A 129930-nucleotide genomic window follows, 5' to 3' on the forward strand; every position below is an offset into this window, starting at 1 on the left:
GATATTGTTGATCAGCACAATAAGCCCGAATTAATCTGTTAAGGTCTCTATGTTTCCTTTCAACGATTCCATTTCCTCGAGGATTATATGGTGAAGTTGGATTATGCCTTATTTTGTGCTCCTTACAGAAATTTTTCCACTTAGCGGACAGGAACTGTGGACCTTGATCACTAACGATAATATTAGGGTATGGCAAAATATGAAAGTACTGTTTCTCTAATATTCGTATTATTTCATTAACACTAGCATGACGTAAGGGGTAAAAAGTAACAAATCTAGAATATACATCCACCACCGAGAGAATGAAATGATAACCATAACTGTTTGGTAACTTTCCTTCCAAATCTATACATAACTTTTCATGTATATAATTTGCTGTTATGTGGAATTTTTCCAAAGATATTTTCCGGTTTGAGTGTTTAGTGGCCGCACATTGTAAACAATTTCTTATACATGTTATGATATCCTTCTTAAGAGTACGCCAATGAAATAAAGCTCTACAAAATGCCAGACATTTCTTCTGCCCAAAATGTCCCTTTTCATGTATTCTTTGCACTAGTTTTGTGGCCATAGTTTTGGGTATTACCAACAACCAGCTTCCTTTTTTAACATTTTTAACAAATATCACTGAATTATGCAGTTTTATATATGAATAATTTTGATCTTGTTCTAACTTTCTTTTTAACTTTTGGCAATATGAATCACTATCTTGAGCTTTCTTTATTTCCTCATATTTAAAGAGATTCGGATCATCTTTGAAAATAAAATAACCATAAATTTGGAAAATATCATAAGATGAACACCTATCTTTTGTATTAGTAGGGGAATTGCTAACTTCGCAGTCCTTGACCCCCATATCAACAGACCGCGGTACTAGTTTCCCGGTATCGACTGTATAGAAGCGGTGTTCGGAGTTACTGCTTCAGATGTTACAGTAGTTCCAACAGACACATTATTCCGATTCATCATATTTGAACGACTGGATACTCCTGATGGTCGACAATTACAGTCCTTCCAATAGTAAGGGTTATTTTGATACCATGTAGGCGGTGGACAATATCCAGGAAATTTCCAAGATCTTCGCCTATATCCATTTCTAAAGTTCCATCGGTTTTTAACAGTTTCATTACCAGGTGACATAGGATTATGATTCACTAAATTTACCATTGATTCGGAATTGGATAATTCAGTCTGGACCCCAAAATCCGCTTTTGATTTTCTTACAAAATTTACTTGTCTAGGGAACTGCCTCCGATAGTTGACTCTAGAATCCATTGTACTAGTCCCCATATTTGATTCATTATATTCTTGTATCTCCATTATTTTTAACATTAGATCATCCACATTTTTGTTTGGAGTACTCCTCAAGATTTGGGCTTCGTGATTTGGTAAACTATTTAACAAAAGATCTATTAGCTCTCTTTCATCGGTTTTACTACATATCCTTTGGTATCTTTCAACGAGATTCCAAGCAAAATCCGACAAAGTTTGGTGTTTATTTCTGTCGTAGCGCATGAGCTGTAGTTGACGTTTTTGGGCTCGCTCTAGTCGCTCTGAGAGATATTGTTTTTGGAAATAATTAACAAAGTCATCGAAAGTCTTTACGTGATGCTGGATACTCCTAAACCACGTCCCTGCAGTTTTAATTAAACATCTAGAGGCTAATATCAGCTTCTCAGCATCCGTTAATTTAAATAAGCTGATAGTCTGGATAAATTCATGTAAGAAAGCTTTAGCCGCTCCATTGTATTGACCATCAAATTTTGGCAAGTCTCGTAAATCACTATATCGGATCTGGTTTAGTGATTCATTTACTAATCCAGTTAACTTCAGTACTCCTTCCGATTTCTCTTGGTTTTGTTTTTCTTCTATTGCACTAGAAATCGCACCATCCACCGTATTAGAAGTTCTGAGATTTTCTTCATTGGTAACAGTTTCCTTCGACGTTAATCCAATAGGCCAAGGCAATCTTATATCACTTTGTGAAGTCATATTAACCGGTTGAAGTCTCTGTGTAGAATTAGACTGACTAATGGTCGTTACCACTGACGTAGTGTATCCCGTTACCGTACTAGTAGTAATAGGAGTACTTAAAATTGTTCCTTTTCTTCGAGTTTCATCTTTATTCTCCATCAGAGTTAATCCCAGAAAATTTTCTTCCAAGGTTTTTACTCGTCTGTCGATTTCTCCTTCCCATTTTAATAGCTTTAAACTAGTCCGATCAAGCTGATCTCTCTGTTGATTCTGCTCAGACTCTATTATTGAAGATTTTTGCACCAACTCCTCTTGGTTTTGTGTTATAACCTCTATTCTAGCTTCTATTTCTTCTATCCTTACTTCTTTTTCAACTTCTCTCTTTTTCACCTCTTGTATTTCTACTTCCATTCGGCAGAAACGATTATCTATCTCTTTGCGCAAATCTTCCTTAAAACCAATTATCTCTTTTTTAAATTCCTCCATCTTGGAATCCATAAAAGCAGAAAATTTTGTGAAAGTAGACTCAATACTTGACTGTACGTTGTTTTTCAAATTTTCTTGCAGTTGGGAACAATGTTTCTTCATATTTTCCATCAATTCTTTCGGTGACACAGTCTCATCATCTTCCATTTGAAATTTCCTTCCATTTGGTTGAAATTCGGTTCTCTCTGCTTTTTCCTTCTCAGCATTTTTCTTTTTCTTTCTTTCAATTACCTTAATTACTTCTTCACTTCCGGCAGCTTGGCTTTTATCTTTGAATCGCTATTACTCTGTGCGCTTCGTTCCTTCTTTCCTTTTCCATCTTTCGTATGTCTACGAGTTCTCTTAAGTTTCTTTTTACTGGTCTCTTCTTCAGTTAATGCTTTAACCTCTCGTCTTCTTCTTTCTTCCTTTTCGCTTTCACTCTTGTCACTTTTTCTAGATTTTCGCTTTCGTTCTTCATGGTGATTTTTATTCTTTTTCCTCGATCCTTCTTTCATCTCATCTTTTCTATTTTCTTCGTCGAAACTGTTTTCAGCAAAGGTTTCAGAAATTTTCTCTTGCACTATCTCTATATCCATTGATATTGCATGTTTCGTTTTCTCTAGTTCTTTTTCCTTCTGATTACACGAATTACATATCCATACGACCGATGGACAACTCATTTCCTCAAACATTTCCTCATCAAGTCCTACACATAGAAAATGATACCAATCTTTACACTGACTACATTGTATCACTTTCCTTTTGTCTGCTGCTTTCATAATGTCCTCTGTCTCACAGCAAACACAAGAAACATCTTCGCTATCACTGCTACACTTAGACATAATTCTCTTATTTCATTATAACTCAGGAGAGCCTCCTCTTATTCCCTTTTCATCTATTTACCACCTTTTTTTCTCTTCTATTATACACAGAAATTTATCACGTTACTCTCACATCATCCCTTTTTCTCACGTTATAATCACAACAAAATCCTGTTGACTGGGTACGCCAAATTTACACTGTAATGCACCACATCAATTTCCAATCTCTGGTTGGAAGTTGCCAAGTTACATGGTAATACTATAGTGTACTGTTTTTACAAGATGTTAAATATTGATTTTAGCTGGATAGGAACCTCTGTATTAACTGTTAAACGATGTCGTGTTCTGCAAGTAGACGTCTATAAGGTGTTAGTTTGGGTCCCAACTTCCTTGCAATTCAATGACTTCGAAACAGTTCTTAGGTTCTCTTCGATTGAAACAGCTTCCTTTTTAGTTAGCGCAGTTCTACGATGAAACATCCGAGATTCCTTCGTGAAAACTGAGCTAAGCTTTGGCCCAATGCAACGGAGTCGCCACCCTCGCTCAAATGGCTTAGGGAAAATGAAACTTAGAAGATGAACAGATTCTAGGGGACATGAGAGTTAACGTTTGTGAAAGTATGAATAGTGTAGTACCAAAGTATATAAAGAATGTATTAATGAGTTACATTAATATACAATACTAGCAGCGTTCACCCCGCTTCGCTGCGGTCACCCCGGAACGCAATAAACTTTGTTACTTAGATAATTTTTACTTTTTCGCTTTCAAGTGATATGATAAAAACCATAGAAGATTGCACTAATGTTAACATTATATCGCCTGTCATTTATGTTAACCCGCCCCGCTTCGCTGCGGTCACCCCAACCCGCCCCGCTTCGCTGCGGTCATCCCGGAACGCAATAAACTTTGTTACTTAGATAATTTTTACTTTTTCGCTTTCAAGTGATTTATAGCGCCTGTCAGTTATGTTAACCCGCCGAGTCACAGGGTCATGCGGGTTGCATATAAATACGTTTATTTTTATACCTATGATGAACTAATAACAAAGGATTTGTACGTATGGACACCTGAATGGTCAATTATCTCAAGACACTGGTAATTGAAAATTAAAGTGATATGATAAAAACCATCTAGGGTCCACATCCTAACAACCCCCCAAAAATGAAAGAAATCGGTTCAGCCGTATTAGCGTGGTGAGCGGACAAAGGATTTTTTGTACGTATTGACACCTGATTGGTCAATTATCTCAAGACACTGGTAATTGAAAATTAAAGTGATATGATAAAAACCATCTAGGGTCCAAATCCTAACAACCCCCCAAAAATGAAAGAAATCGGTTCAGCCGTATTAGCGTGATGAGCGGACAAAGGATTTTGTGCGTTCTCTTTTATATATATAGATCTAATTATAATAGGCTGTAATTAAAACTCAAATAACATAATTTCGATTAAATCTGTTTATCATCAATGATACAGATACAAATTCTATCGACAAAATTAAGAATTTAATTGGAATCTTGTCCGTATTTATTATCATGTATCCTTCTTCTGAACAGTAAGGAGAACGGACTTTCACAGACTCAGTTAGATACAGATTAAAAATGTTAAATACTCTTATATTTTCTTCGATTTGCAAGAAAACCATTAATGCTTTAAACGCAGGTATGTTTCGGAAGCAAAGGAAGTACGCGGTTATTACTGTTATTCACTATTCTTCATTTGACCGATCCTTATATATATTTTCTTATTTTTTTATATTAGTAACTTCTTATTCTTCTTTACTTAATAACACAATTACCATTTTATCAATACATTCATAATAACTCATTCAGCAAATAATTCATTTTCCTTTATGCGTTAATAAATACCAAATCATATTTTATTATTTTTAAATAACATATACCGACGTACATATACTTCGAAGCTTCCATATCTACCACTTTAAGCAAACCTTATCTACTTTGAGTCAATTGGTCCGTAAATTGTACAGTAATCATTAAGTTTAAAGATATTCCAATTCTGTTTCAGCATGCTCCGATAGACAATTATATATTAGTAAATAAATAATATTGCATAATTTATTAGAGAACTTCTAAATTAACATTTCAAATAGTTGTAGAATTTAACAGTACACATGAAATTTGGAATTACTTGATTATTTTTTTTTATATTCTGGAATAAATCATTTGGAAGATAATATGGTGGCAAAAGATGATAGGGGAGAGAGAAGAATCTCTCCCGAATAGTTTAAACTTTAGCAATTCATTTTATTAATTATTCCTTCCTTCTCAATAAAATTTTATAATTATTTACTGTTTTACCTGATTATATTATTTCAATCTTTCAAACTCGGCTTTCGATGGTTAATACTATATTTTCCAAAAATATGCACCAACTTCTAAATCACTAAGTTAATACACGTATATATCTTTTTTTTTCGTTTCGAAAACAATTTATTATTTTTCTGTAATTTCAATTTTAACATCTTGAGATGCAGATCAAAACCCAATTGTAATCCAAATTTAAAATTCTGGGATACGGATTAAAATCCAAATTGTAGTTCACGAACATCTAGTAATGCGCTAGGTACAGGTATATTTTAGTGGCGCATTACAAAATTAGGGATGCGCTCGAGTCGAGACATGTCTCGAATCTCGACTCGACTCGACTCGAATTCGAGTCGAGATTCGAGTCGAGACACACTTTGTAAAATTCGAGACGAGTCGAGACAAACGTATTTCTCGACTCGAATTTTCGAGTCGAGACACGAGTCGAGTCGAGACGGCTCTTAAAAATCTCGACTCGACTCGAATGTCTCGAAAATCTTTCTATAATTTTTAATATTTTTTTGAAGAAAGTATTTACTCAGAAACAGCCTTGAAACCAATTCCAGCTTTTATTCCTTCAGAAAGGTACAGAACGCATAAAATTAATAGTTAATCTTTAAAGATCAAGATTTAATTTTCAGCTCAATTCAGTTAATTAGAACTAATAGTTAATGTCGTTGTATTTGGTTGTACTGCAAATATAATGATAATAATAATAATAATAATTGATTATCTAGTTTGTATAAAACTATTATCCGTAGTCTAAATCTAGTTTGTATAAAACTATTGCGATAAAGTGAACTTCATAAATTCTCTGAATGAGCAGTTGGTAGTCTATAGTAATTTAACATAGTTATGATTATTTTGTTTTCGTTCCCATGAACGCAATAGGGTTACGTAACTTCTGGATTATTCGCTTGCCCAACTATTTTGAGGCTTTAATATGTTGCAGCATATCACGAGCTACGGATAATATATAATGTAACATTTGTTGTAAATCACATATTATGATACGAGACTATTTTACATAGTATATCTTATCTAATATAAATAAAATAAAGAGTTTGTTTGTGTGTTTGTCTGTCTGTCTATGTGCGACCTGGGGACCAGACGAGTGGACCGAGAGATCCCAAAATTTGGTCACGGGTACCTTAGTCCAGGCCCCAGATCAAGACGAAGCGTTTTTTTAAATTTCGAACCAGGGGGGTCTCGGGAGGAACGTTTACTGGGACCGACCTGGGGACCAGACAAGTTGACCAAGAGTTACCAAATTTTGGTCACGGATACCTTGGTCCAGGTCCCAGTCTAAGGCGAAGCGTTTTTGTCAAAATTGGAACCAGGGGTCTCAGGGGGGCGTTTAGCGAGACATGTAGTAAAAGTAATCCAAATTGATCGACATTAGTGTCAAATCCATAGTTTTCACGGTCGTTGAGATCAATGGTGATACTTCCACAGGTGTTGACTTCCAAATACAGCCCCCATGCAAAGAATGGGTATATTAAGCTAGTATTACAATAAATGGACTGCTTGGATGCCAAGAACTAGTACAGATAAGTACCATTCACTTCTATGAATAGGTATTTTTTAAATGGATTTTTGTAAACACTAAGTTATAAAACAATGAACTACATACAGTAGTTATGGTTTTGGTTCCCAACATAAAAGAAATATGGATTGTTCATGAGATATTGAACTTCAACTTTCACTCCTGGAAAGTTTCAATTTTGGAGTTAGGCCACTTGGCATCAAAGCAGTTCACTGTAAGATAAATACATTCCGCACATTAGTAACATAGTTGTTCAGGGGCCTTCGATTTCCATCCTCTCCAATGAAAGCTGAACGATTGCTTGATACATGCTGACTATATAGGAGAAATAGTGTATTAAGTTTTCGAGCTTTGGTGCGTATCCGTATTTACACTCTGATATAACTTTAAGTTCACACTCAAATCGAGCTAATTGTTTAATGCATTTCGAAAGCTTTTGTTTTTATGCAGCTCATTAAGGAAAATCTATTTCATAATCGTAATATTTATGTACTAAGAAACTATGAACGTAAAGTGGACTCGACCTAGCCCCGTGGCCGCTGTGACTCAGTGGCACAGCTCTCACCCTTGATGTGTGAGGACTCTGATTCTGTGTGTGTGTGTGAACTCCACGGCTAGTGTACGCGTCTTTGCCATGGAAGACTCGGGTTCAATTCCCGGCGCGAGCTCATGTAGTTCGGATTCCACGTTAATCAGTAGGTCTACATTTCATATATCCTCGCTGCTGAAAGAAACGGTAAAGTCAAAATTAGGGATGGTATCGAGACGAGACGAGACGAGACTTTGTACAGTCTCGGTCTCGTCTCGGTTGATAAATAACGATCTCGGTCTCGGTCTCGTCTCGAGTAAAAAATCACAGTCTCGGTCTCGTCTCGGTCAACAGATGCTTGTCTTGATCTCGGTCTCGGTCTCGAGTACCAAATCTCGGTCTCGTCTCGAAAGTCTCGAAAGTCTCGAAATAAATAGTGTGAAATTAAAATAGTGAAAGTATTATTCTCGTACAGTCTGTCGTTTCCGCTTATTTTTTCCTTTCATTTTGACTTAGAATTATGGTATGGTGTACCTCTTCATAGCTAATTTGCTAGTGCTAATGCTTTCCATGCGCGTATGCCAGGTTCAATGATCAGTGGGTATATCACCCTAAAACCCTAATAGAACCCATATTTCACTTTCAGCAATAGACTTTGTCTCATATAGCCTCAGAACTACCTATACAATTAAACTCTAATTAATTAACTCCAGTACTATACAGTAGTTTATTTCCTTCCTTTGAATCAGAATTGTTCAATACCTCCTAACGGATAACGTAACACATAGCAGCACGAATGTATTTAATCGTACCGAAATTGAAACTTTACAATTTCTCATTATTCAATACATAGTGCTTTGACTGTAATTTTAAAAACAGAATATAACGTTCATTATCTTAACAAATAGGGTAAAGTATTACTACAATATACGTATTTTGTTTGAAATTGATGAAATGCTTTATTACATCTCCGTGTTTAATTGACACTTTATAACACGAACGTCCTGAACCTTCTGGTGGGAGCTACTACACTCATCTTTGCTATGTGAGGTCTCGAGTTGGATCACAAAACAAGTTAGATTCCAAGTCCGATGCTTCGCATAGTTCGCGTCTCATTTTAAGTGCATTCTGTTCTTATACTAGTTCATAAGGTCGTAATGCATTACGTAAGCACATATCCAGTGCCGTAACATAGATTAATCTTATTCTTGAGCTCTCAATGGTGCATGCAATCTTTATTCGAGAAAACTAATCTTGCGTTTATTACGTTGAAATTTTATATTGATTGAAAATTAGTTGTAAAACATGGACATACATATTATATAAGTATATAAAATAGGTAATTCGAGTTATCTGTATCTATTTTTTCTCACTCGCCAAAACAAGTGATTCTTAACTTTCTAGTTTTCTTTTGTATTAATTTTCGTAGTTTTGCTGCAACATGATGGATTGAATAGTCAAAAATACTTTTTTCCATCTATGATTTTCATTAAATTTTGGATCCATTTTTACCCTACCTTACCTAGTAAAAGTAATATATTTAGTCTTAGTTGAGGAACCAGTTTTTCGCTTCTGTAAAATTACGAAATTATGACTTGCTTTAGTTTACCTCCGAGGTCCAGATATAATGAAATCATCACCATCATCATAATCAACCATTATCAATTCATTGCTGGATGAAGGTCTTCCCAAGTCTTCTCCACAACTAACTAACGGGCAATTCTTTTCCAGGTTACTCCTCCAGTGGCTCTTGACTTCGTCACACCTTCTTGTATGCGGAGGTTTCCTAGGCTGTTTTTGTCTCGTAGTATCCAGTCTAGAATTCTTTTTGTCGTCCGTCGATCATAATTTCTTCTTGCAATACGTCCAGCACACTTTCCAGCTCATATTAAATTATTTCATTAGCACCATCAGTATTCATTTCTTGGGCTACAAATAGTTCGAATTCATTACTTTCGGAGTACAGACACGCTACTTTTTAATCATCGGACCCGACAACACTGACTGAATGATTTAAATCAACACAATGTGAGGACCCCATTTGGTCTAGCGGCTACAACTCTTGATTTCGGTTCGCATGGTCCCGAGTTAGATTTCCGGTAGGGGTAAATTTGAACGACCGAAGTGGTTCGGATTCCACTATAATTATTAGCTCCACGTCTCCTTTAGCCGCCCTAGCATAACTGTGGGACGTTAAACTAAAACAAAACAAAACAAAAGTGAACACTGTGTATTACTAACTGTAAGTTCTTGAATAATTGCATATAGCTATATGGTATGGATCGTGTTTGAGGTGGTCGGTGGTCAAACTAAAGCGAGTGAAATGTCATTAAGGTGCAATTAGAACTTTTAATTAAGCACGATCTTAATCTAAAGTGTACACCAGGCCTAAGCAGGGATGAATTCAGGGGGTAGACCGGGGGGGAATTTCTCCCCCGAAGAAAATTTATTCCTCCCCCCGGAGAAATTCTCAAAATTTCAATCACAAAATGTAGAAATTACTTCACCCAAACTCCCCTGCCCCCGAGGAGTTCATATTCCCCCCCGGGTGAAAATGACTGAATTCAACACTGGGCCTAAGGCTTAAGGTTCCTGTGAACTACCCTTGTCCGAGCACTTCGCCTTTTCGCCACCAGATGCTCACTTTTTCATTTAGCAATCACTGCTGGTACCTCTACTGGGAAGAACTGAAAGATCGTACCGCTCAGTTTGAATGTGTCCAGGATATCCACACTTGAAGTGGGCGGGGAGAGGAATCCAACAGTTTTTTTTTTCGTGCACCTGCAGTCAGTCAGAGTCTATTTATACAAGCCGTGTTGTTCAGCCGCAGGGCAAAACCTCAACCATTGATGAGTAACATAAATCTTTTCTTTTTGCAGGTAGGAATAGAGTTTTGTACGAAAAACGGGAATTAGGTTGCAGAGAACGTCATTCACATCGCGTTGACAAATTATCTTTCGTACGTTTATCACATGAAACTCTTTTCTTTTTTTGATTATTACCAGAATATGAGATAAAAAGAACCTAAATGGTTCTTTGTATACAGAAAACAGACAAACAATACTAATATTTTCTTACATATCAGTATTATATGATTTTTTTTTCTGAAGTGTATGATGCATGAAAAATGGACAACATGAATTTTGACTTTTCTATTTGTCCCTATCCTTCTGAGTAGAGAGAATGATGTGGCGCAACTAAAGGGCCTGCAGGGCCCGCAACATTGAGAGGCCCAGAACAGAAAGAGGCCCATTTCAGTTTCGAAGTTAAACTTTATAATGTTAAGATGTTAAAAATTATGTGATGTTCCAACTATATCTCATTTTTACCTATGAAGACGGTAACACCTGAGCGATTATTTACTAAATTAAATGCCAACAAAACTTTTACTGACCAGCGAAAACATTATGACCACTCGCTACTTTTTGAACGAAATCATCGGGCTGAGATAAGAGCTACAAGGCATAACACAACCGCGCGCCAAACACGACAAGAATCTCACTCGATTAGTCAGTGTGATGCTTGTGCCTTGAATGGGGAAGGACGACGATATATCAGGGTGACTAAGTGACTGGGAGCTTCATTTCGGAAACAACGCGACTTGTCGAGTTTTCGCGATCTGCCGTGCTTATGTATTTCAAAGATGGGAAAAGAACAGTGAAACCAGCATCGAACCAAACAACAAAAAGTGGGACGACCACACCTCATTAAAAATGTCGGATGTCGTAGACTCTCGAATTTGGTATAGCAGAATAGACAAAAACTATAGCACAATATAATAATAATAATAATAATAATAATAATAATAATAATAATAATAATAATAATAATAATAATAATAATAATAATAATGTGCATTTTTTTGCATATGAGCAAGTTGTGACTCACTAGATAGAACATAGAAAGTCAAAACTGTTCTCTGTAAATTTTACGTGACTCATGAATGTGGAAAGAGGGGGTCCGTTTAACATTTTTGCGGGCAGGCCCATTCGTCCTTACTTACGCTACTGAGAGAATGTAAGGTAAAATAATAACACCAATATATATATATATATATATATATATATATATATATATATATATATATATATATATATATATATATATATAGATAGATAGATAGATAGATAGATAGATAATCCTGGCGCAACAGTCCCTTGTGATCTGAGCCTGCAGCGGGCTTATGTTAGTAGTAAGCACAACCACACCCAACGTCGCCGGCTGTCTAGATTGAAGTCCGCTATCTTTTAGTTTCCCAACTTTTCTCTCGATATTTGGTCAACACAGAAATGTTTGAGTGCCACACCGGGAATTAATCCCTGGACGATGCACACCGTATCACTTTCGCTAATCATTTGGTAAAATTCAGGTTAGGGTGGTACTGAATTAATTTTGGAATATGCCATTTCTCATAAGGTAAAGTTCAAAAGTATTGTGACATAATTAAAAAGCTCATTATCAACCACGTATTCTTGCCTCTAATATCTCTAAAAGTTTTCGAGTTATGTGTCAAAAATGGTTGAAACACTTGAAGTTAGTTTAGTAACTTGAAGAAGATAGTGGACTTATACATACATGATTAGAATTGCTCCAATTTTTATTTTTATTCTTCTTTCTCGTAAAGAAATACAAAATCATAATTTCAACCATTTTGGTACATTTTTCATAATTTGAAGCGCGAACAGCCGGTTTCTTTCCTTACGTTTTGAACTTGGGATTTATATTCTCCTTGTCACTTATCGTGAAAGTCATATAATAACATGGGTCACAAAGCTAGAATATCTTATGCGACAGAGGTAATGACAATTTTTGTCATTTCATCTCTCAAGATCTGTTAAATTTGACATTTATTGAATGATATCGGTTTTATAATACGAATAAATTTTTCGCAGTAAGGTGCGTATAGTGGTCGTAAGAAATGGCAAAAGCTACCACTGACCTTTATAGTTTGACTCATGCTTTCTCGATCATGGTATTCCTTTTAAATTTTGCAAAGGACACTATCATTTTAATTATCTTAACCTAATTTCCTAAAGCATCTCATTCGTACGCTAAAAGAAAGATTTCTATTTTTTTATGTATAAGAATTCAGGGGATGCAAATTTATTCAAAATTCCTTTACAATTAAAGCCGCCTAAACAGATATTCCTTCGAGATTTCTGTATTTTGAAAACAATTCACGATTTCAGTTCTTTGTATTTACTTGTTTCCATGTTTATTTATATCAATACTGTATGATCAGTTCCCAGAATTATTTTAGTTCCCCGGTAAATCCATTTATAACAAGCTCCAAATACTGCTACAATTTTAATGTGGTTTCAGGAGAATCTGCATATCTCATCCTTTTGTTACTCTCTATATATTCATCTACTACGTAAACAAACATCAGTGAAAGAAAGAGGCTGAGAGCTAACATGTGCTCCGTGAGGAACGTTGTCATACCTTGCACTGATATATCTAGAGAGTCTAGTGTTGCCACGAGACGAAACGAGACAAGACGAGACTTCTGGCTGTGTCGTCTCGTCTAGAAAAGATGTGTCCGTCTCGTCTCGTATCGAATGGTTCTGTCTCGTCTCGTGGCAACACCAGAAAGGCTGAGGCAGAGCTGTTAAACCAAGTGGTTAAAATTATAACTTTTAACCTAGTTTGGTTAACAGAGCACAACACAAAACACGACTGCAATCCTCCAGCAACGACTGCTTAGTTTCGACTGAACCCGTAATTACTTCGATAGGAACATTTGTCAATACCGTCAGTACAGACGAAAGGCAAGATTTCCCCATTTATTCTGATATCCTTTTTTCAGAACCCCTGGCGCCACTTCAACAAATAAGGAGGCCTATGTAACTTTCCCATTTAAAAAATGGTTTATCTTCGAATAACAGCATAAAAGGATAAAAAAGATAAATTTTATTGTCAAATCAGAATCTTTTTCGAAACTCAGTGTCGAGAAAAGCTGACACGTTTCTGTCTTGGTTCGGAACGAGAAAGACCATGAAACAATAGTTAGTTACTGATAAAATTGCCACTTCTACGCATACTTGTACTTCTATTAAAGGATTTTTATACGTAGATATCTCCACCAGCCCCCGGAATAAAATCTTCTGAAACACTGATCTCAATGAACGCTTTACATTGTATTTGAATCTGGAGCACTATCACAAAATAATTAAACTTGAATCGATTGAAAAATGGAAGTGAAAGCTGTTTGTAAGAATCATTTTTAAAAAGTGCTTTAGGTATTCCCTGTTCTTTGTAGGGTTTGAAACGTTGAATCATTTGGATCATTTGAAATAATAAAAGATGGTATACATTTCGAAGGCAAATAATTTATTCCGAGTTAATAAATTTTTAAGCAAATTCAGAAACTGTGTTTGTATTTTTCGAGACACGAGACAAGACGTTTTACGAAACGTTTCGTATTGTATCGTGTCTCGCTTCAAAGAGTCCTGTCTCGTCTCGTTGCAACACTAAGAGAGTCTTACGCATTATCTTTCCAAGAAAATGAGCTAGAAACTTGAAAAGCACATTCAGTCAATTGTTACCATAGAATATACTATGGGCATAGCCGCTGATGTGTAGAAGGTGACACAGGCGGAATTTGTTTTTGGCGAGTTGGAGCCGTGGGGCTCTATTATTTGGATTGGAAACATTGGTTCAAAAATATTTTACATTTAGCATACATACATATGCACATATCATACGCACACACACACACATACGTACATGTGTGTTACATATACTTTAATTAATGTGTGGATCTAAGGACAAGGTCCGGTTCGCCCACCCAAAAACCGCCTCTGGGAGGTGGATTGGAAGCGCACCTCTGAAACATAGAATTATGCTAATCGTAATCTTCTGAGATAGACTACCCCCCGAGGAATAAGTAAATAAATAAAAATAGTTTATTAATGTTTATCTTCCGTATACGATTAATTGAAAAATTTTAGTGTCTCAACAATGAGGGCCATATACAGGTGATCCTGCGTTCCTGGCGGAACTTCCCTAGTTGCGGACAAAATTTCATACTATAAACTCTTTTCGGCTCTCTCCCTCACGGTAGTTTTTTTTTTATCTATTATCTACTCCCTTGGAGTAACTGTTGCTCTGTATTTTCACGGGCTTGCAACCGTCAGAATGAATATCTTGGCTGCCTTCCCAGCTACCCAATCAGCATGCAATAGATACATGCAATAACAATCAAATCCCACACAAACTACTCTACCCATCAAATATTTTAACATGGAAAGTTCATTTACGCAACGTATTTCGTTTGTTTAAAATGGAATAGACCTAAATACATCTTTTTTTAAATGTTCTTCTGGAGATTCGATAGCGAGACCGCTCACATCAAAAAATGAGAGAATTAGTGCTCTGACAATCTGGTAGAAATACAACATGCCATATGTACATTACTGTGATTACATTGCTATTTATTCAATGATTATTTTGCTCAGAGTTTTCTTACTCTCCAGAGTACTCTTCAAGGATATACAATTACTCTTCACTTATGTCGCGAAAAAATATTCAGCTTGCAAATTTATTTCGAGAACTTCTCATTCCCTAATACATGTTTATACTCTCAATTTGTGCGTACAACCGACAAACTTACACAGAATCTCAACAGAGTTCAAATGTGAGGTGTCTGCTGTGAAACAAAGGTCAGTTATATGGGAGGGGATTTTAGAGTGCAGCTCTAGGAACACTGTGGGCTTTTAGAGTGTAATTCTAGGAACGCTGTAGGGGGCCATCCCGCTCCACCTGAGACAAAAAAAAAAAAAAGAATGAAAAGAAATCTGGCGGCACACAACTAATTCACACTGGTTACAAAGCAGGTACAACAAAGTTCTGAATGAAATATGTTTATTTTTTTGCACTATTCCATTTTCCGAACAATAACATTTACCGATGACTTGTTAGCCCCTCCACCACAGCCACCATGAAAACAAATTCAATCGGAATTTGGCCAGCTCGTTTGATCACGAATAATTATCGTTTGATCCCAAGCATAATGACGTATTACACACAATTTGGCTAGGGCTTGTTAGCCCTTGATAATCGGCATGTACCATTCCATAGACATTTCAATCGTAAATAGGTGACAGATAAAGTTGATTGTTTATTTAACAATGGTGGCCTCTAACAATGAAACTAACAACAACAACTGAAATCGACAAGTACCATTTCATAGATAACTCAGTGGTAATCCGATGGGTGTGCCAAGTTTGGTCAGTTTCTGGTACAAAATATAGCAAAGTTGATTCTTTGTTTAACGATGGTGGCCTTCAACAATGAAACTAACAACAATATGTGGAATCAACACGTACTATTTCCTAGATATTTCAATCTTAAATGGGTGTGCAAAGTTTGGTTAGTTTGTGGTAGAAAGTATGTAAGATAAAGTTGATTGTTTATTTAACAAAGAAGAAATCCAATGATTGTTTATTTAACAATGGTGATCTTCAACAATGAAACAAAAACAATATGTGAAATCGACACATACCATTCCATAGATATTTCAATCTTAAATGGGTATGCAAAATTTGGCCAGTTTCTGCTAAAAAGTATGGCTGATAAAGATGATTGTTTATTTAATAATGGTTTCCTCTAACAAGAAAACTAACAACAATATGTGAAATCGACACGTACCATTCCATAGACATCTTAATCGCAAATGAGTGTGCCAAGTTTGGTTAGTTTGTGGTAGAAAGTATGGCAGGTAAAGTTGTTTGTTTATTTAACAATTTAGAAATTCATCGATTGTGTATTTAACAATGGTGGTCTTCAGCAACGAAACTAACAACAATACATGAAATCGACACGTAGCATTCCCTAGATATTTAAAACTTAAATTTGTGTGCAAAATTTCGTCAGTTTCTGGTAGAACGTATGACAAAGTTGATTGTTTATTTAACAATGGTAGCCTACAACAATGAAACTAACAACAATTTGTGAAATCGGCAGGTACCATTCCCTAGATATCTCAGTTGTAATCCGATGGGTATGCCAAGTTTGGTCAGTTGGTGGTAGAAAGTGTGGCAGATAAAGTTGATTGTATATTTAACAATGGTGGCCTTCAACAATGAAACTAATAACAATATGTGAAATCGACACATACCATTCCCTAGATATTTCAATCTTAAATGGGTGTGCAAAGTTTGGTCAGTTTCTGTTAAAAAGTGTGGCACATAAAGTTGATTTTTTATTTAACAATGGTGGCCTCTTACAATGAAAGTAACAAAAATAAGTGAAATCGACACGTACCGTTTCATAGATATCTCAATGGTAAATGAGTGCGCCAAATTTGATTAGCTTTTGGTAGAAAGAGTGTAAGATAAAGTTGATTGTTTATGTAACAATTTAGAAATCCAAAGATTGTTTATTTAACAATGGTGGCCTTCAACAATGAAAGAACAACAATATGTGAAATCGACACATACCATTCCATAGATATCTCAATCGTTCATAAGTGTGAAAAGTTTACTTAGTTTGTGGTAGAAATTATGACAGATAAAGTTAATCGTTTATTTAACAATAGAGAAATCCAACGAATGTTTATTTAAGAATGGTGATCTTCAACAATGAAACTAACAACAATATGAGAAAACGACACATATCTTTCCCTAGATATTTTAATCTTAAATGTGTGTGCAAGGTTTGGCCAGTTTCTGGTAGGAAGTATGGCAGATAAAGTTGATTGTTCATTTAACAATGGCGGCCTCTAACAATGAAAGTAACAACAATAGGCGAAATCGACACGTACCATTCCATTGATATCTCAATCGTAAATGAGTGTGCCAAGCTTGGTTAGTTTGTGATAGAAAGTATGGCAGATAAAGTTGATTGTTTATCTAACAATCGAGAAATCCAACGATTGTTTATTTAACAATGGCGGCCTCGAACAATGAAACTAACAACAATATGTGAAATCGGCAGGTACCATTCAGTAGATATCTCAGTTGTAATCCGATGGGTATGCCAAGTTTGGTCAGTTTGTGGTAGAAAGTGTGGCAGATAAAGTTGATTGTATATTTAACAATGGTGGCCTTCAACAATGAAACTAACAACACTATGTGGAATCCACACGTACCATTCCCTAGATATCTCAATCTTAATTGGGTGTGCAAAGTTTCTTCACTTTCTGGTAGAAAGTACGGCAGATAAAGTTGATTCTTTGTTTAACGATGGTGGCCTTCAACAATGAAACTAACAATATGTGGAATCAACACGTACTATTTCCTAGATATCTCAATCGTAAATGAGTGTGCCAAGTTTGGTTAGTTTGTGTCAGAAAATATGACAGATAAAGTTGACTGTATATTTAATAATGGAGAAATCCAACCATTATTTATATAACAATGGTGGCCTTCAATAATGAAACTAAAACAATATGTGAATTCGACACATAGCATTCCCTAGATATTTCAACTTTAAATGGGTGTGCAAAGTTTGGTCAGTTTGTGGTAGAACGTATGGCCGTTAAAGTTGATTGTTTATTTAACAATGGTGGCCTCTAACAATGAAACTATCAGCAATATGTGAAATCGACCCATATCGTTCCATAGATATCTTAATCTTAAATGAGTCTGCAAATTTTGTTTAGGTTGTTGTAGAAAGTGTGGCAGAAAAACTTGATTGTTTCTTTAACAATGGTGGCCTTCAACAATGAAACTAATAACAATATGTGAAATCGACACATACCATTCCCTAGATATTTTAATCTTAAATGGGTGTGCAAAGTTTGGTCAGTTTCTGTTAAAAAGTGTGGCACATAAAGTTGATTTTTTATTTAACAATGGTGGCCTCTAACAATGAAACTAACAAAAATAAGTGAAATCGACACGTACCGTTTCATAGATATCTCAATGGTAAATGAGTGCGCCAAATTTGATTAGTTTTTGGTAGAAAGAGTGTAAGATAAAGTTGATTGTTTATGTAACAATTTAGAAATCCAAAGATTGTTTATTTAACAATGGTGGCCTTCAACAATGAAAGAACAACAATATGTGAAATCGACACATACCATTCCATAGATATCTCAATCGTTCATAAGTGTGAAAAGTTTACTTAGTTTGTGGTAGAAATTATGACAGATAAAGTTAATCGTTTATTTAACAATAGAGAAATCCAACGAATGTTTATTTAACAATGGTGATCTTCAACAATGAAACTAACAATAATATGAGAAAACGACACATATCTTTCCCTAGATATTTTAATCTTAAATGTGTGTGCAAGGTTTGGCCAGTTTCTGGTAGGAAGTATGGCAGATAAAGTTGATTGTTCATTTAACAATGGCAGCCTCTAACAATGAAAGTAACAACAATAGGTGAAATCGACACGTACCATTCCATTGATATCTCAATCGTAAATGAGTGTGCCAAGCTTGGTTAGTTTGTGATAGAAAGTATGGCAGATAAAGTTGATTGTTTATCTAACAATCGAGAAATCCAACGATTGTTTATTTAACAATGGCGGCCTCGAACAATGAAACTAACAACAATATGTGAAATCGACTGGTACCATTCAGTAGATATCTCAGTTGTAATCCGATGGGTATGCCAAGTTTGGTCAGTTTGTGGTAGAAAGTGTGGCAGATAAAGTTGATTGTTTATTTAACAATGGTGGCCTCTAACAATGAAACTAACAACAATATGTGGAATCCACACGTACCGTTCCCTAGATATTTCAATCTTAAATGGGTGTGCAAAGTTTGGTCAGTTTCTGGTAGAAAGTACGGCAGATAAAGTTGATTGTTTTCTTAACAATGGTGGCCTCTAACAATGAAACTAATAACAATATCTGAAATCGACACGTACCATTCCCTAGATTTTGTAACGTCCATTAACCAGATTATATCCGTTTTTGCTTAATTTTTGAACTGTTTATTTTATATTTGATTGTTTTAATTTTATTAGTTGTATATGTTAACATTGGTGACGGTGGCGCCATCTATCGTTTTAGACACAAACTGTTTGGAAGTTCTGAATAACCTTAATGGTAAAGATTCATCATTACGTCAGGACATTTCACTGTCATTAGAGAGGAGAGGAGAGGAGAGGCGCCTGCTGTCAGTGTTGGGTAAATTACTTGTAAAAATGTAACGCGTTACAAGTTACTTTACTTTCTCTTAAAATGTAACGCGTTAGTAACGCGTTACTTGCCTCAAAAAAGTAACTGTTACTTTACTTCGAAAGTAACGCGTTACTAACGCAGGTCCGAAACTTTGAATATGTGGAAAAAATCTTATTACTTCAGTTTTCCGTACTGCTATTACTACCGCTATTATTATTATTATTATTATTATTATTATTATTATTATTATTATTATTATTATTATTATTATTATTATTATTATTATTATTATTGCACGTTCTGAATCCATTTATGTAAATGCAAGGACAAATTTTTACTTGACAACTATATGAACATTTTAATGTAATGTAACATTGACTAAAATGCCATACTGCGTTACTCGTAGAGTTGGGCACAAGTGAATTCGAGCAAGTTTTCTTTGAAACTCGATTCGACTAAAAACAGACATCCTTGAGCTCCACCCGAGAACTCGGTTTGAAAAATTTCCTCCAACTCGACTCGAATTCGGGTCGAGTTTCAAGTACTCTTTTCAAGTATCTTACATAGACAATATAATTATTATCAATGGTACTACTACTACTACAACTTCTTTTTCTTCTATTATTATTATTATTATTATTATTATTATTATTATTATTATTATTATTATTATTATTATTATTATTATTATTATTATTATTATTATTATTATTATTATAACAACACTGTGTATAAACATGAAAGATAGGCGGTTTATATATGAATACTAAAAAAGCAGTTGATTGCCAACCTCGGTAGTCGTGAAGTCTAGGAGTAAAGGACATTGTTCACGAGCTTCTGAATTTGGGTTGAGGGTCTAGGTTGAGTATTCGGGCTCGAGCCAAACGTTGTTAAAAGTTATAGGGCACTGGCCAAATATCTTCAAAACTGCTCGGCCTGGGTTGAGAATTGTTAACGACTCGAGCAGATCGGCTCACAGCTCATTCACTATCGACTCAAACCGAGAAGTGAGCTGAGCCAACAACTCACCCAACCGAGTCGGCTAGAGCCCTTCGCTCAGTTGAGTCGAACCGAGCAGATGGCTTATCCCAACCAAGCCAGCTCGAGCCATCGGCTTAGTTAAGCCGAGCCGAGCTAAGCTTGTTAAAAAAATCTCTTGTAGTCTCACTATCGAGACGAGACGAGATGCGAGCAATGTCCGCTCTCGTGAGCAACACTAAAAGTATGCCATATTACAGCTTAGCTTACATTTCTCATGGCTTTCGCTTTCCAGTGTAATCAGCCCATGATTTCGAAACGAGTTAAAACGAGCGAGCCACTTATCAAACTCGACTGGACTCGAAACTCGACGCCGAAAACAGTGAATCGGTTCGGAACTCGACTCGAGAATATTACTTTTGACTCGACTCGAAACTCGACTTGGATTCGAGTCGTGTTTTAGCTTGACTCGTGCCCATCCCTATGCGTTAGAAATATGGTTGCTTATTATTATTCTGATAAACTAATTATACAATAATAACAATGTTGCTATGTAAAATTAAAAATACAGAATATAGAGAAACATTACAGTACAACTGACGAAATGAGAACACACGAACTGGGGGTGAATCAAAATTGCCAATAACTCTAAAATCGATACATGCTTTTTAAAGCTAGTTGTTCCAAACATATAATCAACGGGATTTTAGGATATGCAAACTGATCAAAAAGAACCCTGATATTACATACCATCAACATTACATCAATAAAGTAGGCCTGCTCATCAGAACACCATTTATTCATATTAAACCCTTACTGAATGTCGTTCATTATGGCACCCTAATTGTTGATAAATATTTCCCGCCGGGGCACCACTTTACTTAAATTCTGTTCAGCAGCGGTGTACTTACGATTTTGTTTCGGTGGGGCTTTGCCTGAAAATGTGAAAATTCTGCAAGATATTTTATATACTTTATTATAGTAAGTAAGATTTCGGTGGGGGCTTAAGCCCGGAAACCCCACCCCTAAATACGCCACTGCTGTTCACCATCATCTTCAGCTTTTAAGAAAAAGTATTCTTTCAAATGTTCGAACGATAAAATATTTTCGTTCTCCATCTTTATAAAAACACCATTCAAAGTAAAATAGACTACCAGTACCATTGCACTAGTAGTTCACTCACTGAATGTATTGATTTGGAGCTGTCAAAATCTTCCATGTGCTTGCAATCAGTACACGTGATTTCCCTGAGGCTGTCCTCATCTTCCAAAAGCAGCAAGTGGCACTATATTTTGTTACGTAAATAAACAAATCAAATTGTATCTATGAATGTATTTGCAAGCCTACCAACGTAAAGTTCGTAAGGCGAAACGGGAAAATGCACATCGAGATTTCCCATTCCGCCTTGCATTAAGATGAAAAGTGATAACAGGTTTTACATGCTAATTTCATTGCTAGAGGTCATAAGGCGAAACGGGAAAAGGCGAACAGTGCAGGAATTCTCGGTCACTGACATCGTTCATGCTCCATTGTTCCATTCTGAGAAATTCACTTACAGGAAAGAAACATTTGTTTCCGAAAAAAATATATACATATATTGTAGTTACTCATCCGAAATGTAACGTGAAAAAGTAACGCAAACTAGGTACGTTACTTAAAAATTTGTAACGCGTTACCGTTACAGTTACTTTAGAAAAAATGTAATGCGTTACTAGGAAACGTTACTTAAAAAGTAACGCGTTACTTGCGTTACGTTACTTCCCAAGACTGCCTGCTGTTAAGGCTGACGTCTCTCCGATACAAATGGATCCTCCTGCACATTATACTAAAATATGCATAGAATCTAATCATCCAGAAGCTGGGACTATATCCAAGATTAGTGACCTAGTATACATGTATTAAAATACAGTAATAGCATTTCTGATTGCTCTGAGGGAGATGATAACGATGTTTTCATCCTGCTTAGCTGGAACAGAACTACAGTGTTATTACGATTTTCTTATTTTACAATATCATTGCAAGTGTTTTCAAGTGTTTTTATATTATTTTGTGCTTCCATGGTGCATCACTGTCTTGTGTTACCACATGTTAGTGTATTATAAGCGTGTTTTTCATAAATAATCTTATGGATGATTTTTTTTTTTTTCAGTGTAGGGGTTTGTGGATCCTCCCTCACCTTTCAGTGTGTATTACTTGTTCAAGCACATGTTATAATTCTAAAACACAAGCTATTATTTATAAAGCAAACGGTACGGAAGAAAACCGGAAGACAGGAAGTCGACGCAGTGGAATCCGAAAATGGAATGGATGGAATCCGAACACCCAGAAATTACCTATCAAAGATCAGGAGAGGACCAAATTATTACCACACAAGGAGAAGTGAAAGTGTCTAGCACAAATTTAGACGAAGTCAACAGCTCTCTCTCTCTCTCAAACATATAGTAAGTACATTTGAGAAGAGAAAATTTCCAAGAATTTTTCAATACGAGGGATATTTAAAATATTAAATTTTTGCATTAATATCTTATGGTACTTCTAGAATGGCTATGGCTCACTCCCTTGGACTCTTCATTTTTCTCTTCGTGAATTAAACATGGCTCTCTCTAAATCAAAATCTATAAAGGTAACCAAGAAAGTTCTGTCGCTTCTTGTGGAGGTCTGTGTTCAATTAGCCCTTACATCATTAGTTGAATGCGAATGGAGATAATGCGAAGGGAGATAATGCGAAGGTCAGTTGTTGGTGTGGGTATATCCAACATACTAGTTGGTTGTGGCACTTCAGTTACACCATGAATTTGCTTAAGGACAAAGTGAACATGGAACTTTCACAGAGCATCATAAGGGCGTGTATGCTATACGAGTTCAAACTGGGGTCAAACGCAGGTGCAGCGGGGCGGAAGAGATGTCAGGATTTTGGTGAGGGTGTCATGACTATGCGAACGGTGGTGGTTTAACAAGTTTAAGGACGGTGACGAAACACTCGAAGATGCACCACGTGCTGGAAGATCAACACACGTACAAACGGAAGATTTTCAGGCAGCAATTGAGGCGAAAAGTAGCCAGACATGTAAGGAACTGGGACTACAATTCAGTGTGAGTGGAGAAACCATTCGGTAGCACCTCCATCAACTTGGAAACACTATAAGTTGGGTCGACGGGTCCCACATGATTTGACTCCGGGTCAGAAGGCAACGCGAGCAGACACCTGTATTTCTTTGCTATGTCGTCTGAGGAAGGAGCTGTTTTTAGACAGGATGTTGACATGTTATGAGAAGTGAGTCCTGTACGTAGCTCAACTGCGCAGTTATCATTAGTTAGCATACGTACCATGAATCAGTTCCAAAACAGCCGAAACCAGCACTGCAGCAGAAGAAGATCCTCCTGTGTGTTTGGTGAACTACTCGCGGCATCGTGCATGGGGAACTGCTACTCAGAGGATCAATGCAATTGTGTACCGTCAGCAGTTGATCCGTGTTCCAAAAAAACTCAAAACTCTGGAGCTAACACTTCTGAATCGCAAAGGGGTCCTTCTCTTACAGAATAACGCAAAGTCCCACGTGGCTAGGATGACCCGAACACTATTTTACACCTTGGGTGAGAAATACTATTCCATACGACATACTTTCCGGATATTGCACCGTCCGATTCTCACCTGTTCCATTCCTTAGACAATCACTTTAGAGGACGCCAGTTCAAATCCCTAGTAGAGGTGCAAAATGTACTTGATACTTTCTTCGGTTCACTACTCACCAAGTTCTACCGCGATGTTCCTGACGTTGGCAGAAGGTCATTGATGCTTCTGGGGGCTAATTTTGATCTTCCAGGTGCGTCTAGGTGACATATCAATGTTCAAAGGTGGTGGGTTAAAAATGACAGAACTTTCTTGGTTACCTTTATGTATATATCTCCCGGTAAAGACAATGTTCTCTATAGCCACCTCCAACACTTGCCTCCTCCCCTTTTATGCGATCTCCTTCACTTTTACAACACCATATGGACTATTGAGCATGTTCCTCCTCTTTGGAAGGAATATGTGGTTCTTTCAATTCTGAAATGCAATAAAACACCAGGGAGGGATTTGAAATGCAATCCGTATTTATGTTGTGCGCCTCTGTGCTCTAAATAGTTTGCCGCCCCTTTCCGAAAACGACCAATATTACAGTTGAATTCATAGTTTTTGGGGTCGTTAAAATGAATAGTGTCAGTTTTAATCCAATTCAACTTCAAGGTCATACTCCACTCCCCAGAATGGGGGGGGGGGCGAGAAATTGAAAGTAATCGAAAACGACAGATATTAGTGTTGAATTCACAGTCTTCGAGATCACTGAGTTTAACGGTAACAGCTTTGATGATATTCAAGTTCATCCTCATCCCTAGAGGGGAGAGGGTGACTTTTTAAAATAATCAGATAAGTTAGCTAATTAGTAACTACTGTAATTAGAGCGAATTAAACACATTAACATAGACCTATTTTCTTACGCTGGCGCGGGACTCTGCAGATTGCTACTATTAAATATCACTTTATTGTAAATCTTAAAAAGAATTCCAAAATTTTGCCGCCCTCTAAACTTTGTTGCCCTGTGCTCGGGCACAGAATAGCACTTACCTAAATACGGGCCTGACCAGGGGTAGTAAATCATTTTTGATCTATTTCCCTTTCTTCCTTCTTTTTAATAACATTTGAGCATTTGCTAAAAGAAATCGTCTTCAATGGTATGTGAAGCATCATAATATTCTTTCCCAATATCAATTTAGTTTTCGAATGGGGAAGAATACTTCTGATTGTCTTAGTACCCTGGGTTTCTAACATTTGGTTATCTTTCTCTTAACGCATATAACTGTACACAATGTTTTTGGATCTTGAACGAGTCCATGTCACTATTTGTTTGTGTTGCCACTTAGATAAACTTCGGCATCCGTTCATCGTCATACAACGAAATTGGACATGTAATTTATATATATACCAGTATACATAAACATACATACTATTATTACATATAGATTCTTATGGTTTCACTAATTTACTTACTATACATTTAATTTTACGTATACGAATTATTTTCTACATATTCTTCAACCGAGTAAAAGCAATGTTCTATCAAGTACCTTTTAAGTTTGGATCTAAAGCTATTGACAGAGTCCTGATTTTTTAATACATGATGGAAGTAGATTGTGTAATAGAGTACCTTTGTGCGTAACTGATATTGTATATATTTGTCCTATGTGCATGCAAGTGAATGTCGTCTTTACTTCTTGTGTTATAACTGTGAATGTCTTTGTTAACAATAAATTCACTACTATGTTTTTAATATTTCGAACAAATACATTGAGGGAAGAGTCATTATTCCAAGTTCCTTAAAAATATTTCTGCAAGAAGTGTTCCATTTTACTCCTGCAAGTATTCTTACTACTTTCTTCTGTAGCCTAAAGATAGCAATACTTTTAGGCGCATTTCCCCAGAACATAAAGCCATATTTTATTGTAGAATGAAAATTTGAGTAATATATACACTTAGCTGTTTTTTACATTAATCTTATCTCTTACACATCTAATTGCATAACATAGTTTGCTTAGCTTACTTCTTACATGTTCTATATGTGGTTCCCAGTTGAAATTATTAGGTATTTTAACTCCGAGAAAGGTAGCAGTTTCTACATATTTAACTGTTTTATTATTTATTTTTATTATTGCATTGGCTTGATTACTTTTACCATTGTTAAAATTTAAGGCACATGTTTTATTTACATTAATAATTAGGTCATTTTTTATTCATCCAACTTGAAAGTTGGTTCATCGCCGTTTGGCAGTTTGAAGCTAATTCGCATTCATCTTTTCCACTAACTATTATGTTTGTATCATCTGCATATAAAGTCACACATGAACTATTAATACTTTCAGAAAGATCATTTATATAAAGAAGAAAGAGAAGTGATCCTAGAATTGATCCTTGTGGCACTCCACGATTAATAATTTCTTCACTCGACACACATTTTTGAATTTTATTTTTAACTATTCCTGTGATTTCAGTTACTTTCATGACTTGAAATCCGTCAAATTTATCTCTCCACTTTCGAAATGTTTCTCTCATTCTTAATTTTATCTCTATTCAACTTTTGTTGTTAAATTTGTAAATTGATGAAGTTCTAATATTGAAGTCAGTTTTCTAAGTTAGAAGTAAGAAGAAGAAGAAGAAGAAGAAGAAGAAGAAGGTGTAAAAGAGAAGAGTGTTAATTCATAAAATAATATAGGAAGCAAATAGGTAAGGGAATCAATGTCATTTAAATTATGTTTTATGTGTGTTTAAGCATGGGTGAAGATTTACGTGCAAATCATATTTGAACACTTTTCATACACCACTCGAAATTATTGTTGAAAACTTATCCTTTCACTAATTTCCTTCTTGTTCTCCAAAAGATACCCGAAGATGGGCGACGTGACATTACTCCTTTCAGAATAGATAAAATTCAAAGGGGACACCGGAAGCAGGGACGTACGCAGGGGGTGGGTCCGGAACCCCCGGAATTTTCGACTTTTGCGTAAATTTAGGGGCAATTAAAAAATTTTAGGAGTATGTTTAGTACAAAAAGTCCAGAAGCACGTAAAAAACAAAAATTACAGGAGAAATGAATGATGCAAGTACTTAGACGTAACATAACGTAACCAAATCTAACCTAACATAAACTAACCTAACCTGAACTAACCTAAAGTAACCTAATATTAGTAGAAGTAAGCGAATTTCTATCAATTTTTGGAAAATTATGCGGGGTATGTTTAGTACAAGGGGTTCAGAAGCACGTAAAAAACACAAAATTTACAGGAAAAATGAGTGATGCAAGTACTTAGACGTAACATAACGTAACCAAATCTAACCTAACCTAACATAAACTAACGTAAGCTAACCTGAACTAACCTAAACTAACGTAATATTAGTAGAAATAAGCGAAATTCTATCATTTTTTGGCAAATTATGCGGGACTCCTACACTAATATAACATAAACTAAACTAACCTAACGTAACCTAAACTAGCCTAACCTAACTTAAACTAACCAACCCTACTCTAAACTAACCGAATGTGAACAGAAATTACCAAAATAGTAACATTTATTTAGAGAAAAGAGCTGGACCCCTTATGCTAAACATAGGCCAATTATGCGGGACCCCTACACTAATATAGGGTTAAGTTCCAAAGTTGGGCGTCCGTTTCCTGCCAAATTTTTAAATTTACAAGAAAGATATGGATAACTTGATCGTTTGTGTGCTTGATAATATATAAGAGTCTCGAAAAATCTGTTTTATGTGTTATATATGAGCGGTTATAAACATGGGACTATACGGCGAGCGGAGGGAACTACTTGGCGCAAGGTAACCGAACAGTTGCATTGTGGGAAAGAAACGAGGGTCGGGTATGGACTTTTGGGTTTCGGGTAGAACAACGATGAATTTCGAAAAAGTACTTATTGAGGCTTAACAACAATTGAAAATGTATTATTATGCAAAATTTGATAGGTACCCCAATGGGGTTCGGGGGTACCATGGGGTACCTAATTTATGAATTTTTAAATATTTTGAAACATATGTCTACGAAATCTTTCAAAGAACGTTACAAATACTAAATAATCGAAAACCACATCTCGCTACACCTCTTCGTTACCGAAATATGGGGGAAATAAACAGTGATACCATAGATGTGTGGGGTTTGCGTACTAGATGGAACAACTTTGAAAAACGAATTACTAATTCCTAATAACAATCTCAAAAGACGTTTAAATAGGAAACAAACACACACAGCTGTGGGGTTTTGGGGTTACCATGGGGTCGCAAACCATCCATTTCTAAACATTGACAAAACATGTCTTAAAACACTTTTAAAGAACATTACAAAGATGTGTTTACCGAAAATCCCAAGTCAGTACACCTAACTGTTACCGAAATATGGGGAAATAAAAAACCGGCACCATAGATTAGTGGGGTTCAGGTGCTTATAGTACACTTTTGAAAAACTAATTATTGAGGCTTAACAATAATACCATGATTATTCATAATCAATAATAACAACACATACTAATGGGGTTTATGGGTACCATGGGGTTCGTGACCCCCCACATCTACTTCAGTTTTCATATTTTTTCAGCTAGTTTAACCACTACCCTCAGCTGGGTCGAATACCGAAAACTGCATGTTAATATCTTAAAAAGTAACCGAGATTTTAAGATTTGTATTTTTGATGACGTCATAAATATGGAGATTTTTATGGATATGGACTTCTGGGTTTCTACTAGGAGGAGGAGAAATATCACAAAACTAATATATGTGCATTAATACACAATCTAATAGACATTCTGTAGTAAAATATGATGGTACCCCTATGGGTTAAGTGAGAACCCCACTATATTTTCTACAAATTTGTTACTTTATTTATTAATTTCTTTCGGTTACCTTAAACAATACACGCAGCTGAGTCGAGTACTGAAAACTGCATGTCAATATCTAAAAAAGTAACCGAGATTTTAAGATTTGTAGTTTTGATGACGTCATAAATATAGATTCTTATGGATATGGACTTTTGGGTTTCTACTAAAAGGAAGAGAAATATCACAAAACTAATATATGTGCATTAATATACAATCTAATAGACATTCTGTAGTAAAATATGATGGTACCCCTGTGGGTTAAGTGAGAACCCCACTATATTTTCTACAAATTCATTACTTCATTTATTAATTTCTTTCGGTTACCTTAAACAATGCCCTCAGCTGAGTCGAGTACTGAAAACTGCATGTCAATATCTAAAAAAGTAACCGAGATTTTAAGATTTGTAGTTTTGATGACGTCATAAATATAGATTCTTATGGATATGGACTTTTGGGTTTCTACTAGAAGGAGGAGAAATTTCACAAAACTAATACATGTGCATTAATATACAATCTAATAGAAATTCTGTTGTAAAATATGATGGTACCCCTATGGGTTAAGTGAGAACCCCACTATATTTTCTACAAATTCGTTACTTTATTTATTAATTTCTTTCGGTTACCTAAACAATACACGCAGGTGAGTCGAGTACTGAAAACTGCATGTCAGTATCTAAAAAAGTAACCGAGATTTTAAGATTTGTATTTTTGATGACGTCATAAATATAGATTCTTATGGATATGGACTTTTGGGTTTCTACCAGAAGGAGGAGAAATTTCACAAAACTAATATATGTGCATTAATATACAATCTAATAGAAATTCTGTAGTAAAATATGATTGTACCCCTATGGGTTAAGTGAGAACCCCACTATATTTTCTACAAATTCGTTTTTTTATTTATTAATTTCTTTCAGTTACTTTAAACAATACACCCAGCCGAGTCGAGTACTGAAAACTGCATATCAATATCTAAAAAAGTAACCGAGATTTTAAGATTTGTATTTTTGATGACGTCATAAATATAGATTCTTATGGATATGGACTTTTGGGTTTCTACCAGAAGGAGGAGAAATTTCACAAAACTAATATATGTGCGTTAATATACAATCTAATAGAAATTCTGCTGTAAAATATGATGGTACCCCTATGGGTTAAGTGAGAACCCCACTATATTTTCTACAAATTCGTTACTTTATTTATTAATTTCTTTGAGTTACCTTAAACAATGCCCTTAGCTGAGTCGGGTACTGAAAACTGCATGTCAATATCTAAAAAAGTAACCAAGATTTTAAGATTTGTATTTTTGATGACGTCATAAGTATAGATTCTTATGGATATGGACTTTTGGGTTTCTACTAGAAGGAGAAGAAATTTCACAAAACTAATATATGTGCATTAATATACAATCTAATAGACATTCTGTAGTAGAATATGATGGTACCCCTATGGGTTAGTGAGAACCCCACTATATTTTCTACAAACTCATTACTTCGTTTATTAATTTCTTTCGGTTACCTTAAACAGTACATGCAGCTGAGTCGAGTACTGAAAACTGCATGTCAATATCTAAAAAAGTAACCGAGATTTTAAGATTTGTATTTTTTGATGACGTCATTAATATAGATTCTTACGGATATGGACTTTTGGGTTTCTACTAGAAGGAGGAGAAATTTCACAAAACTAATATATGTGCATTAATATACAATCTAATAGAAATTCTGTTGTAAAATATGATGGTACCCCTATGGGTTAGTGAGAACCCCACTATATTTTCTACAAATTCGTTATTTTATATATTAATTTCTTTCGGTTACCTTAAACAATACACGCAGCTGAGTCGAGTACTGAAAACTGCATGTCAATATCTAAAAAAGTAACCGAGATTTTAAGATTTGTATTTTTGATGACGTCATAAATATAGATTCTTATGGATATGAACTTTTGGGTTTCTACTAGAAGGAGAAGAAAATTCACAAAACTAATATATGTGCATTAATATACAATCTAATAGACGTTCTATAGTAAAATATTATGGTACCCCTATGGGTTAAGTGAGAACCCCACTATATTTTCTACAAATTCATTACTTCATTTATTAATTTCTTTCGGTTACCTTAAACAATGCATCCAGCTGAGTCGAATACTGAAAACTGCATGTCAATATCTAAAAAAGTAACCGAGATTTTAAGATTTGTATTTTTGATGACGTCATAAATATAGATTCTTATGGATATGGACTTTTGGGTTTCTACTAGAAGGAGGAGAAATTTCACAAAATTAATATATGTGCATTAATATACAATCTAATAGACGTTCTGTAGTTAAATATGATGGTACCCCTATTTGTTAAGTGAGAACCCCACTATATTTTCTAAAAATTCATTACTTCATTTATTAATTTCTTTCGGTTACCTTATACAATACATCCAGCTGAGTCGAGTACTGAAAACTGCATATCAATATCTAAAAAAGTAACCGAGATTTTAAGATTTGTATTTTTGATGACGTCTTAAAGATTCTTATGGATATGGACTTTTGGGTTTCTACTATAAGGAGGAGAAATTTACAAAACTAATATATGTGCATTAATATACAATCTAGTAGATGTTCTGTAGTAAAATATGATGGTACCCTTATGGGTTAAGTGAGAACCCCACTATAGTTTCTGTAAAAAGATTATTTCATTTATTAATTTCTTTCGGGTACGTTAAATAATGCACTCAGCTTTGTCGAATACTGAAAACTGCATGGCACTGCATTCTGAGACTGTAAATAAAACGCAAGATAAAAATGAGATCCGATATTGTTCCTATATAGTTAAAAAATATAATAAATTAGACGAAAAATTGTATTTTTCAGTTTCAATTCATATTGATATATAGCGTGAAAAATATACTCTCAACCTTACATTGCAGCACGTGCCATACATGTCACAATTTAACATCGTTGTAATATTCTGAGCTTTAAGTTTGACTTTTAAATTATACTTATCCCAATCACCTAATAAAATATTATAATCATTTAACATGTATCTACAATATAGATAAATCGATCCTACTTGCCTAACCACAAAATCATCTTAGGAAAAAGAAAACAGGAAAACTCTTACAAAACTTAGGGATAGTTGTTATCCACTAGCACCTATGATCTGATACTAGAAGTTGCTCCACTGTTTTCCCACTTTGGAGGAAGATGAGAGATGTATTTGTCGAGTATATCTCACATGTGATGAAATAATGTACAGAAAGTACTGATGCTCACAAATATGGAATTCGTAGAGTTTTCTTTGTCCTAATAGGGAAATACGTTTTCCTAGGTAACTTATTCTCAACTGGTCCTCCAGGGCTCACGAATTTTTAATGGTTGCTGGTTAAGGTGGTTTCTAATAGTTTCATTACGGTTGTTATTATTTGTAAGGAAGAATGCCTACCAAGAAAGAGGACCATGTTCAAAAGGATGAGAACTACAGCTCTAGATTAGTTGTAAGAAAATGCAAATTACCTGAATAGCATAGAGAGAGGCATCAAGCAGATTTTGTTCATGAGTCTTACGCATTATTAGTCCTATCATGGTTACTTAAATAATTCAGACAGTTTTCTATTGCTGGATGGACTGGAAAATATTGTTCTAGGATACTGTAGTAAAAAGAATCTCATAGTCAAATGGGAAAATCATTTTGTAAGCGAATGGAAATACGCCAAGAAATAGTGCAAATAACTTCAAATCATATAGGATAAGGCCAATGTTTAATAATTGAGGATAATTATTGGACGTCCTTCATATAAGGGTATTCGATATTACAATGTGCGCCATTTAGTAGACATTTGAACATCGATTCTGCAAGACCTACGTAGTCAACAATAGGAAACTAATTTCTACAGACTGCCTCATCGCATCAGAATAACAATTTCATAACCTGTAAATCATTCACAAGAAGTTTTTATTTCTTAATTTTGAGGAAATTGATACAATGAACTGACTGCGCAATCATTAATTTCTTGCAGGTCGGGGGGAAGTAAGTGCAGTGGAGAGAAAGTTGGGAGACAACAATTTTTTATATACACGAAAGGGTAGTTTTTGACATACATTACAATACAACGTGTCCAGGGAGCAGGCGTCGTCATCAGTGAGGGAGCTCGTCTGACGAAGTCACTGATACTTTACTTTTACATAATTCAATGCATCGCAAACGTAAAAAAGTAGAATGACGTTGTGATGGAAATACGACTATGAAACTTCAACTAGGAGTACTTCAAGAGTAAGAGTTAACAAGTCTTCAAGGATTGTCAGATAACATGTAATAGGGAAGATAAAAATATCCTATAGTCGGCAGCTCGACAGTGCATCAACTCAAGAATATAAATACACCAAGGACAGATTCTACAAAAAACGAACTAGAGGGAACTTCAAGTGCTGGATTGTTCGTGCAGTACAACCTGCTAACTCCAACAAAATACATATCTTAATAGTTTTTAAAGTATATAATACATTCAAAAGATATGTCCAAGGAGAAGACAGATCTTCCGAGAGTTTGTTCTGCACTGAGACAAAGTAGAGCAATCAAACACGTGTATCTCTCCTTTTCCTTTCAAATTTGCCGTCTTTTAGCTTAATTTTTACTCGTTGAGATATTGTATGTGGTCACTCAACTTCATTTTGTGTATTGCGTTTATTTTCGTCGTTCAACTTTTGATAAAATACTTCTCCAGTTTCTTTGGGGTCACTATTGTGCCGCCCCTGCACCACTTCCAATTGTGTATAAGTGGAATCTACGACTAAACATAATGGACATTCCTTTTTACCCAACTTCAATCCGACATTTTGTTCTTGCGTTAAGGCTGCTTTTGTATTTTTCGGAAAATTTTCGGCAAGTTATAGTGCCGAATCGAGGCATTTCTATATCCAGGTAAGTTTGTGCTTTCTGTCTTTATCTCGTATCATGAATCAACTCTCAAACGTTGTTGGTGTTCCAGCGCTCCCCCAGAATTTGTAGGGAAGGGTCCAATGTTCCAAGCCACTACATTTACGTAGTATTGAACGAATATTATTCTGCACCAGAAAAAATTATAAGTAATTGTAAAAAAAATGAAGAACTAGATTGTTTTATGAGAGAGTACGGATGAAGAGTAAGATCAAATATTCATGCTACATTAATCATTTCAATGTTAGACAAGTATAGTTTTATTAAGAAAATATAAAAGTGTATGTTGAGTTAGGAAGTTTTTTTGGGGGGGGGTCGGATCCTGTGGACCACCGTGTGCATACGCCCCTGTTGGTGTAGTTTTGATACACCCTATATATACAGGACATTTTAAAATACACGTTACAACGCTTGGAAGGTGATTTTCAAGTAAAACAAGGACAAAATATTATATGAAAAAAGGTGAAGTGGTATAGTTTGCGAGTGAAAGGTGTCCGAAAATCGCCACATACCATGTTTGAAACACAATAACGCAAGAAGAAATTGAGATAGCAATGTCAGGTTAAGAGAAGATAAAGGAAGTCGTACCTGACGAATACAATGGTGCTGCAATTGAGGCCCAATTTGAAGTGCGCAATGGGACTTTCACAGAAACTGGGGAGTCCTCTTACGGAAAATACAGGAAACTGAAGACTATGTTCCACATTATAATGAAATCAGAATGTAAGCAGTAAAAGAATTATGATGAATGCTCACATATCCCACTATAGCTGGAATACCTTAGCACACGGAAAATGAGACAATAGCACTGCAAAATCTGTTTTGGCATATGGTTCACATTGTGGTAAGAGAAGTAAAAGTAACACAATTGTATCCATGTTCCAATACTGCTAAGACACCGCGAGACACTCGAAAAATGTGAAAGTAACACTGCAAGAGATCTACTATTCCACATGGGTTACATCACGGTACGAAAAATAGAAGTTTCCATGCCCTACTACAGCTTGGATTCCGTCACAGTTAAAAAATAGGAAACAAACACTGTGCGCATTACGGTATAATGAATATAAAAACAATTGTGTTATGTGCCACTGAGACATCCTAAACAATAAAAAAAAAAAAAAAAACAGTAAAAACAGTACAAAACGGGTTAAAGCTCCGAGTATTTTCTACACTACTTTTAGTACGAAAAACAAATGTGAAACAATCGCCATGTCATCAGATTGTACAAGGAAGCTCCAAATGAAGTGGGTAATCTTCAGAGGAATAAAGGTGGAGAACATCGAGAATCCTATTTCATCCTCATTACTTAAAAAAAAGACTACAGAATATTGAATCCCAACTAAAATTTTAATTTTTTTTCTGTGTCCTACCTGATCAATGAAAAATCAAAAGCTAGACACAACACAGAATCGAACACGGGCCGTGAGTCTTGTACGGATCCAATGAGGCAGGTAGTATTGATAGTTTTATTTTCTTCTTTTCACTAAGTTTCATGATATGTCTATAGTATCCTGCAGGGTTGTAAACTCTCACTTTTGAAACGAGCTTAGCTCAGCTCAAACTCAGAGTGTAAAAAGGGAGTTAATTCACATTCACACTCAAGCTTTTTAGAAGCGAGCTCTACTCACGTTGTTGTTGTTGTTTTTTTTTTTTTTAAAGTTACGCTCAAATTCATGCTCAACATAATGAAAACACACTCTGATGATTTAATAACTAAAAATATTTACAATGATACGCAGTGGCGTATTTACGATTTTGTTTCGGGGGTCTTTGCTAACTTTAGTCCTGGAAATGTGAAAATTCTGCAAGATATTTCATTTACTTTAACATAGTAAATAAAATTTGCGAGGCTTCAGCCCGGAAACCTAAAACGTAACCTAAAATGTCATAAATCTGGGACTACTACGTTTTGTTATTGCATTGAGAAATTCAAGAAGTAACTGATTTTTAAAAAATACCTAGATGATATTTTTAATAAGATGATTCTCTCCTCAAAATTTGTAGGATACAACAATATCTATTTCCGTTGATTTGATTAAAAATAAAATAACTGATCAACTATAAACAAGGCAAGATATTTTCTCTGTCTTTGGTTCATACATAACTATCGGGTTATAATTTTGGACAAATATTAAAAAAAATATGATAAATTCCGCCAACTAAACTAATACTGTCATTTGAAATAGATGCACTTTCAGACTACAGTCGCCTCGAGCTATTTCTAGTCCTAAAGTCCGTAACCTACATAATTTATATAAATACAAATTAGTATTCAAAGTATCTTCTCAGAGATCGGATAACAGCAAACCTACAAATGGACAATTACATTATTTTGTGAAAATCAAACTATGTGGCGTTGAGCGGGATTTTACGATCAAACTCCCCTACATTTCGAGTTAAACTGAACTCACGCTCACATCTTTCAAAAGGAGTTAGCTCATGATAAAACTTACGATAAACGAGCACGCTCATGTGAGCTAGCTCAGATGAGCGCGCTCATTTACATCCCTGGTATCTTGGGTAAATTGCAAAGAGGAAAATAATGCATTAATCCATTTTGTTAGGGACTGGGCCTTTAAAATCCTGGATTGCAGAGCCTTCGTAAATTTTACGACGCGCCATTTGCAAAAACGCTAGAACTAGAAATACACATCACACAAAAAATATTGTTTTATTTTCCCCGCTCTGAAGATAAACAAACAAATTATATATGTTTGTAATATAGGCATATAACTGAATCCTACATAATTTTTAAATTTTAAAAATATACAACAATTAGTATATATATATATACATATATGGTGTTTCAGATAAAACGTCCAGTGCTTATAAATCCGAAACGGCTGAGAATAGGAAGATGAAACAAAAACTGAGATAGGAAAATGTCATAGGGCGCATCACATGGTGTTGTTGTGGTGACCCACAGGGCCCTCCTTCAAGGGGGCTCAGGGGCCAACTTCAAATTTTCAAATAGGAACACGTATTGAATCACACCTCATTCAATAGAACTTGAAAAACGAAACAACTTTTGTAGGAAACAATTTTCGATTTTGGCCACCGTTTTTAAACGGCCGCAAAAGTGGGTCCTATATCAGATAAAACATCCAGTGCTTATAAATCCGAAATGGCTGAGAATAAAAAGATGAAACAAAAACTGAGATAGGAAAATGTCATAGGGCACATCACATGGTGTTCTTGTGGAGTCCCTCAGGACCCTCCTTCAAGGGGGCCCAGGGGACAACTTCAAATTTTCAAATGGGAACACATATTGAATCATACCTCATTCTATAGTACTTGAAAAACAAAATAACTTTTGTACGAAACAATTTTCGATTTGGGCCACCGTTTTCAAAAAAAATTATAAAGCGTCGAAAAAATTACGAAAGCTTTATAACCTAGGGTTAAAAGATTTAAAAGATTTGATTAAATCGCGAAGTGATAAAAAGATACGCGTACTGAATTCATTTTCATAGTAAGTAGAAAGATACTACCCTTTGAAAACATACATTTTTAATTGCGAAAGATAACACATACATGTCCAAACTTTCAAAATGGATGATATTTAACTTCTTTGAGCCTCTTATTTTCCATAGTTTCCAATCCAGTGGCGGAGCATTAGGTCAATCCGGCGGACAAGTTCCTTACACAGAAACTTGTCCCTTAACAGTTGCTCACCTTTTACAGTAATCGCAATGATCCTCCTAACTGAAATATTTAAAAACATAGTACAGGTCGACAAGTACTTTGATATTCATTTTAACAAAAGAGACACTGACCGAAGCTTAAAACCCACTTTATTTTAAATTATAATTTGTAACTCTGGTTTGATATTGATATCCAAAAGTACTTTTAAGGCAAAAATAAGCAAAAATAACCAAAATATTACTACCGTGTGACACGGCCACTAAAAGATATATAAAATAAATGCCTACTGTAATGAGTAAAGATTTTGATTTCCACTGCAAAACTGCAATGCAATTATAAGTATATGAACAAGAATATTCACTTTCTTTAAACGAACTAAAGTTATACAGAAGCTGGATAGGTCTGGGCAAATGTTAATCAGAATTATGTACTAGAACCGTAGCCAGCCCTAAAACTTAGGGGGGGGGGGCAGCTGAAGATAGTGGGGGGCGATCCAACCATATGATAGTTCCTCATATTATAGTTCTTTTGCAAGCCTACTGTAAAATTTTAAGGGGGCCAGCAAAAATTTAGGGGGTCCCGGCCCCCCGTGGATGCAGGCCTGCCTTGAACATAGGACTTCCCTAAAACTGAATTAGGCATTTAGTTCTTCACTCGACTTTCTTTTCCCTACAAAGAATATTTTAAAATTCATATGTGTTTATGTTCTGAACATGTCATCAAAAAGTTAATTAATTTATATCTTGGTCGCTCTATTTAATCTTCATGTGGAGTTTTCGCCCCCTGTACACCAACCCATGTATTCCTAAAATTGCCTTAAAGTAAATCTTAAAATATAAGAATTTCGGGAAAACATTCGATTGTTGTATTCATTTAACCCATGTATATTTCTTACTTATCTGGAAATTTCATTCTTCCACATAACAGCCAAAATTCAACATTTATCAGCCTCTCCATAATGATGACATCATCAAAAATATATAATTCATACAATTTAACTTACTTTCTTAGATATTGATATGCAGTTTTCAGTGCTAGACACACTGAGTGCACTGTTTAAGGTACCCGAAATAAATTAATAAATGAAGTAATCTTTTTATAAAACTATAGTGGGATTCTCACTTAACCCATAAGGGTACCATCATATTTTACAACAGAATTTCTATTAGATTGTATATTAATGCACATATATTAGTTTTGTGAAATTTCTCCTCTTTCTAGTAGAAACCCAAAAGTCCATATCCATAAGAATCTATATTTATGACGTCATCAAAAATACAAATCTTAAAATCTCGGTTACTTTTTTAGATATTGACATGCAGTTTTCAGTACTCGACTCAGCTGCGTGTATTGTTTAAGGTAACCGAAAGAAATTAATATATAAAATAACGAATTTGTAGAAAATATAGTGGGGTTCTCACTTAACCCATAGGGGTACCATCATATTTTACAACAGAATTTCTATTAGATTGTATATTAATGCACATATATATTAGTTTTGTGAAATTTCTCCTCCTTCTAGTAGAAACCCAGAAGTCCATATCCATAAGAATCTATATTTATGACGTCATCAAAAATACAAATCTTAAAATCTCGGTTACTTTTTTAGATATTGACATGCAGTTTTCAGTACTCGACTCAGCTGCGTGTATTGTTTAAGGTAACCGAAAGAAATCAATAAATGAAGTAACGAATTTTTATAAAATATAGTGGGGTTCTCACTTAACCCATAGGGGTACCATCATATTTTACAACAGAATTTCTATTAGATTGTATATTAATGCACATATATTAGTTTTGTGAAATTTCTTCTCCTTCTAGTAGAAACCCAGAAGTCCATATCCATAAGAATCTATATTTATGACGTCATCAAAAATACAAATCTTAAAATCTCGGTTACTTTTTTAGATATTGACATGCAGTTTTCAATACTCGACTCAGCTAAGGGCATTGTTTAAGGTAACCGAAAGAAATTAATAAATGAGGTAACGAATTTGTAGAAAATATAGTGGGGTTCTCACTTAACCCATAGGGGTACCATCATATTTTACAACAGAATTTCTATTAGATTGTATATTAATGCACATATATTAGTTTTGTGAAATTTCTTCTCCTTCTAGTAGAAACCCAGAAGTCCATATCCATAAGAATCTATATTTATGACGTCATCAAAAATACAAATCTTAAAATCTCGGTTACTTTTTTAGATATTGACATGCAGTTTTCAGTACTCGACTCAGCTGCGTGTATTGTTTAAGGTAACCGAAAGAAATTAATATATAAAATAACGAATTTGTAGAAAATATAGTGGGGTTCTCACTTAACCCATAGGGGTACCATCATATTTTACAACAGAATTTCTATTAGATTGTATATTAATGCACATATATATTAGTTTTGTGAAATTTCTCCTCCTTCTAGTAGAAACCCAGAAGTCCATATCCATAAGAATCTATATTTATGACGTCATCAAAAATACAAATCTTAAAATCTCGGTTACTTTTTTAGATATTGACATGCAGTTTTCAGTACTCGACTCAGCTGCGTGTATTGTTTAAGGTAACCGAAAGAAATTAATAAATGAGGTAACGAATTTGTAGAAAATATAGTGGGGTTCTCACTTAACCCATAAGGGTACCATCATATTTTACAACAGAATTTCTATTAGATTGTATATTAATGCACATATATTAGTTTTGTGAAATTTCTCCTCTTTCTAGTAGAAACCCAAAAGTCCATATCCATAAGAATCTATATTTATGACGTCATCAAAAATACAAATCTTAAAATCTCGGTTACTTTTTTAGATATTGACATGCAGTTTTCAGTACTCGACTCAGCTGCGTGTATTGTTTAAGGTAACCGAAAGAAATTAATATATAAAATAACGAATTTGTAGAAAATATAGTGGGGTTCTCACTTAACCCATAGGGGTACCATCATATTTTACAACAGAATTTCTATTAGATTGTATATTAATGCACATATATATTAGTTTTGTGAAATTTCTCCTCCTTCTAGTAGAAACCCAGAAGTCCATATCCATAAGAATCTATATTTATGACGTCATCAAAAATACAAATCTTAAAACCTCGGTTACTTTTTTAGATATTGACATGCAGTTTTCAGTACTCGACTCAGCTAAGGGCATTGTTTAAGGTAACTCAAAGAAATTAATAAATAAAGTAACGAATTTGTAGAAAATATAGTGGGGTTCTCACTTAACCCATAGGGGTACCATCATATTTTACAACAGAATTTCTATTAGATTGTATATTAATGCACATATATTAGTTTTGTGAAATTTCTTCTCCTTCTAGTAGAAACCCAGAAGTCCATATCCATAAGAATCTATATTTATGACGTCATCAAAAATACAAATCTTAAAATCTCGGTTACTTTTTTAGATATTGACATGCAGTTTTCAATACTCGACTCAGCTAAGGGCATTGTTTAAGGTAACCGAAAGAAATTAATAAATGAGGTAACGAATTTGTAGAAAATATAGTGGGGTTCTCACTTAACCCATAGGGGTACCATCATATTTTACAACAGAATTTCTATTAGATTGTATATTAATGCACATGTATAAGTTTTGTGAAATTTCTCCTCCTTCTAGTAGAAACCCAAAAGTCCATATCCATAATAATCTATATTTATGACGTCATCAAAACTACAAATCTTAAAATCTCGGTTACTTTTTTAGATATTGACATGCAGTTTTCAGTACTCGACTCAGCTGAGGGCATTGTTTAAGGTAACCGAAAGAAATTAATAAATGAAGTAACGAATTTGTAGAAAATATAGTGGGGTTCTCACTTAACCCATAGGGGTACCATCATATTTTACAGCAGAATTTCTATTAGATTGTATATTAATGCACATATATTAGTTTTGTGAAATTTCTTCTCCTTCTAGTAGAAACCCAAAAGTCCATATCCATAAGAATCTCTATATTTATGACGTCATCAAAAATACAAATCTTAAAATCTCGGTTACTTTTTAAGATATTAACATGCAGTTTTCGGTATTCGATCCAGCTGAGGGTAGTGGTTAAACTAGCTGAAAAAATATGAAAACTGAAGTAGATGTGGGGGGTCACGAACCCCATGGTACCCATAAACCCTATTAGTATGTGTTCTTTTTATTGATTATGAATATTCATGATATTATTGTTATGCGTCTATAATTAGTTTTTCAAAAGTGTACCTTTAAGCACCTGAACCCCACTAATCTATGGTGCCGGTTTTTTATTTCCCCATATTTCGGTAACAGTTAGGTGTACTGACTTGGGATTTTCGGTAAACACATCTTTGTAATGTTCTTTAAAAGTGTTTTAAGACATGTTTTGTCAATGTTTAGGAATGGATGGTTTGCGACCCCATGGTAACCCCAAAACCCCACAGCTGTGTGTTTGTTTCCTTTTTAAACGTCTTTTGAGATTGTTATTAGGAATTAGTAATTCGTTTTTCGACGTTGTTCCATCTAGTACGCAAACCCCACACATCTATGGTATCACTGTTTATTTCCCCCATATTTCGGTAACGAAGAGGTGTAGCGAGATGTGGTTTTCGATTATTTAGTATTTGTAACGTTCTTTGAAAGATTTCGTAGACATATGTTTCAAAATATTTAAAAATTCATAAATTAGGTACCCCATGGTACCCCCGAACCCCATTGGGGTACCTATCAAATTTTGCATAATAATACATTTTCAATTGTTGTTAAGCCTCAATAAGTACTTTTTCGAAATTCATCGTTGTTTTACCCGAAACCCAAAAGTCCATACCCGACCGAAACGAGCATTTATGTTATCAACATGGCGAGTGTACAAGGGCAATGAACTAACCATTTTAACATTTGTGAAGCAATATGTTGACAACGAGCAAAATCTTTTAAAAGTTTGTAAAGAGCACGGATTAATGAACCTAACAACAAATTGCAGAAAGTGTGCAAAGGAGATAACAGCATAAAAACGTGGGGAAAGCGGACGCCCAACTTCGGAATAAATGCCCTAATATAACATAAACTAAACTAAACTAACTTAACCTAAAATAACCTAACCTATCCTAAATTAACTGAATGTGAACAGAAATACCAAATTGTAACATATTTTTAGAGAAAAGAGCTGGACCCCTTCTGCTAAACATAGGCCAAATTTTAATATAAAATACCCTCATATTGAGTTTGGATCCCTCCCGAAAGAAATTCCTGCGTACGCTACTGACCAGAAGTAATTTTTGAAAAATTACAACTCTTTTTACGATTTGCATATAATTACGGATATGTTCGGATGTGACATAAGAACTATAGTGCAGAAAACAAACCAACCTGTGTTAGGTTACCACTGATAAATTACAAAATTTTAACTTTTTTAAGCCTGAAAATTCTGGACCTACTCTGCGGAAAGGCCGCAATAGGTTATGTTTAGCAAAGGCTTTAACAGCATATAAAAATCATAAAATCTACAGGAGAAATGGGTGACGCAAGTACATAGATCTAACATAACTTACCCAAATCTAGCCTAACCTAATATTTGTAGAAATAAGCGAAATTTTATCATTTTTTTTTTTTCAGAAAAATTATGCTGGACCACTACAGTAATATAATGTAACATTAACTAACCTAATGTAAACAGAAATTACCGAAATTGTAACATTTTTAGAAACAATTGCTGGTCCCTTTGTGCTAAACATTAGCCGCCGCAATTATTATTAATCTCAATCGCAGGACATAGGCAACTAGGATGAGAGATCTCTACCTCAAAATTTATCCTCGAAATAGGTTAAGGAAAAGGAAGGCCGCAATCATATCAGGTTTCCTCCATCGTGCAAAAATGACGTAAGATGCAAATTAATATCTTTTAGACAATTCTCTTTCATATTCACTCGTTTTAACTATAAAATTACTACTATAATGACAAACTGTTGTACAGCAGTACCCAAATAAGCACTATAATGGTATAAAGGTGTTTAATGGTGACATAGGCCTAGTTTATGGAACGATAGGTGTATAAAATTTACAGGAGAAATGTTTGATGTTAATTCAAATGAAGAATGTGTAAGTAATGAAATTTGTGCTATCCCAGTTTATTGAAACACGCCTTAACTCATGTTATATGTACTTCATTCACCTCTCGTGGTACTTTATCAAATAGCCTAGCTATTTCTTATGGGTGGAGTTGTATTCTTAAGTGCAATTTCGCTTTACGAGAGCTTAACCGTGATGCGTGGAGTTCTACGTACAGCGTCTTCACCCACAACACAGAAAACACCACCCAGCTTGTGCTAAGTGAACACTAAAAAGGCATGATAACCCAACTAAGGATATGGCAAAACTGGTGGGTTGTGTCTTTAGGGAGCAGGTGTGTCAGCAATGGAGGTATGCGTGTGAACTAAGGTGGTAGAAACACTACCTTGCTCTGCTTGTACTGTCGAACAGCTTTTGGATGCTTCTTTGGTTACAGATCATGACTAAACATATTGCCTTGATATGATATTCAGTTCATCACGACTTCCTTACGGACTACTACGTGGTTACAAGATACACTTTGGATTACGTCCTCGTCCCCCAGCTGCCGCACTGTCCTCAAGCTTCGCCTTACCCTGACTGTTAGATGTGGTTCATAATTTTACTTGCCACCTAACACAGATTGATTTGTTTTTTGCACTGTAATTTTTGTGGCATATATCGGTACATTATATTCATACGCATAACGGTAACCCCCACAATGAATCTCCATTGACAAGAAACAATATTTCAAAAAAGTAGCAGTATATTTCCTTATATATATATATATGGGTGATTCCACGAAAAAGGGAAATTTTCACTTGGAAAATTTTTGTTCCGTTGAAGGTCGCCTATTTCGAAAAAAAAATCAGATGCACTTACTACTACTAAGTACATGTTAATTAGGTGTTCAGCAGCGCTGAATCCTTATTGGTGTAGTAAATAAAAAATAATAAACTTTTCAGCACCCACGGAGTTGAGACCATAGGACACGGAGTTGAGATTAGTTAACACGGAGTTGAAAATTGCTGTGGAGTTGAGCAACGTGATACATCTGGGTGATAAGTTTTGGTTTATAAGTGATTAATCTTATAATTTACATAAAAATTGAAATAATTTTCCAATAATTTTTGTAAGTTAGAATTATTCTCCTTATGTTGAATAAAATTCTAACAAACTAGATGACACGTATCATAATTTGTTATACAAAAATACTCCAGAAAATACTGCAAACATATGAAAATATATCTAATGAAGGTTCCAAAGTGACGTACAATAAGAAAAAAAGAAATACACATACAGTTATCAAGTATTGAAAAATTATTGCGCTTTTAATATGTTGACTATCGTATGGAAGGATAGATGTTTTATATAAGCTTACGAAACAAATGAAGTAGTCACTAAACCTGTCTATTGTCTACTTCATTTGTTTTCTGAGCTTATGTAAACCGTCTGTCTTCTCTGTGTGATCAGGTCAACACGTCGAAAGTGCAATACTTTTTCAACATTTGGTAAGTCTATTTGTATATTTGGTATATATACAAGGTGTTTCAAAACAATACACACATCGTTTGGGAACTGATTCCTGACACCAAGGTAAGACGAAAAGTATAGACGACCTGGGTGCACAAATGCTTCCTTTCGGAGTTATAGGCTGCTGAAAACATAAAAAAGAATTTTAAAGGTTCATAGCTCCAAAACTATAAGATCTGCCGTAGTCGGGTCACGACTTCACTTAGGAACTAATATGTGCACTATCCAAAAATATGTTTCAGAATCCTGAGGTACTCACGAAGCAATTTTTATAGAGGGAGTTTGGCTACGGGCATATAATCTGAAGTACTCACCAACTACTTCTATAAAAGTTGTTGTGGAACTACCGCAGGATTCTAAAACATGGATATTTGGATAGCGCACATACTAGTTCCTAAGTGAAGTCTTGACCCGACTACGGTAGGTCCCATAGTTTTATGCTATGGACTTTTAAAGTTCATTTTTTCATGTTTTCGGCAGCATTTGTGCACCCAGATTGGTCTATACTTTTTGTCTTATCTTGGTGTTAGGAATCACCTCCCAAACGTTGTCGGTGTTGTTTTGAAACACCCTGTATAATGAACACTAAATGATAGTGTAAGGCACTCATTTCTCAGTTTTCTTTGGATAATTCGATGTTCTTTGTTAAGTAGCCCACAGTTTCCACTCCAATGAAGGAAATGTCTTGAGGAAACAGGGAAGGGCTGTTCTAATCTACACAGAATGTCAACTGCCAACGCTTTTTGAACGTCAGGTTTAGTGAGCCAGGAGAAATTCCTCCCGATCCGCGTCATTAAATTGACTGTCCATACATTGCCCTTCTATGTTACTTCTTATAGACTATTACACAAGAAACATTTAGAAATATAAGAAATTCATTGATATTGAAAGATTTTGATGAACAGGTTTTTTTTTTTTTTTTTTTTTTTTTTTTTTTTTTTTTTTGTTAAACGCCTGCGTACCAAGTTGTACGTACCGAATTTATTTTTTCGGAATTTTTAATAAACTTCTATTGAGACTCATATGTGACAAATAATGAGTTGGAAAAAGTTACAAATTAGTTAAGAAGAAATAATCCAATATCAATCAATCAAGAGAGGAAATAAACCAATATCAATTAATATACGCACCTGCTTTCCATGCACAAAAATATTTTTCTTATTGCTTCTTGTTGGTGAAGCTTTTTGTTGGTGCGCATAATACTTATAGATTGAGACGTCAATAGGTTAAAAACAGACACCATCCATCTCGACTTGACTGAAGTTTTACCTCCGGCTACCCGACAGCCCCAAATCTGAACTTCCGCGAAACACTCCTTAAATGGGCTAGAACCCACCAGCCGGCCTTTGAGTGTGAATGACACGTGGTCAGCGTGTCGGTTCCTACGGCCGTTGTGATGGTCTGCGTGATCAGGTTTCAGTACATCTCTACTCAAATGCGTGCGTACTAGTCACTAGACCATAAACGAGCTTTATTTCTATCAATATGTTGAAAGAACAAATATTTGGAAGAGCATGAGCATAACAACACTATAGGATTATCAACTCCGTGAACTTGTCTCAACACCGTGGATTCCTTAGTTTTCAGATAGACATGGAGTTGAGAACCATGGAGTTGAGAAAATCGAATATAATTTATCTTTACCGGCCCACTTTTTAACCAGTACATGTGAGTAATTGTGTACGAATTTTCTACGTTAAGGCGTAGGTTTCTCAAGGGAAAGTAGGTATATACCATACAAATACATTCAGTAATAAATACCATGGTGTTGAGTATCAATTAATATACGCACCTCCTTTCCACACACAAAAATATTTTTCCTATAGCTTTTAACACATGCACACAACTTTTTCTGTTCTTCAGTCAAACATGTCTGCCTTGTCTTCTTGTGGGTATTGCCAATGTGGACGACCATGCTATCTGTTGAGAGCAATGACAATTTTTTCTCATGCCATGGAGTTGAGACGAAATAGAGGTGACAGAAACGAAGCATAGTCAAGCTTTCGAAAATAATCGTTATAAAGGTTTACTTTCCATAAAACCGAAAGATTGAAATGTTCTCTTCCATTTAATTACCATTAAATGATGTTTGATTTGCGACTTCAGTTGTAATTTATTGATTAAAATATATATATATATATATATATATATATATATATATATATATATATATATATATATATATATATATATATATATATATATATATATATGTGTGTGTGTGTGTGTGTGTGTGTGTGTGTGTGTGTTTTTTTTAGAGGCGGAGAATTTTATGTTGAAATAAAACAGAAAAATGTTTTCAATTTTCATGAAATTTGCTTTATTTGGCAGATCATTTTATGGCATTAATGCTTGAATATTATTTCGGGGATATGGCCACCGCGGCTGGCGCGTACATGGCATAATCGGAAGGTCCAATTTTCACATACACTTCGCAGTAAATCAGGCTATATTTTGGCAATAACGTGTCTAATGATGGCTTCCAAGTGCTCAATTGTTTCTGATTTCTAGGCGTAGACATGCGGCTTTACATATCCTCAGAGAAAATAATCTAATGGCGTGAAATTGCACGAACGAGGTGGCCAGTTAGCAGGTCCATTTCATGAAATTAATCGTTCGCCAAATGTTTCTTTCAGTAAATTAATTGTGGAGCGTGCTGTGTGGCATGTGGCGCCGTCCTGCTGAAACCACATGTCTGCAACATTAATGTCTTTCAATTGAATCACGAAAAAGTTAGTAATAATGACTCTGTATCGTTCACCGCTGACTAATGTTCTGGCCAGCACTACGCTGCACACCATCGATCGCTTGTTGTGTCCGCACTTTACGGCATCTTACGGGGTGTGTGTTATCGTTTAGCGTAAACGTATTGCTTAAACGATCCATACACAGAAAAAAATGTGATGTTGACACAACACAAAATGACTGCCACTTTAGCGTGTTACTTATGTGTCAATTCGACACCAAGACATCGCCTTTAGAGCATATCAAAAATACCTTGTTACTGGCTGTGAGTATTTGCATCGTTTCTTACTGTTTGATATGAGTAAGACTTTGAGAAATACATTTCGCATTTATGGTAAGTGACTAATAACATTCTATGTTTTCTGTAATCGGTCACAATAATATTGTTGTAAACCTGTGAATCATCTGACAACAGTTACACAGATAGCAGTGCTTCCATCTATTTTCTTTATTTGTTATTCTTGTGTCTTAGCACGTATGAACAGAAGATGGCAGAACTGTTGCGTATGTAACTGTTATCAGACGATTCACAGGTTTACAACAATATTATTGTGATCGATAACAGGAAACATAGAACATTATTCGTTACTTGGCACAAGTGCTAAATATATTTCGCAAAGCTTTATTCATATTAAACGAGAAATATCAATGCAAATTCTCTCAGGTAGTAACGAGTTATTTCTGATATGCTCAAAAGGCGATGTGCTTGGTGCTGAATTACGCTAAAGTGGTAATCATTTTGTGTTGTTTCAACACCTCATTTTTTACAGTGTAGTTTCTCGAATTAATCACTTTGATGGACGATTATGAGCACCGTAAAATGTACTCAGTATGTCAGAGTAACACCTTGCAGTAGTATTGACATGTTTCTAATCAAGAACGTTTTTTTCTTTTCAACTATATTTTTCGTCATCTTCTAAAAGTCCTTTCAAACGGTGCAGCCGTTATTGTTTGCGAAAAAAATACCCCCTTCCCTTTTTAGAATATATGTTTCACTCCAATGTAGAGCCATTGATAAATATCCAGGTCAATCCAAGTTACGTTTACAAAATTCATTTGAAATGGTTCAACCGTGTCCTCACTGTCGACATTTTTTTATGAATACAATATAGAAAATTAAAATAGTACAGAAACGTTCTTCCTATAAATACCAAATTTCCGAGAACCTTGGGACGTGTCTCAGCTTATTTTCCATAAGAATATTTTGTGCCGAATTCCATCTGCCTAACAGTTCAACCATGTCTTCACTTTCGCCATTATATAAATACAAAATAGGGAATCAAAATATTACAGAAGTATTCGTCCTTTAAAAAAGGAGAATTTTCGAAAACCTTTGGACACTTGTCAGCTTATTTTCAACAAGGATTTTGTATGACAAATTCCATCAACCTAACTTCAGATACAGTACATATTTTTGAGCCTTTCTCCCTTAGGTATACATTTTGATGAACGTGACATGATAAAAACCTGGGTACCGGTAAGTCAAGTGTTAACTATGTTTAGAATTTCATTCTAAATGGTTCATCCGTTTTCCCATGTTGATGAAACAGATAGCATCCATTTTATTTTTATCTATTGACAATAACATAGAAATTGTCTACCCTTCCTTTGAAGCGAAATTTTTACGACGCTGCTGCCGTAACCTCTTACTTATAATAAGGTTATATTAGGACTGTAAAAAATATCGAATTTCTGAATTGTATTTTTCATGATTTTTTCTTTATTTTCTTTCTTATTACAGGACTCATAGCGAGTCACTTTTTTTAAACTAAAAGTTACTTTTTTTCAAGTTGGTCACTAAAAGTTACTTTTTTTCAAGTTGGTCACTAAAAGTTACTTTTTTTGGGGGAGGTAAAGTGACTTTTTCGTGTGAGTTATGTTTGCATTGGCTGTTTTCTAAGAAAAATATTATAAAAAATAAATGGAAAAAGGCAGAAACTTGTTACTCATTACTCTTCTGAAAGCTCCAGCACTTGCTGCCACATGTGAAACAGTCAGCATTATTTTCACTTCAGCTTTTTTTCTTTCTAAAGCACAGTGGATGGTTGGTGGATGCTTAAGCTTTCAAGATGGGGTTGAGAACCCTTCTGTGTCTATTCTTTCTTCTATCATAATAGTCTTTTAGTTTTCTCTCGTAATAGTTAACGCTCCACTCAACGTTGTGTGTCTGTGTGGTTCATCTTGTTCGTCTTGTGTTATGCTTCTTGTATGTTCTTCTTAAGAGTAGGTGATGAATTTGAATATTTCATGGTTTTGAGAACTCTCAAGGCTAAGTTAAATATAATGTCTGGGATGAAGAAATTCGGAAATAGGCCAGAACTGGTTCCACTTACTCAGAAGCTTCTTACATCTGCTAAGCCTGCTTACTGTGACTACAAGGCATACTTAGAAAATCTAAGAAAGGAGGAAGCTTTTTTTAAAAAAAAAAAAAAAAAAAAAAAAAAAGTAAAAAGAAAAGATGAAACAATACAACAAACAAAGAGAGAAGTGATGGAGAAATTGACAAAGGAAAAAAGGGGCATGATGAGATTTTGGTCACTCTTTCGTATGTTTTTGATCACTTTTCAACTATTTACAAGAGACCAGACTACTATGAGCCCTGTTATTAAACTGAGATTTTATAATCTTTCTTTCTTTTTTATTTTACAACCAAGGCAATTTATATTATCTTACTTGTATGCATAAAAACATTTTATCAGAGTACGACTTGTGGTTCTTTCTTTTTCATTTTTTAATTGAGGTTATCCCGAGGTACGCTTGAAGTTGCGTAAGGACGCAGAACATCAACACTCGAATTTCTTCTGCTGTATTTGATTTATATATATTTTTAAATAAATTAAGAAATGGATAAGAATTCTCAATACCACTGTCCGGCGGGTGTTCACGTGGTTCGGATTCCACGTTAATCAGTAGGTCCACGTCTCATATAGCCTCACTGCTAAACGGGACGTAAAAACTCAAAATCAATCAATCAATCAATATCACCGTGATATTTTAGACTGGTTTAAATGTTCTTTCCATACATTTTGTGTATACTTAAACATATGGGTCATTCCATATCAATTCAGTACAGTGACTTAACCTCATCATCTTAGATTTTAATGTAATTCGGTGCATACATGCCCTCTAGATAGATTAAGAAAAATACCAAATTTCAACTTTATATATCGACCGGTATTGAAGATAGGGCTATTTAAAGTTTGGAAAAAATGTCCAAAATAGCATGTGCATTGTATTTTAAAATTGAAGTTGCAGCTCTCCTAATTGAGCTAGCGAGTTGGTTGAGATGTCATTTTACAGCATTTTTCATGTCCTTTCCTGTAGTATACAACATCATAGAGGCTAATACAGAATTTGTTTTTTCAAAATCGAGTAAAAATTTTTCAAAAAGTACATATTTTAAAATTTTGAAATTAATTCCATGAGTAGATAGTATTGTTGTAAAGCACCTGACAAAATATGAATTTGGGGTGATAATGAGTTCATTGTTTAAAAAATGCAAAACTAATACTTCATTTTTTAAAAGTACTCTGTACGTAGGGTAATAACACAAGAATGCTAAGTGTTAAACTTTTGTGAAAATAAAAATGAACACTAACCTGAAGAAAGAGTATAGATGATTCCATAGTAAAACTTTTCAATAAGTAGTAAGATATGTTTATCATTTGAAGTTCGAGAAAGCCACATTTGTTCGGCGTACATCAGTTTTAAGGAGAACATAACTTCTTCCAATGGGAGTTACAGGAGTCACTTTTGTCAGAACGTCCACTACTAACATCCCAGAACATAGTGGTTTATATATATGAGAATGATGGAGATGGCCCAGATGGATGAAGAAAAGTTATTTTTACTTCATCAAGTTCTTCATTTATCTGTAGAACATACCCGAGCCACCAATTTCCTTCATAGACAGCGGTGACATAGCCTGATTTGTCTTCTAATTAAAGTTTATTTGGAGATTTTGACACTTCCTTTTCCCAACCCTGTAATCCATCTGAAAAGTATTTCACAATAATGTTGATGTAGTTTTGGGAATGAATGCATAATATTGCTGTGTTCCTTTGATAGTCAATGCTTGATCGAAGCGACTTTCCAGGAACATTTCAGATTCAATATACTCCTCTTGGATTGAGTAGGCAGAGTTTACCTTGGTAATGTTTTCTACTACGCACTCAGAAAGTTGTCTTGGGGTTTGAATTTGATTGTCATAAGTTCTTTGCAAACTAGCGCGAGCTGTCAGTGTTTTTACTGAACCACCTACTCCATCGCAAGGCCCTTTTCCATGTGCTATAGCTGAAAAGTGCCACTCTCCTTTCACTTTAAAATCTGCCTCATGAAAGTAGAGGTTCCAAAAGGTTTTTCTTATTTTTGTATTGCGCGGGAGACCCATCAGAAAAATTAAAAAAAAAAAAAGGAAGTTTTTGAAATTTGGATGTCAGAAAAGATATTAGTTCTGTTTTAAAAAATAGTGAAAACAGCAACTGTATTGTGCTCTAGGCAGTCTGAAACAACTACATAATTAACATGTTCAACTTTGTTTTCCTGTTTGAAATATATAACAAAAGGATGGATTGTGACCTGTTGGCTTGCCCAGTGGTAGCCCTTTGCTTCCAAACAATAATAGTAAATTTGAACGACTTCTAGTGTTAGTATTGTGTTGTGGATGATGATGATTTATTATCTTGAATCGCTGAATCGTTTGTAAAAAACCACTTGTCGCTATTTGTTACAGTTTTCTTTTATTGCGATAAGCGTTAAATCAGAAATGATTAATTTGAACCATTTCCAGTTTGAATGGAGAGTTAACGGAGATGGAACCTATCCTAGGGACGCTGAATCGATTGCAAAATATCGCATCTCGATATATCTTACCATTTTTGCTCTGATACCTGTCCACAGGTGTACAAAAGCGTTCTATAAGACTTCCGACACTTACGCATAGCATAGTTTAGAAGTCTAAACTTGCCTTAATAAACTCTGATAACATAGGTTTTTTTTTTTTTTTTTTTTTTTTTTTTCAGTTGTAAGAATTGTACCTTTGTGGTATCAGTAGAAGAGAGAGAGACAAACGAACTATTCTGGTTGGCATGAAACCCAATATTTCGGGTTACTTGATGCGGTTGAATTCGTACACAGTGTCATATATATATATGTATGATGAATTGTTTGTTTAGAGGTTACATTTCACGACATTTTGCCGTTATTAAAACAGAACATGAGCCTTTCTTTCTCCTTTTGCATATAGCTACTTCTGTTTCTCTTTTCCAATCAGGTAATTATTTTTAGTAATCTCAACTTGTACACAGTAGTACACACTACTAAAAGAGTAAAACGTAACAGTTACAATAAACAGCAAGAAATGTCATAAAATGATTTGGTTCTCCGTAAAATATATAACAAACTAGGCTACAGTCAGTGAGGAGAAGAGAAAAGGTACATACTTTTTTGTGATTATTAAGTTTTTCTGTTTGCTAGCTATCTTGAACTTCGTTCAATATTTTCGGTTTAGTATCGTTCGATTATTTCGGTATTTTCGGTTTTCTGGTATTTTGATATTTTTCAGTATACCAAAAAAAAAAAAAAGAAAGAAAGAAAGAAAAAGAAAATAATACCGAAAGTGTATTTAAATCTCAATACCGAACACACCTAGGGTATATACGAAGTTTCATCTTCCGAACATTATATTCTAAGAATTGCCAAACCTATTTATTATGTTATCTCTAAATTGTTGTTATTGTTGAAGTTTAGCGTCCCTTTTCAGTATCGAGATCATATGAGACATGGTATCCGAACCACTATATGTTCAAATTTCAATGCTGTCGTACCAGGAATCGAACCCAGGATCCCGTCTGTTATCTCTAGTATTAGTAGATTTTTTATTATTAAAAATAAATGCCCAAATTGTTTCTAAATCTAATATTGGTTTTATTCTATTAGCATTACCTACAACACTGCCTTTTTGTTTTCCCCCTTTTAAATTTTAATTGTATTACAATATTGCATTGACGTAACTCTTTTCATAATTCTTTATCAGCATCAAATGTTAAAACGTGTGCATTGGGATGATGATAATATTTACTGTAACTTAAATAATAGTAAAACCCAATTATCGGGAAGATATGAGTTGAACAACTTCAAAACATTATACGCTTATACACTGTACAGCGAGGTTCGTAATACTGCTGTCTTCTCTGAGATAGCATTTACGGTGTCTGATTTTGGCGTTCTTATGTGCCAAAATAAGATTGTTTTCGAAATTAATTAGATCACGTTTAAAATTTTCGTGAGGGCGCAATGTATTCTGTATCGCTCGAAACCAGATAGAACAGAGTTGAAGGAACGTGCGAAAAACCTCCAGGTATCTACTTTGGTATATTCATTAATTCACGTTTGGCTTCAAGTTGTTCTAAAAGTAAACTAGCAGAAACATCTTAAGGTTTTCATGTTTGTATAATACGCATTAATGAATGTAAATATGAAAAATTATATTGCTTTGTCTTATGCGTATTGGAGTTTTTATTATATACCTTTTGTTTCGATGTCTCATCTACTGATATCGTCTTCCGATGCCACAATACCGTAAAATGCCTAGTTAAGCAGCTTATTGTACATTTTAATCTTGCATTTTCTTTCAAAATTTTATAAACTTAGCTCTTGATAAAAGCATTGAACTACGAGATCTGCCCATCACTGAAGTTTACTAATTTAAATTTTCAGAAAAATTATTAAACTAAATAATATGTAAAACATATTCTTAAACAAAACTTAGTTTTCATAATGATTCAGAGATTGCAGTTACTATTTCTGCTTAATTCTTGAGTAGTATGAAAAATTGTCGAAAAACTTCTTATATGTTCAGTAAAAAAAAAAAAAAAAAAAAAAAAAAAAATCTATACAAGCACTTGTATATTGCAATTGATGATTAGTAATTTATCGTTGTGTTTCCAAGCTTAATATAATCTTAATTTTTGTCAAATTAACCACTGTATTGATTAAGTTGAGGCTCTTTAGTTCTTATAAAGTAGAATTTATAAGTACATCTTCCAATTTGTAGTATAATCTTAAACAGATCAACCAGGACAGCATGACTACCTACCAATTACTATCGATATAAACCTGTCCAGGCGATAGCAGCGTCACCTAATGAGGAATGCCTGCTAGTCAGACACACGTGCGGTGCATATAGTATCAGCAGGGCTGTTGGAATTTTCCCCAGTCCAAAATTCCCCAGGTTTTTTTTTTTTTTTTTTTTCTGTAATGGATGGAGTGGTGGTTCGAGGAACATGGTGGCGAGTTTCAGTTGATGTGCTGTCCCCCAGCTCGTCGGATCTAAATCCAATCGAACACTTCTGGGATGTGATTGTACGTGCCGTCAGAGCACATCGCCTCCTCCCCCGAATTTACAGGAGTTAGGTGACCTGTGTGTGCAGATGTGTTGCCAACTCTCTTCAGCGACCTACCAAGACCTCATTGCTTCCATATTAAGACGCGTTGCCGCTGTTATTCGTGCCAAAAGTAGACATACCGACTAAGGTGGTCACAATGTTCTGGCTGATCAGTATGAAGCAGTTGTACTTTGTAACGTACCGATTATCGGTCACGATACATTACATTGTTTGGTTTGTAAGTTTGAATTTGTGTTCCTGTTCAATTTGTTATGATTCGTGTTTCTTATGAATTCGCTATTGATATTCCCTTTTATTAAATGTTTGGTACTGTTGAGATGATCCCTTGATGGTGTACATAATCTCTATCTGCGCCGTAAACAGTAATATGATGTGGTAGACCTTCATTCAAATTAATTTGATAATGAGACGTGACATGTTTTATACTAGAATTGTCAAGTTATACAAGGGATTTCATTGGCCTGTCTATTCTATATCTGCAGACCATATCAGTGGAGAGCAATGATAGTAAATGATTAGTACGTATTTATCGGTGATTGTATACTTGAACTGTACATGCAACATACTATTAACTGCGTGCGTTACGTGTTACTTTCATAATCTGCCACGGCTAATGCATATTAAATTGAATTATCAAGTCACACGAAATATACACATATATAATTTAAATCGTCATTGTTTCGGGTCAATATTTGATTTGTTGCGTGATAGATAATACTTACTCTTAAGTTTATCGTGTGAGAAGACTATATGAGTTCCCTCTCTTAACTGCTAGTCTTCTTTTTCTTCTTTTTCGTTCGTCATTGTTTTAATATTGCAAGTAGTACCCTGTTCTCTTGTTTTGTGATGATGATGGATTGCATGACGTGATTAGGTGAGAATCAGAAATATATTCTAATACTATTTATAAAGCTAAATTTGTAGGATTTTATATATATTTAATAATAATAATAATGCATATATTTAATAATAACAATGCATGTCTTTAATTCCAAGCTGGTAATGACGGGTATAATAATAATTATTATTATGTGGTATGTCATTTTAAGAGAAACGACAGTGACGACGTGGAGCCCTTAGATTTAGAAATTTGGTGAGCGGAATTGCAACTTTCGGTGAATCTGTGCAAGTTTATCATTTTGGACTAACCTTGATTACGTTTGGCTAGAAAAAGGAGCTCCAAGCAAAATTTGATTAACCTCATGTGGCCTGTAGTCGTCATTTTGGAACGTTCACCTTGCCAGTTTTGGAATTTGCTTAGTGGACCTGTTTTATCGTGAGCAGCATCAGGACTCGACCGGGACTCATACCTAGAGAGGAATGAAGTTTTGGTGGTGTCAAGAGACTGTTACCGATACTTAAATCTGCAGAACTTAGGTAATACGAATTTTCCTTAATCTTGTTAGACAACCAGGAACTCGAAACTTCTAAAATCAATATGGCGACGATCACACTATCATCATAATTACTGACGCATAATCCAAAGTGACTATGCATATTTGTGGTGGGATATATGTGATGAAAATGTTTAATATCAAAATGTCAGGTTAAAAATTTGTGCGGCTTCACACATCGCCGACATTCTTTAATTGTATCGCCACTGATGTAGTCTAAGTTAGGTAATAGGCTGTTAGAATCTTCTGGAACAATGATGGTAACATCGATTGATCTTTATTGCTACGTTATCTTATTAGTGTTACTAATTCAACATAGTTGGAATTAGATAAATTTAGAAATCAGACAGCTTTGAAAACTTTAGACATATATATATTTTTTGTTTTTCGAATTACATAATTAGTTTGACTCATGATGTCGACTGATGTAATATTGATCTCGTTCATAGATGCACCTGAGGCATCAGCTTGCTGCCCTTAGTTGCAAAATACTGAATATTATGTATCTGGGTGAATTCTTTTCATTCTAAGGAAGAAAATGGCACAAGATCTAGTTTTCTTTGTAATCTGTTCCCAACTAACTAATATGAATAATGGAATAACCCTAAAACACTGTCCAGTATATTTTTTTCATTTGCATGTTCATTTGTATATAATTCACGTTTCATTTATTGTGTTTGATTTAGTGGCTAGATTAAATGAGTTAATGTTACAGTCATAAAGAGCGTTCCTCGTATCTGTCATTGTAGTTTTCTCTCCAAAGTTTGAAATGGAGAAATTGTGAAATGATGACATACATAAGTGAGGATATTATCGCTCGGTAAACCGACACATGTTACTCGACAGTGTGAATATTAAAAAGAAAGCGGGTTAATGAAATATAATGTTGCCAGAATAGGGAAGATAATAATCTGTTTATGTGCCATATTTTTTCTTCTCTTTCTTTTTTTGTTATGCCTTGTATACCGATAGCAAGAGGAGATCAATCTTTACTGTTATAGATATATGTGCTGCCTATATGATGACGATGGGATATTCCTATTACATAACCAAAACCTTGAAATTTCTTTTATTGTACGATTTATTACATTGTAAGAAAATACAGCTGAAATTCTGTTATAAAATATAAATAGCAAAAGTTATTATATATTTGAGTGATGATTGGAAATTTTAGACACTTCAGTAATTCATGGATATTTTTTTTTTCTTTTTTTCTTTGGATCCTATTTGCTAAACTGAATCGATGTGGTGCATTTCAGTCAAAGACTAAGATTTAAGATTTGTTGTATTTCCCCATCTGTAAGCAATAAAAGAGTTCAATAATGGAAAAGTTGAGTATAATATTTCAAATTTTACGTTGTAATAGAATAATACTACAGTAATGAACGTAATCGTACCTCATTTCATAAAGCTACAAGAAATGATTTCTTTTTTTCTCTCACTTCTCACAATCGGTTGCTGCTTTAATTTAGAATCTTGGAATCTAACTGAGAATGAGTTCAATCAATTAATAAGTACAAATATATAAAATTTTATTTTAATTCTTAAATTAGCGATCCAATCCAAGATCCATTTCCATGTTTTACAATATATATATATATATATATATATATATATATATATAAATAAAATGATGTATGATACTGATGCGTTTTGTGTATGATGATGTTCACTTTCCTATGATGAAGACTACAGGCTATGCAAATGTATCACTGACTGGTGGCAACGAACCTACTGGGCCCGTGTGGGCTTGCCATCAACAGTCACTGACACATTTACCCAGCCAATCATCTACGGAAAATAGAGCTCAAATTTGCCCAAATGAGAAGATTCCAGAGTCTTCCATCTCAACTCACAGTCCGGTATCCAGGCCTGCAGTTCATCATCCGCATCCCACCGTGAAATAGGTTGCGAACCACAAACTACCGACACAGGACATCGATCTACAAGTGGAGCTGGCAATGAGTACCATGGAGATCTTAATTTTGTCTGTAAAAGCCTGTCAAAATTTAAAAAAAAAAAAAATCATACGAATCCCAAACAGAATTTTGTAGAGCAACGGAATTTTTAAAAAAAAAAAAAAAAATCCAAACTGAGATTTTGATCAAACTGGTAGAAAAGTAATGAATTCTGCAGACTCGGTTGTTTCCAACCCCAGTCACACTAAGGAAGAATCTCTTTCTTCGATTCACAGCTATTTCATTTCACCAGTAAAAGAATTGTGTATGTACTGCTCTTTACCTTGTCCATATTTCATACACTATTCAAACATAACTGTGCTCAAATTTACTACTTAAAACTAAAATGCTACATTCTGTACTTGAAAAGAAAGATGTTACTTCACGGCTAGTAAACTTTTATTGACATCATTCATTGAAAATAGAGTTGACAGGAAATCTAATAAAAAAAAATCTTTACATTTGCTTGTACGGATCATACACATGAAGCACCCATCTGAATTGAAATCGACCAAAAGAAAATAACATTAAATATTTCTAAATCTTCAGAGCCGAAACATTGTTTACTTTTCATTCAGTTTTCAAAAAAATTCTTAAAATATGCATGTTCATTAATATTCTCAATACTCGTAGACATTTATATCATAACGACACAAAACCAATGAAAATCCACAAACACATTACATTAAATCTATACTAAGCCAATCTACAAATTTTCTGTGGTTAGCTATTTTGATTTTCTTTTTATTTCGGTGCTCAAACCTCTGTGCGCTGTAGTTGTGGCCGGCATAGAGGGTTTACGCTCTCTTCGCTACCTCCCTTGAAGCTCGGATCTCATTGAACAACTAGCACAGGTAAACTCAATGGAAAATTGCACAATACTTAAACCTAACTAACCTATCCTAACCTAACTATACTACCTTAACCTAAGAATAAAATAATAAAAAGAAAATCATACACATGAAGCACCCTTTTCATTCACAAAAACATTGTTTCTTTAGCTACCACAGTTTGGCAAAGACGTAGTGGCTATTCACGAAAGTGTCGCTCTAAAAATTCTCTCTTTCACTTTTAGAATACTGAAATATTTATACTAATAAAACTTTAAAACTGTAGCTGTAGAATTTCTAGATAGGTATCAGAATAAGCAACGAAGGTCTGACCTATTGACGACAGTCTCTTGTTACCGGTATCAAAACTCATGTACCCTTGTACTAACCATTGGCCGTGATTCTGACATTTGTTTCCAAAAATTCTATAACCTTTAGAATGATTTAAACAAAGAAAAGCACAATGTCAAATTGTAAAATTTCGAGCAGTACTAAGCTTCCGAAATAAATTAATAATTTTGAAGTTAAACAGGGAATCTAAAATTTTCTTTCATTGGAGAAATGTGAGTGTGGTACACACATTTTTTTCTTGTTATTATGACAATCGTCTTCGTTAAGATGATTCTAACTTTCTTCCCTCCCCCCCCCCTACCATTGAATGTATTCACGCAGTCACATTTCCGGACCTATATGTATGAAATTTTGGGGAGAAACTTACGGCAATTAGCACATCATATTCGAATTTAACATATGCGCAGAAAAAAAAACACACTCGTTTGTTCTGCCACAAAACAATGAATTTTGAGGTTACATTTACTTGTTTTTCACCCAACGATAAGCCAAAACTGTTAGAGCATAAAATTTTCCAAAATATACCTTACTTATTCTACTTGATTCTATAAAGAATCATTTATAGTGGTCCCAAAAACAGAACATCGCTGCGATAGCTCCGGACAGATTTCTTTTGCAAATATGGCTTACCAACTCACTTCTTCTTCCACGACGGTTATCTCCAAACTCGAGATTTTCTTATTTTGCCACTGTCTTAATCTGCTACCACAACAATTTCTCAGTTCTAGATCGTGAATTTAGTAAGAATCCCCATTCCAAATGAGTATCAGTGATTTACAATAAGAATTTTAACAAATTGACACAGACGTTGAACACTTCACGTCTATCTCCTATGGCTACTTCTGATGTAAGACAAAGAACAATGGGAAGAAGATCCCTAATTGGAGGATTATTGTGACGTAACTATAGGATGATAGGCTTTTTTCTGCTGAGATCAAAGAAAGCCGAAAATTTCAACCACAGCTGTGGTTGCGGATGATCCAATCACGGATAATTTACACCGAAACAAAGAGATGCATCAAGAAGAAATTATGGTTGACTTTCTAAATTTAGAATTTTGAAGAAAAATTACGAAATAAAAATTTTAGTTTTCTTTTGAAGATTCCCTATACCAAAATATCCATAGAAATAAACTGAAAATCCTATAAAACGCTAAAATATACACTTATTTTCTAAAATAATGTCATATTTTTGGTTAAATACGTAAAACTTACAAAATATAATTACTAACCATATATTTTCCTGTAATGCCTATTGAAACTATTTACTTAAATAAAATTACGCAAAATTTGCGACCTACTTTTTCATAATACGAGAAATAAACATGTTTTCTTACATTTTTCATTAAAGATAGAATTTCTTTATATATACTAAGTGTCCAAAAGTACCGGGCCATGTTACATTATGCCGAGCATAAGATAACGCATGGAAACGAGAGTAAACATTGAATTTAAGTAACTACAAAATGAGATAATTCTTCAAAATGAGATAATCCCAGCTAGGATTCGTTACTACATCCAAGATCTGTGATGTTATTTAATTTAAATTATTATGATAAAAAGAAAAATTATAAATTCTTCAACTTTTTAAATGTTTGCTTTGATGTGGATAAATATGTAGATAGGCCTGATACCTTAAGATCGCAATCTTTTGAATCCACTTTACGTGTTCCTTAATGCTAGTTACTAATTTCTCTTTTGTTATTTCAATGTAAGTTTATAAGCATTGACATGTTGCTAAATTGCTACAGAACTTTGGTTTTCTACATAGTCATTTTTGTATCCGGTCAAATTCTTTCCTAAATTATAGAATATTTAAGAGCAACTTTTGAAACCATACTTTTTAGCAACTTTCTGAAGTCTGTAAGATAATTTTGATCATATCGAAAACAAACTCCACTTTACAGTTCTATCGGTATCTGTGTTGCTTGTAAAATTTTAACGCATGTAATTTCTATTTATGCAACTCAAATTTAGAATATACATATTTTTAGTTCCACTATGATTTACCGAGACTAAGAGAGGCTGTGGTGATGTGATAATGGTGGACTACAGAAAGCGGGAGGAAACGGTAGAACCTGAAGAAACCCGCGCACACGGTGTTTGACCACTACATAGTTCACTCAGCGAGAGCTGGGAACGAACCAGGGATCTCACACACCACTGAGCCACCACGATCCTTAGAATATCCATTTAAGAATCTAAATTATAAACTAGTGATAGTTATTGTTTTATTTTATCTTCTAAAGACACCAACTTATAAACTCAAAGGAAGAAGTAAATTCAAAATCCACGATATAAACATGAACATTTACATTTTTTTTCATGATTTATATAGGAGAAATAGCATCCATTTAATCACTATGCCTAATCATGATCATACGTCACTAATTTTTTAAAAATTATTTTTAAGTGTTTGCATATCGCGGGTTAGTTTCAGGGATCGTTCACAGGGTGTTACAGTTCTTTGACTACGTTTCTTAAAGGATGCATGCCCTCTTGGAAAGTTTGTTTCATATTTCCACATTATCCAATTTTATATTAACATGTTTCTGTAGCTTGGTATTGAACTAGAGCGGTCGCGGGTTCGATTATCGGTGGGGACACTCGGTCGGAAAGTTGTGAAAGCCATTTTGAGTCAGTATACCTAAGTTTTCTTCATTCACACCTGGCAAGTGGTAGAATGTTACCTAACATAAAGCTCCCAGCTCGCTTCCTTTCTTCCCTACTTCTGAGGATGGTGCGATCGCAAAAGGACGTCATAAATGGCCATAAATGCGGAAAGTCCAGAAATATAATTCCTTCCTGGTTATTAAACTAATTAACTATTTCATCCAATTACTCCTGTAGTATAGTGACTTTTCTTACGGTTGTTCTTATGTAGGACTGGACTGATTAACCTTTCTCTCCAATCACTCTTCTAATTGCTCGATTCTACCATTAAGGCCATTTACTTAACTGCTTAAACTATTTTACAATGTCTCGAGAATACTTTGGATATAAATTTCAGAAATGTTTGGCGTTAAACTGGTTTCAGTTGCTAGCACTGCGTTGTAAACTTATCTATTGACATTCGATTCACCTGACTATGTATTTCTTAATTCATGCTCATGATAATCCATTTCCTTTAAAATATGGTAAAAGATGTACAAGCTCAGATATTGTAGAACTCCATTTTTACTTAACTCCGAACTAACTATTCAAGTTCTTAGGTAGATCTATCACTTTATACAATTTAAACTTCGGGTAATGAATCTTAAACTACTTCTAGTTTGTTGATAGCTTTGTACAATCACGAAAGAATATACAGTTTATTTTACAGTTATTTTTATTGATCTTTTAAAAGTAACTTCTGTACAGTCAACTCTAATTTCACGCTTTTAATTTTAGCAGTATGTATATTCAGGTTTTCAACAACCAACACAAACATGTGAACATTATCTTAGTAACGACATTAACCTAACAACGATAACATAACTCACAATTAATCAGCTGCCATATTTTTTTGACTACTTTTCGATATGTTGTCTGTGTGTTTATGAGTATGTTGCAGACGTCTTTTTGTTACTGTTCTGCTTGTACAAAATTACAACATTCATGACCACAGGATATTTAATTAATTCATTATATCGTTTAAGATAATGTCATTATGACATTTACATAATGCTAAGTAGAGTTCACGCATCCTGTTTTCCTCCTGCTATTTCTTGTTTCTTTTTTCCTTTCCTTTTTTCTCTAGAAAGTGGAAGAGTTATGAAGAATTCTTGAAATGTCAAGTGAGAAATCCGATTTAAATAAGAAGCAAAACAAATTGATTTTTTAAAACAATCAGTCGTGGTATATTTATAATCATAGTTCAGATTATTTTCCCCCATATAAATAATGTTACTGGTTTTAGTTCCTGTTTCAATTCTGTAGACATGTAATCTGGAAGAATTAGATTAAGCTTGTTTGATTATAAAACAATCGTTTCTATTGCATAGGTGTTGATTTTGGATATGCACGATTTGTTGACACGATTACCAGTAATACCACTCATTTATATTTCACATCTCCATTATCTTGTAAGCCAAAACCACGTAGAAGTAAAATGGTAATTCATGTAGTATATGATTTATGTAGTCCTTTCTAAGTATGCATGTAATTCTTTGTTTGAACAGAGAAGAACGTTCTTACGTTTTTTGGAGCATTTGCTTAATGAGTTAAGGATTCCCTTATTTATGTATTAAAAAGCCACTTATTTCTTTCTTTAAGAATAGTATAAAATATAAAATAATTACGTATAGCTGAAATGGTATATATTTTTATAATTATTATTCAAAGTGACTTTCCGATTGTAATGCGAGATTCCATTCCATGTTGGAGCAATAATTTTAAGAACTAATCAACATCTGTCGTAACATTAACGTGAAGACATTAAGCTTAAAGGATCTGGGTCCTCGAAATACGAGAAATGATGGGAAAATTACAAGACTGCCTATGTTTTATGTTCTTGGAGATAAGTGTGGCACTATAAAAATATGTATACATTTGAGAAGAACAAACATTGACGTGTCTGATCCTGCTGTTGTACTGTCGTGGTTTGGCTATGCAGTACTGGATGCATTTCAGAACTATCATCATAACGGGTGAATGTGAAGCTGTGACAATATGTATTTCAATTCAGGGTTATAACAATAAAATAACATTTTAGAAATGCAACGGCGAGCATATAATAGTGAAACGACTAGCTGTGCTGCATTATCTTTAGTAGTAGTGGAAGCAATTCAAAGACATAGACACACGAGCGACCGATGAAGCGAGTTCTAGGAAACCATCCATTGCTCTTGAAGATGTCGATATTGCCAAAACGAATGAACTGTTCCTAATTGCGAAATCTTTCGGCTTTGTCATTTTGTTCGAAGAGACATACTTAAATTATTACATATACACAACACTAAGACGAAACTGTACGCGTAGACCTACAGAAGAGCAATGTAATGATAAGTTGAAGTGCACAAGGAAATTATTACCGTCAATTTTGACATTAGTTTATCGTTAATGACTCTAGACGCAGTGGTCCAACTTCAAGATTAGAGCCTAATATAGGGCCTTCTTGAATATATACATAGTAATGTTCCACTTACCTTCAAGAAAGAGAAATAGACAGTCCACTATACCTAGGTACTAATTCGCAAACACACCAATTATCTATGATCCTCAATTTAGAAAATTTTCTGATATTTTGTTCGAACTATGAACTATTTAGAGAACTAGAATTAGAATTATTGGCACTCTCTTGGTATGTGTTATATTGTATAAATCATGTTATTGTTTAGATTGATTAGTTGTAAAATATTCATTTAGAAGAATATCCATTATGTCTTAGCTGCTGAAAGGTTTAATGCACTTCAGTAAAGGTGAAGTTAGAAATTTAGGTAATGAATAATTATTTAATGACAAATTAAATTGCTGATCTTCATGAAATTGATTACGAATCTGTTTCTCATTGTAGATACATGAAGGAATTGGAATTGTCTTGACTTTTCGCATACCATTGAAGCAGCTGGAAGTATTATATTCAGGCCTCCTTACCTCTTTAATGAACTGTTGTTTATTAGAGGTAGAAGTGAATCAGAAAACGAATCACATCAGAAGTTCAGATTGACTGACATGCGTTGTAACTTTAAATCCGAAAAACTTAAAATCAAGATTTCACTTCTTCGTGTAATTCTTCATTCATTTTGACTATCTCATGTAGTTAGGTAAAGGTATTCAACTTGTAGAAATGGCACTTCGAGTGCAACCTTTGTCTTTATATCGTTTATCTGTAAATACTTCCGTCCGTTTCTTATTGATTGTGTCAAAAAGTGAAAAAGTAGACATTCATGTTCTTGATGCGCTACCTGGGGATTTAGTAGAGGATTTGATGGAAGCAGCAATTCTGTTGCGATTATTCCGTGGAGAAATAAAATGGGATGTATTCTTGACATCCAGGATCAAGAGAGCACTTATTCCATTAAGGTTTTTGTGGAAAACTTTAGCTGAATTTAAATGTTTGTTTAAGAGATGCAAAAATTTAGAGTTTGTCGAAGTTTATTTCCATAATTGTTCATTTGTACCGCTTACTTCGATTGCAGAAGTTCTAAGAGAAACTGCGAAGTATGTATACTTGTGTAACAGTTTAAGCTTGTCTTTATTTCTTAAAAACATGCTTGGTAGAAAATGCTGTTTATGGAATTTGGAAATGAATTCAGTAGACATCAGTTCTCATATTTGTTCATTAAACGTCCCATCTTCATATTTATCTAGCATGAGCAAAGAGCGTAAACTTAATGAGCTATATTTTTCAGAGTCATCGAATAACGTGGACGTGAACGCCATTATGATAATCTTAGAGACTTGTCCACAAATACAAATTCTTCGTCATGATGCGCTTGTTGCAGCTTTATACATATTACATAAAGATTGTGACCCAAATCAATTACTGACGTACCAGTTAAAGAACTTAGATGTAGATTTTTCATTTTGTAATACGGGATTAAGAAATACGCAGAATGCTGCTAGTGCGATGACGCTTGCAATGGTATTGTGTCCTTTTGCCGAAAGATTTAAGTTAATTCTAGGTCAGTTAACTCCGGAGCAAATATTTCGTCAGTTAAGTACAGCAAGAAGTGTTATTGAATTTATTGTTCGAAAAGACACATATATGTCTTTCAATTCAGATATGTATTCTTTTCTTCGCGTTCATGGTGATAGTATAAGGTGCTTGCAGATAAGTAATTTCTTCAATTTAAGTTTAGATGTGATAATACAACTGTGTCCTAATCTCAGTGACTTATACTTACTTAAGAATTCATACGAACTGCCTAAAGAAATAAATTATATACCTACTCTGTGCCATAATATGAAAATAGTGTGTGTAGTAAGGGGTACTAATATTCCATCGTACATATGGAAATGTATTTTTGCATCACGATACCTTGTAGAACTTTATTTAAATTCGAGTGATGTACCACCAGAATTAATACAAGAATTAATTAGTAAGAATTATTGGAGTAAGTTACGTGTATTCAGTGTCAGAAAATGCAAGAATATTTCATGTAATGATATTCTGATGTTACTATCGTTCTGCAGTAGTCTTAGCTATCTCGATGTAACTGACTGTGCTAACATAAAAAGAAGTGAGTATGATACTATATGCGATTTCATTCAGTCACATAATTTATCTATAACATTCAGTTCCGCTCGAGGAAATATTCTTTGTCGTTAACTCCGAGTACGAGTTTACATCAATGTCAGAGTTGTTTATCGTACAACAGTTTTACATACGAGGGCCACTATTTATATTTTAAACCTTGGGAACACTGATTGTAGTTAGGCACCATTTTTTGTATGCATAGAAAGTTTGACATTGTTGACCATAACGTACTTCAAATATTTTGTCAATAGCTTTATTTGTATTGTTTACGTTGACTTGAAGATTGCGTGACAACAGAAACATGGAATTATCTCGTGAAAATTTTCGTACGATGATTTATTACGATTTTCGATGTGGATTATCAAGACAAAAGTGCATCGATTAACTTACTTCCACATTTGGCGATGAAGCCCCATCCTTTGCCACTGTGAAACGCTGGTATAACTATTTTACTCGTGGCCGCCATTCGCTTACTGACGAAATTCGCAAAGGTCGTCCAAAATCAGTTATTACTCAAGAAAACATTGATGCTGTGCAAAACCTAATACTGGAAGATCGTAATGTGACATACTGTGAGCTGAGGCAACCCTAGGCATTAGTTCCGCCAGCATATATAAAATATTACATGATCATTTAGCTGTGAGAAAGGTTTGTTCTCGTTGGATCGCACATAATTTGACAAAGCTCAAAAAGAAGCTCGCGTCGATTGCTCAATAAATACAACGGCGATGCTTCAAAAGACGTATATAAGATTGTAACAAGTGACGAATCATGGATATACGTATGGATATGAGCCGGAACGTAAACAGGAGTCAACTGTATGGGTGTTTCAAGATGTACCAAATCCAACAAAAGTTGATCACGCTCGAAGCACATCGAAACAAATGATTGTCTGCTTTTTTTCGGGAAAACTGGCAACTGTGCCTTTAGAGGAACGTAGAATGGTCAACTCTGAATGGTACACAACAATTCGTTTGCCGGAGGTCTTCGGTCAAATACGGAAAACAAACAAGCGCCGTCGGATCATTCTTCACCAAGACAATGCGAGCTCTCTCATATCTCGTCTAACAACCGACTATTTGAACACTCAAAAAAATCGAATTGATGGGTTATCCGCCGTACAGTCTTGAGTTGGCACCCAGTGACTTCTTCTTGTTCCCGAATGTCAAGAATAAATTGCGTGGACAACGATTTTCGTCGGCAGAAGAAGCTGTTGATGCGTTCAAAAACCATATTATGAAGGTGTTTCAAGAAGATAGAAAAAAATGCTTTGACAAATGGTTCGAACGAATGCAAAAGTATATTGATCATAAAGGAGAATATTTCAAAAAACAATAAATCAATTTTCAATGACAAATTACTGTTTTCTCGTCGTTAGGCTTAAAATATTGTAAGGATCCCCACATCACGACGAAAGCACATGTCAACTTAACACGTGCTATTGGTTGTAAACAGCGTAACAGAAGAGAAGCCGACATGAAAGACACCGAGGAACGCCGAAAGAAGACGGACCTCACGGATGGAACCGAAGAGAACATATAAAAGCCCGACCACCGAGGGACCCAGCATCAGTCGACCAACTGATCGTAACCCATCCTAAACCCTGGAGGCTGCTATGAAGCTAAGGGGTCATCCTAACCACAACTAAACCCTGGAGGCTACTATGAAGCTAAGGGGATCACCTTAAGTACCATACCTCGTGAGGGCTGCTATGAGCGGAGGTTACCTAGAACCAAATCTTTGAAAATCCCGGAGGCTGCTATGAAGCTAAGGAGTTACCCGTGCAGAACGCTATAACTTGTATACTTACGTTATTAAAGAGACACTTTATTGTTAGAACTTTTTGTAAACACAAAAGACTCAATTTTACACCCTCCATTCCAAAAGAAACCGAACTTTTGAAAACAAATAGTACCACTAGTGCCATCTGTTGTAATATTTTACCGGTAGATGGCGTAGTCCCTCATTGACAACTGGTATAAATGTCATGACATTTGGATGCACGGCAACAAAGTTATTGCGTTTCAACTGTCAGTGTGTTGTGTACATCGGTCGGAAAATGAGTTTCAAACAACGAGCTGCAATTGAGTTTTGTGTTAAACTGGGTAAAACTTTTAGTGAAACGCACCAAATGCTACAAAATGTATATGGTGATGAGTGTCTATCCCGTACGCAAGTTTACGAGTGGTTCAGGCGATTCAAATCGGGTAGAGAGACGCTGGATGATGACGAAAGATCAGGCCGTCCCAGAACCGGATTATCGGAAGAAAACATCGAAAAAGTGCGTGAATTCATCAAACATAACAAAAAATCGTCGGTGAAAGTTATTGAAATGGAATTAGGCATTCCTCAAACAACCGCATACCGCATTTTGACCGAAGTTTTGGGCCTTAAGAAGGTTAATTCGCGGTTTGTACCACACAAACTCACCGAAGACCAAAAAGTTGATCGAATTGCGCATTGCAAAGACATAGTTAAAAGTGCTCGGCAGGATCAAAACTTCTTGAAATCGATTGTAACTGGTGACGAGACGTGGTGTTTTGAATATGAGCCCGAAACAAAGCGGCAAAGTGCTGAATGGAGAGCGCCGGATGAAGGAACACCCAAAAAAAGTCGCTTGGTGAAGTCAAAAGTTAATGTGATGCTGATTTCTTTTTACGATTCAAAAGGAATTATCCACAAAGAATTTGTTCAGCCCGGCCAGACAGTCACTGGAGAGTTTTACTTGGGCGTCATGAAGCGTTTGCTGGCAAGAATTCGTCGTATTTGGCCCGAATATCGCGAAATCGGCAGTTGGACTCTTTTGGACGATAATGCACCATCACATCGTTCGCGACTTGTAACTGAATTTTTGGTCAAAAATCACATTATTCGGTTGCATCATCCGCCCTATTCACCAGATCTCGCTCCGTGCGATTTCTATCTGTTCCCGAAACTGCATTTGGCGATGAAAGGAAAGTGGCACGCATCGATTGATACCATTGAGAAGGCGACGATCGCCGTCCTAAAGACCATTCCAATAAAGGACATGGAGAAGTCGTTTGACAACTTGTTGGAGCGTGCAAATATGTGTATCGATGTAGAAGGGGAATACATTGATTAATCAAAATGATTTGTTCCAAAATGTACATTGCTTTTTTGTTTTTTTTTAAAACGTTCGGTTTCTTTTGGAATGGAGGGTGTATAATAAAATTGGTGAAGGGAAAAATTCCGGTCCAGTATTGATTCTACCAAAGTCATTACAATATGAATAGTGGCTCTAGTATTTTAAAGAGTGTGGGCGAGAAGTCCAGTATAGCTTTAAGTGTTTTTATGAAGAAAGAAAAAAAAACCTTTTAGTCAAGTTAAATGAAAACCTAAGTGTGTACTTGCTTCATAGATGTACGATAAAATAATATTAATAAAAAAAATAAAGTCACTCACATATCTTAGCATATTTGGGTTTTATTAAGCACTAGCATCAATTACCCGCTTCGCTGGGTTAAATTAAGAAAAAAATAGTAATATGTTTCTTTAGTCAGTCACTTTTTACTATTACTAAAGCGCTCCTTATAGGAGATTTCCAGATCTGATAGATAAATATAGATAGATAGATATAGATAGATAATTAAGTGTGTGTGTGGGGGGGGGGGGAGAGGAAACCAAGGATTTCTAAACAGAAGAATAGAAAATGGTTTGTGTTTAGTATATTCTTCTAGTAAGTATATATATATAGTGTTTATTTTTACTATATTATAGTAAATAAAACTAAGATCTGTATTTAATAATATAATAAAAATAAAACCTGATAAAAAGTGCCTACTAACAACGTTAGTGTGTGGGGTCCGCATGGACCCCAGGCTGGCATTAACGTAATCCTTGAAAGGTTGGCGTCATAAGGTTAAAAGTGATGAAGTAACAAAGACAGACACTTTTATTTTTACTTTTTTGACATATGTCTCCCCCATACCCCTTCCTTTCGTTGCATTGTAAAACTGAAATGAAGAAAACATCCCAGGCCCGAACCTTATCTATGTTGAAAATTAGATCGAGATCGGTCGGGTGGTTTAATAGTTTTATTTATTTTTATATATTTCCCCTCCCCCTCCCCTAAGATCTACTGTCAAAATGAAATAATAAAAATTCTTCCCAGGTTTGAACTTCATATATGTTGAGAATTTGATTGAGATCGATCGGTTGGTTCAAAAGTAATTAATTCACGAATATAGTTACTTTTATTTTTATATTTATTGATTTTTGGATATATCCCCGTCCTTCCCCTTTCCTACGTCGCTCTGTCAAAGTGAAACGATAAAAATCATCCCAGTCTTGAACCTCATCTACATTGAAAATTTGATCCAGATCGGTCTGGTGGTTCAAGAGTTATTAAGTTTTATTTATTTTTTTTATGTCCCCCTCCAACCCCTCCCCTAAGGTGTACCGTCAAAGTAAATAGCTAAAAACACTTCCAGGCCAGAACCGCATCTACGTTGTTGATCGAGATCGGTCCGGCGATTCAAGAGATCATAGTGAAGAAGACGGTACATGCCATATCTGTCATATAGAGTACTTCATTGTAAAGCAGTGTGCGGAAGTAGAACAGTCCTTGACGTATTGGAATTGCAGATTGTATTTGATTATGTCAGTGTTGAAGGACCACACCCAGGAACACTCAGCCAGAACAGGGGCACAATACATCAATGCTATATATGGCCAGGATATTTTAAATATGCGGAAGTAACAGAGGTTTCGATCTGGGAACACCAGTCTCACCGATAAGCCACGAGAAGGGAGTCTTGTGCAGCTGGACAACGATGTCCTGCGAGAAACAGTAGACGAATCCAATGCAAAATGTTGAACTAACTAGAAAACTCCATTACATCTATTCGACCGTTCATCGTTATGTGCAGCACCTTGGGTACGTGTTGAGACTCGGTAAATGGTTATCCTGTGCCTCAACAAAAGCAACAGTAAGAGTACATCTCTAGTTGAGTTGATTTTGAGTTTAATGTCCCTTTCAGTAGCGAGTCTATATGCACGGGACATACTGATTAACGTGTAATCCGAACCACATGAACTCCCGCTGAGAATCGAACCCTGGTCTCCCACGATGTGGACATCTCTAGTTCCCTGTTCAGTAATAGGATATGAAAAATGGTTTCTCTACGATAACATTACTCCCAAACGTCAATAGGTACCTAAGGATGGCGCCACAGGAATTGTGTCTGAGCAGAGCTTCTATACCTGCAAACTAATGTTAAGTGTTTGGTGGCATATTCGGGGGAGCCACGTGACCAGACAATCAATGCAGATGTCTACTATCAGTAGGTTGAACGCTTACGGACTGCATTGTTGAGAAACATCCTGCTCTGGTTCATCTGAAGGGGTGCTCATCCATGATGATAAGGCACGCCCACACACGGCAAAAAGAATCTTGGGGCTAAGATCAAGGAATGCGCTGGGAAAAAATCCCCCACCCGGGGTTTTAACAAGAGTTGGCATCAACAGCACTGGTTGCCTGCAAAACTACCTTTTCGGGAAAACACTGCAAGATGAGCGATGAACAATGGCTCAGTTCTTTGCCTCCAAGAACGGTGACTTCTTTCAGCAGGGGATTCGACAACTGGTTGACAGGTGACAGTGTGTTGTGGAACCCTATATTTTTCATGACTAACTGTAGTGTTCCAGGTAAGTTATCGTTTTTCTCCTCACGGTACAAAAATACGACATTATGTATGTGATGACCCGGTGACTATGTTTCTTCAAATACCAAGTCGCCAATATTGTTGGTGTTCGGAAAAACATAGTTATAAGTAAACATTAGAAGTATTTTTAACAACAACTTACTTTTAGGATTTTCTTTCTAATGATTTTTGAGGGACTGTAAGAAGAGAAGAACGGAGAACAGAAAAGAAAAAAAAATTCGGGAACTGAGGCTGGTTGTTCAGCTGCACTAAAATTCCTTTCACTGCTTGCGCTTGCAGCTGGTGTACGTAAGAATTGCCTGGCAAGTCGCGATAAATACGATAGTTCCTGTTTGTGATATGTGAACTAATCCATAACTTTGATTTAAGTATTTTTCAACAACATTGCCCTTATTTGCACTTTGCATAGCAATGTTTTCGTCTTTGATACTCGTGAAATCCAATATTTTCCCCTTTTTTGGCTACTTGAGAATGAGAACTGTCCAAAGAACTATTTTGCACAAAATGTTCTATACATGAAGATTCTGTCTCTTCGTTCTTTAGATTCCGTATTAAAGAACACATTTCGAGTCCTGTCTCCTCTTTGCGTTTTCAAGTATTCTTAACTGACGAAAATTAGGCTGTAAGAAGCAAGGGATCTTGTGAAATTTGTGCAAAACAAATTTCTCTAGAAGTAAATCTAGTGCAATTTATTGTTTTAACTGCAACGGATCCTCTAGATCTGAGAGATTTTGGTCTTAAAGGTGGTGTATTAAATTGAATTACAAAGGCAGCATAAGCGGCACTGTGGGGATATTTATTTGCTTTTAATTGTAGAAAAGTGTCTTTGAATAGTTCGAGAAACTAGGCATTCTCAGGATATCTCGTTGAACATGTGCCACTTTTCCTTCTTTATGGCGTTCGATAAGAATATTTTCAATGACATTGTAGTTGGCATCAAAAGATTTACATCAGTTCTACTGTACCATTGAGTTTCACTTTCTTGATGTAGGGTTGTTTTCAAATCTTGTGCAGATCAGTGTGTTTCATGTACCGCACTACGTTCTTTATCTCTGTTGTCAGTGTGTCTATATACGATAAGTAAACTTCTGCGAGTATTTGGAACAAATTCCTCTGTATTGTGTTAAGTAGATGGAAAGAACAGTTTAATGTAGTATAAGCCTGAAGGGCACTGAGAGTGTTACTTCCTTGGTCCGTTATAATAATTAAAAAAGAAAAAAAAAAAAGAAAGAAAGAGAGAGAGAGAGAAAGGCTGCCTTGTTTGTCTCACTAAATCTGCTTTCCGGTTTAATTATGTTTTTATTGTTTATTCCTGTTTTCCGGTCAGGAGTAAATTCTGCCGTGAAGAGCACGTTACTATACAACGTCCACTTCTCAGTAACAAATGAACTAAAAGAGTTATGTAGGAAATGTATTTAAAATCATCACTACATATACCGGTAATGGCAGCACATTCCCGCCTATCAATCATTATTTGGACCGTATGAGCCAATGAGTATCGAAGGATTTCAGCCTGTTTCTCAGTGTTGTGAAACACTGTGGTAGAATGGGAGAGTAAATCTTTTATGTTTCCATTCCTATGTTTGGAACCTATTTTAACCAATGTTGGGGATACTCTATAAATCCTTCATTTGGCACTACGTCAAAAGGACGAATATCTTGGTAACAGAGAGAGACGCATGCTTGTAACATCGTCTTTGACATTTTGTAGAAGCCGTGATGCAGATGATTTACTTTTCCCGAAATTACGTTACAAACATGCCTGTTTAAATGAGAACTATCAGTTTTGGAAGCAGAATAGCTGAAGACTGAATTGCATTTAATGCACTGCACAGCACCTATATTCTCATCGCTATCGCTGTTTTTAATCTCTCGCCACTTTTTCCAAATGTCACTTTTTTTTTTTTTTTACACGTATTTTCCACTGAAACATATTCCACTTTCTTTACTTTATTATTATTTTTTTTTTTAAATTCATTTTCGGGAGCCAAAACCTACAACGTGAGCACAAGAAAGCTGAACAACGAACAAGCAAGAGGAAATTACTGACTAGCACACAATCTTTCAGTTTATTATGACGTCACTATCGACAGATAACAGCTCCCAACTGCGAACGTACATAATCGTGAAAATATCTCTACTTACATATCGAGCGGAAATAATATCCCTAGTCAATGTCCCTAACAGCAAATGCACTTCATTGGAAAGTCCCGATAGTTACAAGCCGAACGGAATTATATTTTTAGCAATAGTCCCGAACGACGTAATATGTGTATTGGTATGCTTGCGTTGCGTTGTGCTTTAACTTGAGAGATAGAAAGAAAGAGACACGTTGAGGTCTTGGGTAAGTTTGTCGACAGCGTGACGAGTGTACACCTGCTCCTGGTTTAGTGACTTACGCAATCCTTCAAATCATGACATTAAAATAGTCTCGTTTTTATATTCTCGAAGTAAACTATAATTTCAATGATTAAAACATAGCTTTCGATCACGATACTTACTACGTATACAATAATTAAAACATAATAATGAGAAGTGTATGACCCGAGCCCGAAAAGTTCTGTTGATTTATTTCCCGAACCTCTGCAAACTTCTACTACATAACTATACACGCCCCCATTTTGCTGTTCAAACTCAAGAGTTAATCAGATCTTTTGGATGGGAGCTACTGGAGCAACCACCGTACAGCCCAGGCTTTGCGCCGAGCTATTACTTGTTTCCCTGCCTGAAGTAGTTTCTTGCCGATCAGCAGGGTTCGATCACAGGCGGGTGATTTCTACGGCGTAGGCATACAAAAATTGTCGAACTCTATGATAAACATTTAAACAAACATGATAAGTATAAAGAAAAATAGTTTAATGTGTAGAGAGAAAATAACCAAAAATATAATATGTGGCACTATCTTTACTAGTTTTTTCTATTGACAATTGGACCTTACTTAAAAACAACCCTCGTAATTCTAATTGTTAACTCGAATTCAACTAAAATAAAGAGGATATATATGGCACGTTGCCGAATTAGACAGCATTACCAGCATTTGATGGAGTTCGAAAGGCATTGTGGGTTGCACGAGGCCGGCTGTACCTTTCGTGCGATTGCTAGACATTTGGGACATTCCGATGTCACTGTGGCCTGATGTTGGGCCCAGTGGATACGTGAAGGCATCAACGCATGACGTGAGGTTCCAGTAGACCACGATAGACCACAACACGGGAAGATGGCCACATTGTACGTGAAGGATTACCTAATCTTGTGACATCTGCGCCTGCCATTTTGACACAAATATTGGACTGTCCACAACACCCTGTCATCCTGCACCGTGTCTCGACGACTGGTATCAGCTGGATTACAGGTGCATCATCGTGCGCGTAAGTTGCCAATATCACCAGTGCATAAATGACAGCGTGTGGAGTGGTCACACTCGGACAGTATGAATCATCATGATCGTGTTTAGTAATAAGTCTCGATTCTGCATTACGACAGACGATTATGTGTGCGTGTGTGGCGGCGCCGAGGTAAGAGGTCACATCTAGCCAATATTGTGGAACGGCACTCCAGCGTTACTCCTTTCATGGGAAGCCATCGCATATGACTTTCTGCACCTCTCGTAGTAATTCAGGATCCTTTATGGCACAACAGTACGTAGGTGAGATTCTAAGTCCGCTTGTGTTATGCTTCTGTGAGAGCACACTGATACAATCTTCCAACAAGACAACGCTCAACTACACATAGCATGTGTGTCTGTGAATTGTCTATGTCATGCTGAGGGTCTTCCCTGGCCAACAGTTTCATCTGATTTCTCTTCAATTAAACACGTTTGGAACCAGCTAGAACGCGAACTTCATGCCACTGCCAATCTATTGATCTCGATTCGCAGTTACAGCATCTACGGACTGACTTGCCTCAGGCAACGATAAGACGACCCCTACGACACGCTTCCAAGCCGAATTAACGCATATATCTGTGTCCGAGGGGGTGCAACAATTTACTGATATGCAACACACATTACGCTCGTACAACCAAACCCATTGTCTAATTGATCTGATATTGTAATCATTGCAATAAAGTTGTAGGTCTTGGAATCTGTGAAATTTTATTTCATTCCCACTAGTCCTTCTAGGTGCTTGATTCATTTTGTCAGTAAGTCTAATTAATGTGTCTGTAATAATAGTAGTAACGTTCAATATATTAAGGTATATGAAATAAAAATTAAGCGTAACTGGCTATTCATTAAATTAACATACCGTATCTTTTATAGATAAGTGATGCAACTCAAAATCATCACCTTTTCAGGAGAGCATGTTGAAGATTGACATTACTGCAGGTTAACATGGCAGACAAATGAAACAATTGCTTTCGGTAGGGTGTGGGGCTGGTGGAGGATGTATGCACAAAATTCTCGTATACTTAATACCATTTTCAACATCATGTATCAGTAGGAGTCATTTTAGAGTTGTGTCACTTTTCTATCTGACGATATGTGACTATGTCAATTCACAGAGCATATACATATGAGTCGCCGAAAGTCTACACCCCATTCAGGAACAACCTGCATCCTTTGATAGTCGAAGTTTGTTGGGCAATATCTGTACAAAGGATAGTGGGTTCAACAATATTCGAAGGGACTGTAAACGCTGCCAAATACTGACAAATTTTCGTGTAGTTTGTTGAACACTTGGGTAATATCCGGTAGTCTAAAATGTAAAGAGCCTTTTGCACACGAGATGGCGTTAGTGTCCCAGATTTTAGTACATCTGAGTGGCAGCGAGTGAAGCTTAACTTCATTTAATAGCTGACAATTTAAGGTAGTAAATGTGCAAAATGTGTTGGAAAAGTATAATCAGACGTAAGATATTGCTCTTTGAAGATAGGTAAATTTTCTGCAAAACTTCTACATTTTATAATTTTATTTCGATAAATGCGTAGGTCCGTGAAGAAATGTGTACTGTTTATAGGCAAGGTACAATATCAAAAGCAACAGCCGAAAGGTGTTTCATTCGCTTTCCTTCTTGAAATTTTGATGTCCAAAATGTTCCTCCCAGTAGACGACCAACCACAGCCAAAATGGGTGATATTCTGGCAAAAGTCGAGCAAGACCAGTATGGAAGCAGTAATCCCCATGACTTCGCCAATGACTTAAACATCCATCATCAAAGAGTGATAAACTATTCGAAGAAAGTTGGATGGAAAAAGAAGCTCGATGTTTGGGTACCACATGATCTAACCCAAAAACATTTATCTGCGAATCTCTACTGAAACAACAAAATTGAGTAATTTCTGGAGCTATTGATCACAAGTGATGAAAAATGTATAGCCAATGACAACAATATGCGAAAAAGATGGTGAACGAAACCAGAAGAAGCACCATTGTGCTGGTAGTGAGCTCAAGAATGTTATGCTGTGGGTTTGGTGGGATTGGAAGGGCATTGTGCATCACAAGCTACTGCCGCCGAGCAGAACGGTAGACTTGGACCTGTATAATCGACAGTTAGCGCGAGTGTACCTAGCAGTTCAAAAGAAATGACCGGAATTAGTTTACAGAAAGGCTGTCGTATACTACACAGACAACACCAGACCACATATATCTTTTAACGATCCGTCAGAAATGGAGGGAATTTGACTGGGAAGTTTTAATTCATCTACTGTATATCCTGGACCTGGTACCGTCACACAATCATTTGTTTCGGTCTCAGCAGAACTTCCTAAAGTGTTAAGTTAGTTTCAAAAGAGGTAAAAACCACATGCGCCGTTTTTGAGCAGAAATCACAGAAGCTCATCAAATCAAGTGATGCATATGTGGTTTATAATCTTAGTTTCGAAGAGCAGTAAATGTCTTCTCAGTTTTGACCTCCAAAGGCTCAATACTTTTTTAGACAACTGATATAAGAGTTTCATCAGGAGAATTTTTAACGAGAGGGCGCCACATACTATACTTCAAAGAAGGTAGGAGAAGAGATTCTTATATTGCTTTGAGGGGGCGCGGTGGTTCAGTGGTAGAGCGTTCACCTCCGGTGCTTGGGGTCCCTGGTTCGATTCCAGCTCGCGCCGTGTGGATTTTGTGGTGGACAAACACCGTGCTCTTGGATTTTCTCGGGGTTCTCCTGTTTCCTTTCGCTTTCTTCATTCCACCATTTCATTCATTTCTCATAATTACCGTCTCCTTTAGCCTAACCGGCATAACCGTGGGACGTAAAACTTAAAGATTTCATTTCATTTTCGTGTATTGCTTTGAGGAGAGGGTAATTTCCAAGAATCTGTGGCCACTAGGATTACCCTACTACTTCCTTTAGGTTTAGTGTAAGACAAAGTATACACCAACCGACCTCAAACATCGGTAAATCAATGGTTTTGACAGGAGACGGAAAAAAGTAGCCAGGAACAAGGAGCGATACGTTCAGTTTGTATCTTCAACAGCAAAATATTTCAGAAATAATAAACACTTCTGACCAGAGTATATACACTTGTTTATTAAAAACTAAATTCCAGTGTAACAGTTTCAACAACGTAACGTTGTCTTCATCAGACACTAACTAAAATATTTCAGCATATACTATAGAGGTTACAAATCTTCCACGTATACTCTTCATTCGATGTACAGAAATTGTGGTTGCGTCATTCATGTTGGAATAACAGGGCTGTCACTGACCTTGAAAGTTAGGGAAATTAAAATGCTTCAAAATATGCCGAAATTCAACAGAAAATGTAAAGAAGAGAGAAAAAATAAAAGTATTTTTAGATATAAAATAGTTTGAAGAAGACCGAAACGTGTTAAACAAGTTTTGAGAGAACAACAACAAATTGAATCAAAAGTTCAAATTCTGCAGAAGAAAGAAAGAAAGAAAAAGATTAGATTTATTGGTTGTAAATAATCAAAGAGAACTCAAATTACGTTATGTGTTTACTTATTTATGAGTGTATTCAGGATGACGGGATATTAAAGAGATCATTAATGTATAATTATAGTTTAATACTAATGTTTTCTTGTATTCCAAATACAGAAAGTTTGACTCATAATAAGTATTTACAGTAAAAAGTAAGCTTATGCTGTATTTTAAAAATATAAAGGAAAGTGTTGACGGCTATGGGAATGGTAGAGGCCAATTAAGGAAATTAATTTTATTTTCTAAACTTAACCATAAATGATAGTTTTCGCAGTGTTGCGGGTCAGGGAAAGTTAATCATGAAAATCCAGGGAAATCAATATCAGAATTTCAGTGTGAACCATGAATAAATAAGCATGTTTTATATGAATATCGTATAGAAAACGTATTGTTTCGAAATAGAATAGAAAATGCAATACGGAATCCCCCCTCCCTTCCTTTGTATAGATACTAATATTTTAGCTTCAACTCAAGAAAGAAAGAAGTACGAAGAACAAGAAAGAAAATAAGGTTAAGCAGGAAAAAGATTCATTTTGTATTATGCTAGTGTGCGTATTTCTTTTACATTTCATTGTTGTACAGTCCACAGCAAAAAACCTGCAACATGAGCATGTAAGTTTATTGTGAAACGACGAAGTCTTTTGCTCCAAAATAAGTGTGCAGGAGAGGACGCCGAGGTTTCTCCTGGCGTGATTCGTGCCGCTTAGACGTTATGTTGATTCCCTAGGCTGTTAGGCGTAGTTTCACAATAAACTTGCATGCTCATGTTGCAGGTGTTTTGCTGCGGACTGTACATGTGACACTTACAAAATTTAAAATGACCCTTGAAACTCAGTTTTTACAGAATGTCGATCCACTTGTATGGAAACGAATTTGAATGATCGTTGAGTATACTGTAATCGCAAAGTGCGATAGCGATGCATAGCATGTAGAATCCTGTACATTAGACTGTACGGTATCAGAAGGTGTGAAGTTCGTTGGGCTTAAAATACTTTCAGAAATAAGTCCATTCTGGGAATGGTACGTATGTCAGTCCTTTCCGATACAGGGCAGTCATAACATAATAAAGAGCTTTTTTTTAAAGGAAGTTAAGGTTAGCTAATTGTAGTTGGCGAATGGTTATAGAATTCTGACCAACCTCTGAATGAGAATATTCGTTGTACAAAAGTGCAGACTAGCTCATATTGTTTTTTTGCATTGCACATGTAAACCATTGTTATTGTTTTTGTCAAACGGTATGGGCGTGCTTTTGAGCCGCTCCGTGAATTTACTTAATTTTGAATGGGAAAGTGTGGTTTATTGCTGAGGAGAGTGTTTGGATTTAACATTCTACATGCCCCGGTGACTCCGAGGACATTTCATGATTTGCAGGCACTGATCGGCCCTGGAGTGAGTCTGGTGTTTGGTATCATCTGCCTTTTGTCGTTCATTGCATTTTTGTGTAATTGGAGTTGTCTTCTTTGTGCAGTGCTTTGCCCTGTGTGGGTGATTGAGGGAACACAGTGGATTTTCATTTTGGGCTGTTTTTGTGTTTTGTTGCATAGTGCAAAATGTGTGTCAGTTATTATTCGTTAAACTGCATGTCTTGTCTTGTCTTGTCTTCTTCACCATTTAAAGGTGTTTCATCATTTTTGCACCAGTTAAAAAAAAAAAAAAAAAAAAATCGAATTCTTCAACAATAACATTATCTTTCAAGCCTAAGTTTAAATAATCCAACAATGAAGAAACAATGATCAAAAATTTTGTTGACACATCGATTGCGTCTACCGTCAATTATGATAACAGCGTCGATTTTGAATCTATTGGGATCAATAATGTTATCCACAATTCTGAAACATCAGCTAATAACCATAATATGGATACATTAAGCATTTCAAATGATGTGCAATGTGTTCATTGTAATAAACATTTTCGTAGCCAAAGAGGCTTATCCATTCACTCGGACTAATGTCATAACATTATACGCAGGAGTAAGGCCAGTAACCTCAAACTTAAACAGCCTACTGACTATATTTCGGATTTATTATCCTTAGACTTCAATGACAACAACTCTTCTGATTTTTTTCCCAAAATTAATGATCTTATGTCACACTTGAATGCTAATGTTCCGGTTCTTCGTCGTGTCCCTCGCGGTGCTCGTTCATCAGTAGCTGATTGTCTGTGTGATATAATTTATATTATCAACAACACTAATAGTGTTGACTCTTGGATCGATCTTCTAATTTTCCCTTACGCAGTACTTTGCATCCCACCACTTTCTGAGAAAGTAAGCAATCTCACCATTTGGGTGAAGCTAAGAGTCAAAAACTGGAGGGAACATCATCGTGAAGTATTAACAAAGTAGCATCGAGGGACCGAAGAACCTCGCAAACCACAAAAAATCCAGTTCACTCAACACCAAGAACATCGAACAAAAATTAGCAGATGGTGATATACGTGGCGCTATCAGACTACTGATATCCGATGACACTGTGGCTACACCAGATACGTCAGTACTACATGCTCTTAAAGAAAAACATCCAGCCCACGCTCACTCAGTCATCAATCCCGAACCACCTGAGGACTCAACTACAATAACTAAAGTCTCTTCCGTCGGGTTATTTAAAGCGATAAAATCCTTCCCCTCTGGTTCGGCAGGCGGAATGTATAATCTCCATCCTTCAATCTTAAAAGATCTACTTCTAAATCAAGACTTCGTTTCAAAGGAACGCTGAATGACATCAATCTGTGAATTTATCCACTTAATTATATCTAGGAAAGTGCCTACCATTTTACGACCTATTTTGTTTGGAGCCTCACTTATAGCACTGAAAAAGAAAAGCGGTGGAATTCGTCCGATAGCTGTTGGCAATATTTGGAGACGCTTATCAGCAAAACTTATCTGCTTCCGGATACGAAATTCATTAATTAATATATTATCACCACACCAACTAGGGGTCTGTATACAATTCGGAGCAGAATCAGCTGTACACGCTGCCAGAATGTACTACTCATCTCCCCATACTGAAGTGAAAGCATTTTTAAAACTTGACTTCCGTAACGCCTTTAATGAACTTAACCGCGACTCAATGTTACAATCTGTTAAAATTAACTTTCCAACTTACTATCCTTATATTTACCAATGCTACTCCGAACCAAGTAATCTTTTTATAAGTGATAACATAATTCACTCACAAAGTGTAGTACAACAAGGCGACCCACTTGGACCAGCACTGTTCGTCCTAACCATCCATCACATTCTTAAGGATATTAATACAGATTTACATATCTGGTACTTAGACGACGGTACCATAGCTAGAAATATCGACGTAGTACTGCGCGCTTTTAATAAAATTCGTTTAGAAGCTTCATCTATTGGATTGTTTCTTAACTCTTCCAAATGTGAAGTGAGTTTTCTGAGCGCTAGTGATGACGAAGTTCATGAACTCTATGAAAGATTTAACGAAGTAACACCTGGTATCAAACAATTATCACCTACCAATGCGGAACTTTAAGGCGCTGCCATCTCTGCCGAATCAAGGAGCAAAATTTTATTGGACAAGATATCAAAATTAGAATTCTTCTTTTCTCAGTTATCAAAAATTTCTGCGCACACTGCTTATTATTTACTACGAGCTTCACTCTCACTTCCAAGATTACTATATTTCCTCCGTTGCTCCCATTTGGTAGGATGATAAATTAATTGACAAGTCGACCACACTCTTAGAACAGGACTGGAATCCATTCTAAATGTTCTTTGAAAGACAGTTCATGGTTACAAACTTCCTTACCAGTTGAGAATGGAGGCTTTGATATTCATCGAGCCATGGATATCGCCATACCTTCTTTCGTCGCATCATTCTATGGCTCACGAGAACTAATTGGATCTCTTCTTCAACAGAAGGTTGACTTAGACTCGATTCGAGATATACAAGACTGTATCGATAAATGGACTAATCTGGTTGGAATGGATCCCCCACCTAACGAGAAAAGACATGTCCAGTCTTCTTGGGATGAACCTATAGTTAAGCTTCGTTTAACTTCACTCCTAATATCAACTAATAACCCAGATGACAAAGCCAGGCTGTTAGCTGTCTCTTCCTCCACAAACGGTGCATGGTTTCAAGCCCTACCTTCTTACACACTCGGCCTACACCTTTCTAATGAAAGCTTTCGTATTGCTACAGCTCTGCGCTTAGGTGCTAATATTTGTGAGTCTCACCACTGTCCAGCCTGCACAGTCCAGCTATCTCTCTTGTAGACAGCAACAAGTAATACTAAGAGGAGAAAACACTCAGGTATCTACCCCATCCCTGATAAAGGCAGGAGTTCCGCAAGGTTCAATATTAGGTCCCCTATTATTTTCACTCTTTTCAGCAGATCTTTCTACAGTCGTAAAACATTCATCAGTTCACTTCTATGCGGATGATACACAGATCTTCATCAGTAGTACACCTGAAAATATTATGGACACAATAGAGTTACTTAATACGGATCTTTTAGCTGTTAGCAACTGATGCCCTAAGAATGGTCTTTTACTTAATCCATTAAAATGTGTTTTCACTGTATTTCACTGAACATCACATCAGTTGAACAAAATCAACCCTGATGACCTAAAAGTAACTGAAGTGAATTCCAATATTCCATTTTCTCCCTTTGTAAAAGATTTAGGCTTAATAATAGACAAGGGCTTAGCTGGAATAAACACATATCTGAACAGTGTATTAAAGCTAAGCGCATCTTACGACAGCTTTATAAATTAAAAGGATATTTGTCGCAAGAAACAAGACTATATCTTGTTAACACTCTCATTTTACCTCTGTTCGATTACTGCGATTCAATATATGGTAGCTCTCTCTCCTCTCAAAGTACTAGGGCAATTCAGAAAATACAGAATTACTCTATACGCTTCTCTCTCAATTACAGAAAGTCTCAGCATATTCTGCCGGTACTTAATGAATACAATATCCTAACCATGTCCCGAAGACGATATCTCCGATACTGTTGTTTACTATACAAAATAAATTCACATAAAGCACCACCTTATTTGCATCATAAAGTAACATGTAGATCAGAAATTCATCGTTACAATACCCGAGGAAGTAATAAACTGAATATGCCCCGGCATTCTTTAAAAATAACAGAGAAGGCATTTTCAATTTCGGCAGTAAGAATCTGGAACTCCCTACCAAAGTCAATAACTGACAAACCGTATAATTCATTTAAATCATCACTCCAAACATTACTATTTAGAGATCAGAGACAAAGCATTGGCACACATGAAAGGTTTACTACAGTTTGAAATTGGACTAGCAGTATAAGTATAGTTTTTATTATTATTATTATTTGCATTTACTGAGTGTTTTGTTTATCTTTAGTATTATTGAATGTATCATGTTCTGGCTGAACCTCGCCCGCTGAAATAAAGAGAAATTCAATTCAATTCAACGCATGTGTTGATAATAAAAGATTACATGGTCTTTCATGTTAAAAAAAAAAAAAAAAAAAAAAAAAAAAGTGGAAAGACAATCTCGACATCATAATGTGAACGACATCATTTGTAGAGCCCTCGTTTCAGCGGGAGTTCCTTCAATAAAAGAACCAAATGGTTGTTGCCGTGATGGTGAAAGGCCTGACGGCATGACCTTGGTACCGTGGGAAAAAGGAAAAGCACTAGTCTGGGATTTCATATGTTCCGATACGTTTGCTCCTTCCAACATACCCCATTCTTCAATTCAGGCAGGTCTCGTCGCCGCTCACAGAGAATCCGACAAAAGACTAAAATACACAAACCTACTGGACAAATATTGGTTTGTAACAATAGCAATAGAAACCAGTGGGTCTTGGGGTCACGAAGGATCTAATTTCATTAACGAAGTTGGTCATCGATTAGCGATCAAAACTGGTGACCCTCGAGCTACTGCATTTCTTTTCCAACGTATCAGCATTGCCATCCAGCGCGGGAATGTGTCATCGATCTTGGGCACATTATCTCCTGGCAAAGAACTGGACGAGATTTTTCTTCTATAATCCACAATAAGATAGAAGTACAGACATCATAAAAGGCTGACAACCACTTTGACGATGTTCCGAAGAATGTATTGAATACAGGAAATGAATTTTTTTATTTACTGGCGAAATATAAATTTATTTGTTATTGTTTAAAACTATATATATATATTAACCATGATTATTGGTTTATAAAGATAATCAAACTCTATATAATATATATTATTTCGAATGCCTAATATTAGAATTTAGAATTGAGACAACAAAATGGGTAACTTTCTCGTAAATGGATAATAATTTTTGATGTCACATCTTTCATTTTTCTTTGCTGTAGTCTAAATGTTAGTGTTTCCTATGATTATAATATAAACAATTTTTGGAATATTTTACAGGAATCAGTAAGTATATTTCCTTTTCTTTAACTGAGAACATGATCTTTATAGTTTAATGCTTATACATTTTAATTAACATTCTAACATAAACTTCATTTATAGCACAACTGTATCAAAAGAATTTAATATGAAATTGAAAAACTATAGTGATGAGTATTGTATAAATCTGTATGTCGAATATATCTTTGAAAATGTAAACTCAATCCAAGAGGAAAAAAAAAAAAATGTAAATCATTCATAAATTTTAAACCGAGATGTCTAAGAAATGTAATACTAACTTCAGGGTCCACTTCTGTGTTTAAACCATGTTCTGTAACATTCAGTTTGTTGGTAGCATATGTCTACACCACCTGTACTTTGATTATATCTCCGGATCGTATTCGGACATGGCACTTCAATACACTTATTTTCATGTTTAAACCTTCAACACATATTTTGTATTGGCTCTCCTCTACACATATTTTGTATTGGTTCTCCACAAGTAGACATCATCAATACTTTACTACTGGCACAATCCATCTCCAGATAGGCAGAGCGATGGAAATCATTGTCTCTGATTTTCCTTGTGAATATGTAAAACTACCTAGGTATTAGAGAATCTGAGGAAAAAAAAAAACATATTTTGTTTCAGTTTAGAAAAAAAATTGCACCGAGGATGTAACAGCAAAGTTGACCATGCGGAAGCTACTGTCGAACATCCCCTTTTTAAACAATGGTAAATATCACAAAATCTTTCAACCCAGATGATGAATATTTTGTTTTGAAGTATATACATTGCTACATAGTTTAAAGAAGTAAATCTAGACCTGTGCTTAAAACCAACCTTTATACAGCAATTACAAAGTAAAATTTTTTTGAATTTTTTTTTTCTCAAAAGCACTAATTTCGAAAATTCTGAAAATATTACACGGGTCGTATATCAAAGAGTGCTATATATTCTGAAAAGAAGAACATGCCACTTTGCTCCTAGATTTCGAAATTAAGTTTTGAAAATGTATAAAGAATGTGCAACCAATGTACAAACACATCTCCCGTACTAAAAATGAAACAAACATCTGCTCAACATTTTAGTCAATCATTGTGATTTTACAGAGAGTTGGTGTACTATTCTACCAGAAGAAGTATAAGGCTACTATTGGCTGAATTACAAAATATCAGTTTTTACAACAATGACCTATTGCAGCAATGAGACAAAAGTTTCGCAATTGTAAATGATGGCACAGGACAAATTCTTCTCATTGTTTGTTAGCACTTCAGAGAACAAAAAAATCTTGGTGTTAAACTAATCTGAACTAGCATAATCTTAGATAGGGCTTCTAGTCATTTTTAAAAACCACTTTCAATATTAGCAGCTCCTTCAGAATACATTTTTTCAAACAAATGGACATGGAAAAGGACCATATGATGGGGTCAAGGATCTAGTGAAATAATATGCCACTAAAAACAACCTGTTGAAGCTGTAATGCATGCCATTCAGAATGCTACTGATTGTCCAAACAAGTACACAATACACTACTACAATTAGGTGTATATTTTTATGCATGATTTTTATTTTTATTTTTTTATTTATTTATTTTTTATTTTTAAGCGAGTACAAAATTTCACTCGTTGCTTTTCCAGTTCTGTGTACCGTTATCACTGGTATTCGGTTTTTGTAATCACTCCATTCGATTCTGCCTAAAGGGTTACGTGTAGAAATATAACCCTTTCTACGACAGCACTCAATATGAGTCATCGCACATTTCACCGTTAGATTCGTTCATTATGCTCACAACGGACAGTATTGTAGCCTCTGGAACTCTGTAACAGTATAAAGTCAGACTATGTACAATAATAATAAAATTATATTAATTTCAATTTGTTTTTAATAATGTTCTTTCCATAGCATTGAACGTATGGTTCTATTTTTTTTTCTAACTTAGTCACACAATTCAGAGGTAAAGTGGGTGTTCTTTTCAGAATATGTAGTACTCTAATATACGACTCCTGTAATATTTTCAGAATTTTCGAAATTGGTGTTTTGAGAAAAAAAAAAAAATTAAAAATCTCAGAATTTGGAATACCGAGATGGTAGAAGAATAATAGAAAAAGCTGCAGAAGTCGTATTAAACGCTTACAGGGACATGGGTTTAGAAGTAAATGCAGAGAAAATTAAACACATGGAAGTTTGCCGGGTCGTAATACCGCAAATTATAGATGCGTCAAAATATCAAATAGTACTTTCGACGAAGTAGATACTTTCAAGTATTTAGGATCAGTATTAATAGACCAAAATAATATCAACGAAGAAATTAAGTGTCGACTAAAAGTAGGGAATTCGTGTTATTATTCAGTTCGAAATCTTTTGTCGTTGCGAATTCTGTGCCTGTTGTGCTATACAGTTATGTAACATGGTCGCTTGAAGGAAGAACGCAGACTGAAGGTATTTGAGAATAAAATCCTGAGACGAATATTCGGACTCAAGAAGAACAGGAATGGGTAATGGCGAACACTTCGTAACGAGGAATTGCATAATTTATACAACTTACCAAACATTGTTAGGGTCGCGATTCTCAGGTGGGCAGGTCATGTAGCCAGACTGGAAGAAAGTAGGAATGCTTTCAAAGTTTTAAGTGGAAATCCAATCGGAAAACAACCGTTAGAAAAACGTAGGCGCAGATGGGAGGACAATATTAAGATGGATCTCGCTGAGATAGAAATACGAAACAGAAACTGAATCCAGTGGCTAAGGACACAAATTAGTTGAGAGCTTTTGTTAACGCAGCATTGAACCTCCGGGTTCCATAGGTCATAGAATTAGTTAGTTAGTTATAATTGTGTTATATAGAAAAAATAATTAGAGCAATCTATAACTACTGAAAAAGGTAGGCGCCCACAAGTGTCAATAAAATCTATGCAATATTCGTAATTAAACTATTGAGACACAAAGAACAATGTATATCGTGTAGTAAAAACCAACTTAAGCCATTGTGCTCCTGAAGAAGAGTGACCGAAAGTCTCACTCGAAATATCGGAGGAAAGATGGATGAGGAACATTACAGGTAAGTTTATGTAACACAGTGTTACGAAATTTTGTTGCTCTGCTAGTGTACTGAGTCAACGAAAAGAAGTCTGGTCAACCAATAATTGTTTGGATAAATGCAAATTACGCACGTATTCTTCAGCAGGTACTGCATTCGCCTTGACGTGTACGATGAATCGTCTTGAAACTGAACATCAGCAATATCGTCCATTCACTGTTTGTTTAAGGACAGGTGAATTTCTGTTCTGGGTACAGGATGGACAACGTTTCACAATCAGATATGCGAGTAAGGGTGGTGTATTGTTGAACAGCTTTGATCGTGGTATACGAGGATCCAGATTTTTTGAGACTTTCATATAAATATACAATAATATGAACAGGACAGGGCGAGCAGCCATCCACTCGAGAATCTTTGGTCATGCTGCAGGGAAACTTTCTAGAACAAATCATTTCACATGTACTCACTTCTAATGTTCCCCCTGTTTTCACGATCTTAAATCACTTGAGACCTATTTGTAAGGAATGTTCAAGGAGAGTGTGTTCCGCCAAAAACTGTGTCTGCTTTGTGCACAAATCACAGGAAAATCGCCTTTTGCAGTAGTTTGGAGCAGCTTTTGTTCCGTTATATGTTTTAGAATCGGCTTGCACGTAGAACACTTGATATTACGCTCAGCGTAATAAATCAACATTTTCAGGAGAAATAAACTCATAGATGACAACAAGGTAATATTGCTCATTTTTTTCATTTCAGTATTTTATATTTTGACGCATACTATACATAGTCCTTCTGGACAAGGTGACCGCAGGGCTCAGTGGTAAAGGGCTCATCTGTGGTTCGTCGGGTCCCTAGTTCGATCCCAGCTTGCGCCAAGTGGACTTTGTGATGGACTAACACCGTGTGTAGGAGTTTCTTCCGTTTATTCCCACCATTTCATTCATTCTCATCATTACCGTCTCCCTTAGCCTCAGTGCATAATCGTGGGTCGTTAAACTAGAAATCTTATTTTTCATTTTCATTTCCTTTCGGACAAAATTTCCAAATAATTCAGTAAACATCAATTGAAGAATTGTTTGTAGAATTTACTCCACTCCATTCCGGTTTATCGTTGCTGTTTTACATATTGCTCATTTGTACAGTTGCTCTTCGTACAAATTTGTAAATTTGATCTTAACGGAAAAAAAAATGCAAAGAACCGTTCGGTGGATCGCAGGTTTGATGATCGGCCATTTGTTCCTATAGTAATACTCAAAATCACATTCTTATTTTTTTCTCGGTATTTGTTATTTGTTCAACTTTATCATCCCACCATCATTCACTATCATTTATCATTCATTTGCTTTAACAGTGTATAATCGCTACTTCCTTATGTTTTATTTTTTATTTTATTTTAAAAAATAAACAGCTAGATTTTTCTTAAATAAGCAATGTGTGTGTGTGTGTACATCCTATACATCACGAAAGTCACTAGTAGTTTCTCATGATGTAGTGCGCGGTCTGTAACGATCATGCATTATTCACTCCAGTGCGGAATATCAAACCAAAGCGAAAGAGGTTCAACGACAAAATGTTCTACTCTTCCCTCAATGATCTGAACTCAAGAATTTTCCCCTTCTCGTAGATTTCTCCTAGACACATGTCACCCTTAAAAAATCACAAGCATCATTTCTGGATTTGAAAATGGAAAATACAGCCACTCGATTTGAGAATCTGTTGCATTCACTGTAGCACGTACAATGACGAAAGAAAGTATTCTTCAATTGACAAAATTTCTTTTCCTAATAACTCAACAATAAATTAACCTAAAGAGTACAGATTTTGGCAAGTTATTAAATTATAAGTATTCTAAAGATAACAAAATAATAATAATAATAATAATAATAATAATAATAATAATAATAATAATAATAATAATAATAATAATTCATTTATTCCAAAGTTATTGGCAAAAGAAAATCTGTCAACTGTCAAATACTTTCTTTTCTGTGTGTACAAGGCGAGCACTATCATCCACAAAAATGAAATTCCAGCCTACTGTAGTATGAAACAAACAAATATGAAGTTTGCAATCATCATTTGACGTAAACTATCATGAATTTTTGATATACAGTTGCGACTCATTACTTCCAGTGACTATAATATTGAATCAGATTTACTTAGTCAGACGTAAGTTCTGTCTCTTTTTACGATGTTGATGGTACAATGTACTAGATTCAAGCCGAGTGTTTGTTAAATCTCATCGTAAACGTCAGTGAGTTTAATTCAAAGTCTGTTGAAGAACTTACTCGGACAAATTTTCCCAAATTCATGTCCAGAGATAAGTAATACTGAATTGGAAGTGGAATTAAACACATGGAAAATTTTAGAAAAAAAAAAAAAGACAATCAAAACACAATCTGTTTTCTTGCTTGGAATGAGAAAGTTTCACATTCTACATATCATGCCTTTTTAAAATTACCATTGACCAAATCTGTTCTTTAAAAAAAAAGTTTATGTTACCATTACTTACGTAAAGCATTATTTTCTGCAATCATTAATTCACTGAGGTGGATGGAAGATTCTATAAATTTATCAAATCTTTTTTTACTTTCTTTCTTTTTCAGAATTGGTAGAGAATGATGATGATTCCTCAAATGAAGAAGCGTCACACGCAGTTCTTTATGTGTCTCTAGAAAGAAAAGTAGCAGAATTGATAACCTCTTTGCAAATATATCAATTAATAAGTATTACGCAAATTACGGAACCACTTCACATTTACTCGTATTAAAGAAAAAAAGAGTCCAGGTATGTAAGCATTTGTAAAAAGAATCTATACTACTAGTTTTAATTACTCTTACTTTTTCATCAAATATCCACCTTCTTATCAATAGAAGTCACTTGAGTCTTTGAAAGTAAGAAAATAATATACACCATTGAGAATTATTATTTTTATTTACTCGTTCAAAATATGGTTTACAAAAATTACTTCAAAAAAATATACATTAAATCAACAACAGGATCTGAGATTTATGTGGTACCAGATATATTTATCATAACTCGAGTACTTCTTGACTTCGAGTTTTACATCATCATTATTATTATTATTATTATAGAATAATAATAATAATAATAATAATAATAATAATAATAATAATAAGTGATGCGTTTCAGTTGTTCCGTTGTTTTTATTTGAACTGAAGGTCCAAGGCTCCTGATTACAAGTTTCAAAGGTTTCTGTTATCTGTAAACTACAAAACACGGTACTTCACTCATAATAAGAAAAAATCTACTTTTTTGCCATTTTTTACTGAATCTATCCACACACACAATAACGTTGGAAACTCCTTGAGTAGTAAAAGTAATTGCCATTTTCTTCCTAAGTGAATAATCTTAGTAGTCCAGGAGAGAAGAAACAATTTTTAGTCGTACCATGATTTTTTTTATATATATATATATAAGGTTTTTCAGCTGATCTTATATGATTTTGGGGTGCTGCTTTCGAATCCGATAAGTGCCACTCTGTAAACCTATTTCGCAAAAGGGAGGTAAAGAGGGACGATATTCTCTTACTTTCCATTTCATAAATTTCTGGTATTATCTCAGCATAGTTTCATTTTTCTCGTTTCCTATTGACAGTAGAATGGCAATTCATGCACATATTATAAATAACCATACTAGTAACCAATTAATGGAATTTGATAATTTTCTCACAAATATCAGGGTTGCCAACTATCAATAAAATTTACAAAAAGAATTTTTATACAGAATTTTTATTTTTACAAAATTTTCACATAGAAAATGTTAAGAACAGGAGAAATATCATATATATTCCAAATTTTAGTCCTAAAACTGTCATATGATCTACGAATAAAAGCCAGACAAACACTAGAAGGGAAACGGGGAAGTACAAATTTTGACTTCTGAATATGGTTAGTACAAAAATAACACTTTCGGAACAATTCAAATATATATTTCTCGTAAAGTATTTTTGGTTTGTCTCTCAATCATTTCTGAATAGCCTTAAACGTGTTCGTTGTGTAGAAATTCTGCTTCCTCTTGTGAACGTCATAGTTTCCAACTATCACTTATTATTATTATTATTATTATTATTATTATTATTATTATTATTATTATTATTATTATTATTATTATTATTACTGTATTTTGTATCGAATTTTTAGTGATAAAAACGTAAAAGTAAAAGAGATCTATGCAAAGTATATGCAATATTTTTATTTACTCTTCATATAATTTCAGACGAGCAAGGGAGAGAAGAATTGGGAGCAAAATTTTATCAGAAATTTTGTTCTCATAAACATAGGTTTATTCTTTCTTCTGATGTAACAGTAAAATAGTAATATTTTACACATTAAAGCAAATGAACAGTTTTCAAATTACGAACATGCAAACTTTTGTGTTGTTTAGGTGAGATCGTAAACTAATTTATATCTGAGAATAATCAGAAAAATATTTTTCATCCTGTTTGTTATCTGAGAAGACTCTACATTTATTTTAATTACACACTTCCTTAGCTCTTTGTCTGGTGGATCTGTTTACGAACTGTTTGTGAAGGTGTTAGTTCAATCTAGTAACAACAAGATGGATAAAAATGAAATTTGCCCTTTTTTAGTGGAGAGAATGCTAATCTTTTTGTAATGTTAATATTTACTCGTACAGAGAGAGAAGGCGATTGGATGTTAACCTTTGATCAGAAGAATCAATATTACCTTTCCTTTTTGCAGCAGGTCACATAAATTACACTCGGTATGAATCTTACTATCAGAAGACAATGCAACAGAATAGTACCGGAAGTGTTTGCAAAATTCATGGCTGGTAAACACGTAGTAAGGCTCAAAATGGGTTCTGGAATGGGATATGGACTGATCAGTTTATCGAAAGTACATACACGAGATAGGATCATGGACCTGCTGATGTATTTACTTGCAGCCGAAAATGTTAACCGCATAGGCTGTTTCCGTAAACGTCTTTCGTCAAATTCAGAAAGATGTGGACGATATGAAGAAATTGGAAAATGAGGACTTAGTTTTCCATCACAAGGAGTAGGTAGGTCCACATACCAAAGTGACTGTGCAGATCACGAGAATATTCGTGATTTTTTGTCAACATAGTTAATATTGTTAGCGGTCAAATTTTGCATGAGAGTGCGCTAAATGTACAAGATGCTGTTGAAATGGGAACACAGCAGCTGACTGACTTTGTGTGTAAATGGCCTGGAAGTTTTCACTAAAGTATTTCCAAGAGAACTAAAACAATGTTAGACGTTACGAAATGAGTGAACTTAGGCCCAAGTGATAAACGAGAAGTGATAATTGACCACAGTGATATTTATGCTCGTACAATGAGCCTGCTCTATCTCATGAATGTACAGAATGTGCTTGATCATGAATTAACTCCAGTTCCAACTACTCTGTTTAATGAGAAGGGCGAAATGCGAGAAACCCAAAAAAGTGTACTTTAACACAAACTTGTCGTAATGAAGTCAGCAAGATCGCTAGTAAGCACCCATCAAACTGTCCTTCTTGATGTGAAATGCTCTGGCACGTATCCGGCTACGTAGAAGTATATGTAAAGACATTCACACCAATGATGGAAAGTGAGCTCAAACAAGCCCGTATTCTGCATGTAGTATTCGATAGATACTATGAGATCAAAGCAACAACACGAAGGAAGCAACAGCAAGGAAATTCAAGACAATATAAACTTACTTTATCAACTCCTTTGCCCAAACAACGTTCGTATTGACCTTAATGAATACGAAAAAACAATTTGTTTCATTAATTATAGAATTGCTAATAGACATTTCCATAGATGAATCTCACAGACTGATTATCACTGGACCACAACCATCCCCCAATGAAGTAGGAGCAGGACTATGGGGTGAACCAACAACACACGAAGACGCTGACGTAAGTGTGATGCACATAGTTCTTACGAAGGCTAGGCATACTCCTGACCAATCTATACGGGTGAAGTGTGACGATACAAATGTACTAGTGCTCCTTGAATATCATATATATGTTGAAAAGCTAACTACACCAATCGTAATGGAAAAATGCGCTAGATCCAGAGAAATAATTGACATAAATAAAATTGTAAGAGTGCAGAGTTTATATGTGAATATTCTGGCAGCCCATGCTCTAACGGGCTGCAATAGTACTTCATCTTGCTGGTATTGGTAAAGGTCGAATGCTGAACATTCTATCGAAGTTTGAAGGCACACTTGAAGCAGTTGGCAATTCCAAAGCTGCAGAACGTGTAATAACAGAGCAGTGTGATACATTTGTTGCTTAGTTATACAGCCCTGGAGAAACCTTTACCAAAGGTTTACGAGCTCAACTCTGAAAGAAAAAGATGGTTTGCAAGACAATCACAAGTCTACCATCTCTTTCTCCAACTATTGGTACACTACAGAAACATTATAAGCGCACTCATCTTCAGACAACCATATGGAAATTAGCAGAACAAACTAATCCTCCCGATCTAGATCCAAGAGATATCGGATGGAAATTTTTTGATATGCTGCAGAAGAATATATACTTTGTATGTTATCCGCAAATACACCAATAGCGCCTGATGTAGTAGTGAATTTAATTAGCTGCTCATGCACAACGGGATGCTATTGTGGTTGTGGTGCCTTAAAAGGTAATCGAAGTACATATCGTTCTGTACCTTACCTACCAAAGTGAGTTTATAAATGAACGAGAACAAACAGAAGAGAGTGATGAAGAGGAGTTCACTGCTTTCCCTCTGCGTTGGTGCTGATAAAGTTTTGTACTGTGCTTCTCTTTTCTCCAAACAATACACGTTAATGCACTCAGCAACGTGTAAGTATGTAGATACTGTTGGAAAAACATAGTTGGTTTGGTTTTCGTTTCTCGTACTGCGTGAAAAATTAAAATTAGACAGTAAGAAAAATATTACACCATTTTACGAAAGAAACATTTCTCATATCGCTGTCACAACTGTAGCTTTCCAGAATAACCAGTTTCCCTATTATTATAGCGTATTCAAAGTGACGTGAAGAGTAAATAAAAATATTGCATATACTTTGCATATATCTCATTTACTTTTACGCTTTTATCACTAAAAATTCGATACAAAGTACAAAATAAAAACACAATTCTGTGATAGTTGGCAACTATGGCGTTCAAGAGAGGAAGTAGAATTTCTACACAACGAACACGTTTAAGGCTATTTAGAAATGATTGGAGACAAACTGGAAGTACTTTACGAGAAATATATATTTGAATTGTTCCGAATGTGTTATTATTGTACTAACCATATTCAGAAGTCAAAATTTGTACTTCCTCATTCCCTTCTAGTGTTTGTCTGGCTTTTATTCATAGATTAAATGAGAGTTTAAGGAATTATATTTGGAATATATATGATATTTCTCCTGTTCTTAACATTTTCAATGTGAAAATTTTGTAAAATAAAATATTCCGTATAAATTTTTTTGTAAATTTTATTGATAGTTAGCAACCCTGATATTTGTGAGAAAATTATCAAATTCCATTAATTGGTTACTAGTATGGTTATTTATAACATGTGCATGAATTGCCATTCTACTGTCAATAGGAAACGAGAAAAATGAAACTATGCTGAGATAATACCAGAAATTTATGAAATGGAAAGTAAAGAGCCCCTCTTTATTCCCCTTTTGCGAAGTTTATGTTGATATTTCCACTCGCTTTGGAGTCATGTTTGCAAACATTCTTTTTATTTATTTATTTAAGTTTTTTAAAATGTTTTAATCTATATATATTTTCCATAAAGTAACTACACAATTTAATGTTTTAAATACATTATACAAGTACAAGATTCTTCTAGTTTAAAGCATTTTCAACATGCTAATTTAACAGAAACATACAATAACGTTCAATTTCTTTTTCCTAGTAGTAGATACAAAATCTTAGTAGCACAATAAATAGACTATAGGAATAGAAATAACATAATGAAATCTCCAGAAATATAAATAAAATTGAGCATATTTGTTTTAGATTATGCCACAACAATTTTCTGAAATCACTTTTACATTATTAAAAGTGCACTTAACACTTGTAGTTATGATATTGTTCGGTTGTTTCTGTTGCACTAGAGAAGAAACACCTCCTCCAGCTCCCTTCCAGGCGGCAAGGTGCCAAGTACCAACGGAACGGTGCCACGCTGGATCGCAATAGATAATTATTCGTTGTATTAAGAAAGATGATGTTGAACAAACATCTCCAGAAACGACGGAAATGTTTCTGCCTACCTCTCTGATAAAATCCAGGCTTCTAGGACCTCATGCCCCACTAGTCTCGATGACTATTGGAGCAAAATTAAATTTATCGAGGAGGTTATTGTATTTCCTTTCCTTTTATTCCTCTCTACGTCTAGCAATTTCTCCAGCATTCATAACAGTCAATAGAGGGCTTGAGTGGGCAAATGTGTCTGAACAAGTAAAGTCCCATACAAGTGATTTGCCTCTCATCCAAGGTACTAATGTTATGCCGTCGGGTCGTTTGCCATCGGGACGACATCAACTCGACGGTTCACTTATGGACGGAATTCCGGCCATGGTGAGGGCTCGCAAAATAATGTCATTAACAGAAGAGTGCCTGGAGTTTCTGCCAATGCTCTTTATGCATGAAGGCCATGCAGACCGCATTTTTTATTTTATTTTATTTACTTTTTATTTTATTTTTATATTTTTTCTTCTTTTTCTTCAGCCTGGAACCAAACTATACCTGTAATACCATCGCTGTCTGATTATGTAAGTCCTGTAAAAACAAAATAAATGAATAAACCGGACTCTACGAAATTTCTTTAATCTTATTCACTTTACACTCATTTCCAATGATTCTCGGTCCACAAACACACAAATAAGAACTTATAAGAACTTATTCGTGTGTTAGTAGACCGATAATCATTGCAAACGAACTGCAAAGTTTAAAGAAATCTAGTGGGGTCCGGGAATTCGGGATTCATTTTTTTCACAGGACTTATATATGAAGACAACGATGGTATTATAGGAGTTCTAGCTTAAATATAAATAAATAATTAAAAATTTAAGAAGTTGCGAACTTGACTTTAGAGTGAGTCGAAATATCAGCATAAATTAAAAGAAAAGGATCGCGAATGCAAAGATATGCTTTGTCATTTTATTTACATATGTGTTTAACATTATATTTAAGTTATTATTAAAATAGTTGATCATTATGAGGTTGAAAATTTACGAAAATGTTATAGCAAATGTACATAAGAAAATTCGAACATCCACTGTAATTAAATTTATATTTCTACTTGCTGAAAGGTCTTTGCAAGGGAAGAATAAGTTGTTAACTGTGTTCCAAAATTCATTTCAAACGGTTCAGTCACTTTCCCGTGATGATGCGAAGAAATTATAGAAATTGACCCCTTACAAATGAAATTTTTAAAAATACTGTCACATGTCCAGTGATTTTTGATGTGGAATTTACATCCCGAGTTTCGTCTCCCTAACTTGATGATCTCATGAGATAATCTTAGTTTTAAATTTTGAACTTAAGAAGCTTATTTTAATCGAAACAACTACTATTATATGCAGTGACATAAAGCTCTTTTGAGTAGTTAATAACGAGTATGATAATTATCTGCTGCAGAAATATTTAGATACAGTAAATCTTTGGTGCGGGAATAATCTATTAATGATTAACTTAAAAAAAATCTAAATATAGAACATTCACTAATAAAATTATATATTTTGTCAACAAATATAAAATTAATGGAGTAACAATAAGCAAAGTAGAACAAACTATAAAGATCTTGGTATTATATATGACAGACAATTGAAATTTGATAATCATATAAATGATATAGTGCAATCAACGAGAAAAACAATAGGTTTAATACTCAGTCAGTGGCCTGATTTTATAAATGGTTGTTCTTATGTGTATCTATATAAGACACTTGTTAGATCCAAACTTGAATTGGGTTCAATTGTTTGTAACATTTTATCTAATACACTTCTTATCAAAATCGAAGCTGTACAGAAATGGTTTAAGGCTACTATTATAAAATGAAAAAGGATTACTTTTCACATGACTACAGAAATTAGTTTACTTATTGGGGATTCAATCCCTGTCGGAAAGAAGGAAATTTATTGATAATTCTTTATTGAAATGGTATTGGATAAGAAATATAATAGCAAATATTACTTTAAAAATATTAAAAGTGCCGATTGTAAGGAATTGAACGACATTGGTTGCACCAAATTCAAAACGTAAAATGAGAAAAGTGACACGTCTCACAACAATTTAAAATAAACACATGTTACGAGAAATAATAGAGCTATTCTTACAAAAATTAAACTGTTTTAATTTTATGACAAGAAATCTAACTGCCAATCTTGATTTCATTGTTATGCATCTTCAATATATCCTTACGTTATAATCTTTTGTCCAAAGAAGCAATCTTTTATGTTGAAAATTGATATATGACAATAAAGTGATGAAGATCTTTTGTATGCCCGATGTGCAATTTTAAAGAAAAGTTGATTAATTACTCTTAAATTATAGTTAAATGAAATTTTAATTTGCGTAATTCTGTAAATGATATATTATGAAATTGACTGTTTTTTTTTTTATCTTGTTTTATAAATAAGCTTAAATCTTGTAATTTGAATACATTGACTTTCTGACAAGGATCTTAACCTGTTAAGTCAACAACTATAATATTCATTCTATACTATAAAATTTCCGGTCCCGGATAGTTGGAATGATCCCCAAATCTATTTGTATCAATCAGTTTTAATTTGTTGTTCCTTGTCGCCTGTATACCTTCAAGATGCCAAATATTGTATATTCATAAATAAAATATTTCAGAAAAAAAAAAAATTTCCGGTCTGTTTAAAATAATTAGGTATATAATGGTTTCAACATAGTGCTGTATTTTTGCCTATGAAATGTTCACAGCACTAAAAATAAACATTATTATTATTATTATTATTATTATTATTATTATTATTATTATTATTATTATTATTATTATTATTATTATTATTATTATTATTATTATTATTACGAAATTAGATAATGTTTTTGTATTACAAAAAAATTCAATATATAATAAAAATTGAAGTGAAAGTTACTTCTAAATACACTAAATCAAAGCTTCGTTATGGTGGACAAATTATCCACTGTTGGGCGTTCAAGGTAAATGATTTGATTTTCTAGAAATCCTGAAAAAAAATACAAACATAATTTTCTTTAGCTCAAATACTGTAATTAAAGTTCCGAAAGAAATTAAATCTAGGTTAACGGCAGCTATATATATATATATATATATATATATATATATATATATAAAAAAAGGACAATTTGTCCACTCTTGGTCTTTCTAATGTTAAAGGCTTGAACCAATGACGATCTAGGCTCAAGCAAGTTTCACAGATTTAGAGTGTAGGGCCGCGATGAAGATTTTCATTTTTTTTTAGGAAAAGTCTGCAAGGAACATTCATACTAAGGGAGCAGTCATCTTCTTACAGCATTATCTAAACCTTGATAGCTCGTTCTAAGACTGTCCATTTTATCATTGACGATAAGCCCACGGTGCGCACCCTCCAATCTAAACCAACCAGGCAACATATGATGAACTGATCCATACGGACAGGGTAATATCAACCCCCTCTCCCAAAAAGAAAAATAGGCCATACACTGAACAACTCACCGAGAGCGTGTCGAATTAATTTTTAGTAGTATACTGGTCATGCGCAAACGTTCAGCAAAGTGGGCGCCGAATGTCTGAACAGTTATCAGAAGAAAGAATAAGTTGAAGTATCCAAAGCAGTTTTGTCCCGTTTTGGAGCTGGTCCTCACTGCTTAGGATTGTTTGACTCAATTAGTGACTGAGCATGAAACCTGGCTTCATATCTATGTTCAGTTAATGGAGTGGCGTTAATCCGGATCTTCGCGACCAAAGAAGCTCCACTTAGAAAAATCAACAAAGAAAGTCGTGGCTTCAATTTTGTGGGACAAAGACGGTTTTGTGTAAGCGGACTACCAATTTTGTAACTCTGGTATCAGCGGCGAGTTATATTAACCCATTGAAGCCGCCGTTGCACGAGGCAATTAAGACGAAACGCCGCGGAAACTTGTCCAGAGGGATTGTTATTTAGGACGACAATTGCTCAGCTCTTACATCCTACGTTATGGCGTCAAATTGAACAGCCTAGAACTCTAATTATCCCGCCATCCCCTCTATCCACCTGATCTGGTTCCCTCTGATTATTATTTGTTCCCAAACTTGACGAAATGCAAAGATTGTTCAATAAGTTTCGCCTCCAACTCTATTTTCTTTTAAAAATTAATTGTTGTAATATTCAAACGATTGTTGTAACATTTTTTTAAAGTTACTCCGCTGACAACGACGTTACAGGATTAGTGATGGACCACATGAACATCCGGTTAAAACAGCGTGCGGTCATCGAATTCCTGACTGTGGAAGGTGTGATACCCATCAACATCCACTGTCGCATGAATGTGTATGGAGAAGCATGTATGGACATTAGCTCAGTGAGGAGGTGGGTTCGGACTGTGTGTAAAGAGAATCCTACCACATCATATCTGCATAACGAGAACCGCAGTAAACCACCAATGACTACATCCATTTCAGAGAATGTGCGTCAGTTTGAGGCACTGGTTGGATGCGGCACATTAAGCAGAGGGTGATTGCAGACATTACTGGTATATCACTTAGAACAGGAATCACATCATACGTTACGTGTTTGTGTTCAAGAATGTGTTTACTTTGGGTTCCGCGTCAGCTTACAGTGGAAATGAAAGAAGCCCGAAAAAAACCTGTGTGAGCAAAATTTGGCTCCTTTTAAACAGTGAAGGAGATGCCTTTCTCATGTATCTCGTAACTGGGCCCGAGGCTAAACGCCAGGCCATAGAATACAGTCATCCATTCTGTCCCAGTCCTAGAAAGTTCAAAACGCGGCCATCAGAAGGGAAAAGTCATGGTCACCATCTTTTGGGACATTGCATGTATGGTGCTGATTTATTTTTTGGAGTGTGATGCTACTGTCAATTCCGAGCACTACGTGCAGACACTAACAAAGTTACATAAACATCTATGTAGAGTACTTTCTCGCAAAAGTGCCATTCTTCAACATAACAACGCAAGGCCATACATAAGCCGAGAGAACCTCGCCGCTTTGCAAAAGCTCCTATTCGAGAATATTGTGCCGCGCCCATTTTACTGTCCTGACCTGGCCTCCTATGATTCCTTACTATCCTCAAAGCTTAAGGAACATTTGAAAGGCCAGCGATTCTCATCCGACATAGAAGTCACCAAGGCAGTGCATTCTTGGTGTCGTCAGCAAGCAGCCTCATTTTTCATCGGTAACATGGAACAACTAGTGCACCGTTGGCGCAGTGCGTCGACGCCAATGGTGGCTATTGAAAGGTGAAAACTTATCGGAAAGCAGGTTCAATCTTTGAGAGAAAAATTACTCACATTCAACATTTAAGAAAAAAAGAAAGAAAAATAGGGAGTTGGAGGAACCCTCGTACCTCAAAGAATATAATTTTGAGGATATTCTTGACCTCTTCAAGAAGGAATATGTTGAATAACATTAATTTCATCTCTATAGTTCTGCCTTTTCTGAGCAAAGCCAGGAACTTGTCAGCAATTAGTTTGTAAATAATTTCTTACTAATTTTCACATCTCTTAAAAACATTAATTTTTATGAACTCTTGAAGTCCCAAAGTTATTTGTTGGCATCGATACCTCAGTTGTTATGACCAGCTTCAAGCTCATGGTTATGTTTATCTGTGTGCAATATATCAATATTCCTTTCATTGCTATACCTACACGCTTTATAATAAGAGTCTCAAAACTTACTAAAAAAAACTATCTATTACTAGAAAAATTATGTAATAGAATCTTTAACTATCGTAGATGTCACACTATGCAACCTCCGAATTTTCAAATGATTCGTGAATTAGTTGTATTCACTAGATAAATAGGTAGTTATATTAAATAAAAACCCGTTAGGAAAATAGACAATTATATTCTAAAGTATTAATTGAAATATTTCACTCAATTGCCATAATTAATTAGTTGATTACCACTATTCTCTCTTTAAAGAATATAAGGTGGTTCTATGTTCAGGTTTGAAAATAATTTTGAAAGTGTGAATACATTATAAATAAATGTTCCAAAGTTTTATTATTATAATAAAGTTTGTAACATTTTATTTTCTGTACATTTCTTTGTTTTTAATTTGGTCATTTGGTTGCAGGTTAAAAATGCCTTCCTTGAAGCAGCCACAAGCTCTCTATTCGTTATGTTTAAATTCCATGTTGAAGTCCCTTCAGCATCTGAAGAGAACTCGTAGCAAATTTAATCCGTTACTAAACGTACCATCATGTATTATTGAGGATATCATGGAAAGTGCTTTCCTTGCTGGATATTGGGCTGGAAGAATAGACTGGAAGATATTTTTTGTTCCACAAATAAAGCAGATTATCATGTTTAATGAAATGAGTGACTTAAACAATCTCTTAACATCGTGTAGACAACTGAGGAAAATAACATTGGTTATAGGTGTTGGTCAACGTGTGTCATTTGATGATATTCAGAGTTATCTTCAATGTAGCAATATTGTGTGTGCAATTCGCAGTGTAGATGATTATATTGTAAACAATGCCCATTTGCAGTGCTATCCTAATGTAGTTCGTAAAATGTCAAGTATATCGTGGATTTGGTCTCTCCAAGAAAGCTGTTCTGTAACTATGTTGGAGCCTGTGAGTAATGTGACGTATCGACCCATTGAACTATATCTTCCTTATGTCCGTGTCAGTATTGAAGATATTAAACACATTTTGCAAACATGGCCATGGATTAAAGTTCTTCGACATAAGCATTTAGTTTCTGCTTTGTATCTTCTACATGGCGTAAATGATACCTCCAACACGACCTCTCATAATGGTGTGTATGAGTTGCGTAATCTTGATATGGAGTTCCGATCGTTCCAAACACCTTTAAAAACAACTACTATCGCAAATGAAGCAGTTCAAATTGCAGTGAACCTTTGCCCTAAAACAACTGTGATTAAGGTTATGAGTGGAGACGTAACTCCAACAGGTCTTTTTCAGCAGTTTCTAGGATTAGATAAGGTTCAAGAACTTAATGTAAACGGCGAATTTCTACGTAGTGATATGTCCAGTGAAATTCAAACTTTCCTTAAAATTAAAGGTAAGAATATTAAACGGTTAGAGTTGCGATGTATTAACGGTTTTAATTCTTATGAAGTGACGTCTCATTGTCCGTATTTAGAGCATCTGAATTTAGAAATGAATGCATTTCATGGTTCATATGCCGAAGATCAAGTCAATCATGTAAATGAACTTGAGCATTTAAGAGTAGTATCAATTAGTCGTTGTGCTGCTAAATTCCCATCATCTTTGTGGAAATCTATTTTATCATCAAGCAAACTTACTAGGATATATCTGTTAAATGTCAAATTTGAAGCAACAATATTGATGCAACTCATTCAGGGAGGTTGTTGGAGAAACGTCTCAATTCTTTCTCTTGTATGTTGTGCCAATGTGACATTAGAGCACATAATGGCTCTACTGGAAGGAGAAAACAAATTATGTTATCTTGTTGTAAACAGATTTGGAAATATACAAGAGAGGGAGCTGAAAACAATATCAGGATACATTCAGGAGCGTGGACTTGATGTTAAATTCCGCAGTACATGACAAGGTTATATGTACGTATATGTTGTGTACAATACTAAAATGAATTAAGTTTCTCAAGAATTCACTATTAAAAAGAAAAAAAATCGGCCAAAATTGGTGCTAGTAGCGTTAATATGTTGTCAAGACGGCAAATATGCTTTCGTTTCAATTTGAGTGTACCAGTCAGTGTAAATAAATATCCAAAAATCTTGTAAAACATTTTTGATATGTGGTAAATTTTTCACGTATGTTGTTTTTATCATATATATTTGTTATTTTGTGAGTTCACACATAAAAAATTCAAATTTGTTTATAAAGTATTATCTAGTCATTAATATATTTTTGTAATCAGAATCTGTATAGAAAAGAAATATATTAGTTGAATATAAATCGTTTCAGGATTGTTTGCTTGTTTTGAAAATTTAGATATCTTCCTAAAAAACATTTCGCATATAAAACAATACGTACGAGAAAGCGAAGATGCTCATTTGTGTAATGTTTTATGAATTAACAATCATAAAATAAATAAAAATTCTTTTCATAAACACTTACAAGAATAATATAAAGTGTACTGTTTGACAAAATTTAGTATTCTTTTCTGTGCCTTTCACACCCTTTCATGGACACTATGATGTTTTCAGGGCCCTTTTAGAGGGAAAGACCGCAACTTTCCTCCCTTTTACCCTTTGGGTTACCATTTTCTTCAGGTTATGTTACACGTGATTTTATGTTCCTTCTATTCATATTGAGAATCCTAACTAGTTTCTTGCAACAATATTGAGTAAGAATTATAATGGTGAATAGCGTTATTATATTACGTAGAATGTGAATGAGATAGAAGATTTATAAATGGCAATAAATGAATAAGTGAATAAATGAAAAAAAAAAAAATGTCAAATAATGCTTATATTTAAAAACGGTTCCGATTTGAATTTACCAGCTTCTTGTGCTCTTACAGTAGATTATGTCCATCTCGTGAAAGTCTGATGTTTTCCATTCATAACTTGTAATGTCGAAAGAAAGGGAAAGTAATATAAGAAGAACTTATGTGAACTTAGAAAGTAAAATGGAAATCAAGATTTCAATTTTATTGAAGTCTTTATTTTTGTTTCATGCATGTGAAATTCTTAGTTTTTGTTACTATTATTGTCCACTTGTGTAAATTCTCCAGACGAACCGGGAAAGAATAGCGTTGTCTACGTATGCGAATTATGTCATTTGTCTCCATTGTATATTTTCCGTGACATATAAACTTATGTATGCAACAAACTGTAAGAACTTCCTAATTACATTATGCTGAAGAACGTATTTCTCTGCAACTGACAATTTTCTGTACACGTCAAGAATTTGGATTCGAGACAACACAGGTTGTACTTTTTCACGTTTCAGTGCTGTCTCTCTTCCTTAGTGTATAAACTGAGGCCTTCGTACTTTCGTTGATTATCTCTCTAGTATAGTCATCCGTAACTATTAGACCAACACCTTAATCTTTCAGAGATAAACAGCCGAATCCGCAACGCTAACTCTGAACTCAACTTACCCTATGAGACGTAACACTCTGAGTTACCATCCATCCTCATTCTAAGTTGCATTGGATAAGTAGTGAAACCAGTGAACTTCTCGTTTAGTCTCATTCATCTATATGCCAGGACGAGTCGTTTCCAGGTTCATGAAGGGAAACCATTTACATCATCAAGAGCAGGGTTAATGAGAGAGAAATATGTTCCTTACATACAGAAGTTCACTACACTACATTAAATACTGTACATTTCACAAATGTTCATTAAAACACTATTGAACTCATTGTCAGATATAAACCATACTTCCGTGTCAAGCAATTTATTTTTGCGAAAAGACTAAGATTACCAATAGAGATCAGTAAAGTGCGTATATCTTTATGGCACTGAATATTCTAGCGTACCTTCATCTTTATAACAGTGTTATTAAGACATGTCGTCATTATGTATAATGTACTGTTCTCGAAACATGAAGTCAAAACTACAACATGAAAAGTGTATACTAAGGGTTATATAAAGTCACCCTTATGTTGAGATTGCATCTTTATTCATTTATTTATTTATTGTAGTTTCGTTAACGTTACAAATAATATGTGCGTCACTGTTAGGATTATGTAAATAAATCAGAGAAAATAGTATTGGGACGATACATAAGTTCGTTCTGTTCTTATATTTTATTTTTATGCTGTTGTTCTGTTAATTCAAATACAAATACAACATAGACGTAACATTAACATATTCTACGAGTGTAACAATACATTGCATCTCCACTATCTATGACCTGCCAACTTTCAGGTAGCAGTTCAATGCCTCGCCTGTAGAACTGTTTTGGTTTTGATTGGAAGAAATGTGTTAGCCATTGGTCAAGAGAAGCTTTCCTGTGCTGTTCTTTGAGTAATTGCTTCATTCTCGTACACTGCACAAATTGTTCTCGCAGGTTGTGCTGCACTGGATCCTCCGTTAAGCCCGAAGAGTAAAATGTGATGGAAATGATCACTTTTCTCAATTTGACAATCCATATTAGTTTGTCTGAAATATATACAATAATACGTTCACAATCAAGAAAACCTATGTTTCGCAACACACAAACTCCAAACTACGGTAAGACAACGGAATAACGATAAACAATCGCTTCACGCCGCATTGTTGTCAACCCAAAGGAAAACCTCACGAACTTATGCATCGACCCATACAATCTGTTACTTGACAGTTTATATTCTCTTACACAGTACATAAATAAATTAAAACTATTCCAGCAGAATAAAAAATATCAACTTCATCAGATTGGCAACGAACGATATAATCTTTAAACAATATTACAGTCAATCATACTTCTCAGTTATATCTCTTCAACCATACAGTGTACTGTCATCTTGCTAGTGTCATATTGCAAAGCTTAATTAGAATATTCTTCATTATCAGTTTCATATTAATAGGTGGCGCAGTTAGAGTATAGCATCAATTTTTGGGTTTCCAGAAAAGTTAATTTTTCTCGAAGATTATACGTGAAGATTTACATTCACTCATGTTACGTTGTCCAGTTTAATGAGGTCTAACGATTGGTATGTCTCATCTTTACAATCCCCTACCCACTGTGAAGCGCTAATAACGTTAAAGAAAATTTAATTTGATTCGTTAACAACCCGCTTTGGGCAAATCGAAATTGATACTACATGCTACTTAAAAATTTATGTAAAAAAAAAAAAAAAAAGTTTGAATAAACCTTCATATTGTCGTTAAACCTACTCTTATTGTATAATCTTAATAGTAAAGGTTTTATTAGGATAAAGTAGACGTTTTCAGTATTAGTTTTTTTTTTTTTTTTTTTTTAAGTATAATTCTGTTATATGTATAGTTTTATGTCCAGTGAACTAAAAGAATACAAAATGAAATAAAACTTTGGGTTGTCACTACCATTATAAACTGATAAAGTCTTTCAAGAGATTTTAAGGTGCGTAAAAATGTTTTATAAATTCTTTTCTTCCTTTTTGTTTTCAGTTGTGTTGCGTGCTGGATCTTACATTAAATATTTTTTAACTTATATATATATATATATATATATATATATATATATATATATATATATATATATATACGTACTTACAACTATGATAAATGACTGTATTTATCAAGCAATATTTAAACTATTTCATTTTTGAACTATCTCCGTCAGAATGTATTTATTTATTTATGGAACGGGACAAGTAATATCCTTTATGCATTAATATGCGCAATGTTGATCTTATTTTATAACATTTGAGTTTTAAAAGATTCCGCAATGAAACTTGCTTGCTGATATAATCAGGGGTGGTTCTATACAATTCGTCGCTTCATGCAATAGTATCGTTGATCACCATTTTTTCCCTAGAAAGAACATAAGGCACAATATTAAGTACGTTATCTTGTCATAATTTCAGTAGCGTTAATGAAAATCTAGAGTTCATTGAATAGTGATACTAATGAACTATTAATAAGAAGAGTTGTAGCATTAGTGAGAACGTGTAAAGTTACCATATCTTATATATTACTGGACGTTTTCTTCAATAACATAGGCCTAATTGTATTAATTCATTTATTCGATATAAAGTGAAATAACGAAAATCTTATGAGAATATTGGTGTATCATTACCAGAGTTGTGAAAACCCAGGTTAAAAAAAATCCTAGCCCATTTATTGAGTAAAATTGGGTTTTATTGGGAAATATTGGGGTTTATTAAATTTTGTAGGTAATATTTAAAGCCGTATTTATACTTAAAGTGATGTTTAAGCATTCATTTTCTATTATACACATGAAACTATTTAAGTCTCTTGTAGGGCTCGGTAGCACATCTCTGGCACGGGATCCTGGTGCGATCCAATCTCCCACCAAGTGGGCTTTGTGGTGGACAAACCGTGTACATGGTTTTTCTCGGCATTCTACCGTTCCAATTTCGTCATGCTACTATAATCACCTATCCCAAAATCACAGTTTCCCTTAGCCTCGGTACTTGATCGTGAGACATTAAACCAAATTTAATAATAATAAAAAATAAATAAATAAAAATCCCACAAGAGAATCCGTAAAGCACCACCTGTGTATCGTGGAGCACGCTTTGTACAGTCCGCAGCAAAAAACCTGCAACATGAACATGTAAGTTTATTGCGAAACTACGCCTAACAGCGCAGGGAATCAATATAACGTCTAAGTGGCATGAATCACGCTAGGAGAAACTTCGGCGTCCTCAACTGCACACTTATTTTGGAACAAAAGACTTCGTCGTTTCACAATAAACTTACATATTCATGTTGCAGCAGGCCCGTAGCCAGCCCAAAAATTTAGGGGGGGGGGCGGCTGAAGTTAGGGGGGGCCCGATCCAACCATATTACCATATTATAGTTCATTTGCAAGCCTAACGTGAAAATTTTAGGGGGCCAGCCAAAATTTAGGGGGGCCCGCCCCCCTAGACCCCCCTGGATACGGGCCTGTGTTGCAGGTTTATTGCTGCGGACTGTACCAAGAAAGAAGAATGTAGAAAGTTCTGTAAAGTATCAAAGAAGCAGATAGATCTATATAATATAAAATAGGAATAAAGTCCCCTGTTACACTCAGAATTCAAATCCCTGAGCCAGCCGTCCTGACTTAAGATTCCTTTAGTTTGTCTCAAAACATGCCGGGCAAATACTGAGATCTACCTCAAGTTCAGGAGCCAGAGATGAAAACCTGCTTTATTTAATATTTTTTTTAAAAAATATTTATTTATTTATTTTCTGAACTGAAATATTGGATTTTTCTTTTAATTCTGATTTCCAGTTCCCAATTTCCTTTCTTACAATAATTTCTACGATTCAAGAGCCTTTGTAACATATGATAATTGTACTACACTTCACTATACACTCAAGAATAAATAGAGAGTTTCACGATCTGATTGCGTTAGTGTCTAGAAGATAGATCTTTAGCAATTTCCTTTTTTAAGTGTAAAGTTCTCGATTTGTAATTACCTGACACTTGGAGAAAGTTATTTTATTATTTGATACTAATTCGCAAGTATGTACTACAAAAACAAAGGAAATATAGTCGCATTAGTTTTCATTTCAGACTAGCTGAAATGGCCGTTCTTTGCACAGGGAGATTCAAGGAAAATGTTTGAGCTTGTCTCTTCCCCTTGGAATATGCATATAAATAAAAGCGTAATAATAATAATAATAATAATAATAATAATAATAATAATAATAATAATAATAATAATAATAATAATAATAAACTCCATAAGATATTCTATTTTGGCATGAATTTTGAATCCACTTCTCCCTTAGGATACGCCTTGTAAGTAAAGTTACACGACAAAGTCCCAGCTTGAGGTCGATACTACTATGTTTAAAAACTCATTTCAAACTGTTCAGCCATTTTCCCTTGACGCGATCACAAACAAAGGCAACGACAATTTAAATGTGAAGAAAGAAATGATAGAGAATGCCTTACTTCCCTTAAAACGGAAATTTCAAAAACATGGAGTGACGGGTCCCTTTATTTTTAATGAGGATATCCCGAGTTTCATCTTCCTAACTTGATGGGATCATGAGATACTGAAATTTTGGCTAAAATTTTGAACTCCTTTACTTTCATTAGGATGCGCCCGTTAATCAAAGTAACATAATAATAATAATAATAAAAAAAGCTCAAGGTAGGTACTATGTCCCAAAATTCAATCATTTTCCTGTGATGCGATCACAAATAACAGACAACGTAGCTTGCCTCCTCCTAAAATGAAACTTTACAAAAATTCCCACTTATTTTTGTACAAAAATTCATTTCAAAGTGTTTCCCCATGATGTAATCACAAATTAGATCCTTTTCATTTGCATATAATAGATTTTAGTTGAACACTTTTACAGCGAATTTGATCAAAAACAAACAAAATTCGTTATGCATGATTTCTGATTTTTTTTTCAGTGTCATTCCATTATGCTGCTGATCTCTTTATAACTAAATATTTTAAGCCAATTCTGAAAATAGTCGTATACTAAGAAACATATTGTAGAAAGGGATTATAATACATTAAGGTTATTCATAAATTAAACATAATTTTCTTACAAGGCTGTCTATATTCTTTATTATAAATTAACGAGAAATGTTACAGTTTCGGAAGTATATCACTTCCTTCTTCAGACTACTATTCCAACTGAAATCATAGATAACGTAACATAATTTGTTATCTCTACCAATCAAGAATCATTTTTTCATTTTTCATTAAAATTCAAAATATATGTCCATTGTTGTGACAATTTTAAACTCTTAACAGAAATAATACATTGTTAATTAATCTTTATATTTCTTTTAACATATATTAACTAAATTAAATACTAATTAACTATCTAAATATTGAAATTTTCTACCTAATATTGAATACTAAATTTTCTACCTGAATATTGATTACTAATTAACTACGTGAATATTGAAAAACATATAAATAAAATTTAACCCTATATTGTCCTTATATTCTACTTTTCTTCTTTCTTCTCTTTTCAAAATGTCCTCCCATTCTTCATTAATACTCAAACCACTATTCAAGTTCATAGCTTTAACGTACACTTCTTTTATCCTCTTCGCTTCTTTCCACTTCCTAACCAGTTGTCTCCCTCCCAGTTTACTTCGTGGCCTGTTTCATCTACGTGCTTGTAAATGGCATTCGCGTCTCTCTTCAATCTTACATCATCTTTATGCTGTTTTAAACGTTCTTGCATTCTCTTCTTGGTTTCTCCTATATACACCTTATCATACATCCCACACGGTACTTCATATATCACTCCTTTCTTACATAATTCCGCTGACGTTCTCATCTTTTTCTTGATGATATCTATTATCTTCATTCCTCCTTGCCTGTACGTCTTAATACCTTCTCTCTTAAGAATTCTTCTTATCTTCTCTGATATCACCCCTGCACTTTCAATACCATGCCATCTTTTCTTCTTGTCCTCTTCTTTCTCTTCTTCTTTCTCACTTTTCTTCCTTCTCTTCCTGCTCTTTTTCTTGTCCTTATCACTGTAACCATTGTCTTTCAATTGTTCCCATAGTCTTTCTATATCTTTCTCCTTTTGATCTTCCTTCATATTTATCATTTTGATCTTCTCTTCTATATTCCCAATGAAATTAATTTTTGTTCCTTCATCGACATCACTTCTTTTATTGCAGTAAACTTCTGATGCACATTCTTTTTGAAACCACGATGTTATAAAATTTCCTTCCTTTGTTCCCTTTACTTTGATATCTAAGAAATTTATTACACCTTATTTTTCTATTTCCTTCTCTAACATGATACCTTTTCTTTCATCATTCAATTCTCCAATAAATTTCTCCAATTACATTTTGAAAAGAGAAGAAAGAAGAAAAGTAGAATATAAGGACAATATAGGGTTAAATTTTATTTATATGTTTTTCAATATTCACGTAGTTAATTAGTAATCAATATTCAGGTAGAAAATTTAGTATTCAATATTAGGTAGAAAATTTCAATATTTAGATAGTTAATTAGTATTTAATTTAGTTAATATATGTTAAAAGAAATATAAAGATTAATTAACAATGTATTATTTCTGTTAAGAGTTTAAAATTGTCACAACAATGGACATATATTTTGAATTTTAATGAAAAATGAAAAAATGATTCTTGATTGGTAGAGATAACAAATTATGTTACGTTATCTATGATTTCAGTTGGAATAGTAGTCTGAAGAAGGAAGTGATATACTTCCGAAACTGTGACAATTCTCGTTAATTTATAATAAAGAATATAGACAGCCTTGTAAGAAAATTATGTTTAATTTATGTTTAAGATGGACACAAGGCCTTTTTATAAAAATATTTATATTAAGGTTATTGTTTCAATCCAAATTTTGAAGTATATTTTTGGATATTTTTTTTGGGGGGAGGGGTTATTGTGAATTTTTAATGTGGGTTTTACTCAAAAAAATCCACTGGGGAAAATTCCAACCTTGATAATTACTGTATTGTTTTCAAATAGAAACTTTTCTTCCTTCTATATTCGCAAAATCAGAAAAAAAAATGGCAGAGTAATCCAAGTTTCGACTGATGTCATGTTCAATTAAAATTATGGCAATCCTTTCACTTGACTTACGACGTAAATAACTTTTAGTTTTGAAAAACTATGCTCGCCGCTTGTAACTGTTACAGCCAGTAATAGTAATGATGCAATAGAATGTAATATACAAATAGACTAGTCAGATTAGTAAATTTAACTAACGTCATTATGAAATCAGGTTCCAACAAGAAATATTTATTTTTAATAATATATTTTTCATATACGTATTTGAATTTTGTATAATTTATGTCAGTGTTTTGCCGCCCCATGTAAATGCATCTTTTGCACATGAGGTAGATCTGGCCCTGGATACAATCATTAAAAGTTCTTTATATAGAATAAAATCCAATTTAAAAGAAGACTGATTTGAGACAATTAAATTTATATTTTCTTACCGATTTTCATATCTCTTAAGACCAATAGTTATTATTAACACAGTACCGTTTCGAGAATATTTATTAATATTGGCATTGATACCTCAGTTGTTATCATGACCACCCTCAAGGCAGGGCCGGATTAAGGAAGGCTATAGCTCCGGGCCTCCAGGTGGACAGGGGCTCTTAATCAAAATCTCAACTGACTAAAAAGAACCATGAAGATACAATCATCATCATAAAATAAAGTTGACCAAAAATAGTTCCTTAACTTTCCTGCTGTACTTTCACAGAAATGTATTAGGTGAAGTCAGCAGGGGCCACATATTTTTTTTCTAGCAATGGGCTTCCAGATGAGCTAATCCAGCCCTACCTCAAGGATATGGTTAGATATTTTATAACGTATCCCATGGGTTGATTCCATCTTGTTTTGGAATCCTAGAAGACAACGAACTGAAAACTATAGCAGCGTACACTTTAAATTTTACTATGAATGACAATGGTATATGTATGTATGTTATGTTCAATACAATATTGAATTAAGTTTTTAAAGTATTCTAGAGGTCCCTCGTGACTATATGGATATAGCATACACCCCTTTGGCATCAGAGATCTGGATTCAGTTCCCGGCGGAAGCTCAAATCCCACGTTAAGTTGTAGGTCCATGTCTCATAGTTTCACTGTTGAACGGGACGTTAACTTTCAAACTCAACAACAACCTGGAAACCCAAATATGATATTCGAATTAATATATAGCGAGTTACACTATGTGGGACCAGAAGATGAGATTTCTGGATTTTGAAGCTTTATCATCCTTAGAACACCGGGTATGTTAAACAGTATTAGTATAGGAATTTTTTAACTCCGATTTTCTTTAGACAAGGATGAAGTACATAAAATAAATGGAGGAAATTTGGATTTAGTTAATTTCCATTGAACGACCTCTCTCTCTCTTTTCTTTGTACTTGTATTTCCTTTCGCATATAAATAATGTATTGTGATTTAATTATACTTTCTCTAGTTTTCTATGTATACTGTATTGCATTTTTTCTTCCTTTCAATAAATTTCATTCAATGTCTAACTTTAAGCAGTAAATCTCGTCTCACATAACATTTGTATTGAAAAAGGGCGTTAAACGAAACCCTCCATCAAGCTATTACCCAGGTATGCACAGTACTTGATTTTTCATGGTCCTCCCTGTGCACTCCTAAGTGTATAGCTAAAACTGTTTCTTTAAAAAAGAAAGCAAAGAGACTAGTATTCATATTATATTTCTGTCACCTTCTTTAGCATTAAATTGCCAAAGCAACCACTTTTTCCTGGCGAACACGACAGGTGAATAACTCGCATACTCTCCCATTTTATCTTTCATCAACGAACATATATCGGTCAAGGCTCACTTCTACGAAAACATGCACTTCGTAGCGCTTTTTTATCTGCCGCATGTTCACATATACTATAAGGCTTTTACTCACACGAGTAATTATAAACGAAATAAGCATAGATGTTCGGCGCGAGGCCAGAAATCTGCAGCTGAAAACGTAGCGTTTTTCGCCAGGTTGTGTAGAAATTTTGTAGTTAGTGTTACATCTAACTCATGTCCCTTTGATTGCAAAATCTTTAACTCTTATTGAGTACACTCGACTCATCCCTCGTTTTAGAGGCCGATGTTGCCAATTGTCCGAGGCTATATGAAACATAAACGTACATATAACTTAACGGACAAACCAAATTAAGTGCACTTCTATCAGGAATCAGGTTTTCCGTACCTTCCCAATAAAGAAAATATCAAGTTAAATGACTTAAGAGTTACAGATGTGATGCGTATGTTAATCGAAAGTTCTTAAACTTTAATCCCAAAACGATCATGACAACCAAGAATGTCCATCTTAAAAATACATAATGTATCGAGTGAATCACTTCAAATTATCATTTCGTTTATTTCAAACTAAATTAATATTTGTAGAAAACTGTCAAATTTGTTGTCAAGGGAAAAGGGCAGGAGATACAAGTGTGTTAGCACGTGCTCTGGTATTGAGGCTAGAATGTTGAAATGTAATAACTTTAGAGCCTATTTAAATGGTAAAAATGGCGACTTTTAGTAACTTGCACAAGTTTTAGTCACACTGGAAAATCAAATGGGAACTATTCGTATCTGAGTAAAATGAATGCCAATTTTTAAACGAACATGTTCATTTTTCGTTGTGTAAGCGACTGATGGTCCACAATACTCCAGGCATAGCCACGGAAAGAGGTTATAATATTGAAAAATTACCTATATATGTATATGGTTTCTGCTGCTTCAATATACATTGGTCTACTTTTATCGCCCTCTTACGGTCATGTCATATTCTGAATTGCGAATAGCAATTGCAGCAACAAAATGGCTCACATATTTCATTTGGTCCTTGGGTCCCGAATTCAAGTCTCTTTCTTTGACGCCACCCGTGGTGGATGTGCTGCTGCATATATCAATTTGTCTTGATGAACTTTCTTAGCAAATGGATTTTCAGACATTTTCCTCGACAAAACCAGATACCATCTTCGACAATATGTAGAATGGCAGTTAGTAAATTGCTCTATTTTACTCATCATTATCATGTATGTTTATCAGCTAAAAATGTGGCGGTTGTGTTTTCAGTGATTTAGCAGATATGATTTTTTTTTTTTTTTTTTTTTACAAAAATCCCATATAAATCATACAAATTGTGTTTCAGAGTTTGTATCTGTTTTCTATGAAAAACTTTTTCTGATTCAACAGTAGTTCTGAACAGTAGAGACTATTAGCTTTAATTTGACACCAGAAACATTTCAATTGGCCGAAAAATAAGGGAGTTACAGAATTTTTAACATTACATGTCGATTTTTCCGCGGCAGAAGTCTCGGAAAATGCCAGATTTTCATTTATTTTTCCTGAGGTCCGTTTAGGAGATAAAAATCTGCAAATATTCCTGTGGTCATTTTTCATAAGTATCTACCCACAGACAAAATATGAAGAAAATCCATGATGTAAGGCCAACCATAAAATCTGATATTGGTTCATTTGACATAGAATGAGTCCCCTATGACTAAATTTTGCTCCTAATACATTTATTAATGCATGTCATTCTGCTCGCAGGGACCCGATCAACTGGCTATGGTACCATTAGGTTGGCTCTGCTACTCTCGGTTGTCAAGTACACATAATAACATATTGCAATACAGGTACATTCATAGACTTCACTAGGGAGGATATGGCCTCTCCGTAACAAGTAAGTGAATAGTTTGTATTAAGTTTCCGGGCATAAGCAAAGATTTTCTTAATTTAATGCTGCAGTAGTTTCTTTCTTTCTTTCTTTTTTTCTTTTTCTTTTTTTTTTTCATTTACAACTTCTGTTGTAAAAATAGATATTATGTCCAGCAAGTATTCTGCATACCCCTAACATTCCCCAAATTTCCTTACACACGCCTCTGGACGTAAAAATATGGGTTTCTTTGAGTTTGTGTAAAAATGTATATCATTATTCTGGATGCACACTTTCTTCTATTTTGAACACCCCTCTAAGTAAAAGTTCCTGGCGTTTTTACTAATTATGTCATGTGATACTACCGTGAATACCGAGATGGTATCAAATAAACCAACCTCAATGAGTCTTTTGCATATACTTTCTGTTATTATAGCTACCGGTATATTAAAAATATAAAACCAGAGGGCAAATGTAGCCCTCTTCTGCGAAAAATCCCGTGGATGTAACTTTAAAAAAATCAAGTCAGGAAAATCGAATGTATACTAGTGCATACTGAATGGGTGGCTGCTTATGAAGGTTTGTCTTCTAACTCGAATAATCCAATGGAAAATATGTCATACACCTTCCAGAGCCTGCCTTACTAATAATAATAATAATAATAATAATAATAATAATAATAATAATAAAAAGACCATTTTTCTTTTGCTCGTTTATTCATCAGTGAAAGGAGATAATGAAATGCAAGTTACCACAATCATGGATAATGTTATTCTACAACAGAAAATATGAACCTGAAGAATTTTCAGTATTGCCATCCATAGAAATTACAGTGTTGCCAGAAAAATAACACCTAAGTCAAGGTAGTGACTAGGAACGATCTGTACTGCATTTGGTTACGTATCATGTTCTTTTGGTTTCTTGTGAACTACTTTTTAAATAATAGTTGTATTTAGTTTGTAATAAACAAAATAGTTTTAACATACAGTTATTAAAACTAAATAATAATGTTATTTAAAAAATAGTTCACAAGAAACCAAAACAACATGATACATAACCAAATGCAGTTGAGATCGTTCCTCTAGTCGCCGTCTTAACTTAGATTTTAGGGGCGTTGTTTTTTCCTGACAACACTGTAATTTTTATGGATGGCAACACTGAAAATCCTATTCAGGTTCATATTTTCTGTTGTAGAATAACATTATCTACGTGGTAACTTGTATTTCATTATCTTCTTTCAGTTATGAATAAACAAGCAAACGAAAATGGTAAATTTTGAATTATTTTTAGTAAGACAGATTCTTAAGGTTTGTGATCGTTTCACCATTTCATTTTGTCTGCAGTCGATAGCGATTTCAAGCTGATTATAACTTTCATAAGTAGCTACCTACGATGTTCTCACTAGAGTACACTAGGTTTTCCTGACTTGAATTCTTTTTAAACAGGTACAGCTGTTGAGAAATCTTGGAACCAACAAATTCATTTCAATGCGCATTTCATTATGTCTTACAAATATAAACTTTTCATAGGAAATTACACGCGGTTGTTATGTTTTATTCAGTCATGTTAACACAGTGCAAGTAGGGCCTATTATTTTAACCTTAAATTACAAAATAACTTTCGGAAGTCAATTCGTATAAGGCCAAATTGGCAAAGAAACTATGATATTTATAGCTATTATGATGCATTGAAGACGTCATTCTCTTATCTTTTTCATAAGGATTGTTGGTAGATTTTACTAAATGTAAAACACGTCTTAAAGTATAATTATTGTTGTATGCATGGCCGCCCGGAGGGTGAGGGAAGGGAGTACTTTCGAAAAGTGTTCAATTCTTCGAAATACATATCAAAGCATTTTAGATTGGCTGGCACTGTTGTATTTAATAGAATAGTATGAAATTCTATAATACTAGAAATATAGATATTTACTGTTTAATATATGCACAGTGGCGTACCCAGAATATCATTCCGGAATGGATCCTGGGATCCTCCCCGGAAAGTTTTCGCCAATGGGGAAACTAAAACGTAATTTTAGGTTTTATTTGAACAACTTTTCAAAATTTCGGGAGGTCACTAAAACAAGAAGTTTTACGATCCTTTTCAGATATGATATACTAATTGCTAGTTGCAGATTTACGTATATATATAATATTATATTGAAATGTTCCTTATATATGTTTAGTGGATTAACTTTCATGTACTATTTAAGCGCACATTTTGATTGCCATCCATTCTGACTGCAAAATCTCTCTCAAACTTTTGAAATGAAATGAAAATTATATTTTATTATTTGACGTTCCAGGATTTCTTCTTAGGAGATGGATCATTACTGAAATTGATGATTATGAAATTAAATGTTGTGTGCTTTCCTACCGACAATCGGGCTACAGACTATGTACAGCACAGACGCTCGTGCTAACTGCTAGACCAGCAAGGAGAGCGCAATTATATATATGCTTCTACATACCATGGTGCAAGATAGTTGTAAACCTGAGGCCCACAAAATGTTCCTAATCTGACCCCGCACCACCTAAGGCCGGCCCTGTTTATACATTTCACTTCCTACACAAAACTGCATGAAGTCTACAAATATTGATCTTAGAATTATGGTACCAGTATGAATGATACTTTGGATGGTACTTAGCATGAATTATATTTGTAAAGAAAATTATATTATTTAGCTCGATGTTTGTAAAGAAAATTATGTATTTTCTGGTACCGGCACAGGAACCACATTCTGATAGTTTAGCGTATGCCTCTCAGAAATGCCAACTCAAGAACAGAAAAAAAAAATCCCCGTGAACTGATTTGTCTTGGTTGCTCTTTATGTCCAAGAATATCGTCCCAAACATAATCTATGGAATATTTACAAGATCTGGGGCATTCAGGCTAAAGCCCTCCCAAAGTAGCCTACATGATTTTTTTTTTTTAAATTTAATGTTAGTTATTCCTACGCGTATAAGTTTCAAGCCCCACCCAAAAAAAGTCCAAGGTAAAAAAAAAAATGACAGCTTTTCTGAGTGAACCCCCTATCATACTATTTTCTGTATCCGCCACTGTTCGTAATTTATTTTCCAACAATAAATCCATTCCGGCATCTACCTAAATAGAAGTTTACCTAAAATTAGAAGGCAGAAAACACCAGCATAGTAATTTCCTATCTAAGGGGTTACTTGGGACCAGTACAAAGTAACCCCGATTAGAGACTGAAACCGTCTTCTCCTTTTTTTTTTTTTTTTTTTAATGGTTTTAAAACGTTTCACACTTCAGTTTCAACTACTGCTTGAAAGTCCCATTATACACAGTAGTATTTTAAGAAACTGACTTAACTTTGACGGAAATTCTTGTAGGTGATATCTTTCAAATTTTGTCGGCCTTTACAGTGCCTGCTTTCCAACAAACCCTCTGCCCTCTGGGTAATTAGAACTGATGTTAACCGCTAACATTATAGCCAAACTTACTATTTACAGTTCATGATTTTACCGACAGAGGACTGTGCGTGCAACTCTTTTCATATTTTGTGCGAAGTTACCCCTGATATGCAAAGTAACCCATCATACGGTATGACAAGTTACAACGTAGGGCTAATTTTAAATGGCCTAATTCTCTCAATGATGATTATGATGTGGTGTTCTGCCCAAAGTCCCTGCCCAAGGTATTTGATCCGAAGGTCCCTGGGCAAGGTGAACCCATGCTAGTTTACCATTGCCTTCCATGGGATGATGACGACATACTAAGGACGGGAACTACAGCTTAACTTGGGATCCGAACCACTTGTGTCCCCACCAGGCCTGTATTTAGGTAAGTGCTATTCTGTGCTCGAACACAGGGCGGCAGAATTTAGGGGCGGAAATTTTTTGGAATTTTTTAAAGATTCACAATAAAGTAATATTTAAAAGTAGTTACCTGCAGAGTCCCGCGCCACCGTGAGAAAATACGTTAATGTGTTTAATTCACTCTAATTACAGTAGTTACTAATTAGCTAGCTTATCTGATTATTTTTAAAGCCATCCTCTCCCACCCCCGCCGCAAAAGGTAAGGATGAACTATGAATCATGAAAAACTATGAATTCAACACTAATATATGTCGTTTTCGATTACTTTTAAAATCTCACCCCCTCCCTGGAAAGTTGAGTACGAACTTGAAGTTGAATTGGTTTAAAACTGTTGCTATTCATCTCAGCGATCCCAAAAACTATGAATTCAACTCTAATATTGCTCGTTTTCGATTATTTTTAAAATGCCCCCATGATATTCTTATGGGGACGTTGCGCCTCCCCTCCCCCCATATCTCTGCTCAGATATGACCTAGGGACTTGGAACAGGTCATTTGGATAATTTCTCAGAGCTTTGAAACATATTAAAATTTCATGTTTCTATCAATTATAGTTGTCGAGTTGAAAAGCGCTACCGACAGACAGACAGACAGCTTAAGAATTAATAGAATGCGTTTTCTCCGGACAGTAAATTAAAATCTCTATGCCAGTATTAGGAGAATGTGTCCCAATAATCGTAAATTTTTATTATTTCATTCCTACGTAAAACAGTAAAATTCCAATTTCCGTTTCCAATGTTGCTGAAAATGCTATACAAAAACTATAAATCGTGATGCAAATGCAAATTCGTTTCGTAATTTGCTACGCAAAATCTAAATAAATAATAATAATAATAAAAAACACTTTATATATACGTATATAGGAATGCAATGTTGATTCGTACCACAATATAACATCTCTCATTGCATACGAATGTAATTACTACAGGAAACAAAGACAAATGGTTACATTTATATATATTTCTTTTTTAAAAAGAAAGAAAAACATATCAGGGACGATTTTAAATAGCAACCACAGTTGAAAGAACAGACACAACTGCTTCTACCGTGACAAACAGACCGAAGTTCCTAATAGTTTTAGATAATAGTTCGATTAGTCAAAAAAAAAAAAAAAACTCGTTTAATACAGTCAACAACAAAATCTTTTACGGAAGGTATGATATTCAGTTATTTTCCTTTCCCTGCTCTTGTACTTTGTTCGTGTTTTATATGAAACATTCTCTTACAATTAATTCAACAACCTAATAATTTAATCCTAAATAATGTCGCTTAGATTGCAATAAATACGCGCTCCCTATACGTTTTGCTTCTATGTGAAGGAAAAGGAAGCTATAAAGATGACCCCAAAAAAAGTTCTGTCGCTTTTTGTGGAGGTCTGTGTTCCATTGGCCCTCACATCGTGAGTTCAATGTGAATAGAGATAAGGCGAAGGTCAGTTGTTGGTGTGAGCATATCCAACATACTATCTGGTTGTGGCAGTTCAGTTACACCGTGAACTTGCATAAGAACAGAGTGAACATGGGACCTTCACAGAGCATCATAAGGGCGTGTATGCTGTACAAGTTCAAACTGGGGTCACACGCCGCTGCAACGGGTGGATGATATGCCAGGCCTTTGGTGAGGGTGTCGTGACTACGCGGGCAGTGCAGCGGTGGTTTAGCAAGTTTAAGGACGGTGACGAAACACTCGAAGACGCACCATGTGCCGGAAGACCAACACATGTACAAATGAAGATCTATAGGCAGCAATTGAGGCGAACAGTGGCCAGGCATGTGAGGAACTTGGACTACAATTCAGTGTGAGTGGAGAAACCATTCGGTAGCACCTCCATTAACTTGGAAACCATTACAAGTTGGGTTGATTTCGGTTGTTTCGGCTCCTTCCGGATCTATCTGGGTCACCGAGTTTGTCCAGGTCAGACCGGGTCTGAGAAGCGAGACCCAGAGCCGGATGACCCGAACAAATGTCGTGACTCCCTGGTGGCCCATGACCTATTCCATTACTACGTAATACTGAGCATTGTTGCTGCTGCTGCTGCTGGAGGCGTTGACTGATACAGTCTGCTTCAAAATTTATTGTACCTAATTATTAAATATTTCATGATTTCTAATTCGTATAATTTCGAGACTGCACGACACATCAGGTGGGAAAAACTGGGGTACCTAATAATTCTATAAAAGTATTTGAGAGTCATCTATTTGAACTTATTATCCGTCTTTATTTTGTTTTAAGTTTAAGAACATATGTAAATGTAAAACGTTAAATAAATTTATTTCTCTTTGTATGACTCTGTGAGTTTGTGTGCAAATAACATGAGAAAATAAATAATGTGAAAAAAAATCTTATCCTCCTCGTAAATATTCTACGATTATTGGAAGATCAGTGGGATGGAAACGAGCGAGTTCGAGCGAATTTTCTTTCAAACTCAACTCGACTTGTAACTCTACTCGAATTCGCATCGAGTTTCGAGTCGAGTCGAGCCAAATCGAGCTAAATGCTGTATGTAGTTTGAAGTACTCTCTTCAAGTATCCTACATAGATAAAACAATTTTCAATGATACTACTACCAATACAAATTATTATTATTATTATAACACCGTGTATAACCATGAAAGATAGGCGGTTTGTATCTGAACACAAAAATCTAGTTAACTGCGTATCTCTGTCGTCGAAGTCTTCAAGAGACAAGGACATCGTTTATAAGGTTCTGGGTTTGAGTTTCGGACGAGTAAGTACTCAGGCTCGAGCCAAAAATTGTTAAAAATTATGGGGTGCCGGTCAAACATGTTCAAAACTGTTCAAACCGGGTTTAGAGTCGTTACCGGCTCGAGCGGCTCGGCTCACAGCTCATTCACTATCGAGCCGAACCGAGAAGTGAGCCGAGCCAACAACTCACCCAACCGAACCGAGCTGATAGCTTACACCAACGGAGCCGGTTCGAGCCATCGGCTCAGTTGAGCCGAGTCGAACTGGGCCGATGGACTCGTTTCAGCGGAGCTGGCTCGAGCCGATTCGAGCCATCGGCTCAATTTGGCTAAGCCGAGCGATTGACAAACTAACCGGGTTGGGCTTCTTGGCCTAAAAATTCGACCAGGCAGGCCGTAGCCTTGATGATAAGAACTACAGTACTATATACTTATATTGATGTTCATGACATTTGAGGCTGTTTCGTTATAGAAATCAAGACGAGACGAGATGCTAGCAATGTTCCTCTCGTGAGCAACACTAAAAGTATTCCACATTACTGCTTACATTTCTCATGGTTTTTGCTTTTCAGTCTAATCAGGCCATGATTTCAAAACGAGTTAAAACGAGCTGAATGAGCGAGCCATTTATCAATTCGACTCGACTCGAAACTCGATCTGAAAAACAGTGACTCGGCTCGGAACTCGACTCGAGAAAATTACCTTCGACTCGAATCGAAACTCGAGTCGGATTCGAGTTTTAGCTCGCCTCGTGCCCATCCCTACAGACCAGTTGCCCCAAATTGAAAAGCTTCAATGCACCACGGCCTTCTGCTAATCTCCTCGTCATCACGTACATTTTTTCTGTTTTAATAACGCCTATCAACTGCAGCCTCTTTCATCCCCCCTCTCTCTTTTAGCTGCTGCTACACCCTATAGCACATCCTGCATTATAACCTATAGCACATTCCTTCTCAGCCAATATCCCAACAATTTTTCCGCTTCTTTTCAAACATTTTCTGATTCGTTTTTCATTCGACCCATCTAATTCTCCACATCCACATTTCCAAAGCCTTTATCATTGTTTTTGCGCAATGTGCAAGTTTCTGCCCTATAGAATACAGCAGTGGCTCCCAAACAACACAATTTACTGAACATCTACGTCATAGTGATACACTTTATCATGGTATCTTGTCACGATACCGTAGGTGTTCAGTAAATTGTGTCGTTTGAGAGCCACTGCTGTATTCTATAGGGCAGAAACTTGGATTGTCATTGATTTTTATTAGTAATAATATAAATGATACTAGTAATATAGTTATTCTACGTAGTACTGAGTATTGTTGCTATCGCTGTAGGCGTTGACTGATACACTAGGTCTCATGTTAATTTTAACTAGTTTTTAAGTGGTTCGTGATTTTTAGCATTCTAGAATTTCGCGGCATACTATGGGACTGCGCGACACACTGGTTAGGAACAACTGGAGTATAGTATTCCACTCGAAACATTTTATAAACCTTTTTCTTAGCTCTTTATTTTAAGGATCTACAAAATACTTTTCCTTCTTCACGCGTCTTTCGTCGTTAATATCCTTGCTTTTATTTCACGTTCACATTTTTCAAGAATAATAGGGAATACTACATCTATATCTTCATGAATAATACTGTTCAGGTATCAGAAACTAATAGTCACTTCACTGTTATAAATAATTTCTTAAATCTGAGAAACCGTTTCTTATCTGTGCACGGAGAATATATTTTCTTAGAAAGAAGAATTTGAAACTCTCATGAATGAGAAATGAAGGAAAGTAGGTGAGGTTGTATAAATCGGAATGAGAAAATATACTGCTATTTTCCTTATGAATGAGAATTGCAAAATCTCATTTCTAAGAAAATATTGTCTCGGTGTTCAGATAAGAAACTGTTTCTCAAATTTAAGAAATTATTTTTAACGGTGTTGCTCTCTACTTTCTCCATCCTGCTTCTACTTAATACCGCCAGCTTCATTCCAATCGCTTCTTTCTAACGTTATTTTCACCTCCCCCTTTTATAAGCAGGTTTTTCTTAATTTTTCTTAACATATAAATTTTCCTTTCAGATTCCGCATCAAGCGAAACCTAGGAAGGAAAATTAAAAGAAATTTAGAAAGAAAACATTAATAGAACTAATAAAACAAATAATCCCTTTATGTATATGTTAATATTTATGTATACTCTTAATAGTATTGTATATTACGGCAACTTCGAATAGATCCTTGTTTTGTATAACTATGCGCCTGTATCCAATGTAAGCAATATAAATAATGTATCATCTTTTGCTTTAAATTTCACTCTCTTCGTTATTCGCTTATTTATGCAAAAAAAAAAGTATACATTTAATCGATTTTTAACTTTTTTCTTCATTATTTCCGTCAGCACTGATTCGGTTTGGACGTATTCTTGCTCGAGTTGGGTTATTGCTTTGGACATTTCGATGCAGAGTAGCCGCTCCTCTTTCTTCCGCTAGATGGGGTAAAGTACTCACTCATGCGGATCACGAATTCTGAATTTGTGTTGGAGGGTGGTCTACAGTTGTGCGACATGCCGATTAATTCTTTCCACATCGATAGACATTGTAGAGGGAATTACGGTGGAAGGAAGATTGGGGATGCTTTTAAAACCCAGTCATTTGACAGAAAATTCCGACAACATTGTAGAAAGTCTTCCGCTCTTAGGAGTACGGATTCTATAAAGAATTAATTATTGTAGGCTAATGTTAACAGATATTCTAAGTAAATGACCTGAGTATTTGCGATATACTATATCTCTAGATCCATCTTCATACTGTACTTGTAAAAGGGAGATTAGTTATTAACGTAAGGTTTCACCCAGTGTCCAATGGTTGGTTAGTTCGTTGGATTAGAGTTTAACCTTTAACGTTCTTTTCAGCAGAAAGGCTATATAAGACGAGGACCTACGTGGATTCAGAGTTCGAATTAAACATCTAAATGAGAGTTGGATAATGAAATTTACTTCTCGGAAACATATTTTTCATATGTTTATTGTATTTCATTTCGAAAATAATTATTTGCTCAGATATAGATTTTGCAGTATGGTACTGTTTCAGACTAATTTGAATAAAGCAAATTATATATATATATATATATATATATATAGATTAGGGTGTCCCTTATTTTGTGTAATTTCGTGTTGCGAAACGCACCCCCCCCCCAACGTATTCTATGTGACTATAAACACGCATTGGAGAAATAGCAGCTCTCTACGAGAACGTTAACCCGTGCCGACTTGACGATAAAGTCATGAAATTTACGTTTCCAACCGTGATAACAGAGAAACTAAAAGAGACAGAGAAACGAAACTTTGCACGAAGGAACTAGAGAAAGGACGACATCTGTCCGTGTATTAATATCATCACCGGATGAACAGTGTTGCCAATCCAAGAGAAAGTTATGTTTTTGTAAATTGAATTACTTAAATTGGAAATCGTCATTGGATGCAACAATGAAAATAAAGACAAAAGAGATGTTAAACGTAGATCAGTGTTGCAAATTTTTCGAGAAATAACTTGAAATATGCTGAATGCAAGCATGCATTTGCTATATGCACAGTTAGCGCATATAGGAAGTGAGGTACTAACGTTTTGTACACCTTAAATTAAATAGTAATAAGAACTGTTTACTCTGACTCTAGGTCTAGAAGGGTTCGCGGGACAGTGTTGTCATTAACGGAAGAGAAAAGTTGAGTTTGGAAAAGGTACAATAACTCGGAGAAGGACACTAGTGCTGTGTAATTTAAAACCAATAATGCAAGGCCGTAGAGCAGCGTTTCCCAACCTGTTTCAACTTGCGGCACACTACGGGTATAACTTGAATTCTCGCGACACACTCATAGATATTATTATTATTTGCAAGTATAAAATACCATAGTATTTTTTTCTGTTATTACTGATCATCTTCTCACAGAGATGAAAGCTCGATCACTGTTTTCCCCTATGCTAATTCATTATGCTTATTTTTTATTCTAATTTTAAAATAGAAAACAATTACCATGAAATATAGGACTCAGATTTTTAAAAATACGCTTTCTTTTTCGAAAACGGTATCCAACCTTTCACTAAGAACGAAGTTCACTAAATAACGAACGAACAAACAAATGTCTTGTACTTTTAACTTTGCTGTTTTAACCAAAACTGGTGCATATTATTGCAATCACACAGCTTGCAATGCGTCGAGGCCAAAACACAGCTGTTGAACAAAGCGTTGTTCTGTCCAGAGATGGAGTGGGTCAGTGGGTCAAGTGGGTCAAGTTTTCTGAGTGGGTCAGTGGGTCATGGGTCAAGAGTGTGACCCACTGTGACCCACCACCCACCGTGACCCACTGCGACCCACCATCCACCATGACCCACTGTGACCCACCGACTCAGTATGATCTACCGACCCTCTCTGCTCACTGCATTGTAGACAGTATCTTCTGAAGACTGGTAAATTTGTCTCCGTTTTACTTTCAAGACCTTCATTTCCCTTCATTTTCCACTTGTTTCTGTCTACTTACCTGAGGTGAGTATATCTAACTAAGTGAAAAAAGAACTTCAGGCACTTTTGGATATTGATATTTTTAATAGTAATAATAGCAATAGGACTTATACTAGTACTTGGCTTTCGAGACCTGTGAGTTTTTAAAGCTAACTACTGGAAAAACTACATTTTTGAAGCACTGTAATATATAAAATATTATATAAAAAATTGAATGTAACTATGTGTGCCTGATCATCACAGTCAAATTGCAAAGTCAAATGAAATTACTTTTGGTATATAGTTAGGCCTTAACCCAAACTGGGATGTTATATTGCTTTCATTATAATACATAATATCCTAAGGAGGTAGTGAGGATCCGAATTCTTGCGAAAAAATGAGTATCTCGCAAGCCGTTAAACTTACGGAGCTGAAATTCAGTGTATTAACTCTTTATTGAAAATAAACAAAATGTGTAATAGCATATTTTTAAATTCTCCTTTATGGAGGGGGGCACTTTCTATATATGGAAAATTGGTAGTGAGTTGGTTTGTAAAAATGATCGAAAACGATCGATGTTATTTAAGAAAAAAAAATCAGAAACAAAAAATACAGTGCTTGGCTTCATATACCCATTGCTTTCTGCTATAATAATTGCTGAAGCTTGTGTTTATAATATGGAGCGCTTACAGCACAGGGCAATCAACCCATAAAGTTGTGCGAAAAATAGGCATAAAATTTGTACTGCAAGCTTAATTACACGGAAATTTGAAGTTTGAATTGTACTCATAATTGTGTGGAAAATTTTACACTTTTTTCCCTTTACGTTGGTCTACTTACTTTGATTTGGAACTTCGAAATTTCATCCTTTTTTCCACTGAAAAGTATTGATAATTCAACAAGGAAATAATTATACTATGATAATTTAATTGAAATTCATCGTAATTTGGCACATGGCAAACAGCAGTGTGGTAATTGAAGTTGAAGAAGGAGGGAAATTCCCATTCACCTCTGAACACTTTCCAGGAACCTCGTTCCCTTTCGCTTTCTAGACGGGGGAGGGAACTTGGTAATGGTATCAAACCTTCATGTGTAATTACAAAAATTAAATTTATAAACAAATAAGAAATCATGAGTTTATCAGGCTTTAATTGATAATTTATTCACAAGATTCCCTATCAAAGGCGTGGTAGATGAAGTTTTTGTTCTACATGGGTCGACATTGCCAACTGACATGGTCGATATGGAAAAGATGTTGTATGGTGGTAGATGATACTTCTTGCTGAGTATTTCAAACCTGACCAAGGAAAATCGTTATCAGACTTAAGTCTAACAAGTAGATTGTCTATGAGAAGTTGCAGAAATCGGGTAGAAATATTATCAGTTTCCACGACAGAGTGCGAACGGGGATTTCCCCTTATGAATTTACAGATGACTGATATTAGAAATAGACTAAGTGCTCAAACATTGTCTAACTTGTTGTTCATCAATGTTAATGGCTCAAAGTAGACGAGCTAGTTATTTCTTGGCTGAAGGATGGAAATCATTCCACTGCGGATGATTTACCGCCAAAAAGTTACCAACAGGAAATAAATCCGATTTCAGATTTGTTTTAAGCTGGAAAATTACGAGTTACGGAAAATGCATACTTGTATTACTAATGGCTTATTTGTGTTATTCAACTTTGTACCTAATTTTTAGTAAGTCTCTTCTTTGCTTTAGGTAAACTACTTTGAATAAATATTCATAATAATTGAAATTATGCATATTTGTAACTTAAATTTAACGTGGTTACACAAATGTGAAACAAAGTGGTAAACAAACGTGGTAAACACACCTATTTGTAACTTAAATTTAATGGTTACACAAATGTGAAACAACATGGTAAACAAAGTGATTACACAAATTACAATTATGAGCATACTTTATG

The 129930-nt window shown here is 35.0% G+C and overlaps 1 protein-coding gene across 5 annotated transcripts; it reads left to right on the forward strand.

Annotated features, from left to right (window-relative positions):
- Window positions 1-26689: 26689 nt before the first annotated feature.
- On the forward strand, window positions 26690-105171 carry LOC145695108 (uncharacterized). Of its 5 annotated transcripts, none has more exons than XM_081772010.1 (4): window positions 26752-26976; window positions 65421-67089; window positions 91675-91855; window positions 103338-105171. In XM_081772010.1, exon 4 carries the CDS (start codon window positions 103345-103347, stop codon window positions 104800-104802), a length of 1458 nt encoding a protein of 485 aa, XP_081628136.1. In that variant the 5' UTR covers window positions 26752-26976; window positions 65421-67089; window positions 91675-91855; window positions 103338-103344; the 3' UTR covers window positions 104803-105171. The 5 variants fall into 5 exon arrangements, with proteins under 5 accessions (XP_081628135.1, XP_081628136.1, XP_081628138.1 ...); XM_081772012.1 differs by having other exon boundaries at window positions 65421-65670; XM_081772014.1 differs by having other exon boundaries at window positions 65421-65632.
- The last annotated feature ends 24759 nt before the right edge of the window (window positions 105172-129930 follow it).

This window comes from Thermobia domestica, chromosome 9, assembly GCF_964235325.1.
Source record: "Thermobia domestica chromosome 9, izTheDome1.hap1.1, whole genome shotgun sequence".
NCBI classification, from domain to species: Eukaryota; Metazoa; Arthropoda; class Insecta; order Zygentoma; family Lepismatidae; genus Thermobia; species Thermobia domestica.

What these genes read in the sequence shown, in the direction of transcription:
- LOC145695108 (XM_081772009.1), top strand. Translation starts at nt 65,694, where the DNA reads ATGGCACTTCGAGTGCAACCTTTGTCTTTATATCGTTTATCTGTAAAT. An exon ending in CTGTGCTAACATAAAAAGAA is followed by an intron (nt 67,090 to 91,674) that starts GTGAGTATGATA and finishes TTTCTTTTTCAG; the next exon opens with AATTGGTAGAGAATGATGAT.